Genomic DNA, 144,179 nt, shown 5'->3' with positions numbered 1-144,179 from the left:
TTGTGTACTGAATATTGGCATGTGAATGCTGTTACTGTTCCTGATTCATATCCCTTGCCCAGGATGGAAGACTGCATAGACCATGTTGTCCCAGCTCAATTTGTCTCAAAATTAGACTTGCTTAAAGGATACCGGCAAGCGCTTTTAACCCCTTGTGCAGCATAAATATTAGTTTTTTATGCCAGAACATTTTTTACAATATTCGGTTATGGCCCTGTAACTTTCCAGAGACTAGTAAATATCCATCCATCCATCCATTATCTGTAACCGCTTATCCAATTCAGGGTCACGGTGGGTCCAGAGCCTACCTGGAATCATTGGGTGCAAGGTGGGAACACACCCTGGAGGGGGCGCCAGTTCTTCACAGGGCAACACACACACTCACACATTCACTCACACCTACAGTCACTTTTGAGTCACCAATCAACCTACCAACGTGTGTTTTTTGGACTGTGGGAGGAAACTGGAGCACCCGGAAGAAACCCACCCATGCGGACACGGGGAGAACACACCAACTCCTCACAGACAGTCACCCGGAGCGGGAATCGGACCCACAACCTCCAGGTCCCTGGAGCTGTGTGACTGCGACACTACCTGCTGCACCACCAAGCCGCACTTAGTAAATATTGTACTTTCAAATATTCTGAATAGTTCAGCGTATTTAGACTTGTCCTTTATCATGTCATTTATAACATGGATTGGCACACTCATTTAGAGGTGTTAAGAACTGTTTTAATAGGTAACAACAGGCTTCTTTAACACTTAATTTAGCAAAATATGTGTTTGCCCAGGCAACATATCTTGGCAAACAAGTAAGACATGGACAAGTGCACCCAGCCCATCAAAATCTTTTATTTGGTTTTCTGGTTTCCAACATGCTTTTGAATGTGTGAAAGCTCTTCTTTGTGATGCTCTGGTGCTCGCTGTACCAGAGCATCTGTAGGGGCTGGTGCAGTCTTGCCGCAAGAAGATGAGTCTGGCCTTCATTGTCCTGTGTGCTATTTTTCATGAAAATTTGACAAAAATCAGATGAAATGCTCAGCAATGGATCAAGCTCTCGCTCTATTGTTAGCTCTACAGTTTTTTGTGTATGTTGGGTCTTGTTTTCTGCTTGTGGTTGTGTTAACTGACCATAATACCTTGGTGTTTGCTCGGGTTTGCTCTTTGGGTGGGTGTTACATGCACCAGTTGCACATGTTTTTTCCCCATCTCACCTTTGGGTTTCCTTTTTTTCCTATTTATCTCTATAGGTAGAGGGAGCTGTCAATCATCAAGTATGCTGTCAACCAGCCAGTTGTGTGCCGCAAAGTGTAAAAGTGGGGGCAGAGCCTTCCATTTAAAAGGGGATGCAGAGCAGCAGCATGGCAGCCAGCGGCTCATTTGTTTGCTACATGTTAGCACCTTTGCTATATTTCTTACCCATGTTGAACATTTGTGGATTGTTGTGTGTTTTGTCTGATCTGTTCTGTAACAGATCTGTCTGTTACCAGACCTGTTGAGGTGTTAGCTAGTGATGGCAAAACGAGGCTTCATGAACCAATGGGGCTTTCCAGCCCAAAGGTTCACCAAAAGGTTCATTACCTGAAGCCTCATTGAATTGTTCTCACAAATGACACCTGCTGTGCAATTGACTCTGGGAATTGATTCACAGCTTTTCAGGCTCAGTTCACAGAGCTTCTGAACTTAAACAAAGTAGAGAGAACAGCGTTTCCCCACAATTGTAGACACCCCCTTTAATTGGCATATGGGAGGCTAAAGACATGGAAGTTGACCCTACAGACGATAAATCGTGGACTGACTTTATTACAGGACTGATGCTAAAATCGGCGGCACGGTGGCGCAGCAGGTGGTGTCGCATTCACACAGCTCCAGGGGCCTGGAGGTTGTGGGTTCGATTCCCGCTCCGGGTGACTGTCTGTGAGGAGTTGGTGTGTTCTCCCCGTGTCCGCTTGGGTTTCCTCCAGGTGCTCCGGTTTCCTCCCACAGTCCAAAAACACACGTTGCAGGTGGATTGGCGACTCGAAAGTGTCTGTGTGTGAGTGTCTGTGTTGCCCTGTGAAGGACTGGCGTCCCCTCCAGGGTGTATTCCCGCCTTGAGCCCAGTGATTCCAGGTAGGCTCTGGACCCTAAATTGGATAAGCGGTTACAGATAATGGATGGATATACTCAGATAACTCAGATAAAAATCTCCCGGAATCTAGAACGTGCGGCTAAAAGCGCACACTAACGGCACAGACATTTTTTCCCGATCGTGTGGGAGAGAGAGAGAGAGAGAGAGAGAGAGAGAAAGGCCGCATTTGCTGTGGTAGCTTACATTTGTGGTAACGCGCTCCCCTCGTGTGCATATTCATGAAGCGCATGCAAAACAGGGAAGGTTCTGGTTGGCCTGTTCTCTGCAAAGAGTCAGTCATCCAGCCAATCAGTTTTTAGTGTTGGCAGTTCAGCGAATGAGAGTAAAAGGTTATTATGCAGAGTCCTGTATCAAAAAGTGAACTTCTGTTATCACCCATATCCTTTGGTGTGTGCGAGAGTGTTTTTTTAATTGGGGGGCGGGGTCATGGTCCGTGTCCGCGGGTACCGGGGGGGGCTGGACGACTACTTACGTGCAGACTGGCCAATTAAATGTTTTAACGGTAGCTCTACAGTCAGACCGTCCAATCCGAAGATTTTAGGCTACTTCACCACTCCCCCTTCTCACTCAAGCGAACCAATCGGAGTAGGGGAGGGCGGGACTAGTTTGTGAACGAACGAACGAACTTCTCCAAATTATGTGTAAGCTCTAGAAAAACTAAATCCCGGACGTTTGTGAAATTCCGCCCGGACATTTTTTAAGTCTAAAAAAGAGGACATGTCCGGGTAAAAGACGACGTCTGGTCACCCTACTCAACTGGTCAGCTGATTCAAAAGCCTGATATTGCCCATCCTATAGAATTTAGCAATTCCATATAAAATGGCTCAGAAATTCAGCTGATTTAATTATATTTAAAGATCATTAATTGGAGGAAATATGAACGCACTGGAAATGCTGAGGCAGACGCTGTGTCGGAAATGGCTCGTTGTTCTCTGTATTCCTCACTGTAGAGTGCACTATAATAGGGAACTAAACTCATGAGGTTAATGAACGATTTCAGACATAAACTCATGGGGCTTTTAACCAAACAACACAGTGGATTATGGATATTTGCTGTCCACTGCTGTACATGGATTGTACATTACGTTTTGCAGTAGACTGTGGGATTGCTTGAGTGTACTGAAGATAAGCAGCCATGTGTGCAGACACTACTACAAAATGGCAGAACCCTAAATAAGTGCACCATACAGAAAATTAAACAATAACAAGAACTGATTTATTTTGACCAATCCATTTTTGATTTGTCAGGACCCGAGGAATCGGGAAAAAACTTTTCGTCTCTACGCCTCACGGTGTAGGAGATATGGACCTAAACGCGTTTTGCATCGCTATAGCGCCACCATTAGGCCAATCAGTGTAATCGAGATGGACACAAACTACATCTACCCTCCAAGCGGGGTATCTGTACGACCTACGGTCTCTTCTGCACAACGACCTTTACAGGAATAAAATAGAATAATAATAATAAGATGAAAAATCCTAACAAATACAATACGGCTCTGCGCAATGAGTGCTTGAACCTAAAAAATAAACAAAGCAGATTTATTTTTCGTTCCTCTTGTTTTTATATGGTTAGGCTACATATAGGTACTTCAGAAAATACCTTTATTACTGAATAGCGTGTAGAGACCATGTGGCACCATGAGTCCCAAGCACAGGAGGAAGGATGAGGGGAGATGTAAAGGCGCTACACCGTAATCATGGTGAAGCAGCGTTCTACCTCCCCCTGGTGGCCGGTGTTGGACCTGTATAGAAACGGCTCGGGAACAGCCTGCACTGTAAGGTGTCAACTACCTTAACTGACATTGTAATAAGACCATTTAAGAAGCACAAAAACTTGGGACAAGGAAAAACATTCAGTTAGCTTTCAGTTTTTTTCTAAATCTGGATTACATTGTGGGGAAAAATATACATAAAAAACCTTTTAAAAAGACACGGATTAGGACCTCTCATGGTACTCCTTTTCAGCTTGAAAACAACTCTCCAAACTAATAAAAATAATACACTTTATTTATAGGCACCTTTCTTGACACTCAAGATTACATTGCAAACATAGAAACAAAACAAAATAAATCATAATTATACAATAGAGTGAAATACAATAAAAATATAATTTAAGAATACTGTTTAAAATAGACAATGCAATTGTTGTGATCAGAGTGAGTAGGTTAATCTGAACAAATGAGTTTTAAGTTTGGATTTGAAATGTGGAAGTGAGTCAATGTAACGAAGATCAGGCAGGCTGAAATGCTCCCCATGGTAGACAGTAAAGTAGATGTGTGTGGGCGGGTGTAGAAAAATGAAGGAGGTCTGAGAGATATGGAGGAACAAGTTTGTGAAAAACTTTGAAAGTGAGAAGAAGTATTTTATAATTGATGCACTGTGTGATAGGAAGCCAGTGAAGCTGTTGTAGAATGGGTGTAAGGTGATGGATGGAAGGCATGCATGTAATGATATGGGCAGCTGAATTTTGGACCAGTTGAATTTTATAAGAGTTTTATGTGGAAGGCCAAACAACAACAAATTGCAGTAATCTAAACACAAGGTGACTAGGCTATGAGCAAGGATGCCAATGGGGCGTGGAGTAAGGTAAGAATGAAGACGCATTTTAATATTATTTATGTGGGAAGTGAAGGAGAGAGTGCTATTAAGGATGACACCCAGGCTCTTTACCTGAGAGGAAGGGGAGATGGAGGAGTTTTCATTAGAGATAGAGGAGTTATGGAGTTTTTTTTGATGTGGATTTTGTGCCAAATAAAACAAATTCGGTTTTATTACTGTTTAATTTTTGAATAAAGTTTGAAGTGAACCAAAATTTTACTTCAAGAAGGCAATTGGTAAGGGAGGAAAATGGGAGTGTGCAATTTGGTTTGTTTGAGAGGTATAGCTGGGTGTCATCCGTTTCTGGTAAAAAAAAAAACATTAATGACATTGTCCAAATGAATATTAAAATCTCCCAGAAGTATTATATTTGGTGAAAGTGTGGAGAGGTATGTCAGGAAGGCAGAAAAGTCAGTAATAAAATCCTTGTTAGCCTTTGTAAATGTGACCCTTCCTTGGCTTGGTAGTTGCAACAAGCAACTTTGAAAACTTACAATTTAGGTAATGTTTGTAAATATATGCAGTGTATTTGCACAAAGTAGTTGTCCAATACATAAAGTGGTCCAATACATCAAATAAAATCTAGATATTACTCATATAGCTATTTGGGTTGACTAGTGGAAACACGGACAAAAGCACACTTCATTGTTAAACTAGTTTTTTTTTTTTTCATCAGGATGTGGAAATTTATCAGTACTGGTAAATATTTTAGTAATTGTGTCTACCAAGCTTGTGGTTCATATCACAGGGTGTGTTAATTGCATCATAACCTGAATACTTAGTCTTTTATTCTTTGCTTCAGTTTGAGATAACTGAATATGTTGTATAATGTTAGAGGAAACAACACATTCAAATGTTTAAAATCCAAGACATGGATGAAACCTTGGCTGATATACATGAAAGAAAGGCAGTTCATTGGACAAAGTCAAATTTGATGCTCTCACTATGGACTATGGACACCCAGAGGAAACCCATGTGGACATGGGGAGAACACACTAAACTCCTCACAGACAGTCACCCAGAGCAGGACTTAAACCCACAACCTCCAGGTCCCTGGAGCTGTGTGTTAGAAATTCAGCATTGAAGAGTCAGGAGACTGGAGTTCAGCGTTGACTGGAGTTTATTTACACATACACAGGATCATGAGTACAACTGGGTGATCCCATTCTATCTCAGGATGATCTGAAGTTTGGAAACAGGAGGTTCAGAGGTTTCCTTCACGTGCATGCAGAAAAGCATGGCAACAGATTGGTCATCAGTTTGTCACAAGTTCAGTCTATACTCAGTTCATTCTGTACCCAATCCAGTCTGTTCTCAGTCCAGTCTGAACTGTTGCCAGTCCAGTCTGGTCCCAATCCAGTCTGACACCAAATATTTTAGAAGGGTCTTATATACATTGGAGAAATGGGGGAAGGGACTAGGAGGAAGAAGAGGAGTTTGAGGTGGGGTAAGAGCATTGATAATATGATCAAAGAAAGATAGAAGAAGGAAGGGGAGAAAGAGGTGTGAGAGGAGTGGTATCATGTAAGGGGGGATGATTGGTGGGAACAGGGGATGGGATTGAGGGGTATAACAAAAGGTCACACAAAGCTGCAAAAAGACCATATAGTTTCTTTCATGTGCGACTGCGGCATTACCTGCTGCACCAACATGCCGCCCAAATGTGGAACCAGTATTTTTTAATCCCTGTTTGCTTGTGGTTCTATGCAAGCTGAGTAGAGGGTGTGCTTCCTGCTTCCTGGCCATTCAGATGCTTTGTTGCTTAGCTCTGCTATCTTTTATTTCTTTCCTTTTTATTTTTCGAAACCTACTTGTTTTTCGGTGATAGAGTATCTGTTCAACACGTGCTGTCAGAATTGTTACGGACTTCTATAGAGAATGTCAGCTTTGGAAATGGATTTTCAGAACCTGCTATCAGAGTTTAAGGACTGGCATTTCTGGGCTGTGCAAGGAGTAACAGTGAGTGGGAGTACAGGCAGCAGCCAGCGGGCTGAGGACACACACAGATCCAGACCAGATGATCATATGGATGCAACACTGCTGTGAGTACAGCTAGAGATGGGCAATGTGTGCAGATTGAAGCTAGACCCAAACACCATGCTTTGTATAACGTTTTTTGAGACAAACCAACACTAATGAAAATGGAGGACTGTTTAAAATACATGAAGCACTGGATGTCGCACCACGTCCTTCTACTAAGCAGCAACAAAACAGAGGTTTTTGTTTTAGGTCCAAAGCCTGCTATAAATAAGGTATCAGACTTAAAATTACATTTTGCTGATCTTCCTATTCTATCCAATATTCATCAGCTAAAAATCTGGGTGTCGTAATTGACTCAGACAAAAGCAGCTTTCCTACATCTTCGTAATATCTCTAAATTAAGGAACGCCTTATGCCTGCCAGATGAGAAAAAATTAGTACATGCTTTTATTACATCATGATTAGATTATTGCAATGTACTACGGTCAGGATGCTCCAGCAGAAACTTAAGTAAACTCCAGCTAATTCAATATGCTGCAGCCAGGGTCCTCACTAAAACCAGAAAATATGATCATGTCACTTCACACTGGCTTCCAGTTAAATTCCGTATTGATTACAAAATTCTTATACTAATGTAGAAAGCCTTCCATGGTCTTGACCCTGAATACCTGAGAGATCTCATCACACACTATCAACCACCAAGATTACTCAGATCACAGGACACCAGCCTCTTACTAGTTCCCAGAATTCATAAGACTTCAGTGGGGGGAAAAGCTTTCTCCTACAAATCCCCTCAGCTCTGGAACGATCTTCCAGCTAGTGTTCGAGACACAGACACATGTTGTCACTATGTTTAAGTCTGGGCTCATAACTTTTGGTAACTAACTTCTTCCTCTAGATTAAAGTTGCTGTTTCAGGAACTCATGGACATGGGGAATCATGGTAAGCTCGGACGTTGTGGTCTAGGACGCTGTGCTCACAATCACTCAATCACTGGTTTGACGATGGTGAAGCGGATGCATGCTGACGTTTCAGGGTGATCTAACGTCTGTTGCCCTCCTTCCAGTCAGTCTGTTACAGTCAGATCAGCTGGAAATATTTACATTTGCTTTTCTATTGCACTCAACTAAACTAATTCCTTTTCTTTACTGTTTTCCAAGAAAATGATGACCCACTCATGGAGTATTGTCTGCTGGGTTCTCCTGCGGTCCACAACAGCTGTTCACCTCCATCTACTGCTGCCAGCCTCGGACCACTAACCATTACCCGCCATCATCAGTTACACTGAAGTAGAATTGGAATTGGATTAGCAACACTCAGACTGATGCTTCTAACTATTGTAACTCTAATAAGTATCAGAGGAGGATGGGTCCCCCTTGTGAGTCTTGGTTCCCCCCTGAGGTTTCTTCCTCCAGCCTCGAGGGAGTTTTTCCTTGCCACTGTCACCTTTGGCTTGCTCGCGTGGGGCTTTCTGATTTGCATTGCTACCTGTCCTGATACTAATTCTGTTTTGTGACAACGTCAGCTGTAAAACGCGCTATATAAATACATTTTGATTTGATTTGAGCAATAACAAAACTGATCATAATATCTGACATTTATCTACAGAAAACATACATAATGAGACAATTCAAATGTATATTTGCCATTTTTTTCCAGGGGAAGAGGTAAAAGGTTGCAATATATGTCAAATATTATAAACTTGTGTATCATATAAAATCCTGAGTTTACCAGCGGTAAAAGTGACTTTGTCCTCTGTGCGGATGCAATATGCAAGTGGGAATATTTATATTCCCCAGTTTCCAACATCACACAAATGCAGCATAAATGTGAGGTGTAAATTTTGCAGAGCACCGATTGGCCTGAGAGACTTGTCAATCACCACGAAGTGCAGACATCAACACAAACTGGCCCTATGTAAAATCTCCAAATGTAGAGCCCAAATTTGTTTTTTCTGAATCACAGCAGCAGCTCGTAAATTAACACCATGTTCTTTTAAAGAGTTATAAATGCTCTTTGGATTGGTGGCTGACGTAATACTACAGTGAGAGCCAGACGTGCAACAAGAAAAGAAAAATCTGTTGATCTGTCTGAATTGATGCACAGGGATGTGTTCAGGAACAACATGCAAATACACAAAGTAAACTGATCTAACAAAGCCTGCAGTTCCTGTCAAAGATGGTGCTTTGCAACGTCATTGGATACAATTCATGGGGAAGCTGTGCTGGTGGAAAAGCAATGAAGGACCAGGGACTGGAAAGCATATTCAACCGTGTTATAATTCAATAAAATGTTACCGGACAAGGTTTGTGCTATTTTATTAACCAAAGGAAGTTGTATAAATAAATGCAGGGCTGCCAATAATTGAGGCACATACGATTTTGTTAAAAAAATTTCTAGATGAGGGATTATACTCAGAATTAATTTACTTCATTGTTAGATTATTCTCCTTTGTTCAGTTTGAGATTGAAATTCACCCTAAATATGAATTTTTTATATCTTTACTTGTCTTTTCCAGCAATTTTATTAGCAACAGAAGTTTTTTAAACTTTTATCATTTTAAACTTTTATTTTAACTTTAATTATTCAGTGCCAGCGTACACATGAACGAGACTAATGACTCAATTTAACATAAATAATAATGTGCCTGAGTTTGTATGTGTGCACATGAATGAGCAAACTCAAAGCAATAAAAGTCTCCCATTCAAATTGCATGCAAATTCTTTTTATTTTTTAATGATGTAATATGTCCAGAAAAATATGTATAGATTATAAAACCTATAACGGTAAACAAATGACAGTAAATGAGAAGTTTGCTGGTTCGATCCACAGGACCAGAACATCCATGGCTGAGGTACCCTTGAGCAAGGCACTGAACCCCAAAAACACTCCTCGGGCGCCGGGGATGGCTGGCCGCCACTCTGCATGTGTGTTCACAGCCCCTAGTTCACTAGTGTGTGTGTGTGTGTTCACAGATAAGGTCTGTGATCATCACCTGCAGAACCACTCTTTTATAGCAGTTGTCTTGCTAAATGCCTCTCATTTCTACCTGTTCCATTTGCACAACAGCAGGTAAACTTGATTCACAATCAGTGTTCCTAACTGGACAGGTTGTTTTCACAGAGGTGTGATTGACTTGGAGTTACATTGTGTTGTTTAAGTGTTCCCTTTATTTTTTTGAGCAGTGTATGCACTTACTTAATGTTAACTAATTAGTTTTTGTTTTAAATTATTATTATTTTAACTGTTAAGTTTCTGTGACAGAATTATTGGACTCCATATACCATTATTTAAAAAATGAAATATATCCCAAGGGTTAAAAAAGGATTTTATTAATGTAACAAATGTAATGAAATAATAGGGGACAGTATTTTAAACACCAGCTTCCAAAAGAGGCAACAGTTTCCAAATATATTTTTCCTGAATCACACATTTAATAAAATGAATTTACACAATGAATACACACAGTGAATGACAGTACCATGGAAAAAGAATCTTGTAAATTGACAGTGGTATGGAGTTGTAAAACCGCAGGCTGGTCTAAAACTAGATCTGCCTACTCCATGATACCCCCCCCTTGTAATTAAACTTTGTTTGGCCCACTCCGACAGCTGTCCTGCAGTAATTAAAACTTGCTATACTCCACAGTATTAAGTATGGCAGCTGATTTTGATTTTGTTATGCCTCTGTTTTATTGTATATGCATTATTTATTACTAACTTTTTAATGAACAATAGCATAAATTATGTTCAAATCACATTAACATCAAAAAGTATGGAGGGAACATGGTCACAGTTTCCTTTATACACATTTTGCCTTCATTTAACCATAATATTTTAAGCTCAAACTGAGCAGCAGAAGGCAAAATGAGACTGAGGTTTAAGTCTTAAATCATTGGTTGTTCTCTACCAGCATCTAGGTGTCGCTTGAAGAATTGCATGACAAAGAAAGAGGGCTTTTAAGATTAACGCCCATTCATCATGAAATTTCAACACACTGTAGCTAATTTTGTGTACTCAAATTATTTAAAAAATTAATGTCAATTTACTGAAAGGTCAAAAAAGGGTTTGTTCCAACAGAGCAGCTTACAATCTTAATCATATGTTGTGCTCCTTTAGCACATGGCAGACAAGGAAACAAACAAACAAACAAACAAAAAAAAAACAGGAACACACAAAACAGGGCACAAAGCATGACAATTATAATATATCAGATTTTTAAAAAAGGCCTCATTATGTTTGATAGATCAGACCGCTAAAAATTCCCAAGCTTGAGCCAGTTGAGTATATATGACCTTTAGTCGCACCACCAGCACTTTCAGCAGAGCCCTGAAACACAAACATCAACTTTAAAAATAATGATCAAAAAATTGTTTATTTCCTGATGTCTTGAATTTTGTAAATATTAAAAAGTAAAACAAATTCAGTACTAAAAAAACTATTGCAGAATATTTGGAATATAAAGATATATTACAGATTTATATTGGGGGGTCTACATTAAATTAAATTACAGCTCAAACTGTTATATTCTCATTTAAAATAATAAAAAAATATATATATATATATATATATATATATATATATATATATATGACTTACTTAAATGTATCTTCAAATTTCTCATCATATTTGCCAAAAACTCCTAATATATCATCCACAAAGGTTCTGCTAAAAAAAAAAAAAAAGGTAAATACTTAGTTAGATAAAGGTCGTACAAGTTGTTACATTATATATATTTTTTTTGTTAGAAGAACTGTAGTTTCCCAAATATTGATTAAGATTCCTGTGAAGAAAATACATTATCTGAGCTCCATTATTCTGTCCTGAAAGAGGAGGGCATTAAGTGCTTGAGACAGCAGGAGGAGCGGTGGTGTTTTAAATGTCTCGTTTCGCCGTTAAAAAACATATGTGAAGATTGCTCATATGACACTAGTTTTGAAATTATTGTATGCCAAAGGTATGAGAAATTTTTGCTGCTGGGAAGGTTTTAGACTACATATTGGAACATAACTATATTTAGCTATAAGAATATAAGTGAAGTCAGGGCCTGACTGTTTTTATGCCTCTTGACCACAGTTGGTATTGTCCATGGTCAACAAAGGCTCCTCTGTGGCTTTTCCCAGTGTCCCAGTTTTTTTAAGATTCTAAAAGCTACCAGGGCGCCATTAAACACACAGCTATGTTCCCAATGGATACACCTTAAAGTAGTTGATTTCACTAAAGTGTGTCTATTTAAAAAAATAATAAATAGGGTATATAATTTGACAAACATTTTAAAAACACAGTAACATATATTTAATGTTTATAGCTCTTCATATTATCTACCTTTGAGCTTCGTCCAGTTGATCTTGAGTAACTGCTCCACTGGCCAGTAGTTTTTTTGTAAAAATGACTCTCAGATTTTCCAAGTTTCTTGTAGATACACATAATAGAGGCATGTTAACATAATGAATATTGTAATTACCCTCATATTTACCCAGTTTACACAATCTGGTATTGGGTTTTCTTCGTCAAAACTACAAACAATTTGGTCAGGTAAAACAAACTCAAAATATCAGGGCAAAAGTTTTGACACCTGCTTTTGGTGTCATTCATTAGCAATGCATTCTGTTTAAACAGATTTTATTTTTATTTTTTCAGAAAATTAGCAGATACTGAATAAATCACAACTGGACATACAAGGGATTATTCAACCTCTTACTTTTTCAGGCTTTTTATTGTGTCATCATCAATATCAGCATTGATTCTGTTAACAAATGCCTGAGATTTGTTCATTAAGAGTCGTGCAATAGCCCTATAAAAATACACAATGAGTGAATATTTATTTACTACAAAAAAAAAATAGAAATAGTTAGACATAGTTGTAACAACTGTGAACTTACCTCACATGTGAAATAGGAACATAATATCTGTGCCTATCTTTTGCTACCAGTTTGTTGATTTCTTCTATGAATGTCTTCCATTTCTCATATGTCTCACTATGACATGAAGCATACATAAAGGATATCAATGGTCGTGGTCTATACTAAAAAAACTGGAAAAAAGCATACACTTTTTAAGCCTTCTGTTAGAGCTTGTATGCTTTTAGTACTTACCTAAAATACTGAATACCTTCAGTGCCTGCCAGGGCCATTGCTACATTCACAGCTCTTAAATAAACCTTTTTCATATCGGAAAACACACCCATTTCAGACAGTCTTTCATAAATGGGGTTAGAATCAACAACAGCCCTCATTATCAAAGCCCTATATTCAGAGAGAATAAAAAAAATGCCATGAAAATATAATATAAATATTTAATATAAATAAGATTTTTTAAGATTTGAATAAATCCTTTTTATTTAAAAATTTAACTGGCCACCACTGGGTAAAATGTAAAATTTTTATTTTGGACATTTTGAAAATCAAGTATTTTGATAGATTGCACACTAGTTTCAAAGTACAAAACATCAGACTCTAGCATGAACAGAACAATGTTCCAAGTGGAATAAAGATGCTACAGTGACTGGTATATGAAAATGGAGTCATGAAAAGGGTAGAAAGCAGCAAACACAGCCTCAAAAGGCAACATTAAATGAGGCCTATGAATATTAACCCCTAGCTTAATATTTTGTCAGGAATCTGTTGTTTACCTTAATCAATTTGACATCTAACTATAGGACTGTTCATGAGACTATATTTTTTTTCTCATTTCCAAGCATAACAGCTTTTAAGTACAAAATATTCATTTTCACTGTTAAAAGTGTCATTGTAAAACATGTCATTTATATAATTTAAAAATTTCATGAAGATTAGACAAAGCATACAATAATAAAAATGTTTTCAAATTTATTGGTGTCTAAATTGTCCACCCTTTACTTGTGTGCCCCTACTGCCACTTCACATGTTCCACCTTTCCAATCTTAAAACCTTAAAAATGGAAACATGAATATTTAACTAAATTCATTACTGCTTTAAAGAAAAAACTCTGCTTTTACCTGATCGTTCTTGAGCACCTTTCTTCACCGACATAATAGAAGACAAGCTGGGTTGTTCCAATGACTTGTAAGTGGAAATCTAGAGAAAAATCAAGGTAAAGCCTACAAAAATAAAAATAAATAAACAACATTGAGTTTATATTTCACCTTGTTTTTAGGAGAAACTGACTGTGTTCTCTGACCAGACTGTTATCGACAGTAGATGAAAATCAGCATCTGTCATGGTATGGGTTACCAAGTTACCATTGATACACAGGCATATATTATGAATTAAGAGACATGTTTTTGTTGCCATTAAAACAACATCTTTTCCTAGGAATTTCCACACATTACTGAGCAGCTAAATCACAGATATTTGCTTTTAAATATTTTATGAAAATTTCCAGAAACTGATTTTGAAAAGTATTTACCAGGTATTGAGCAAAGTTAAGAGTAAACTGTGCTAAAATGTACAAGTTTTAACAAGATCCATGCAATGTACTAACTAGTTATTTGTATTGATAAGGAATTTACATGATACAAATTGTAATACTGAATATAATTAGAATTTTAATTTAGTAATTTATCAATTCTAACCTTTACTAATGAGATCTATAATTTAAAGTTCTTCTAAACACAGATCTGGATCATCAATATCTGGAGCACAGAAACTTTAATGCAATACTAAGTAAAACATGAAAGCTTGACCAAGGAGATGGAGATTAGTGAAAATGAAGCTTATAATTGCTATCATTGTATATGATAGAATAATCAAATAAACTGAACATTCAGGAATGACATGAAGGGCCTCTGGATTATATTTAGTGTTATATTATGTTATATTATATTATATATTATGACAGTTGTATAAATGTGCTGTGTCACTTATAATGCCTTCATTATGTGTCAAGGCAGCTGTTTGGATTTTAGGACAGTATAGATACAAGCTTATAAAAATAAATAAAAATATAACTCACCTCCAAATATCTTTTGCTGTTTCCCATTCCATTATTGGTGTTACCAATTCATATAATGTTAGCAGATAGTTTTGTTCAAATTGCCTTTTAAAATAAGATACAATTGTAGTTAGCATTTACAGCAAATGACAGGTGTCAAGTTCTTTACTTCTAATTACAACAAAATCAGTTACAGTCTTCTGCTTTATAAAGTCATAAGCAAAAAATGTGGCCACACCCCAAGTAAAATTGCATGTTTTAAGTGAAAATAAGTGAACTTCCTCTACAGAGAACAAATTTTAACATGATTTTAGTTTTACATATTAGGAGATGTAGATGTAGGAGAAGCATCAATTTTGTTGTATTTCAAGCACAGTTTTAGACACTAGTTTTGGAATATAAGGTAATTAATAACAGGTAGTTCTAGGATGTTCCTGAAGAAAAATAACAGATGTTTGGAACTCTGTGTACTGCATCTGCATCTTTGTTTATGGAACAGGGAATAGGGTTAACTTTGATTAGGTTTTATGATGAAACATGCTGTAGTGTCACATGTACATTATTGGCTTTCAAAATTGTATCTCTTAAAATGTTCAGAAATGTTTTATCTAATGCTAGCTAATGCAGCCATGTTAGATAACCCAACAGAACTGAGAAGTTAAGGCTAATTTATACTGTCTCTTTATACAGAAAAGAATGCATTAATTTCTAACATTTTAACTAAATACAGACAAAATGAATGCATAGTATGGACAGAAAGCTCCATGCATATCTGTATTTAACATTGAACATAAATGGGGGTTTAATGTTCTCCTCAAAGCATTTTGAGCTGTCCTATGATATTTTAGGGGCAGTTTGAAAAGAAGTGGTCACATGGTTAACATGGAAGTAAAGGCAAGGCACTTTAAAAATAAAAAAATAAAGCACCTTTTATACAACTGTTAGGGCAAATTGCTTTACAGAATCAAAGGAAACAGTCAAAATCAGTTAATTAAATACAAGAATTAAAACATAAAAGCCTTTTAAACAAAAGTGAAATAAAAAATTATATACATAATTAAAATGATTCCAACAGTTAAAATGATACAATAAAATAAAAGGGAATAAATTACAATAAATGAATATAGAAGCTGTGCAAGAACTAAAGTGCTGTTACAGAATAAAAACTGAGCTGCAAGCCTGCTCAAATAGAAATGCCGTTAGTCTTGATTTAATTGTGTCTAAATTTGGAAAGCAAGTGTTAGCCTTCAATCTCCCACTCTACTGGGAAAGCTAGTTTATGTGTAGAATCAGCAATTACTAAAATGTGGAGGAAAAATTGGGCTAAAGCATCAAATTTAACTTGCCAACCCAGTGCCACTGAATACTGTGCAAAATTGTGTTCACAGCTTCATCAATCCCAAACCAAAACATATATCAAAGGATAGATCTTGCACATTGATGTAGTATATTATACTGCATTTTAAACTCACTTTGTGATGTTTGCATATTTTTCCTCTAATCCAGGAATGTAGGTGTAGTTCAGAAATTTATCCCAGTAATAAACTATAACTCTGGAAGAAACACTGTGGATCAAACAAGAGGAGAGAGTTATGATAGCTTTGATTGTTAGATTTCTTCTTCAGTAACTTAGCTTAGTTTTAGCTAAACCCAAGGAGTTTAAACCTGGGGATAATGTGCAATATAACACATAAATTGGACTGTATACCAGTAGACTATAAAAAAATGTTTTTATGAAAATTTAGATAAAAATTGTTTCAAAATCATAGCAAGAAAAAACTGCCTTTGTAATGTATTATATTCCTCTTAGCAGTAACAACATGTGAAACATAAATAAATAACTAAATAAATACCTAATCAATATATATATATTGAATTATTCAAAACCTCCTCAAATTTTCAGCATACTAGACTGTATTTTGGGTTTCTACATTGCAACTTCCAAGTCCAACATCTTCCAAGTCAGGAATAAGACATTGGCATCAGTGAAAGTAATTTGCTGTGCTAAATTAACAACAAAAAAAAGTTCCACAAAAACACCCTGCATCCTTCTACAGTTTCAGTATTTTATTTTATTATTATTTTTTTAAATCTGATAAATGTGCTTACCTGGCTAGCACAAGAAATTCATCACTTTCTTTCTGTTTTTCAGCTCTCTCAATTTCATAATATTTGCGAATTACTTCAAGCCCAAAGCTATTTATACTTTAGTACAAAAAGAAAACATTGAGAAAAAAAATTAAAGGAAATAAGAAGCAAATAAACATAAACATAGGATGCTATTATTTAGCCTGTATTTGAAATGTTAGCTTTGATGTCCACTCCCGGTGACTGTCTGTGAGGAGTGTTGTGTGTTCTCCCTGTCTCTGCGTGGGTTTCCTCCGGGTGCTCCGGTTTCCTCCCACTGTCTAAAAACACATGCTGATAGGTGGATTGGTGTCTCAAAAAGTGTCCATAGGTGTGAGTGTGTGAGTGAATGTGTCAGTGCGTGCCGCCCTGTGAAGGACTGGCACCCCTGTAGGGTGTGTTTCTGCCTTGCGCCCAGTGATTCCGGGTAGACTCTGGATCCACTGCGACCCTGAACTAGACACGCGGTTACAGCAATGAATTAATAAATGAAATGTTAGCAGAAATGTTAAAACTACTGCTTTAATATGAACATGTAACAATGCAAAGTATTATTGTTATATTAATTCAATTAATTTCTTACCTTTCAGATATTTTATCAAAATCTATTTTCTTAATCTCTAAAATCACTTCCACACTGAGCTTTAAAACATTCACGATAACTGATTCCACAGCACTGTAAATATAAACACATGGAAAAGATAGCAGTGTTGTATCAATTACTATGTACATTTTTGACAGTTTATGATGCTTTGATTTATTGTTTTTTTATAAATATGAGCAAAGCCATGGATTATTCAAGATTTAAAATATTGATTTTTATGTGATCAGATGACCTACCCTGTTTTTGTCTGATTTCAGAAAATGAATATTGTACATTGTGCCTAATTTGGTAATTTATTTGAAATGATGTTAAAGATGTTAAATATGAGAGGATATATTCATTTGTACAAAGTACAAAGTTCAAGTTATATGGTAAATTAAGCTGATAAAATGAATAGTTGTTGAAACAAGGAAACAATTTTAATGACATAACATATCTCCACTATATATATATATATATATATATATATATATATATATATATATATATATATATGGACAAGTACACCCTAAGGCACAGCATGTTACACTGTAAGTACAGAGAAGTACACTCTAAAGCACGGGCTGCTGGGTCTGATACAGCACATGCAAACATTCAATCACCAAGTCACTGCATATGCTGACAATGGTCCACTATCCAAACAATAACTGCTCTGTAGTGGTCCTGGGGACCCTGAACAGGGGAACAAGGAGTGTGTGTGAGTGTGTGTGTGCGCGTGCATGTACATGTCTGCATATAAATGTCCTGTGTTATATTTTGTCTTCTATGGACACATGCTATATTTCTTCATCAATTCTTTAGTCTAATTCCTGGTGTCTTAGCTCTGTATTGTTATTTCCATATAGTTCAAAATTTTCCAGCAATAAGAAAATAAATATCTCTTGAATAAAAATATACATATAGCATAAAAAAAAGGTTTCATGTGTATTCTTACTTAGTGGAGAGGAGATAACAGAGAAACTCCATAGGATCCCTTTCAAATGGTGGAGCATCAGGAAAATAGTTTGAAACCAGATTGCTATAAGACAAAAAAATGAATTTGATCTTGATTAATTATATGTACAACCGATTATTTAAAAATAGTCCTACATTTTTAACTATAAACAGAAAATCATGCTTACCCCAATATCTCTTTAACTTTGGTTCTTTCAATTGTTCCTTTGAATGTGTTTACAAGCCTGTTAAAAGATCAATATAAGAATTGTTAATAAGTGCATCATATCAAAGCATGTTAGTCAAAACTCAGCATCTTCAGGTCTCTACACTCTCAGTCTATTTTCTCACCTCCACTGACGAGGCAGGAGCACTTTCTAGCTCTACAAATACAGATTGTAGTTCATCTCTTGCTCAGCATACGTTGTCTGCTCCCTTTGACCCTGTTCTTCAATGGTCAGGGCCCCCACAGAGCAGCTATGATTTGGGCGGTAGGTGATTCTCAGCAGTGACACTGACGTGGTGGTGATCGACTAGTGTGTGTTGCACTGGTATGAATGGATCAGACATAGCAGTGCTGCTCTAGTTTTTAAACACTTTGTCTACTCGCTGTCCACTTTGTTAGACACAGCTACTTTGTTGGTCCACATTGTAAATGTAAAGTCAGAGAAAGTAGCTCATCTGTTTGTTTTAGTCGTCCTCTAGTCCTTCGTCAGTGGACACAGGACACCACCCACAGGATGCTGTTGGCTGGATAGTTTTGGTTAGTGGACTATACTCAGTACAGCAGTGACACTGAGGGTTTTAAAAACTCAGTCACTGCAGGGCTGAGAATGATCCACCACCCAAATTATACCTATTCTGTTGGCAACCTGACCATTGAAGAACAGGGTGAAAGGAAGAAAACTTATTATGCAGAGCAGGAGATGGAACACAGTCTGTAATTGCAGAACAACAAAGTGCTCTTGTGTGGTCAGTAGAGTTGAGAGAATGGACAATGAGTGTAGGAACATTTGTCATTAATCATTTAACACAAACATGAATATTCATTCTTTAATCATCATCTTGGAATTGCCTTGCTTGCTTGTTTAATTCATACAATTATTTCTATGGGCAATCTTCTTCCATCATTTCCACTGAAGTGAAAGATTATAATAATAATAATAATAATAATAATAGGATGTTTATCCCACTTTCCTGCAGTTACAGCTTCTAAAATTGTATGGGGGCTTTGCATCTTATAATGGAACTATTTGTGTGGCACTGATGGCATTCAGTTATTGCATTAAATATATAGTGATGTCAGGTACTGATGTTGGATGAGTAGTTCTGGATTGCTAACACCGCTCTATCACATCTTAAATATATTAGATCACTTGACAGATCACTGCTCCACAGTACAATACTTAATGTCTATATAGCCCGCTTGTTGACACCTGGTATTGAGTATAGTGAGCCTTTGCTCATCTATGGCTTTTCCAGAGCATCTCATTCTGTTGACAATGGTTTGCCATGATCATACAAGCTTGTATTCACAACAGAATGTCAGGGTCTATGGTGGGTTCACTTTAAAGTAGCTGTTTATACATGTCAATAATTATAAAACTGTAAATAATGAGGACAATAAGAGCAGACAAATGAGAAATGAATTGAATTCTGAGCTTACGGTAAATACTGCTGAACATTTGGCTCTGTCACTATGGTGTTATAAACTTGATTGACATCATCCTTGTAGTACAGGACCAGTCTTTGAAAAGTTCTGTAACATAAGGAACAAAAATGAAAAAGAAAATGTTGAACATTTTATTCATATCTGTAACGGCTTATCCAGGTCAGGGTCGCAGTGGGTCCTGAGCCTACACGGAATCATTGGGCGCAAGGCAAGAACACACCCTGGAGGGGGCGCCAGTTCCTCACAGGGAGACACACACTCACACCTATGGACACTTTCGAGTCGCCAATCCACCTACCAACGTGTGTTCTTGGACTGTGGGAGGAAACCGGAGCACCCAGAGGAAACCCACGCGAACACAGGAAGAACACACCAAACTCCTTACAGACAGTCACCCAGAGCGGGACTTGAACTCACAACCTCCAGGTCCCGGGAGCTGAGTGACTATAACACTACCTGCCACCGTGCCACCCTTAAACATTTCATGAGATAAATATGTCACATTTTGTTACAGTGAATTACAGATCACATATTATTTTTTAAATTTACTGAGGTCTCACCTTAGACAATTTGCACAAGACCAGATATCACCTAGTAAAATTAGTTGGAATTTAAAATATATCTATATCCATATACACAGATCAACCATAACATTATTACCACCTCTTAATCTACATTCACTCTCCAGCCGCTGATGTCTACTGACCATACAGGATAACCTTGTTTTTTCTACACTATATGGACTATAGTCCATTTGTTGCCCTGTACACCTTACTTTCCCCCTTTCACCCTGTTCTTCAGTGACCAGGACCCCCACATCGAAATAAAAAGGCTTTCACTTTATGAAAAACGTCTCCAAACTCAGGCTGCAGTGTATTTTTAGCCATTTGAAATAGCCATAACTATGGTCTTAAGGTTAGAAAAGTGAGTTTAAGACCAGAAGGTTCAGTTCCCAGGTCAGGCAGGGAAAAAACTCAGTACTTTACAATAACTGTACATTAATTATTTAATGGTACTAAAGACGGTATTAAGTAATTAGACAGTAAGCATTACTAAATGATTAAGCAAAGCCACAATTAATCATTTAAAAAATGATAGAAACAAAAACTAGCAATATTTTAGGATATTATGAAGTACGTAATGAGTAATTTTGACATTACTTAAGCATTTAGTAAGGCTTATTACTGTCTTAAGTATCGTGAAATAATACCATTATTGTAACGTGTTTCCAAAAATTCATCCATGACTAAAGTGCTCTCAGGTCTGGCAACTGCTCCCTGATGGCTGAGGTGGTTAGCAGCCCACTGCTCCGGTTGTGTGTGTTCACTGCCCCTTGTGTGTGTGAAGAACTGCTCACTGGTGTGTGTTTGTGTGTTCACTACACCGGATGGGTTAAATGCAGAGAATCAATTTCCTTAAGATATTTTCCATAAAATATTCTTTTTTTTCCTTCATTACACCAACAAATGATGCTCACAGTCCTGTCTGATGTTTCCAGATGTGAATAGGCTTTGTACAACATGTAAATAAATTAATCATCAACTCAGGTGTCATTTTGATGGGCAAATTAAAAGGGGTCCAGGTCCAATCTGACCAGCATTAAGTGGTCCAGCATTGCCCTTTCAGTGTTTTTTCATTAGATGAGACAGGGCAACAGGCGGGTAGTCATTTAGTACAATTTGTTGCTTTTTCTTAGGGACAGGCTCCACACTAAGCCTGTGATTTTCCAAACCTCTCCACAATTTATGTGCATTTTTCTGCTTCTATTTTCTTTCCAGCTTAATCACATACATCTTAATCCTTGTTTTGAGCTTTTTATTTTACACATCAAATCAACTTCAGTAGAGAGTCAGGTAAAGCTTGTCATTTAGTTTTTGTGCTAATGATCTGAAGGTTTTTAAACTTTGTAAAACCATAAATTATAAAGGTATTTAGTTAAAATTTTTAAAAAGCTTCAAATATAAGGAGGTTGAACTTACCGTGCTGCTACAATTAAATCATCCTGCACCCCTTTCCCTCTCTCCTCAGTACTGATTTTATTGGCTGTCTCTTTGAAGGAATTCCAGTGACCTTGGATTGCAATTCTGAAGAAAAAATAAATGGAAGGTGCGATTACAAACATAGAAATAGCATAGGCTTCTTAAATGTTTTGGCCAAAATGACCAAATGGACTCTATAAAATGGGGCATATGAAATCAAAAGAATTCTAAAATCCACAATTATAATAGAATAAGGTACAAATACGTGCCATAATTTAAGGTACAGTATATGAATCCTTGAGTTTACCACCAGTGACCCTACTTGACTCAAATCGTCTAGTACCTGGTCCCTGGAACTGGGTAGGTTTTTTTAATCCTTGCTCATGCCTGGAAGAAGTGACCTGAGTAAGTACAAAATGTGATGTGTAAACCTTGCAGAGTGCTGATTGGCCCGAGAAACTTGTTTACACAGCGAAATCTCCAGCACAAACTAACCACTTGTAAAATCTCCAAGTTAGAGTAGTGATTGGATGTATTTTTATCCAACTCACAACAGCAGCTTTTAGCATTACCCCATGGAGTTTTGAAGAGGTTCAAATGTTCCTTGAATTTTAGCAACTAATATACGTGAGCAACTAAGCCTTGCTGTAGTTGTGGATGACATAACTCAGTCATGCACATTTCTCCTTTAAAAACATCCAGAGATTATGTCTTGTTCTTTTTAATGAGACCACCTAGGTGCTTGTCCAGTCTTGTTGTCATTTGAAGACTTCAGCCAATCCATTCTTGATGATCTTTCTATGCATCCTATTATCAGGCCCTTTCAACTGATCAAGGAAGTGGCGGCACAACTTGTTCTCAACGTTCCAGCCTTGTAACCTCTCTGTTGCAGATTCAAAAACCTGACACTGCCCTACAAAGCCAAAAAAGGATCTGGCCCTCTGTCCTTGATGAAAAAACCCAACCCAAGAGTCTGCAGAGCTTCAAGTATAGCTTGGCTTGACCTTCCATCCTTCAAGATGCTCAGAGGACAAGCATCCAGAATTGTTCTGTCATGTCACCTAAATGGTGAAATGAAATTCTCATGGGGGTCTGAAATACAGATTTGCTTGCTGTTTTCAAATGCTTACTAAAAACACATCCTTTTCAATAAATACTTAAATCAGGACTAAACTTATTAAATTCTTACAATTGTCCTCATGTTTCACTTAGTTTGAAATTCAGACAAAGTATTGTATGTTAGCATTGTGTATCTAAGTAAACTTATTAATTTGTATTTGGCAGCATCTAAGATTGAGGTATCTTTTAGATGCCTATAAAAAGTTGTTATTCACCTTTCTAAGTGTATATGTAACTGAACTAGTGTAATTACGTGTAGTAATATACCATTCTACCCCAAAATAGCATCTATAATTAATGCATAACTATGTAGTTATTAATTCAAAATATGAATGCAGTCTGATATTAGCTCAGCCTTGTTCTTTACCTGTTTGTTCTCAGCATGTCATCTCTCACAATTTTCTCAGCAGCCTCTCTGACTTTGTCCATACAGTTCAGAAACACCTGAACTCCAGATTCCACAATTTGCTCAATGTTCTCATATTCTTTTTGTGATAGCTTAAAACACTCTGCTCCTTTAGATAAAAAAAATCAAATATTAAAAAGATTTTCAGTTGCAAGCCAAGGTATTAAAAATAAGGCATACATGAATGTATGTGTAAATCTATCACAAATATTTACTGATACAATAATTACTCATATGTATGTTATAATAAATTCATCCTGCTACAGACTGCTGATATTTACCTACATCTGAAACATTGTTCAACTGTAAGTAGCTCAAGATACGAGGTTTTGCCAAATGCCATAAAAATAAATGTAATACCAGATACAATGAATTTAACTTACCTAAAGACAAGAGTCCTGTAAGTGCTATAAATACAAGAAGTCTCATATTGAAACACTTGGCTGGAGCACAGATTGAATATCAGACTATATGTAATATATGTAATTTTACAAACTGATTAAGCTTCTAGTTGGTGAAAAGAATGTAGATTTATACTCTGTCCAGATCTGTTCTTATAGTCAGGCCTGAACCTGTTGCCACACAAAAAGTAAACAAATCTCTGATAAGACTTTAAGAGTATCCATGAGATTTCCCTCAATTGATGTCAGCAAAGTTACAAACCAGAATATGAGTCAGGGGACAATAGTTAAAAATAACAAAGAAAATTAATAAATTAGAATACTAACAACTAGAGCAACTTGACAACTTCTTGTCATTTAAAGTAATTATGTCTAAAACTAAGGAATGTGCGATTTATTATAGATTTTGGCTAAATGTTTATGGACGTCTGCTCACCCAGCCTTTCTTCTGAAATTTAGGATATGATTAGAGTTTTTGCCTTTTTGATGTAGGACCAGTTCCTCTTCTGTGTAGGTTTCACTACATGTCGGAACATTTCAGTGAAGATTCGAGGTCAGCTACTGTTATTGATCAATAAGTGTAGAATAGGATTATAAACTGCACTCCAACTAATCTCCAAAGGAATTGTATAATCACCCCAGATCTGAATTATACAAACATATTAACTACTAGTTAATATGGCTAACTAATCAGTTATGTTTAAATGCCTTAACTCTACAGCATAAGGATTGATGCAGTCACTGGTGGAGTGGGGTAGATATATTAGTGGGGTAGACTCATATTGTATGAACTCATAATGAATAAAAATATGAGTATGCAGAAAAAGACATGAGATATGAATTTTAAGCAACAGGGTTGTTTCACCTCAAATTTACTCATTATACATCATTATATTCAAATATTTGGGCAACCCTGACTAAATAGCATGTCAAAAATGTGCAGAAAATGGCTGCAAAATGAATGCAAGTGTATCCAAAAATTGTGAAGCGATTTTTGCGAGCACAGAATAAATGGCTTACAATCAGTCTGAATTGTAGTAAATTCCCAAATTACATCATCTAACAAATACTGGGCAAATCCACTCTTGGCAAATTGTGTCACTTTGGTAAACATGCTCCTGTCCCATTTTTCTGGAACATGTTGCAGGCATAATGCAGATCAAAGTACCAGAATTTCCCCAGTGTTTGCCAACTAGCAGACACAATAGAGAATTTCTTGGTATTGCTCATAAAACATAAAAAGGAAACATATATATATATATATATACAGCGGTTGGACAATGAAACTGAAACACCTGGCATTTTAGTGTGGGAGGTTTCATGGCTAAACTGGACCAGGCTGGTGGCCAATCTTCATTAATTGCACATTGCACCAGTAAGAGCAGAGTGTGAAGGTTCAATTAGCAGAGGGTAAGAGCACAGTTTTGCTCAAAATATTGCAATGCACACAACATTATGGGTGACATACCAGAGTTCAAAAGAGGACAAATTGTTGGTGCACGTCTTGCTGGCGCATCTGTGACCAAGACAGCAAGTATTTGTGATGTATCAAGAGCCACGGTATCCAGGGTAATGTCAGCATACCACCAAGAAGGACGAAACACATCCAACAGGATTAACTGTGGACGCAAGAGGAAGCTGTCTGAAAGGGATGTTCTGGTGCTAACCCAGATTGTATCCAAAAAAACATAAAACCATGGCTACCCAAATCACGGCAGAATTAAATGTGCACCTCAACTCTTCTGTTTCCACCAGAACTGTCCGTCGGGAGCTCCACAGGGTCAATATACACGGCCGGGCAGCTATAGCCAAACCTTTGGTCACTCATGCCAATGCCAAACGTCGGTTTCAATGGTGCAAGGAGCACAAATCTTGGGATGTGGACAGTGTGAAACATGTATTGTTCTCTGATGAGCCCACCTTTACTGTTTTCCCCACATCCAGGATAGTTACGGTGTGGAGAAGCCCCAAAGAAGCATACCACCCAGACTGTTGCATGCCCAGAGTGAAGCATGGGGGTGGATCAGTGATGGTTTGGACATATCAATACTTGTGCTAGATGGGCGCGTCACTGCCAAGGACTACCGAACCATTCTGGAGGATCATGTGCATCCAATGGTTCAAACATTGTATCCTGAAGGTGGTGCTGTGTATTAGGATGACAATGTACCAATACACACAGCAAGACTGGTGAAAGATTGGTTTGATGAACATGAAAGTGAAGTTGAACATCTCCCATGGCTCCACAGTCACCAGATTTAAATATTATTGAGCCACTTTGGGGTGTTTTGGAGGAGCGAGCCAGGAAACGTTTTCCTCCACCAGCATCACGTAGTGACCTGGCCACTATCCTGCAAGAAGAATAGCTTAAAATCCCTCTGACCACTGTGCCGGACTTGTATATTTCATTCCCAAAACCAATTGACGCAGTATAGGCTGCAAAAGGAGGCCCTACACCATACTAATGAATTATTGTGGTCTAAAACCAGGTGTTTCACTTTTATTGTCCAACCCCTGTATATATATATATATATACAGACACTATGTCCATAAGGGGTCATTGATACTCAAGTGAAAATGAACAAGCAAACTGCTGTACTCCACCTAGATGTCCAGGGTTATCCAAGGTGAATATCCACCATTGTTTGGAAGAGAATGTTTGCAGCAAATACAACTGAACTGGTAAATATACTTTCAGCAAATTGGACCTGTCCAATGCCTATTTACAAATGCAAGTTGACAAGAAGTCACGAAAACTCCTCACAATCAACACACAGAAAGGTCTCTTCTGTTAGAATCGACTTCCTTTGGAAATTGCCTGAGATCCAGCCATTTTTCAAAGGGCCATGGACCAGATCTTACAAGGGCTACTAAATATCCACTGTTATCTGTACGATATTTTGGTGACTGGCCAGATTGACGTAGTACACCTACAGCATCTTGATGTTGTTCTTGGACAACTAGAGGAGTTTGGTTTGAAATTGGAGAAGGATAAATGTGAATGGGTCATATAATTGACGCTGCAGGGTTGCACAAATCTCCAAAGCGAGTACAGTTGTTGAAGCACCAGCTCCAACTGATCTCACACAGTTGAGATTGTTCCTGGGTTCAGTTAATTATTATGGTCACTTCATACTACATCTTGCAACCATTCTGAAGCCTGTAAATACCCTGTTGTGTACGGGAACATGTTGCCGTAGGTCAGGGAAATGTGAAACTGCTTTCTGGAGAGCAGAGGAACAACTTGTTTCACACAATGTATTGACTAATTACGACCCCCAAAATAGCATTTGACTTGCATGTGATGCGTCACCTTATGGGATTGGGGCAGTAATATCCCATGTGCTACCCTGTGGCGAAGAGAAGCCAATAGCATTTGCGTCACGAACACTTAGCAAGACCGAGCAGAATTACACACAAAGTGAGCTTGAGGCCTTGGCAATTATTTTTGGTGTGAGGAAATTCCACCAATATCTATATGGGCGGAAGATTACACTTCTCACCAATCATCAACCCCTGACCACCCTCTTTGGAGCACAGAAAGGAATGCCTTCCATGGCAGCAACACACATGCAAAGGTGGGCTTTACTTTTGTCTGCACACAACTACACAATTGAGTACAAGAAAGCAACTCACCATGCCAATGCTGATGCTGCTCAAGATGCAGGTGGAACACAGAGACAAGGAAGATACTGTTGATGTTTTCTATCTAAGCCCATTGGAACAACGAGTTGTCTGTGCAGCAAGGATGGCTAATGTGGGTCAAGAGAGTCATTTTTCCACCTACATTGTGGCAGAGGGTTCTGTAAGAACCCTCTGTTCTTACTAGGTGTGGTAAGAATGTAAGCTATAACTCGTAACTATGTATGGTGTCCTGGTCTTGACAGTGACATTGAGCAGCAAGCAAAGAGCTGTCCATCTTGTCAACAGATCTCGAAAATGCCATGCCAGGCCCCTCTCCATCCATGTTTTTGGTCAAGTGAACCTTGGCAACGGATACATTTTGATTTTGCAGGACCAACTGAGGGCCACATGTACATGGTTGTAGTTGATGCTCATTCGAAATGGCCAGTAGTGCAGATTATGGAGTCCACAACCACTGACAGGACTATTCGTGTTTACGGAACCTTTTAGCCATTATAGAATACCTGAATTCCTTGTAAGTGAGGTGGTGGAAAATTATGACAGAAAATAAGACAGCTCTTGAGTCTCTGAGTCGGCATCATATGAGATTAGCAATTTTTTATTAACGTGAGAGAGGGACGTACGCACAACGCTGTTTACACCTCTCTGCTGATCATTTCTCGATCAGCGTCTATTATACCTGGAAAACCCTTTGAAGTTCACCATCTGTTCGCTCTTTTACATTTCAGTCATCTTTCAATGTATCCTGTTCCCAAAACTCTGAGTTTCCCACCATTTGTTTTCCACTATCTCCTGTATTTCTAACACCTTTCCAGGCGTGCCCTGTGCCTCCCCCTCTACCTCTGTGGTCTGGAGACAAAGGGAGTTGATTGAAGGGAAGGTGTCAATATGTTATTTGAAACACACACACACAAGTCTGCTGTCTCACACAGAGAATTAGGAATAAAACAATTTCAGTTTAAACAAGCATGCGTGGCCTTTGCTGATTAAAAATATCTCTATTGATTATGAATCATTTCTATAAACAAATTTCTATCACAGTGATAATATACCTCAGTTCATTGCACAAGAATTTGCCACATTTCCAAAAGCTAACCATGTCAAGCACATTTGTTCAGCTCCATACCATCCAGCCACAAATGGGAAAGCTGAAAGGTTTGTACAAACTCTGAAACATGCCTTGAAGTCTTCAGAGTACTCCTCATTATCTCTCCAGCAAAGGTTGGATACTTTTCTACTGACCTACTGTAACACCCCACATGCAACAAAAAGCAGATTGTTCTGTATACAACACATAGTCTAACACACTAAAACAAAAGCAGCAAATGTGTATGAATATTGGTAATAATTTTAGTTTATTATTTTATGTTAAATGTCATGCAAAGAAGATAAAGATGCATGATATATGAAGACAATCGTAAGTAGAAAAATTTGGCAGTAGTTAAAAATGTTCCATTGGAAAAAGGAACCAAAAGTTGCTTCCTCATCATTTGAAAACTGAAAAGTGTGAATGCGCTGTATAGTTTGATTATATTTGGCTACCACAACCTAAAATTATTTGCACTGATAATCAGGAAATTGGTTTAGTCTACAATGAAACAACGTCACCTTTGTTCATTCACTTACCATTATATAAAGACATTTACAGAATCGTTTAGGCTGATAAGATACTTTAGTTATAGAGAAATTGCCTAATTAATAAACAACAAGTGTATTTATAGAACACCTATCATACACAAGGGCAATTCAAAGTGCTTTACAGAGAGAAAAGACACAGTTAATATGCAGGTAAATTAAGAACAAAATAAAAAAAATCATAAAAGGCATTTATTCATTTTCATTCATTCATTCATTATCTGTAACCACTCAGACAATTAGGATATTACTTAAGACCAACACAAAAAAGGATGTTTAGAAATGCTGGCCAACTGAAAAGTATGAACATGAAAAGTAAGATGTACAGCACTCATTACTTAGCTGGGGCTCCTTTTGCCTGAATTACTGCAGCAATGTGGCGTGGTATGGAGTCGATCAGTCTGTGGCACTGCTCAGATGTTATGAGAGCCCAGGTTGCTCTGATAGTGGCCTTCAGCTCTTCTGCATTGTTGGGTCTGGCGTATTGCATCTTCCTCTTCACAATACCCCACAGATTTTCTCTGGGGTTAAGGTCAGGCGAGTTTGCTGGACATTTAAGAACAGTGTAGTTGTCAGGAACGAGGGGGCGGACTGACGGAGCGAACACACTTGCTAAAACACAGATAGATTTTATTTACAAATGGAGAATAACGAAACAGAGACTGGGACTAGGGCAAAAACCAAAACGAGGGAAAATAGAAACAAACAGAAGTGAGACTAAATGACGACAGGAAATACACAAAACGACAAGACTAGAATACAAATAACGACCGGACTAGAAGCGGGAGATAAACAACACGACATGACTTGGGAAAAGACTAAGGTGAAAGGAGAAACAACACCACTGGGAACACGACAAAACAAAGGTGAAATGTTTGACAAACAGGACGTGAGACAAGGGGGCTTAAATACTAGACACAGACAAGATGCACCTGGACAGATAACGAGGGGGCAGGTTAACAAATGACACAGACGAGGAGGCAGAACAAAGGCGGGACAAGGGCGGAGACAAGGATAATAACAGACAAAGTCATGTGCAGATAAAGCACATGGCGGGGACAACAGAACTGACAGGACGAGGGCGTGACAGATGCACCCCCCTGAACGCGCAACTCCCGGGGCGCGTACACCTAAATCCCCCAGGAGCTGGCACAGGAGAGGGCACGAAAAACAAGACAAGACAACAAACCAACAGGTGACAGGACTCAGGACAATTCGGGAACAGACACTGGAGCTGGGGACATGACATGGGACTGAAAAAAGGGAAAAGGAGACAGGACTTGGGGTTGGAAAAGACTAGACTTGACAGGAGTGGACACATGAGACTGGACAGGAGACTGGACAGGGTTTTTGACATTGGACATGACACTGGATGGGAAAAGGGACTGGACAGAAGACGGGACAGGTGACAGGACTTGAGACAGGACAGAGGGTTGAAACGGGGACTGGACTGGAAATGGGACTTGAGACAAGACAGAGGGTTGAAAGGGAGACTGGACTGGAGACAAGACAGGTGACTGAACGCTGGATGGATACGGAGACTGGACATGTTTGGGGACAGAAGACTGGACACGGGCAGGTGACAGGACAGGGGACTGGAATGGAGACAAGACAGGTGACTGAACACTGGACGGATACGGAGACTGGACATGACTAACAGGGGACTGAACATGAGACAGGACAGAGGGTTGAAATGGGGCCTGGACAGGACTAACAGGGGACTGGACAGGACTTGGCAGGGAAACAGGGACCAGAACATTGACGGGAACAGACACAAACACAGTGACAGGGACTGGGACAGAGACAAAGGCAGACATAGGTACTGGGATGAGGACAGAGACAGGGACCAGGACAGGGACAGACAGGGGAACCAAAATAACTGGGGGGTGCCCAGGACTGGCAAATGTCTGTGGGGCGCCGCTTTCACGGAGACAGGAGCGGCGGGAGGCGCCGCATTCACGGAGACAGTAGCGGCGGGCGCTGCCTTTCCGGAGACTGGAGTGGCTGTGGAAGCCGCCTTCATGGGGACAGGAGCTGTGGAAGGGTTAGGAGGTCTGGTGGGCGCACACTTGTGGGGCTTTCTGAAGGCGCCCCTGTTAGCCTCATCTCCTTTGTTTTGAGGGTCGAGGCTAACAGTACCAGCCCTGGCGTGACAGTAGTGTAGCAGTAACAGTATTTGAATTATTCATGTTGTATGGTGTCTATGGTGATTATCACTTATAATTATTATTACTGAATTTAGATAACCATATTAATCATTTATCAGAAATTGGGATACTGTTCACACTAGGGAGTAAGTTTCAGGATTATCAGACTTTTATGAATAGACTCCACACACAGAATTATTTCAAATCAATGGAAGCTTTATTAAAAAGGAATAATAATTATTTGACACAGCATAATTATTAAATCTTAACCACGGGATCAACGGAGGTGAAACCCATATTCTGGCTTAATAATCAGCTAGGCTATGTGACTTATGACTAATATGCGTTGCTAATATGAAGTTAACTAATGTATAACTTTATCAAGAGGCTTGATAAGACATCAGCTTCTGAAAATTTTTATGAGCTTATGTGACGCAAGTCGATCACCGACGGGAACAGCAGTTCGCGAGGTTATGGTGGAGGGTCCGAGCTTGGCATTCTCGGGTTCCATGGGAGTTGTTGAGGCTGGGTATAAGTTCGGCGTCTTCCCTTTACGGAGCAGTTCTCTCCGAGGCCCCTCAAAGCACTGTGACGCCAGTTGGAGAGTTTCCTCTGACTCACTGTCCTGGTGAGTTACTTCCGGGAGGAAAATGCGTCAAAATAAAAGCCCTCTGTTTTTCTTAATTATCAGAAGCGACGTCTGGAAGTCAGTATCTAATGTTAATATTCAAATTTTCAACTAATCTCAGCGGCGGCCCTTATTCTGACCAAAAATAATTTTTCACCTGCTTTGATCAGCCTTATCAGCCTTAAAACAAGGCTTTGACTGGGTAATAGGAAAAAAAACAAATATAAAACAAGTTGAGACTTGCTGATGGAGCTAGTCGAAGTATATATCTGGCTCAATCACTGTTTTAAGCAATGCTAACTGACCCAAGGCGTCCCGTGTTCGTTCGCATAAAGATTGGTCTCGTTCTAAGTCTCCTTGAGAGTCGGCTCCGTCAGCTTCAGAGAGGAAAAATAGAGAGTCAAAGAAAAGCAAGCACGAAACAAGAAGGCAAAAAGCAAGAGTAAAAAGAGAATGATTCTCAGAGTGGGTTCCGTCTTTCTATGTGGCGCCGTTACACCCACTTGGGAGGTCGCCGTTCTCTGATTGGCTACTGGGTTTGGGAAGTACACGTGAGCGTCTCATGTTTTCCAGAGAAAGAACATATACTCGGGCAGATAACATTTATACAGTTATATACGAGGTATAACTTCTATTATCTTATTGGATGTTAATACATTGAGTGTTACACCAACTATTCTAGCTATTTGAAATGAATTACCATTCTCTTAAATTGAGAAAGTAATTGGTTTTTGTGATAGTACCCTGATTCACGTTATTCGATTCATGTTTAGTGTATATTCACCCGAGAATAGTGTATTGTCACAAGATTACAAAATAAAAATGATAATAATACATCTGACAATGCATAACTGGATTAAAGAAAAAAAACATACGTCCAAGGTTATTCTATTTTGGGGGAGAGAGAGAGGGGGGAAGAGAATGCTTCTGGTGGCATATGATTTCACAATGTCCACTTGGGGGCACTTTTGGTCCATGCTGTTCCAGCTGGGATGAACTCAGATGTTTTGGGAACAGCATTAGTGGGGGGGCTCCCCCTGGGTGAGTTTATGATCCGGTTCCCAAGCCCTGGTGAGTGATCTTTTGGGCTTAATGGTCATCTGATCATCATAAAGTTTGAAGAGGACCACTCAGTGTCATTCTGGGGGTCACTGAAAAGTGTTCTGCTTAGCCTTCTGGCTATCAGACATATGTGTGTACGTGAGTGTGTGTGTGTGTGTGGGGGGGGGGGTGGGGGGGTGGGGGGAGTGTTTCCGAAGTCTCCTGATGCACACTGCTGTGGAATGCGGGATTCCGTTTTCTCCTTTTATATAAAAAAATGGAGAGTCAGAGTCTTAAAATTTTTCATTCCTTGATTTAGATCCATCCTCTACTACAACAGGGACACCATATTCCTTAAACCAGGTACTGGTAGCTTTGGCACTGTGTGCAGGTGCCAAGTCCTGTTGGAAAATTAAATCTGAATCTCCATAAAGTTAGTCAGCAGCAGGAAGCATGAAGTGCTCTAAAACTTCCTGGTAGACAGCTGCGTTGATCTTGGAGCTCAGAAAACACAGTGGACCAACACCAGCAGATGACATGGCACCCCAAACCATCAGTGACTGTGGAAACTTTACACTGGACCTCAAGCAATGTGGATTCTGTGCCTCTCCTCTCTTCCTCCCGACTCTGGGACCTTGATTTCCAAAGGAAATGCAAAATTTATTTTCATCAGAGAACATAACTTTGGACCACTCAGCAGAGACTGAGAGTCCTTTTTGTCTTTAGCCCAGGCAAGACACTTCTGACGCTGTCTATTGTTCAAAAGTGGCTTGACACAAGGAATGCGTCGTCTGAAACCCATGTCTTACATACGTCTGTATGTGGTGGTTCTTGAAGCACTGACTCCAGCTGCAGTCCAGTCTTTGTGAATCTCCCCCACATTTTTAAATGGGTTTTGTTTCACAATCCTCTCCAGGGTGAGGTTATCCCTATTGCTTTTACACTTTGTTCTACCACATCTTTTCCTTCCCTATGCCACTTTATTAATGAGCTTGGACACAGAGCTTTGTGAACAGCCAGCTTCTTTAACAATGAACGTTTGTATCTTGCCCTGCTTGTGTAAGGTGTCAGTGGTCGTCTTTTGGACAACTGTCAAGTCAGCAGTCTTCCCCATGATTGTGTAGCCTACAGAACTAGATTGAGAGAGCATTTAAAGGCCTTTGCAGGTGTTTTGAGTTAATTAGCTGATTAGAGTGTGGAAACAGGTGTCTTCAATATTGAACCTTTTCACAGTATTCTAATATTCTGAGATACTAAATTTGGGGTTTTCATTGGTTGTCAGTTATAATAATTAAAATAAAAGAAATAAACACTTGAAATATATCAGTCTGTGCGTAATGAATGAGTATAATATACAATTTTCACTTTTTGAATTACTGAAATAAATCAACTTTTTCATGATATTCTAACTTTATGACCAGCACCTGTATATGGGGAATTTCGTACACATGAAGACAAAATAGAAGAAAACACTCGGCAGATGGAAAACATGGTCGTTTTTCGCATAATCACAGCCATAAAACAAGGTTTAACACCTACTTCACCTACTACAACAGCAACAAAAACATGCAAGCAAGATTTTGCCTTATGCCTCCAGAACAGAGGAAGAACCAGGGGCACACGTGTCTGTGGTAAAAGTCATAGGTGGTACTTGGTCTAAAAAGTTTGGGAACCACTGGTCTATTGAGTTGTACTTGTACAGCAAACTATTTCTTACCTAACTCTTCAGAAATTTCTTGTCCCCTGTTCCCCAGAAGCCTGGACAGGTAAAAAAAATCTGCTGCTCCATGCTGGTCAAAACTGGTCTAACATGCTAAGTGTTATTACTCTGGTTCATTTCACCAATAGAAAATGAGATGAATGAGAAACTGAGGAAGAAAAAATATTTTTATGGCTACAATTGTAAAGAATTATGCTACAGATATTTTGTGCAACTTTACAGGCAACAAAACATAAAACAAATATTTTCATGTGTGAATAAAGGATATTCCAAAATTTTCTGTTTTAAACAGCTATAAAACAAACAATTGTTTGGTTAATCTCTACCATTTTGCAATAAATAGATGCAAAATGTCATTAGTCAAACAGTTTGTTACATATTTTCTGAGTTTTGCGCCTTTGTGTGCAATGAGTCAGATTGCTTGGATCGCAGATTCCCTCACTACAATGTACAGAAATGAAAGAAAATCACACTTTTTAAATTATATTTTAAAATATTTTGTGTTTTTTGTGTATATTGCCTGTCTTATGTCACTGCCACTGTGTGCCTCTTTACAATTATTCTAGGCAAAAAGAAACCACTCATCATGGTTTTAAAGACAGATTTACCATAATAGATACATTAGAAACCATTTTGGTTACAGCATTTTCTACACTTACACTGTTAACGCTGGAAACATCAAACATTGCAGGATCGTAGATTCTATTTTAAGCAGTATGCTTCTGCTTTTGTAAGTCTGTTTCCTACACATGTATAAAAATTTTGTGGCCACCGCAACCCACTCAGTTTTGAAGGAATTGTAATCTAGTTTTCAAATTGTCTTTTATTCAGTAGAATGATAGAAAAATTGATGTGCAGATGGGTTGTATTATGTCAGATTATTGTTTAATGGCCCCTGTCTCATTGTGACTGACAGATCAGAAAAGTACAAAATCCCAAGCTTGAGCCAGTGGTTCATATATGAAGTTAAATCCCACCATCGTCACCTTGACTAGAGCCCTGGAAAAAAAATCATTGCATAATGATTATCTTGAAAACATTACATTTTATGTCTAACACTGATTATCAATTACAATTCAATTACTTGGAAAATATTTACATCAAAATTTATTAAAGTAAATTTTGGTAAAGGGTAAAGAATGTATTTTTGTTCCGTTAGCAGGTCCTGGACTGAGTATTAAACATTCATTCTGGCAAGTCATTGCTAAAGTCTAAGCAATTCATTATTTTAAAGAAAAATAAAATCATATAATTCAGCTCGAGAAAAATCTTACTTTTTTGGTATTTGTAATCGAATAGTGAGTTAGATGTCCAGTCATTTTACACCCAAAATAATTTTTTCTTTATTAAACTTTTTTTTTTTTTTAAGTTTTTCTTTCTTAAAAATCTATCCTAAATTCCTATGGACAAGTACATGACATATCTTTTTTTACCTAACTTGTAAGGCAGATCATTGTAATCAAAACCTATTATAACATTCATTCATTCATTATCTGTAACCGCTTATCCAATTCAGGGTCGCGGTGGGTCCAGAGCCTACATGGAATCATTGGGCGCAAGGCGGTAATACACCCTGGAGGGGGCGCCAGTCCTTCACAGGGCAACACGGACACACACATACACACACACACACACACACACATACCTATTATAACATTCTAAAGCTAATACATTAAAAATAAGTGTATCATACTTAAATGTGTCCTCCACTCTCTTTGGATCCATTCCTTTTGTGAACTCTTCATATTTTTCATATAGTCCTTGTAAATTATTAGTAAAAAAGCTGTGAAACAAGCAAAGAAGTACACCAAATTACATAGATATATATATAAAAAAATAAGAACATTCTTTAAAAAAACATTTAATATATATATTATATCGATATATTTCACTGTCATAGCTAGACTAAGAATAGCGACACCTGAGCTGCTAACAGCCTAGCAACGCTTAACAAATACTTGGGATACAATAGTAACTATATGAGATACTTTAGCACTGGCCTAACATTATGTGGCATTCCTTTCTCCCTGTCTCCACCATGATTATGCACTTCTTGTGCCACACTTATGCTGGAGGATAAGGTACACTTACAGTTTGCTCAATTCCATATTGGTTTCCTTGCCATAATTTACTCATTTTTTTCCTTTTATAGTGGAAATGTAACAAACAGTCCAACAAAGCCCCTTAATGCAATAACCCAGAGGTACGTTTATCTTAAGCTGGTGTGGAGTCACGTAAGATTTTTTAAAAGTAATAAAATATATTTTAAAATGACGCCGTTCATAAATATGATGTTTGTAGAACTAAATATCACATACCTTTTAGCTTCTTTAATGCTCTCCTCAGTAAGTGCTCCACTGGCCAGAAGTTTATCAATGCACTTTTGTCTTATAATTACCCAGTTCCTTGTAGGTAAACACATAAAACAAGTTTACTGGTTGAATCCTGCTTTCATTTTAAAAGACCTTGCTGAAATTTGTTTAAAAAAATGGTTTCTTTAACTTAGATGTATTTTTTATAATAACACAGACCGGAATTAATATTTCCATTGAAAAGTTTTGGAGCATTACATATCAGCTTTGTTTTGTGGGCCATTATGAGCTTTATCTATTTGCCAATCAATGTTTTAAAATATGTTAAGTTGTGTGGGCGGTCCTAACATCACTCTAAAGCAGGATTGGTCAGCTTGACAAACCACTACACAGCTCAGTAGCCCATGTCCAGACAGTACTTCGAAAAGAATGGGGACCTCACAACAGAGACTTGCAGAAACTGGGTAAAAATGTATAAATTAATGTGGAAATGCATAAATAAATATAGAAACACAGGAATAATACATGTAGAAATATAGAAATGGCCCAAATTAAATTTGACGTATGAAAATACAGAAATGGATTTGAGACGTGTTTAAGGATGTCCTATTTATTTACAAAAATGTATTTATTCATATATATTTATTTATTAAAGTTAGGGCTGTCAAAGTTAACGCGATAATTACTTATTAACGGGATCTCAATTTAACGTAAAAAAAAAATATATATATATATATATTGACGTTAATGGACCTTTCTCCCTCCCTCACTTACTCCTTTACTCTTAATGAGAGATACAGTGTGTGAATCAAAATTTGTATCAAAGAAAATCAAGATGTTTTGTCATCTACAAATGTGGCCTAAGCAGCTGGCTTGGGTCAGCAAAACAGAAGCTGTGCCTAACTACATTATTCAAATTTAAGGCCAACCTTTTCTTGCTGTTCAGATTAACTGGTCTAACTTAACCAGTTGCTTGATGTGAACTAGGCCTAGGCCTATGTTTTATTAAGAGTTATTTTTGTTTGCTCAGTACTGTGAAGTCCTATAGGCTGTGACTGAATACAGTTCCAGGACAATTTAAGTTGTATTTTGTTTTTATTTTGTTTTGTTACACATATCTGAAATGAGTCACAGCAGTATGTGACTACATGTGTTATATTGGAGACTACAACTTCCATATATTACAAATCCAATTTTGTGTTTTGTAGGTTCAATATTACTGCCTAGTGCATGAGTGAATAAAACTCCCTTTTTTACTTGTCCCAGCAGTTTTTAAAATAAGTACATTTAGCATAAATGCATTCACCATTTTATGTCATTAAAAATATTCATTTTCTATAAATTGTGAATGTATGTATGCATATATTTACCTTTACTTAAATTTTTGATTATGTGAATAGTGGATGACTGCCAGGATGGTGATAAAAATACCATCTGTCGTGCAATGACAAACGAAATGTATGAAAATGACAATGTATCTGCTGCACCTATCTCCAGTAGGGAAATATCCCAAAATGCAGTCCAAAATATCTCTACACTCTAGACATAGTTGGGCTGGCCCCATAAGCCCCCTGAATAACGTCCAAAGGCGATGAGACAGCTAATGCTTTAAGAGCAACAAACCCAACTTGGCAGCAGAAAAACAACCCTTGTACCTTGTCTTGAATTTATCTGGGTCCAGGTATGGAGAGAAGGAATCAAACAATATATTTCAAAATGATTTCACATTTAAATGCATCTACATAGCATGTTTTAAACCTAGCCATGCCACAGAAACATAATTTCAGATTTCACTGCTTTAGATTTTGCCACATTTTTATGTGTGCCACCCCTGCATAAGGGATTCTTTAAGCATTTCAACTCTCAGGGCTGACTCTTTGGGAATTTCCTCCTCATAACTAACAAAAGCAGAGGAAACCCTCACTATTTGTTATCAAACTATTTTCAAAAATATTCAGTCAGGTTGTTGTTCTAACCACAGCAATGAGATGGTGTAGGTCCTAGTGTTGTAAATTATTCCAGGCTCAGTGCTGATCAACAAAGTTTGTATTTTGTAGAAACCTCCAAAAAATGTTAAGTAAGATTTTAAACTGCTTTAAAATCCTAATAAAAAAATGCCAGTTCATATTTTCAGTGAGAATATCATCAATCAAATTTATTTTTATTTATAATTCAATATATTTTAATGCACATGTAATTAATATTTATATAAAGGGTTAATATAATTTGAATCAAAATATTGAACAAATTTATAAATTATTTTACAATACTAATTACATAATGCAATTATACAAAGCAAATCTAATTCCATAACAATATTAATATGTTGTTATTATTATTGTTGTTAATAAAAATACTAATTATTATTATTATTATATCTGCACTGGATGTAAGGTTATGGATTTTGTTGTAGGTTCATTCAGAAATGTTTTTGACAGATATTTTGAATTCACAAAATGGCTGAAGTGGAGTAATGTAGATTTTTGTTCTGTCTTGTCGGTGTGCCTATGTCAGAAGAATTTATTCTGTAAATCTGTAAAAGTCCCAGAATATATGTATAAAAATGGAGTGGTGTAAAGGTCTTACCATGCCAGGAATCCCACTCTTTCATCACTAATATCAGCATTGACTCTGTCAACAAATGCCTCAGATTTCTTTATAATCATTTGTGCTACACCCCTGAGGAAAAGAAAACTTGAAATCAGTAATCAATATTTATTTCACAGTCACTACATTTTTTTTTCTCTTTTTTTTTAAACATGTGATCTTACCTGATTTGTGGAAGTAGGACATGTTCCTTTCCTCTTTCTTTCTCTACAAATGCGTTGAGTTCTTTTCTGAATGATTTCCATTTCTCAAAATATGTCTCTCTGTGAAATTAAATATCAAAAATGTCATGGAAAGTATCACAAGTGATCATAATAAGTATGTAAATGTACTGCATATATGTAACAACTGCAATTTAGTAAAAGCACAAATTATTCATGTTTAAAAAAAAAAACACTATACAGCAGCCTGATTTTATATGTTTCTGTGTTAGTGTAGTTAGTGCTTACTTTAAATACTTAACCTCATCAGTACCAGCCAAGGCCAATGCTACATCCACAGCTCTGAAATACACTTTTTTCATCTCAGAAAATACACCCTTTTTAGACAACCATTCATAAATCGTGTAGGTGTCAACAACAGCCCTCATGCCCACAACCCTATGAAATGTACAGGGTGAGAAAAAAATTAAGGTATATACATCAGACATTTTATCATGTTCTGTCTTAATATAAATAAATATTAATATTTATAAATGTAATACATTTTTTCACAATCAGTCAATCACACTATTTTCCATTATCACCTGATAATGTTGTGCTTTAATTATCAATTATTGTGCTTTTTTTTTTTTTTTTTTTTTGCTTTTTCCAAATGCTGTAGGGCTTCAAACTTTGGACCAACACCCCCTGTGAAAAAAAATACTTAACTGAACTGAATACATACCTTTAGAAAAATAACAAATATTTACCTCCCAGTCCTTAGGAACCGCTCAAAATCACTGGACATCACCAAAATTGCTGGTTGAAGGCCAATAAAATAAAATTCTTTGGCAAAGTCAAAATGAAGGCTTTAAAAAAAAATAAAACATTCAATTTAAAGAATTCTTTGAGCAAGTGTTTAAAAAAAATTATGGATTAAAAATATATAGAATACATCTATATAGCTGTATATTAAACAAGCATAATAATATGAAACCAACAAAACTATCTAATATTTTTGATCAGAGATGTATAGGAATAGTGAAATATATTTGTCGCAAAAATTGTGTAGTTTTACAAAATAAAGGGAATAATTTTGTAATATATGGGAATAAACTGATCAATTGGTTAATTAATTTGTAGATTGAGATGGATTTTAAGAGAGAAGTTTGGAAATCCAGTAAAATACTGAAGCATTACATACCTTAAAAGTTCATCTAATGTTTCCTTATCCACTATTGCTTTTAGTTCTTCCTCAAAATTCTGATCTTTCAGTTTTCTGTCAAAATACACCTGTGGCTTAGATAGTGCAACAAACATGTTCTTTATTTTATGTTTTGTCTGATATTCAAAGATCCTCTACATCTGTTGTGATTATATTGAATGAGAGTGATGTAAAATCTTTTTACACAGTGCAGTCTAGGGCTGGGAAATTAATCGAAAAATAACCAAAACTGACTTTAAGACACATTTTGAGTTCGGTGTGTTCTCCCCGTGTCCGTGTGGGTTTCCTCCGGGTGCTCCGGTTTCCTCCCACGGTCCAAAAGCACACGTTAGTATGTGGATTGGCAACTCAAAAGTGTCCGTATGTGTGAGTGAGTGTGTGTCGCCCTGTGAAGGACTGGCACCCCTCCAGGTTGTGTTCCTTCCTTGCGCCCAGTGATTCTGGGTAGGCTCCGGACCCACCGCAACCTTGAACTGGATAAGTGCTTTCAGACAATGAATGAATTAATTTTATGTATGAATTTAAGAGTTTTATGAATGTATCCGTTTTATTTTATCAATGTTTCAGTGGGTCATTTAATTGTTTTTATTTATTTATTTATTGGGCCTTGGCTCTGCTTCATTTCATCTACTTCACAAAATGATGCTGTTCCCCATTTAGCCCAAATAAAAGCAGAGCATTGAAAGTGCGGGATGAAGTTTAGGAGCTAGGAAATTAAATTGGTTTTGTATTGTGCATGTTCACAGATTTCATATTCTTAAGAAGTTTATGGTTCAGCGATATTCCTATACCATTTTTAGTGCTAACCTGAGCATTACAAATATTTAACAACTTATTATTAAACATAGTTATTTGTAATGATTTTAATTGTGAACATTTTTAATGCATGACTTACCTCGCAACTTCTTCATACTCCTTCCCTAATTCAGGTGTATCTGAAGAGTTCAGATATCTTTCCCAGTAAAAAACAATCACCTTGGAAGTAACACTGGATTCCACAGGAAAGAGAACGTTATCATTAATGGCTAGTTTTGTTCCTGGTTCATCACTGTATCAATAAGATTAAACTGCTTAGTTTTTGTTTAATTTTAGAAAAAATAAAAGCAAATGTTTATGTTTTGTTTGAAAAATGAGATTGGATTCATTGGATTCTTTTGGGAAAACCTATGCCAAAAAACGATACCCAATAGATAGGCATTGAAATTAATTCTATTTCTGAGGTTATAAAGATGCTTTTATAGATGCTTTTTTATATATAATTATAAATGTATAATGGTTGGCTTTACAGGCATCCCATTGATAAGGTCTGCTAAGATTTGGGAAAAAAAAACAGCTGCCTGAAAAGAGTTTGCAATTTGACCTCAGGCACTGTGAGGATGATCCAGATCACGCAAGACTATGGTTCATACACCACAAATATAAGCTCTTCACATGCCTATTCCATTCCCCTGAAAAGACTTTAAATATAAGTGAATTGATGAATGAATTATTAGTCTAAACAAAAATACAGGACAGAGTCTGTATTGAACAATGAACATTTTGTTTGATAAATCAACCTTATTACCCAATGATTCAGATTATAGACTCATTTAAGGAAATGCTGTTGTCCAAATGCAACAGAAATGTCTCAAATTGATTCATTCTGAAGAGATCTTTGAATATGTATGAAATACAAACTTCAAATCCAAAATAATATATGAAATGGAATTAAAAATGTTGAAGCAGAACCTAAATAGCAGCTGGCCCCACTGAAAATATTTTGAATAGTTACACAGTAGACGTAGTGTACACTTTAAATTAATTGAGAGAATTTAAATCATAAGCACAGAATTATCCATTACAGTTTAACAAAAACTGCTTTTTTCATCATTAGCATCATTAGCTTAATTGTTTTAACAAACTTAACCCCATATCAAAAAAAAAAAAATGGGACATTTTGTAAAATGCAATAAAAGCAAGATGATTTGTTATTGCTGTTTAACTTTTATTTAACTGAAGCATAATGGAAATATTTGTAATGTCTCCATTGACCAACTTGATTAGATGTTGTATATTTTATAGATTTCCAAAATTTGTATTTTGAATCTGCTGCTTAAAACACCCTCCATAAAAGCTGGGACAGGGTTTAAATAATAGAGAAAAATATATAGAATATTCATGTTATTTTGAGCCTTCTAAAATTGATCTTAAATTCATTCATTTCAAAACAAATAAAATGATAAATGCACTTACGTTGCTAGCGTAACTAAACCATCCTCTTTTTTTTCTTTCTCAATAGCTTCAATTTCATTCATTTTACTTCTGAATTCTTCCAGTTTGTTCCACATACTTCAAGAGAAAGTGTTGAAAATTGATGGCATAAGATATAATTGTCAGATATTAAGATCAGGAGCTTGGCACTAGGTCAGACTAATAAACCTAATTATAATATTTATATTATTAAATGTAATTTTTAACTTTTAATCTGAACATATAAAAGAATGTAAAATATTTTTATAGTTGAAATTAATAACAATTTCTTACCTTTCATTTACTTGATCAAAATTTATTTTCTTCATTTCTGAAATCACTTCCATTCCAAGCTTAAAAATATACACAGTAACTGTTTCCACAGCACTGTTAAAGACGAGAAGAACTAGTCAGTTGTCAATTCATTTACTCAGTATATAATAAGCTAGGCAGTTAAACATATTTTCCTAATGTTTTCCACTAGATTATATTACAAATGCTAGTGATGTGCAATATCACACATTTCCCTTCTGATCGGATACCAAGTAAATCCTAGGCTGGTATGGCAGATGACAAAACAAGTGTTTTGAATAGTTTTTACATCTGATTCAGAAAGGGCAAATAACAAAAAAAGAGTATTTTTGTATAACTATGGTATTTACATAATTCATAATTATATGTATATAGTTAAAATAATATTTATTTCTAATTACTTGAAATAGTATGACATTCAGTTGTTTTACAGGAAATGTACACAAGGAAGGAAAAGTATTTCCTGTACTATTATTAATAGACAGCTAGGGTAGACCTCCATCCTACAAAATAAATAAAGAAATTCTATCGATATTTTGGAGCCAGAATTGATTCCTAAATGAAAACGCAAGGATCTGAGGAATCACTATTTAAGTATCAATACACCATTCCCTTACATAAACTATTCCTTTGACACCATATGAATAGTGTTGAGAAACAGAAAAAAGTATAAAAGACTGCTAAGAGAACAGTTATACTTACTTAGTGGACAACAGATAACAGAGAAAATCCAAGGGGTTACTGTCAACTGGTGGAGCATCAGGAAGACAGTTTGAAATCACATTGCTGTAATAAAAAATAAATAAATGTCATATTAATAAATATGCATCCACAGACTACTGTAAAAAGGTTTTAGACTAACAGTAGAACCAAAATCAGGCTTACCTCCAAACCTCATTTACTTTGGCTCTTTGAATGGTTCCTTTGACCGTTTCCACAAGTCTGTTAGAAGATTAGTAGCAGAACTGTTAGCATGAGGTGTGCAAAAGTTTTAGCCCTTATTTATCCCTCTTAATTTTATGCAAATATTAATCCCAAACCATGACTTACGTAAAAAAAAAACATTTTTAGTCTAAGACTTTAGTTTCTAAAATGGAACTATAATGTTGCACCTCAATATGTCATGTGATACCTAATATATTAATATTCCAGTTAATTGTAACTTTGGATTTAAACTGTGATTTCTGTATGGTCAATAACAACAGACTGAATGAGATTGGAACTGAATTCAGAGCTTACGGTAGATAATGCTGAACATTCTGCTCTGTCACTATTGTAGTGTACATTTGCGTTACATCATCCTTGTAGTACAGGACCAGTCTTCGGAGAGTTCTGTGATATAGGAAACAACTCACCAATATCATCATTTCATCAGGTACATATTTCAGATTTATTACTGATTACAGATTTTTGTATTGATTTACTTAAGTCTTGGTGAATTATGTTTCTGTACCAGCCTTGGCTTCCATTCCCCTCACAATGAAATGATTAATTAATCAGTTATTTAGAGAGAAAATTATCTTTAGCAGATTCCCAAGTAAATTCCCATTTTATCAAGGAACTCAATGTCCAGATAAACATTTAAAATGTGTTTTGGAGTTAAAATATTAAAAGGTGAGTTGAACTAACCGTGCTGCTACCACCAAATCATCCTGCACTCCTTTCCCTCTCTCCTCAGCACTGATTCTATTGGCTGTCTCTTTGAAGGAATTCCAGTGACCTTGGATTGCAATTCTGCAGATAAAATTAGTGGGAGTTATTTCATTGTTAATTTTACTCACAGTGCATTGAAAGGCATATCTTGATTCAGTTATTACCTGTTTGTTCTCAGCATGTCATCTTTCACCATTTTCTCAGTGGCCTCTTTTACTTTGTCCAAAAAACTCATAAAAACGTGAGCTCCAAATTCCAACATCTGATCAATGTTCTGGTAGTCATTCTCTGATAACTTTACACTCTCTGCGCCTTAAGAATGAACAAATCAAATGTCTCTAAGACAAGCTCCTTTTCAGACAGTAAAGTATTCCTTTGCACTAGAATAAATGGCAAATACCTGCTTAAACTTTTTTATGAAAACATTTCTACTTGAAGCTAATTATTTTTAATCTCAATAATTTACATTTAATTCCAGTTATTTTCACCTAAGTGCTGTCTTCCCACTGCAGATTTAGGTGAAATACAATTAAATTAACTTACCAGGACACAAGAGTCCCATCAAAGCTATGATGATCAAAAACTTCATACTAAATTTTCTGTCTGGAATCCTCAAGGCTGCAAGGATATCAAGAACTAACTGATTTAACGTACAGTTGATCAAGACACTTTAGGCTCTAATTATGCTTCAGTTTTGGGATTAAATAAGTTTCAGTTATCCTATCCTAATATTATGGGCAATACAAGGCAGTTGCTCTTATAGTCAGGTTTAGGCATTACACCACACAAAAGCAAACAAGATCCTGATAAGCAATTACAAATATAATTGATTTGCCCCAACTGATGTTTTGAATTGCAAAAAAAGAAAGCACAGCAGTACTACAGAAGAGCATAACAGTTCTTTCACAGACAGATTATGGGAAAAGTAAATTGTAAAAAAGAAATATAATGAGGGCGGCACGGTGGCGCAGCAGGTAGTGTCGCAGTCACACAGCTCCAGGGGCCTGGAGGTTGTGGGTTCGATTCCAGCTCCGGGTGACTGTCTGTGAGGAGTTGGTGTGTTCTCCCCGTGTCCGCGTGGGTTTCCTCCGGGTGCTCCGGTTTCCTTCCACAGTCCAAAAACACATGTTGCAGGTGGATTGGCGACTCGAAAATGTCCGTGTGTCTGTGTTGCCCTGTGAAGGACTGGCGTCCCCTCCAGGGTGTATTCCCGCCTTGCGCCCGATGATTCCAGGTAGGCTCTGGACCCCCTGCGACCCTAAAAAAAATTGGATAAGCGGTTACAGATAATGGATGGAAATATAATGAAACTGAATCTGTTTCAATAAACTAGGTTAGTAAGACCTAGTAAATAAAGTAGGTTAGTTACGTTGTCTTATTACCAGATACAACAACAATCTGTGACGCTGTTTGTCTATAAATGTTCTTTTCAACAGAATTTAAAGGATGCAAGAATTGGCTTTTTTTTTTTTTTTTGCTCTTGGGCTTCCCCTACCTGTTGCTTAGTGTAATTAACATTTACAGTACTGTTGTGGAATCTGGTTACACACACCCATCTCTCTCTCTCTCTCTTTCTTTCTCTCTCTCTCTCTCTCTCTCTCTCACACACACACACACACACACACACGCACACACACAGGGCAAAATCTCAAATCAACACCCCTTTTATCTTGAAACAGACCTCTTTCACACATGGTCCTCCTCACAGCTGAAGTTAATCGATTATCAACGAGAGTTGGAACAATCAGGACATCTTATTGGTGTAACCTCTGGGAGCAAACCAAGTCCTATAGTGTTTTAAACATTAGAAATCTCTTTTCCCATGTTTAATATGGACTGTATATTACAACCAAAGACTGAGACTTCACGCAACAGTTACATTTATACTAAGTATGATTACTAATGTCAAGAGGAATACGTTTCAGGAGCAACTGCGGCCTCACATGGAACAAGTATAACACCAGGCGACTGCAAGGAAATCTCCTGTTCTTGGGTGTTGTCTGAAAATGCCTTGTATATTTTTCTTTTGTGTACTGATTAATTATTTCTTAATCCAGGTTGTATCTTGCATCTTACCAACTTTCTTGTATTTATAAGTATGAATGTGTTGTTTTTCTTAATATGTTTACGAACTGCTAGCGTCCCCAAAGGCTTGGGTGACTCATCCTCCACCAGCAAGGAACTGCCGCTCTTCAGAACCCAGCCAACCAACCTGGAGAGACAGCCCTTCAGATTCCCTGACCTCGGAGCTGACAGACAGCCCAGGACCTTCACCTCAGACCTAGAGCTTCATCTGGAATTAACGGCTGTGAAAAAGGTCATTCTTCAGTGATCCAGTAGGCTCTCAAGCATGCTTTCCAGTGTTGAATGCCAAGTCCAATTCTCTTGATAAATACACACCTCTCTTAGTCAATAGTTATCATTTGCCTCCTAGTAGTCTTTAGTTAACACACTCAATATATATTAAAGCCCCTTTATCATACATTATTGAAGGTCATATGAGGGTTTTGGTTGGCCAATTAGCCAAGTCTATGAACATTTAATAGTTAATCCCATGTTATGAATGTTATTGTATATCCAAACAAATAACGTTTCTATATTATACGAGTGGGTGCTCCGGTTTCCCTGGGTGCTCCGGTTTCCCCCCACAGTCCAAAAACACACGTTGGTAGGTGGATTGGCGACTCAAAAGTGTCCGTAGATGTGAGTGAATGTTTGAGTGTGTCTGTGTTGCCCTGTGAAGGGCTGGCACCCCCTCCAGGGTGTATTCCTGCCTTGCGCCCAATGATTCCAGGTAGGCTCTGGACCCACCGTGACCCTGAACTGGATAAGTGGTTACAGATAATGGATGGATGGGTGGATATTATATGAGTGTGCTGTGTTTGTGTGTAATTTACTCATTAAAGTCGAGTGTAAATCTGAGGGAAAAAACGCTCTTAAATCAATTGCAAATGTATTCTTAAATAAAGATGTATTTGTTACCCACTCCATGGATCAATCATAATAAAATTAATCAAATAAATAATTATTAATTAATAAGTAATTAATGCATATGTATTGCTTTATTTGGCTTAATATATTCTGCTACATATTAAAAATATATATAATTAATATATAAAAATAAACCTAAGTAACTCTGCCAGAGTGTCTCTTTTTAGGTCACTTTGCCAGTGCCAATATTTATGGCAAACAAACTGAAATACTCATTTGCTATACCTAAATTGTGAAGCATAGTTAAATCAAATACACACTAATATATGCAGGTGTACGGTGTACAGAGTTATAGCCAACAGAATTCTGTATAGCTAACCACAAGCTAACTTTATTGCAGTACTAAGCTTCCTTTAGGAAGTTATTTAGATTTAAGAATTACACAATCAGCTAGCCCTGTATGTTGATAACTACCTATCTAGATAGCATTTACAGTACTTTCTGTTACTAATTAAGTAGTTTCTACAGTAGTTGCAGTACCATATACTGTCGTTGCTAGCACTAATTTACACTATGTACATTGTTTTTTGGCACATCAGCTATGTTGCTGACTCAGTTAATCAAGGTAAATACAAGGCCAAAAACAACAGATAAAAACTCTACAATGTTGCCAATTCAATGAATATAAAATAAAATGACTGGCTGTGGTGTACTGGTCTGTTGCCGTTCAGAGGGCATTGTCAGATTTCCGCCTAACCATAACCTCCCACTCGCCGGTATCTGCCTATTTACTGGTCTCCGGCCTGTATGTCCTTCCTACTTGGCGGTCAAGCCATCCAATCAGAAATGACCTTTGTCATTTGAAGTTTCTGATTGGCTGAATCTGAGGCACTTTGTAATGGCTGTAAGTGTGGAGCGAGCACGCAGGTCAGAGACATCGCGCGCGCAGAAACCTTCTTGCTCACTCAAAAATATCCGCGCGCACGCAGAAACCTTCTTGCTCGCGTGAAATATCCGCGCGCATGTGTGTAGAATTGTGGCACAAAAATAACACCATATAGGTGAGTCAGTGCAGAGCAGGCATGCACCCCCCCCCCAACCTCTTCACCAATGACCTCAAGGATTTCAACTGCAAAAAGTGTCTCTGTAATATGTTTCATGAGAATCACCTGCTTTTTAAAAAACACAACCTCACCATTTCTAAACTAATAAACTTTCCACCTATCTACTAGTCAACCCTAGTGTTTTATGCCATTCTTTAAAACATAAGTACCAAGCCATACTTCAATCTGGAGAGGGACTTTTATTGTATATGCCCAGAGCGCATATATATATATATATATATATATATATATATATATATATATATATATATATATATATATATATATATATATATTTTTTTTTTAATGGTTTACTTTGCTGAAATGAAATATTTTTATGATAGGTATTGGCCAATGCTAACAGTAAATCAGCATGCTGTATGCTATTTCCGGAAAGATCAAAGTCTCAGTTGGGGCAAACAGATCCACTATTTATTCTAAACTCTGTTCCAGATGAGATTTTATTTATGTAAAACTTCCCTTTTGAGTATTCCTGAGTTTATTTTGCAGATGAGGTGTGATTGCTTTAATATTTTTTTGTTGTGCTCTGTCAATTTTATAAATATCATTTGGTGGCATGTGTAATAAAAAGACCTTCATGTTTGTATTCACAGAAACTGAATACTTATAGATCAAAATCTTTTCTTTCACCTGATCCATAGTTCTTATAGGTTATATGCCTTCTGGTTATAACAATTGAACAACACATTTTTTTTATAAGAGCTGCAGAAGGTAGGAACAGGAGAGGCAGGTAGAATTAGGGCTCGAAAATGTGAGTGTGAGTTTGAATTTGAGAGGATGAGAGAAATAAAATCCAATTGGCAAATTGGCACAGGACAAAAGTTTAAAATTAATGGCTGGAGGTAGATTTTCATGCAGTAATATAGAATAGTAAACCATATAGGTATACTTATATTTCCTTTTCCCTGTTTGAAAGTGTAGGTGAAAATAGAGGTTGGGATTATTCAGAGTTACACTTACAGTATTCATTTGAGCAAAGCCTGGTGAGCATTTATCGCTTTTTCAGTACAGGGGCTTCTGTCCAAATTTCTGTCCAATTTTGTCTGGTGTACAAGCAGGTAAAAGAGGCTGTTTTAAAAGCATATGAGTTATTTCCTGAAGCATATAGACAGCACTTCAGGAATTGGGCTAAACAAGGTAGGCTGTTGTAGGTTGTAAGAAATAGGTTGTAAGAGGGTTAACTAACCATTTCAATCATTGTTGTATGTCAGCAGGGGTGAAGACTTTTGAGACTTTGTGACCAGATTGCATTGGAGCAGTTTAACATAGTTCCTGGTCAAATTTCTCTAGAGAGTAATCTAAAAGTACTTTAAAGGGTAAAGTTAAAACTGTATCTGAAGCTGCCATCTTGGCTGATGTGTTTGTGTTGTCTCATAAAGGAAATACTAGAGAACCTTACATGCAACATTAACAGTTTTAAATAACAATATTTTCATTTTAATTATAGTGGACGCAGGGTTGTTCCTCCTAGAGTAGATTAGAGTAAAGGTAATGCAAGGCAAGGCAAGTTTATTTATAGAGTACGTTTTGTATACAATAGCAACTCAAAGTGCTTTACAGAGCATTACAGAAAAATTATAGTAGAATTTAAATAGCAAAATAAAATAAAACAAAAAGTATTGAGAATAGCAATGCCAGCAGTAATGGCTGTTCTGCCAGGAACTAGCATGCTTGGGGTAAATGAACCACAGGTTATGTTTATTTTGGCCTTTGGTTAGTGACTTGCATTATGCTCCATTTATCACAGGTCATGTTTGTTTCAAAGCCTTTTTTTTTGCCTGATACTGGAAGTAGTGTTTTAATTTGTGTAACTAGGTTGCAAACATTTTGTGCTCCCTTACATAAAATTACAGTCAGTTCTTGTTCAGGGTAAGGTGAACATTGTTATTTGCCCTTCCTTGCCTATACATGTGTTAGCTGTGATTTTGGAGAATAATTTGGCAGGTGGGCATGTGTGACATGATGTGCCAACTCCTCCTACGTTTTAAGTAACACCTGCACGTTCAGACCCTGACATTAGTGCTCAGAATTTTAAAGAAGTATTCACCTCTTGTGCTGTAACCCAAGATATGAGTTCTGTGGCTGATGTAAATCTTTATAGTGGATCAGAAAAGCTGACTGGAATTCTTTATGTTTGTCTGATCTTAGTTTTTGTCTCATTGTGAGCCGATTTCAATACAACAGGAAGATGCCTATCTGGATTATTTGCAATGGTAGGGCCAGTGGAGAGGGATAGGTTTTGTGTGTGTTTGTCCTTGTTGTTATTGACATACTCCCTTTCCCTGAAGCAGCTACTTGCCAGGTTGTTATTTTAAATAGGAATATGTTCATAATAATTAGACTGGTTAAATAAAAAATACTGCTGCATGTGGGTATTTTATACAAAATGAGGTGTTGTTTCATATGTGGGTGCCGTAATGACTGTGCTGTGGGTGATTCTGTTTCAGATTTTGATATTTCATTCATTCATTATCTGTAACTGCTTATCCAGTCTGGGGTTGCGGTGGGTCCAGAGCCTACCTGGAATCATTGGGCGCAAGGCGGGAATACACCCTGGAGGGGGTGCCAGTCCTTCACAGGGAAACACACACACATTCACTCACACACTCACACCTACAGACACTTTTGAGTCGCCAATCCACCTACCAATGTGTATTTTTGGACTGTGGGAGGAAACCGGAGCACCCGGAGTAAACCCACATGGACATGGGGAGAACACACCAACTCCTCACAGGATTTTGATATTTGCCTAAGAAAAAGAGAAGTAGTAGTACAAGTAATATTAAGTAGTAGGTTTGCAGCCAGTATGTGAGGAGGTAGCTAGGATAGGATGACATATGATAGAGTTCTGAAGTACTCGCCTGAAGAAAGACATTACTTTATAAAGACTTGTCAAAAATGTCAGATGATAGGTAAACCAAATCAGACAATTAAACCTGCTGTTTTGTATACTATTTCTGCAGTACGTAACACATTCGAACATTTAATTATAGATTATATTGGCCCTTTGCCACCAAAGATGTCTGGCTATGTTTATTTGCCGACAGTAACATACCAGGTCACTCATTATCCAGCAGCTTAATTGTTGAAGTCGTTACAGTGTTTAAAGCCTTGTCCAAGTTTATTTTAATTTTTGGTATTCCTAAGATTATTAATAGTGATAAGGAATGGAATTTTAACTCATGTTTATTGAAGTGTTGCAACAATTACATGCGAAACATCAGCACAGTATGTCTTGTTGTGCAACGTTTCTACCAGACATTTAAGTCGTTGTTGCGTGATTATTGTACATAGTTGACTAAAGATTGGGAGAACGGCTGCCATGGCTAATATTGGTGGCAAAAATAGTGACTCAAAGTTTAGGTTTCAGTGTGAATAATATGGATTTTGGGCATAAAGTTTGTGGTCCTATAGTTGTGATGACTTTAAGGATCCTGAAACACCAATTAATGCTAGATTAGGTGATTGGCTTAAGACGCAAGTTACAATGTTGTGAAAAGGGTTTGCCCCTTTCATGATTTTTTTTTTTTGCATGTTTGTCACTCTGCCCTGTGAAGGACTGGCGCCCCCTCCAGGGTGTATTCCCGCCTTGTGCCCAATGATTCCAGGTAGGCCAAGAGCTGGACCCACCGCGACCCTGAATTGGATAAGCGGTTACAGATAATGAATGAATGAATGTTTGTCACTCTTAAATGTTTCAGATCAAACAAATTTAAATATTAGGCAAATACAACACAAGTAAACACAAAATTTAAAAGAAGGTCTTTATTATAAAGGGAGAAAATTCAAACCTACATGGCCCTGTGTGAAAAAGTGTTTGTGGTTTGTCACACCTGAGTTCAATTTCTCTAGCCACACCCAGGCCTGATTACTGCCACCCCTGATTTCAATCAAGAAATCACTTAAATAGGACTTGCCTGATAAAGCGAAGTAGACAAAAAGATCCTAAAAAGCTCTAGACATCATGCCAAGGTCCAAAGAAATTCAGGACACAGCAATCTCCTCACAACCTGGTCCCTGGAGCTGTGTGACTGCGACACTACCCTCATTAATTCATTCATTCATTCATTCATTCAATTATCAACTGATGAAGAACTGCTGCTGCCATCACCATGCCTTCCAGAGGATATTTCACCATTACATCTGGAAGGCAAAGTCAAACACCTGGAAGAAAGGCTTGCTAAACTAGAGGTAGATATACGCAGTGTTATAAAAGCCCATTGCATACCCATTGCAGAAGACATGGACAAATGGAGACGCCAGTTGCAAATACTTAGGGAGCAAAACATCAAAGCTTTTGAGTCAAAGATGAGATATAATATCACCCAGCAATTTGAGCGGCTGAAGAAAGAAATGGATTTGGATGTACAAGAGTTGGGAAAGTCTATGGTAAACTGTCTCATATGGAGTGACATCCAGTTAGAGGCACAGTTTAGAAACCAAAATAAACTTTTCCTAGCCTCTACCCTACTCCCCAGAAGAGACAGAAATATCTGTGAAAGGTAGGACACTTTCTGGCTCTACCTGTGAACCTACGACCAGATTACAGTTCAAGCCTCCCATAAAAGTGGACTTTCCAAAGTTTGGAGCCATGGGTGACAAAATGGACCCTGTCACATTTATTGAGAGGTGTGAAGTTTTTGGCATTGAATACTTTGAGTAATGCTGAAATTCTTACTACCCTTACATCAGTTCTAAACGGCACTGCAAAATATTGCTGGATGGCTGAACAAAAATTAGTAAAATCCTGGACTAGGTTCAAAGCAGCTTTTCTTAAAACCTTCTTACCTGCGGACTATGAAGCAGAGGCTGAAAGAATATTTTGAAAGATTTTGCAAAAAGGACATTACAGAGAAGGAACTGTTGCGTATTAAGTACTAAGTATTCAGAAACTGCTTGCAACAGAAACGGATGGGTCAGAACATGCCAACAAGTAGCAAGGACAAACCCTACAAGTGATCATTCCAACCTCCTATTGGCAAGCCATCTTACAGTATGCCCATGACAGTCCTTTAAGTAGTCAAAAAAGCAAAGCACTTTTTAAAATTATTTTGGAAAGTGCTTTTTAAGTTTATTATTATTATTATTATTATTATTATTATGGGCCCATAACACTATTATTATTGTTATGGGCTGGCAATAGTTGCAGGTAATTACAAGCCTATACAGCGGTAACTTGCACAGAATCACAGGTCTATGAATAGGCAAGAGGCTAATGCACTGTCTTTCATAATGGCTTATTGGCACTACTAAAACCTAGCTATAACTGACAAATAAGGCAACAACATGTTTTCAGAGATCATGAAGAATGTTTGCGAACTATGATGACTGTTTAACACTGTTTACTGCTGTAGCCACATGTTGTCACACAACTGTAGCATAGTACGATGAATGAGCATTAATTTCTAATAAAAAAAAAGACTTTTTGGGACTTAATCTGCCGAATAGCTATCAGTGACCTCCCTTCACTCTCAGTCACTCTTGTCAGCCCGAACCGATATGGGAATCTGAGATAACACCCAAAGAGGATTGTAAACCACACTCCAGGGACCTGGAGTCCCTTATAGCACACTTAAATGCTCAAGCTGGTCTCTTCAATGGAATGCGGAGATACACACACACACATGGTATTCAGGTTTGATTCGGTGTCCTCTCACACATCTTAAAGACTGTTATGGCTGGAAGAGTCATCCATCCATCCATCCATCCATCCATTATCCACCGCTTATCCGAGTCCAGGTCGCAGGGGAAGCAGTCGGAGCAAAGAAACCTAGACCTCCCTCTCCCCAGCCACCGCCTCCAGCTCCTCCGGGGGTATACTGAGGTGTTCCCAGGCCAGTCGAGACATGTAGTCTCTCCAGCGTGTTCTTGGTCTGCCCCGGGGCCTCCTCCCCGTTGGACATGCCCGGAACACCTCACCAGGAAGGCGTCCAGGAGGCATCCGAACCAGATGCCCGAACCACCTCAACTGGCTCCTCTCGACATGGAGGAGCAGCGGCTCCACTCCGAGTCTCTCCCGGATGTCTGAGCTCCTAACCCTGTCTCTAAGGGAGAGTCCAGACACCCTGCGGAGAAAACTAATTTCAGCCGCTTGTACCTGCAATCTCATTCTTTCGGTCACTACCCAAAGCTCGTGACCATAGGTGAGGGTTGAGACGTAGATTGAATGGTAAATTGAGAGCTTTGCTTTTCTGCTCAGCTCTCTCTTCACCACAACGGACCGGTACAGAGCCCGCATTACTGCTGATGCTGCACCGATCCACCTCGATCCGCGTCAATCTCACGCTCCATCTTAACCCTCACTCGTGAACAAGACCCCGAGGTGTTTAAACTCATCCACTTGAGGCAGGATCTCACTTCCAACCTGGAGAGAGCACTCCACCCTTTTCCAACTGAGTACCATGGACTCGATCCTGATCCCTACCGCTTCACACTCGGCTGCAAACTGGACCTGGAGGTCCCGGCTCGATGAAGCCAACAAGACCACATCATCTGCAAAAAGCAGACATGGAATCCTGAGACCACCAAACCGGACACCCTCCGCCACTTGGCTACGCCGAAAAATTCTGTCCATAAAAATTATGAACAGAACCGGTGACAACGGGCAGCCCTGACGGAGTCTTTTTCGACTGGAAACCAGTCGGACTTACTGCCAGCCATACGAACCAGACTCCTGCTCTGTTTGTACAGGGACTGGATAGCTCGTAGCAAAGAGCCCAGTACCCCATACTCCCTGAGCACCCCCCACAGAATACCCTGAGGGACACGGTCGAATGCCTTCTCCAGATCCACAAAACACATGTAGACTGGTTGAGCAAACTCCCATGCACCCTCCAGGATCCTAGCAAGGGTAAAGAGCTGGTCCTGTGTTCCACAACGGGGGCGGAATCCGCATTGTTCCTCCTGGATCCGAGGTTCAACTATCAGTCGGACTCTCTTCTCCAGTACCCCCGCATAGACCTTACCAGGGAGGCTGAGGAGTGTGATCCCCCTATAGTTGGAACACACCCTCCGATTCCCCTTTTTAAAAAGGGGAACCACCACCCCAGTCTGCCAGTCCAGATATGTCCACGTGATGTTGCAAAGACATGTCAGCCAGGACAGCCCCACAACATCCAGAGCCTTGAGGAACCTAGGTCGAACCTCATCCACACCCGGGGACCTACCGCCAAGGAGTTTCCCTACCACCTCGGCCACCTTAGCCCCAGTGATAGACGACCCCCCCCCCCCTCCCTGCTCCCCTGCTCTGCTTTCTCTGCGGAAGACGTGCTGGTGGGATTGAGAAGATCCTCGAAATATTCCTTCCACCGACTGATGACGTCCCCAGTCGAGGTCAACAGTTCCCCACCCCCACCATATACAGTGTTGGTGGAATACTTGTGCCCAGTGCCCAGAAGTCGATCATTAGGAGTGGTGCAATGAAATAGCCCAACAATATACACAGTAATTATTTATTGACTTAGGTATTGCATGGGGAGCCTTTGCGATGAGCGGATAACTCCTCCCACAGACTTAATCTGCCGAATAGCTATCAGTGACCTCCCTTCACTCTCAGTCACTCTTGTCAGCCCGAACCGATATGGGAATCTGAGATAACACCCAAAGAGGATTGTAAACCACACTCCAGGGACCTGGAGTCCCTTATAGCACACTTAAATGCTCAAGCTGGTCTCTTCAATGGAATGCGGAGATACACACACACACATGGTATTCAGGTTTGATTCGGTGTCCTCTCACACATCTTAAAGACTGTTATGGCTGGAAGAGTCATCCATCCATCCATCCATCCATCCATTATCCACCGCTTATCCGAGTCCAGGTCGCAGGGGAAGCAGTCGGAGCAAAGAAACCCAGACCTCCCTCTCCCCAGCCACCGCCTCCAGCTCCTCCGGGGGTATACTGAGGTGTTCCCAGGCCATTCGAGACATGTAGTCTCTCCAGCGTGTTCTTGGTCTGCCCCGGGGCCTCCTCCCCGTTGGACATGCCCGGAACACCTCACCAGGAAGGCGTCCAGGAGGCATCCGAACCAGATGCCCGAACCACCTCAACTGGCTCCTCTCGACATGGAGGAGCAGCGGCTCCACTCCGAGTCTCTCCCGGATGTCTGAGCTCCTAACCCTGTCTCTAAGGGAGAGTCCAGACACCCTGCGGAGAAAACTAATTTCAGCCGCTTGTACCTGCAATCTCATTCTTTCGGTCACTACCCAAAGCTCGTGACCATAGGTGAGGGTTGAGACGTAGATTGAATGGTAAATTGAGAGCTTTGCTTTTCTGCTCAGCTCTCTCTTCACCACAACGGACCGGTACAGAGCCCGCATTACTGCTGATGCTGCACCGATCCACCTCGATCCGCGTCAATCTCACGCTCCATCTTAACCCTCACTCGTGAACAAGACCCCGAGGTGTTTAAACTCATCCACTTGAGGCAGGATCTCACTTCCAACCTGGAGAGAGCACTCCACCCTTTTCCAACTGAGTACCATGGACTCGATCCTGATCCCTACCGCTTCACACTCGGCTGCAAACTGGACCTGGAGGTCCCGGCTCGATGAAGCCAACAAGACCACATCATCTGCAAAAAGCAGACATGGAATCCTGAGACCACCAAACCGGACACCCTCCGCCACTTGGCTACGCCGAAAAATTCTGTCCATAAAAATTATGAACAGAACCGGTGACAACGGGCAGCCCTGACGGAGTCTTTTTCGACTGGAAACCAGTCGGACTTACTGCCAGCCATACGAACCAGACTCCTGCTCTGTTTGTACAGGGACTGGATAGCTCGTAGCAAAGAGCCCAGTACCCCATACTCCCTGAGCACCCCCCACAGAATACCCTGAGGGACACGGTCGAATGCCTTCTCCAGATCCACAAAACACATGTAGACTGGTTGAGCAAACTCCCATGCACCCTCCAGGATCCTAGCAAGGGTAAAGAGCTGGTCCTGTGTTCCACAACGGGGGCGGAATCCGCATTGTTCCTCCTGGATCCGAGGTTCAACTATCAGTCGGACTCTCTTCTCCAGTACCCCCGCATAGACCTTACCAGGGAGGCTGAGGAGTGTGATCCCCCTATAGTTGGAACACACCCTCCGATTCCCCTTTTTAAAAAGGGGAACCACCACCCCAGTCTGCCAGTCCAGATATGTCCACGTGATGTTGCAAAGACATGTCAGCCAGGACAGCCCCACAACATCCAGAGCCTTGAGGAACCTAGGTCGAACCTCATCCACACCCGGGGACCTACCGCCAAGGAGTTTCCCTACCACCTCGGCCACCTTAGCCCCAGTGATAGACGACCCCCCCCCCCTCCCTGCTCCCCTGCTCTGCTTTCTCTGCGGAAGACGTGCTGGTGGGATTGAGAAGATCCTCGAAATATTCCTTCCACCGACTGATGACGTCCCCAGTCGAGGTCAACAGTTCCCCACCCCCACCATATACAGTGTTGGTGGAATACTTGTGCCCAGTGCCCAGAAGTCGATCATTAGGAGTGGTGCAATGAAATAGCCCAACAATATACACAGTAATTATTTATTGACTTAGGTATTGCATGGGGAGCCTTTGCGATGAGCGGATAACTCCTCCCACACCTGAGTTTTTGCCTCAGCCACAGCCGAAGCCGCGAGCCGCTTGGCTCCTCTGTACCTGTCGGCTGCCTCCGGAGTCCCCTGAGCCAACCAGGCTTGATAGGACTCTTTCTTCAGCTTGACAGCCCCCCTCACCCGGGGTGTCCACCACCGAGTGCGGGGATTGCCACCCCGGCAGGCACTGACAACCTTGCATCCACAGCTCCGTTAAGCCGCCTCAACAATGGAGGTCCAGAACATGGCCCACTCAGACTCAATGTCACCAGCCTTCCCCGGGATGCAGTCGAAGCTCTGCCGGATGTGGGAGTTGAAGATCTTTCTGACAGGTTCCTCTGCCAAACGTTCCCAGCAAACCCTCAGCACACGTTTGGGCCTGCCAGGTCTGTCCGGCATCCTCCCCCGCCATCTGATCCAACTTACCACAAGGTGGTGATCAGTTGACAGCTCAGCGCCTCTCTTCACCTGAGTGTCCAGAACATATGGCCGCAGGTCAGATGATACGACTATAAAGTCGATCATCAAAATGCGGCCTAGGGTATCCTGATGCCAGGTGTACTTGTGGACACCCTTATGCTTGAACATGGTGTTCGTAATGGACAAACTGTGACGGGCACAGAAATCCAATAACTGAACACCACTCGGGTTCAGATCAGCGGGGCCGTTCCTCCCAATCACGCCCCTCCAGGTCTCACTGTCATTACCCACGTGAGCGTTGACGTCCCCCAGCAGAACAGTGGAGTCCCCAGAATAAGTATTCTTCAGCACCCCCTCTAGGGTCCCCAAGAAGGCATGGTACTCTGAACTGCTGTTCGGTGCATAAGCACAAACAATAGTCAGAGCCCTTTCCCCAACACGAAGGTGCAGGGAAATTACCCTCTCGTCCACTGGGGTAAACCCCAATGTACAGGCGCTAAGCCGGGGGGGCTATGAGTAAGCCCACTCCTGCCTTACACCTCTCACCCTGGGCAACTCCAGAGTGAAAGAGCATGAGGTGAGCCCAACTATATCTAGCCGGTACCTCTCAAACTCGCGCACCAGCTCAGACTCTTTTCCCACCAGAGAGGTTACATTCCATGTTCCAAAAGCCAGTTTCAGTAACCAAGGATCAGAACGCCAGGGCCCCCAACCCCGACCGCCACCCGATCCACAATGCACCAGACTTGGCTCCAGGGTGAGGCCCCGGTAACCCTACTCCAGGCAAGGGAGGCTGTGTCCGTGTTCTTGTCTTATTCATCCTTGTCTTATGGATCACTCTTTGTCTGGCCCATCACCTAGGACCAATTTGCCTTGGGAGACCCTACCAGGGGCAATTGCCCCCGACAACATAGCTCCTAGGCTCACGCAGGCACGCAAACCCCTCCACCACGTTAAGGTGATGATCCAAGGAGGAGCTGGAAGAGTCAAACATTCCTTAATTCCTAAGTTCTTACATGGTTAACAAGTTGCATATGGGTACAACTGTGTGAAATTAATTCCATTTAGACAATCAAAATGGATGGAATTATTTCATGTGTTTAAAATCACCCCTTTATATGAACCTACGTAGGAACCAAAATTGTCACATACTCTGTGTGTTATTTGGTTAAGAATGATATAAAACATGGTTGTCTGAATGATATTACTTTGTGTTAACATATAATCTTTTATATTGCAAAAGCATGGTTCAGAATTCTTGGATATTCATTCAACAGGAATTTCCTTAAGTCTGTCATGAATTTCATGTAATGTCACTACCAAGGAAAATACAGAAAACAGCCAATCAGGAGCAAGAGATGCTCCAATCCTCAATCCCTGAGGAACAATCAGGCCTTCAAGGTGGGTTTTTTAAATTCTGGTTAAAACCAGTGGCACAAAATGCAAATTAAGGGAGTTTCAGCCTACTCTCAGCTGGTCAGTTAGATTTAAAGGAGAAGGCTCTTCTGGTCAATTAGAGATTCATCAAGTTTCAGCTCAGTTTTGAGTTTCAGTCCAGTTCTGAGAAAGAAAATGTAGAGAGAGCAGAAAATAAGATGGGTTGAATGAAGGAGACAATTCACCCAAGGGTGAATCTGTTTCCAGACTGGAAGCTCAGCTAGAGAGAGAGAGAGAGCGCCCAGAAATTCCAACCTGAAGATGGAAAAGATGAAAAGATGAAAATTTAGTAGATAAAACCTATAGTTTAAATCCAGCAAAGCTCAATGCCACACCCAGAGCATGAAAGAGACCTCATACCTCTGACCCTCAAAGTGATGACAAGAGCTTCAGGATCAGTGATAAAGAAGATCTTCTGAGCAAAGTCCCTTGAGAGACCTGCATGGACGTGGCTGACAGGAAACCTGAGTGTCATATGGTGGGAAGGAAAGCATTAGTTGAGTGTTATCAGCATAACAGTGGTAAAATAAACCATGAGAGGTAATTATATCACCAAGAGAACAGGTATATAGTGAAAAGGGAAGAAGACCCAGCACAGAACCTTGAGGGATACTAGTGGAGTGGCCTGGAGCCGAAGTAGATCAATTCTATGTTACCTGGTAGGAGCGATCCTCCAGATAAGACTCTAAGTATTTCTATGCCAAACCAAAGATTCTGAGGTCATTGAGGACTGACAGGAGGATCTTGTGGTTGACTGTGTCAAAGGTTGCAGAAGGGTCCAGAAGAATCAGAAACAATGACAATTTGGCTGACTTTGCTACCTGGAGCTCCTTAGTAACTGCTACAAAGGCAGTTTCAGTTGAGCGCACTGGTTTGAAGACAGACTGGTTGGGGTCCTGGAGCTGATTCTGGGTGAGAAAGAGGGAGAATCGATTGTAGAGTGCATGTTGAAGAATTTTCGAGAGGAAAGGAAGGAGTGATATTGGTCTGGGGTGGGTCTGCTGAGAATCAGATCCAGAGTGTTGCCAGCTCTATGGGTTTGATGAGATTGGTTGAGGATAGTTGGGGAAAGTGTCAAAGGATGATTACAGTTGTTCAAGTTAGGATGTCTGCAGCTTGTCTGTTGGAAGGTTGAAGTCACCAAGGAGAGAGAGTGGGGTTCCATCAATGGGGAAGAATAATCAACTTATCTATGAAGCTGCTTAGAGGAAAAGGGGGACAATAAATGACAATAATATACAGTTTAGTGGGTAAGGACACTGTAACAACATGATATTCAAAAGATAAACTAGAAATATGAGGGAAAGAGAGTGGAGTGAAGGTGAAGGCTGCTGGACTCACAGAGTTCTCAGCTGTGATCCAGGTGTCAATCGGTGCCAGGAAATGTAGAGAATGGTGTGATGCCAAGGCTGAGATGAAGTCTGCCTTTTGGACTGCTGATTAGCAATTACAGAGTCCACCTACCACCCTGGTCTGAGATAGAGAAGACCATGTTGGATAGATAAGATTACTGGTATTGCACCACCTGTGATGAAAATCAGGTCTTCTGATTCTGAAGGGTGAGAGAATAGGAATTGAGAAATTCATGTTGAAAGTGCAGGAGAGGGTAACTGAGTGGACAGAAGATGAAGTAAAGGTAAAGATACTTAGCCAAAGTAGAAGACAACAGACAGGAGACCAGAGACTGCAGACAGACCCACCTCAGTGTATCTGTCTTGTGGCTAGATAGGCCACACCTTGAGCTAACCCAAAATCAATCCTGAAACTAGTAATTTACAATTAACTCTTGGTGAAACAAGAGAGTACTACAGCCTATTAACTAGATAAATCATAGTCAGAACTCGCAAACATACCCACAGAAACCTTAAAAGGTCTACTTCTCAAATATATGAAGGTTGAATAGAAATTTATTTTTACCTGGATGTTATAGAAAGATAGGTAACAAGAGGCACATCTCTCTTTGAGACTCAGACCATGACCCTTGATGGCCCATCCATTCATATTCATATGATAATAGCATAATAATCTGGCAGCTCTTGGAGGATTACGATGTGTGAATTGTGAAAGTTTGAATGTGATTTTAGTCATATAAACACTGGGATCTTCAAGATGGCACAGTCACACTTTTTAGCTGCCTGAGGAGGAACGGCTTCACTTTGTGATGAGTAAGTGAAATATATTTGACTTGTTTTTTTGCAGCACGTGCTGGTTAGCTTTGAAACTACACTAGTTCAGTACTATATTCCAGTGACAGAATTTGTGAAGCTGACTGTAAATTTAAATGGAAATTTTTATATGTCTCTATTGAAAGACCGTCTGATTGTTTTGTCTGTATATTCATTTCTAATTATCAACAGAACCCACAAACTAAGTGTATGTCAGGTCATTTCAAGATCAGTGCTTTATCAGAAGAAACATTCTGTTCCTCATCTTGTATATCAAACTGGGATGTCTATATAAACCCTGTGAAAACATCTTTGTCCACATTCACATAGTACTCTGTGCTATGTAAACTACTAAATAAACTACTTTCTGATTACAAATGCTCTGTTATGTTTGAATTCTTAATATTTGTGCTTATTTTCTCCACCACAGGTAGTTGTAAAAGTCGCTAAACGACATCATCACTAATTTGCAAAACATTTGTAATTGGTCGTGTGAGAACAAAATACCCTAAATATGTCTATAACTAGTGAACGTTTTTCCGTTGATTCTTGGTTTGTTTTTTCATTTGACATTGAAATAGGTAATCACTTCTTAAAATAACTTGAAATTAAATCTAATAAAATTTATTTGTATAGTGCTTTTTACAACTTATGTTGTCACAAAGCAGCTTCACAGAATTCCAGTAAAGACGTTTTAACATGAAATTTAAAAACCCTCAGATGAGCAAGCCAGGGGTGACAATGGCAAGGAAAAGCTCAATGCTGAAGAAGAAACCTTGGGAGGAACCAAGGCTCACAAGGGGGGGAGGGGCTATCCTCCTCTGGTCAATCTACCTACAAATTATTGACAAAAATAAAACGACACTATACGTCACATAGGTCTGCTTTTATGCTCATGTGTAGTGATATAATCATAGTATAAATAATGTAAGCGATGATGATGATGATTATATCATTATTATTATTAATAATAATAGTATTAGTGGGGCGGCATGGTGGCGCAGCAGGTAGTGTCGCAGTCACACAGCTCCAGGGGCCTGGAGGTTGTGGGTTCGTTTCCCGCTCCGGGTGACTGTCTGTGAGGAGTTGGTGTGTTCTCCCCGTGTCCGCGTGGGTTTCCTCCGGGTCCTCCGGTTTCCTCCCACAGTCCAAAAACACACGTTGCAGGTGGATTGGCGACTCGAAAGTGTCCGTAGGTGTGAGTGTGTGAGTGAATGTGTGTGTGTCTGTGTTGCCCTGTGAAGGACTGGCGTCCCCTCCAGGGTGTATTCCCGCCTTGCGCCCGATGATTCCAGGTAGGCTCTGGACCCCCTGCGACCCTAAAAAAAATTGGATAAGCGGTTACAGATAATGGATGAATGAATGAATGAATAGTATTAGTAGTAATATTTAGGAGTCCATGAAAACATCACAGGGTGGGCAGCTAGTCCAAGGAAAGTGGTGGTAGCTAGAGCATGGCCAGCTGGTCTGAAGTGTGTAGCAGGAGCTCGACAGTGAGTCATCCATCAGTGTTCACCCAGACAGGTGGGCAGTACTTGGAGAGAGATGGAATTTGTTTTGCTCTGTTTGGGTTTATGTAAAACAGAGAATGTGAACATTTCCAGAGTGTGGCTAATAATTCCGGCAGATCTGACTATAACAGCTCAACTAAAAGTAGAGAACCAGAAGCACACACAGACATGGGAGCACCATGAAACATTGAAATCCCTCCTCTCCACTGTTGATAAACCTGAGTGATGCCGTACGACCGGCGGGGTGACAGCACCAGTGTCTCAGTTTACTATAATTCCCTGTGACCATGGACCCTTGCATCTGCTGCCTTTATCTAAACCTACATTTGAAGGCTGTGACTGTGTCTGAGTCCCAAATGTTTTCTGGAAGATCATTCCAGAGTTGTGGGGCTTTATAAGAAAAGGCTCTTACCCCAGCTGAAGCCTTCTGAATTTTGGGAGCTATTAAAAAAATAGCACTAATCGTCGTGAATCATAAAAGGAAATAAGATCTTGCAATTACTCAGCCCCCATTCATTCATTCATTATCTGTAACCACTTATCCAATTCAGGGTTGCGGTGGGTCCAGAGCCTACCTGGAAACCCACGCGGACACCAGGACACCAGCGGGAATCGAACCCACAACCTCCAGGTCCCTTGAGCTGTGTGACTGCGACACTACCTGCTGTGCCACCGTGCCGCCCTCCTCAGCCCCCATGTATGGCTTTATATGTCAATAACAGAATTTTGTAATCAAGACCGAATTTAACAGGCAGCCATTGAAGTGATGATACAACTGAACCGATATGATAAAATTTTCTAGTTTTAGTAAGGAACCCTGGCTGCAGCATATTTACCTCACTGACATTTACTTAAATTCCTGCTAGTGCATCCTGACAGTAGTGCATTACAATAGTCAAGCCTTGAAGTAATAAGGGTATGTAGTAATGTTTCTGCATCATTCAGGGATAAAGCAGTGTTGCAAAGACATAAAAAACTATCCTAGAGATAATGCCTATGTGTTGATTGAATGATAGATTTGAATCAGTTATGATGCCAATATTTTTTGCTGCAGAAACAGGTATAACTGGAAAGTCAGTGAGATATAAAATCAAATCTGATGAGGCACTGATTTAAGTCACGCTTTTTTATCTTATTGTTCATTTTTCTAAAAAATCTCCATCACTGTTGGCACTGAAACTTCTGGAGTCCTCCCATTTTTCCATAAGCAATCACTCTCTTTTTCACAGAGCCTTATCTTACCCGGTGACACTGTATCTCCTTTATGGATGGTCTGTGAAACATTGTTAAAATCAGAACATTTGTTTATTGCCACTTTTGGACCCAGAAGCAAAACCTGATTTATTACTGTTTATGAGGAGGAAGTCACGCAACATCCAGCCTTTCACATCCTTTACATAGTCCTCTAATTTCTTCAATCTGTGTTTGTCATCCAGCTTGGCTGATACATACAATTGTGTAACGTCTGAATTACAGTGAAAGTTAATGTCATCGTTTCTTATAACTGTGCCTAACGGTAACAAGTATAATGTAAATAATAGTCCTAAAAGAGAGCCTTGTGGAATTCCAAATCTTACTTTAGAATAATTGAAAGATAAATAATTTACAAACTGATAACAATCCATTAGGATTGATTTGAACCACGATAGGGCTATCGATTTGATTCCAACCATGTTTTCTAACCTTTCTAGGAGAATATTGTGGTCTATTGTATTGAAAGCTGTGCTGAGATAAAGCAGCATCAATATAGATACGTAGCCTTGATCAGAGGAAAGAAGATAATTTGTTATTTTGACTCGAGTTGTCTCAGTGCTATGGTGTGGCCTGAATCCAGATTGGAATTTTTCATATGCGTTTCTTATGTAGATATAAACTTTCTTTTGAAGTTGTTGGGCCACAGATTTTTCTAAGATCTTAGATATAAATGGTAGGTTAGAAACAGGCAATACACTAGTATCAAGACATGGTTTCTTGATCAGAGGTTCAATAACTGCTGATTTAACCCCCTGGAATCTGACGCCTTTCAGCCACGTCTGAGGTGATCTGACATACCTTGATATTTTAACAAATTTCACCTACCTAAAGAGTTTGTTCCCAAAAAGCTTCACATGCTAATATTCAGCACAAACCCAGCAACAATAATGCCTTTGTAGATGGCTTATGGTAGAGAAATTAACCTTCAATACAAAGGCAACAGCTCTGGCAGACATTACTGCAGTCAGCATGCCAATTGCACACTCCCTAAATACTTGCAACATCTGTGGCATTGTGCTGTATAATAAAACTGCACATTTTAGAGTGTCCTTTTAATGTGGCCATCCTGAAGAACACCTGTGCAATGCTGTCTAATCAGCACCTTGATAGGCCACACTTGTGAGGTGGATTGATTACTTCAGCCAAGGAGATGTGCTCACTAAAACAGATTTAGACAAATTTGTGAACACTATTTGAGAGAAAAGGGCCTTTTGTGTATGTAGAAAAAGGCCTAGATCTTTGAGGACATCTAATAAAAAATGAGAGCCAAAACAAATGTGTGTATATTTTTGATTAGTAAATATTTTGTTAGCATTATTTGAAATGTTATGATTGGTTATAGGTATGCACCTCAGATTATAATTTTTGTTATTATGAACAATATGTGATTATTTCAGAAAACATACAGCATGGAGGTTAAGATGAGCAATGTAAAAGCTTCTCTTATCCTCTGTCCTTCTGGAATGCTAAGATTTGGCAGCTTGTTGACATGTCATATGAGGGTATTTTTAAAAAAAAAAAAAAAAATCAGTGGAATTTTACAATTAGACATCCCTGACATTCACTAAATGATCATGAAAAGACTCCACTTATATATGAATAATCTCTTTTATTTTAAGTATACAGGGATAAGCTAGATGTATTGGTGAAAAAGCAGTGTGACTGAAACGTGGTTTAAGTCGTAATAAGAATTTATGGCAGGTGTTTCACACTTGATTTGAGGAGACGTGAGTCTGATGTATATCTGGTCATGGCATCTGTGAGTAGTTTGAGGAGGCTGAGTGAAACATATCGCTCAAAGTGACCTGCACAATCTGACTGGTCCTAAAATGGTGCTAAAATGCAGTCAGTAATCCAATTAACATGCTTCAGTCTGATCACACTACAACCAACACTGACATCTAGCTCACAATCAAATGCATGTTACTGGAGCCATTTGCAACATAAACATAAGACGGTACAAACAAAATTCAACACTATGAGATAAGCAAGCCCACCATATCTGTCTTCGTTAGGTTGAGTAATGGTTTAACATTAAAAAAAAAGTTTGGACTGCCAAGAGCACTCAAGTCATCCATGAGTTGGCTATTAGGTTCCTTGAAACATGCAGCCATTTCTCCAAGAACATATAGTGCTATATAACTATAGTGCTGAAGTACAGCCTTTTGCGTTCTTGCTCATTGTCTTGTTCATGCTGGCCAAGTGTGCCCTCAACCATGTATTGGTGCAGTGATGTGCACACCACCAATCGTTTGGGAGCTGAACATCTGTTCATTCAGCCTGCCAGCAACAAAAGAGACTGAACAGCCAATAGATCGATAGATCGATAGATAGATAGATAGATAGATCGATAGATAAATAGATCGATAGATAGATAGCCTTTATTGTCATTGCACATGTACAACAAAATTGAGCAGCAATCCTTAAGGTGCTTAAACAAACAAAACATTAGAAACATGCAGTTTTTTTACAATATAAATATATATATATATAAATAATATATTATTTTTATAATATAAATAAGCCCTGAGTAGTTGAAGAGATTAATGTGTGTGTGTGTTTGCTGTGTATTACACAGGCCCTGAGTGGCTTAAGAGATTTGTGTGTTCAGTTCCCGTACAGCACTGGGGTAAAAGCTGTTTTTCAGTCTGTTTGTCCTGGATGTGATGGACCTGAAGCGTTTTCCAGAGGGCAACTGTTGAAAAAAAGTTGGTGTCCAGGGTGGGAGGAGTCTTTCAGTATATTGGCTGCCCTGCTGAGGCAGCGGGTGCTGAACAGATCCTCCAGCCTGGGCAGTGGACAGCCGATGATCTTCAGGGCCATGTTGATCACTCTCTGTAGTGCTCTCCTTTCTGCCACTGAGCAGCTGCTGTACCATGTAGAGATGCAGTAGGTCGGCACACTCTCAATGGCACAGCAGTAGTAGGACACCAGCAGCTTCTCCTGAAGGTTGTTTTTTCTGAGAATTCTCAGGAAATAGAGTCTCTGCTCTGCCTTCCTAACCACAGCTGTAGTGTTGGTGGTCCAGGAGAGACCTTTAGAGATGTGCATACCCAGAAATCTGAAGGAAGGGACTCTTTCCACACAGTCCCCATTTATGATAAGTGGTGTGGGGTCTATGTGTTTCCTCCAGAAGTCTATGACCAGTTCTTTTGTTTTGGAGGAGTTCAGGGAGAGATTGTTCTCTGCACACCATTCCGCCAATCCCAGGACTTCATCCCTGTAGGCAGTCTCATCTCCACCAGATATGAGTCCCATCACGGTTGTGTCATCCGCAAACTTGATGATTGTGTTGCTGAAGTGGGTGGGGGTGCAGTCGTGGGTGTAGAGTGCGTAAAGGAGAGCACTCAGCACGCAGCACTGTGGAGCTCCAGTGCTGAGTTTTACCCTGGAGGGCTGGTGGCAGCCTAATCTAACAGACTGGGTGCTGTTTGTTAAAAAGTCCTTAATTCAGATGCATGTGGGTTGAGAAAGTCCAAGGTCTATGAGATTGGTCACCAGTCTGCTGGGGATGACCGTATTAAAGGAGGAGCTAAAGTCTATAAATAGCATCCTTACATAGTTCCCCTGATGTTCCAGGTGTGTGAGTGCTGTGTGAAGGGTAGTATTGATGGCAACCTCGGTGGACCTGTTTGCTTTGTAGGCAAACTGATGTGGATCGAAGCTGGGAGGGAGAGTGGCTCTGATGTGCTGTAGAACCAGTCTCTCAAAGCACTTCATTTTAACCGGTGTGAGTGCGACTGGACGGTAGTCATTGAGGTCGCTGATGGTGTTCTTTATGGGCAGCGGGATGATGATGGCAGACTTCAGACATGATGGTATGATGGATTTTGATAGGGATAGGTTGAAGATTTTTGTGAAAATGCCACAGAGCTGGTCTGCGCATATTTTCAGCACCTTTCCTGTCACACCATCCGGACCAGCAGCAGAATTAAATGTCTATAATTGATGAAACAAGCTTATTTTGCACAAACTGATTGGCATTTACAAAAGTTTAAATTTTCTTGTCTGTTGAACATCGCAGTTGTTGTTCTGTCCAAATAGCAACACATGTTTGATGCTTCTTGGTATTGGCATGCCTACTAAAACATTTTGCCTTATCAGTAACATGCCTGGTTATTAAACCCAATCCTAGTGAAAACAGAATCAGTCTCTCTCAATTTCTTACACTTATACCACCCGAATTAAAATGAACGATAACAGACGTTTTTTAACTGCTGTTTGAGAAACTGTTTAAGACACACTTGGAGTGGCTCTTCATTGCCAAGGTCATCAGGCAGAGTAGAGGGAATTTTAACATCTTGCTGTCGCTCGAACCTGGGGTCAACTGTTTGCTACTCTGCATCAGTTGTGGACAGGGTCACACTCAAAGTAACATGAGAAGGGGAATCTGATGTTGCTTCGTTCTGTGTATTGTTGTCCAGACTTTTGTCTTTAAACAGCCATTTTTTAATGTCCATGGTTTAAACATTTATGCAGCAATGCCATTATCTAACTTTTCACTCTGGTCCTGAGGTCTAATCAATAGGGAGCCTCTGTCAGCTTTTATTTGCTAAGTGTGACCAATAACTGACAACTTCAGTGCTAATCAGTTTGACTGACATGGAAAATTACTTTGTTGGTATGGTCAATCAAAGCTGCACTAAACAAAACTATCTGCTTCATACATATAAACAAATAAATGAATAATAATAATAATAATCACACTATATCATTATATTAAGGGAGTAGGACATCGTTATTGAGGGGGGCAATTCCCCTTTTACACCCTGCACTGGGTCTGGTTAAAGTGACCAACTTTGCCTTCAAGTTGGAGCTGTTCTCCAATTGGAACTCTCCTTGCCTCAGTCTCCTCCGTTTTGTTTTTCATCTCATTCCCTCTATCTGGATTTTGTGTACTGTAGAAATCATGTGACTGAAAACAACATAATATGAATCTGCAAGAAGTCACTCATTTGTACATGGAATTTTCTTAATAAAAACTACAGTGGATAAACTTGTTCATTTATACAAGCTGCACTACTTAATCCAACTGTAATATGTTGTACATGGTAAATCTAAATAGTCACTGGAGAATCTAGTGAAATTGTGACCATTTTATAAATAATGAATAACATCTGAAACCATACATGTGCTTCAACTTTTATTCAATCAAATTTAAAAATGAAAATTAATTCACTACAAACTGCTGTCCAAAAGAAGACTTGTCTTTTTCAGTGCATCATGCAGATATGAAGTTCCATATCTCAGTCAAAGGAGAATACATTGAATTAAGGAATGCCAGACTAACATTATACTGTGTCCTGAAAAAGTACACACATCATAAACAGCGAGACAGAGACACACATCATAAACAGATTTTTTTATATAATTGTATATTAAACTGTAAAAATATTGTATTTTAATTTAATACAATATTTTTATTAGTGTTCTATTCAAAAATGAGTTATGATTTCTCAAAGTATGTAGATGCCTACAAATTTATATGTTTTATTCATTATAAAATAAATTACAAATTTTTATAATATGCTCGTACAGGATATACCTACTCCACAACACCTAGCCATTGTTTTTACAATACAGGCCAAACTGATTTATATGTGTAATAAATGTTTTTACTTGCCCTGTGATACAGATATGAAACAGGATTGGATGTATACATTTATTTTTAAGTACAAACCGGATTCCAAAAAAGTTGGGACACTAAACAAATTGTGAAAAAAACTGAATGCAATGATGTGGAGATGGCAAATGTCAATATTTTATTCGTAATAGAACATAGATGACAGATCAAAAGTTTAATCTGAGTAAATGTAACATTTTAAAGGAAAAATATGTCGATTCAAAATTTCACAGTGTCAACAAATCCCAAACAAGTTGGGACAAGTAGCAATAAATGGCTGGAAGAAGGAAATTGAGCATATAACGAAAAGCTGGAAGACCAATTAACACTAATTAGGTCAATTGACAACATGATTTGGTATAAAAGAGCTTCTCAGAGTTTCAGTGTCTCTCTGAAGTCAAGATGGTAAGTGGATCAACAATTCCACCATTTTTGCGCAGAAAGATAGTGCCGGCACCAGAATGGTGTTACCCGGCGTAAAATAGCAAAGACGTTTAAGTTATCACCATCAACTGTGCATAACATCATCAAAAGATTCAGAGAATCTGGAACAATTGCTGTGCGTAAGGGTCAAGGCCGTAAAACTCTACTGGATGCTCGTGATCTCCGGGCCCTTAAACATCACTGCACCTCAAACAGGAATGCCACTGTCAAGGAAATAACAGAATGGGCTCAGGAATACTTCCAGAAAGCATTGTCAGTGAACACAATACACTGTGCCATCCGCCTTTGCCAGCTGAAACTCTACAGTGCAAAGAGGAAGCCATTTCTAAGCAAGCTCCATAAGCTCAGATGTTTGCACTGGGCCAGGGGTCTATTAAAATGGAGTGTGGCAAAATGGAAGACTGTTCTGTGGTCAGATGAGTCACGATTTGAAGTTCTTTATGGAACACTGGGACGCCATGTCATCCGGACCAGAGAGCACAAGGATAACCCAAGTTGTTATCAACGCTCCGTTCAGAAGCCTGCATCACTGATGGTATGGGGTTGCATGAGTGCTTGTGGCTTGGGCAGCTTGCATGTCTGGAAAAGCACCATTAATGCAGAGAACTCAGATAATTCAGGTTCTAGAACAACATATGCTCCCATCTAGACGTCATCTCTTTCAGGGAAGACCCTGCATTTTTCAACAAGATAATGCCAGATCACATTCTGCAGAAATCACAACATCATGGCTACATAGGAGAAGGATCCGGGTACTGAAATGGCCAGACTGCAGTCCAGATCTTTCACCTATAGAGAACATTTGGTGCATCATAAAGAGGAAGGTGTGACAAAGAAGGCCCAAGACAAATGAACAGTTAGAGGCCTGTATTAAACATGAATGGGAGAGCATTCCTATTTCTAAACTTAAGAAACCTGTCTCCTCTGTCCCCAGACATCTGTTGATTGTTGTAAGAAGAAGGGGGGATGCCACACAGTGGTAAAAAATGGCCTTGTCCCAACTTTTTGGGGATTTGTTGATGCCATGAAATTTTGAAACAACATTATTTTTCCCTTAAAATGATACATTCTCTCAGTTTAAACTTTTGATCTGTGATTTATGTTCTATTCTGAATATAATATTAGATGTTGGCACCTCCACATCATTGCATTCAGTTTTTATTCACAATTTGTTTAGTGACTTTTTTGGAATCTGGTTTGTATTATATATGATGTATAGTTGCCTTATTTTAAATCAACTCAATTTATTTGCTGCAACTATATTTTTGTTTGTTTTATTTTTTTTTCAAGGTGGTAGATTTGTAAATGTTCACATATTTTTACTGAATAATTTTTGAGATTTTGTTGAAGTTATTAGTTGTTTGTAGTCAAGTGTTTGGTCAATGTTTAAGTGTTTGGTTAATTTTTTAAGCATGTAGATGGGCTTGTAACTTCTCTAACAGTTAAAAACCAAATCTTAAAAAAAAAAAAACGTTTTATAAATAAATAAATAAAACATGCCTTACCATAATAAGTCATGCATCACATGCTTATGTGCCTCATTTAAAAATCTGGAAAATCCTTCTCCAAAAACACTATAGGTCAGGAAGATAGAAAAACATAAGTTAAATTGTTTGTCTCAGAAATTCATGTTTGTCAGAATATTTTAAATAATCAATAATTTATTTTCACCATAAAAGTTGCATACAACATTTATGAAAGTTTTTTCTATAAAATTCATCTCACATGGAACTTAATTCTTTGTAGTCCCTGAATGAACCAATTTAAGCTCTTGATCCATGTTGTCTGCATTGCTTGCTCCAGATTCAAAATGGTACCTTTTATTATCTGTTTTTATCCTTACATTTTATACATTTACACATATGAAATATATACATGCGAGTTGTTTCATATAGCATTTCATTTGCTAATGCAGATCGCACCCTTAAAGGCTGAAACGGGGAGGAGTTCAGGGTGGCTTATGAATGCGTATGAAGCTGGACACCAAAAATTACAGGAATGGTGGTCATTAAGTGCTACAGAAGAGACAGGTTCAGGGTTTGAGGTTTGAGGGTTTGGTTTGTGTCCTGGATTGTGGGAAAGTGAATAAAAGGGTTTAGTGCGTCCATGAATTAACTACATTTAATAAACTTGTGCATGACTGAGCGCCATGTGAGATGGTAGAGGAACAACATTAGGTTGAGTAAATTGAATGTCTTTTATTGATTATGATAATGACAGAAATTCTAGTGTGATTGGTAATTTGAGTATTTAAAATGCTGCAGCAATAAATGGGTTAGGATTGCACAATGCAAAAGAGTCAGAATTGGTCTTAAGATGGCCAAGATCATCACACTAGCGGAAATCAAATTGATAAAACTAGTGATATAATTTTAAAGTATCACCAGCTAAATGTCATTAAGCTAAAATGTAACAATACTGACATTAATCTGGGGCCACCATAACAGTGTATCAGACTGTATCCTTTGGACAGAGTGTTGCTAATCTTCAGTGTAATTGATGGTGGTTGGGTAATGGTGAGGGGTCTGAGGGGTGGATTAGCACTAGAACTGCCAAACCGCTGCCGTTTGGTAGTTATACCTTTAAATCCCAAAGAACTGCCATTTGGCAGGTGTGAATAGCCCTCCTTCCCCCAGTGTTATGTAAATGAGGCCATGAGTCAACCCATGAGTCACAGGGGTTGACATGGTTGAGGATCATGTCCAAAGCCTGCTGTGTACTGTAAATCTTTGCCCTCTTTGCTTCTCAGTCAACAGAGTAGGTGAAATGTGTGGTGACGTGGCTTTTTATCCACATGGATGTGGATACACACACAATCGTTATCATCATCATACACGCTATCACCCATCACACCCATCCCTGTTCAATGTTACCTGGTACTGGCATATTTCGATCTAATGGCTGCAACAACAACATTTTTAAAATAAATATAGAACCCATCTCATTTACCTCCATCGTGTATATTTGTAATATTGTACTATAGTGGGAAATGTTTATTCTATTTTATTTCACTCAGCATGTAGCCAGATAGGCTATTTGTTTTGATGTGGTTTATTATATAAAGTTTATGCACTTTATTAACAAGTTTTCCTATGTCTGCAGTCATCTTTCTCTTTATTCTAAAACTGACACAAAGACATTATTTGAACTATAATTCCAAAACATCTCAAGTCTGCCTCCTTTGTACTAATTTTGGATTGTTTTCTCACTGATGATTGGTCAAAATAGCTAAAGTTCAGATTTTTTAACCATTATTTTAAGTAATTTTGTCTTTTGAAAAACTGCCAATAGGTAAAGATATTTTTACATAAATTTATACAGAATAAACAACCATCAGCTATGTGTAAATAAGACATTTTTACTTAAACTTTTTTAAAACCCAAAGTAAAATAATCTTATCAGGATATTTTGTCTTGTTTTAAGTCAAAATATCTCACCCCATTGGCAAACATTTTTTTCTTGACAAGTAAATATGACTCAAGTTAAGATAAAATACTTTTTTTGTGCATTTTATACTTATTAGCCGATTTTTTAAATATATATATTTTTCAAGGTTTCACATCAAATATTGCAATATATCAACAAATATAAACTAAAAACTTTAATTAATCTTTATTGTGTGTATTCTAAATAAACAAGTATTATTTCATTATATTTTTAAAAGATTATAATAATAATAATAATTGTATTTATTATCTGCAGCTGATAAAACTGCCAAAGTACCAAAATATTTTTTTTTGTTGAGATATTGTCCATTTTTGCCCTGAACTAAATTCTTGAAAGCCTGCTGTGACTGTCAGAGCTTTATCAGTCAAACATCCCAGACCTTAGAATATCAAGACAAATATGATTGTTTGATGCTACAAATTTATTTTTGTCACAGTAATATGATATGTAATAAATTAGCATCAAAAATGCTTATGTTTTCAACTAACAGACACCTCACACTAACAATCTGTGTCAAGATATCTGATGTGGGAGTATGATTTCAAGGCTGTACATTGAGAAATATGAAGAAAAAAAAAAAGCAGGCGCTAGGTAAAATTTTTGTCAAAACATGACCAATTTATAGAAAAATTATCGGTCAGCATGAAAACCTCAAGTGATTACATATTTAAATAGCAAAGGGTCTTTAGAAAATAAAACAACATATTGAATATAGCTATGTCACATAATTACTGTTTAAATGCAACTGAAAGAGGCACTGAAAAAAAACGGATATATAGATAGGGTTCTTAGTGTTAAGAAGGGTTAAAATCAAGGATTTTTTTCTCCATCTGAGTCAATGGATCAACATAGTTCACACTATCACCCACACCCCCTGTTTAGCACCTAGTAGTGGCTTAATGTACATAACAAAAGATGGCCTAATGGGATGCAAATTACCCCCAGCACTGCCATTTGACAGTCTCTGGTAGAAGAAGGGGTCATATGAAAATCCTGGTAATTCTAGTGTTAGTAGCAGTCGAGTACTACAGAGGGGCAAAATTAATAAAGCGAGATGTCCTTGGTTGGCAGGTATGCCATGATGGTGCCTTTCCAAAGGCATAGAGGGAATTGAGAATGGAAGGGTGTTCTAGGGGGATGACAGATAAGGCAAAATAAGAAGGGTCAGCACCGCAGGAACAGTGAGACAGAGAGAAGGCATTTTGTCACACAGGAGCAAACTCTGAACAAGACAAAATCCAAAAGGTGCTGAGGAGCTCAAGCATGGTGGCAAGGCAGAGATTTGACCTAAGGATAGCAGAGATGCCTAGATGGTGAAAAGCAGGTGCCAGAGAAGAGGCAGCATATGAGAGGGTGAATTGAATTTGAGGTGGCGACAAGTGCCTGAGTGCTGGGCAGGGGGGCTGGTCCAAGGCAATACCTGACAGGAGAGCATAAACTGGAACGTAGGGGCTAGGAGCAGTGTGGATTTGACAAGGAGAGGTCAGGTTGAAGGCCTACAGCAGCTGGAGGAATCCGTGTGAACAGTACCTTAAGAGGCAGGGTGAGGTGCAGTCACTAGGAGAGAGATGAAGGATGAAGGTCCTCGTCACTAGAATCAGAGAGCAACGTGGCTGCCAAGAGTAGAGAAAGGTCCATGGCAGAACTTGATACAGAGTGAGGGCTGAAAATTATAAGATAGGAGCAGCGTTACTGGAAAGGAGAGAGGCTGGACCAAAGGTCTGTGGTAGGAGGAAGCATGAGCTGCAAAGCTAGGGCTGGGAGCAGCTTAGCTGCAAGCAGAGAGGCAGAAAGTAAGATCCAGCTGGAGAGAGTGCAAGCGGTATGGTGGACGCAGGGCGCTGTTTGTTTGTGAGTGCGTGGGCATAGGTATGAGGGCCCACAGCAGCTTCTGAGGAGACAGCACGAGCTGCGAAGTTGGAGGTAGGCATTGTGGTCGCAAAGCTAGGGGTTGGGACAAAGGTCCGTAGCATGGGAAAGGAGGGCTGTAAAGGAAGAGGCATGATGCAGCAAAACCGCAAGGGGAAGGGGATTAGGATGAAGGTCTACATCAGGAGAGAGGGTGTGCTGTAAAGGAAGAGGTGGGGTGTGGGATAGCCGCAAAGGGGAGGTGATTAGGACAAGGTCCGTGGCAGCAACTTAGGAGAGGATGAGCTGGAAAGGCAAAGACTGGGAGTAGTGCAGCAGCAAAAAATGTGGGGGAAGAAGGTCCACCAAAACACCTGAAAACTGAGCAGGAGTTAGAAAGCTGTGGAGTGTGAGCAGCATGACAGCACAGGGGAGGGTCTGGTACGATAGTCCACAGCAACATCTAAAAAGAGAGAGCATAAGCTGGAAATTGGTGGGTGGGAGAACTACAGCAGCAGAGGAGTCGGGATGAGGGTCCGCAGCAGTGCCTGAATAGAATAGTGAGAATTGTAAAATTAGAGGCAGGGTTTGGCATGGCTGCAAAGTGAAGAGGATCAACCTGTAGAGGGGGTGCGAGCTGGAATGTTAGATGCATGGAGTGGCAGCTGCTGTGGGGTAGAGGGTGGGGAGTAAGATGAAAGTGAATAAGCAACAAGGAAGCCATGCAGTGAGGAGACCGCGTTGAGTCCCCATAGTGCTGGGCAGGGGTAGGCACGCGGCAGCACCTATGGAGGGGTGCAGACTAGAAGGTGTGAGGAATGTAGCTGCAGCTGCCACAGGGGTACACATGGGATGATAAGGGAGGGGTTAAGATAATGAAGGGAGGGTTGGGATGATGCATAGAGACAGATGTATAGAGGAAGGAAAAGGGAGGGGTGGGATGATAAAGGGAGAGGGATGATAAAGAGAGGGGTTAGGATGATGAAGTGAGGGGTTGGGATGATGACACAGAGAGAAGGAAGGTGGGATAGAAGAGGTGAGAACGAAAGGAGCAGGGAGGGCTGCGTCTAAATGGGTGCAATGCTGTCAATCAAGGAAGTGTTCAGAGAGAAGGAGGAGCCGATTCAGAATGAAGGCTTAAACGTGCTGCCTGCTTTCTTTTCCAAAATTTTTTATTTTTTTATTTTTTAATTTTTTTTTAAATGGGACCATCTTAGCGAGCCCTTAGTGCCCTGGTGACATGCATAAATATTGCAGATTCCAAGCCATTATCTAATGCAGCTCAGGTAAATATACTATATTTAAAACAGCCCTCCAAGGTACAGTCTTGCAAGACAACAAAGACTACAAGACATCATCGCATTGCTGCACAGGGGCTCTGTACACTGGAAGAGGGGTTCCTCTCATTACATGAGTGAGCGAAGGGGACGCTATTGTTTCAGAGCACGTTACCGGAACACTGAGGCTGTTCAGCCAGAGAGGAGGAAATGGGAGGCTCAAAGCACTGCAGAGCTCGTAGCAGTGGAGTAGCAGCCATGATGACGGTAGATTCGCATTCCCTAAACACCAGGCAGTCCCGTAGTAATGTAGCCAGAGATGAATATAAGGGGAGGCTCAAAGCTGTGCGCCAGCATCGGAGCCAGATGTGGGGGGTCACTCAGGAGGCTGGTTGCAATGGGAGGAAGAGCAGGAAAGACCACAGAGTTTACAACAGACGAAGCGGTTTGCAGGCGTGACAAAGGCCAGACATAACCCCAAAAACAAGGCAGTCCCATAGCTGTTTAACTGGAGAAAGGGGAAAACAGGAGGTTTGGTGGCCTTTTGCGGCTTATATGTAGGGCTGAGAGTAGGAGTTCAGGCATGGCCCTACTCCCAAAAATGTGTTATTACATAACTTCAACTATGATCTGTAAAAAGTAGCTAAAGATTAGTTATTGCATTCAATGACATTGTTTTTGTTTATTTGTGATATTAAGTCCCTTTCTGGATTGGGACCTTGTCTTTGCGGAAGTGCTTTTGTGGTTTAACGACCTCCAGGGCTATGTTGTCAGGAGCTATGAGCTCAGAGTAGGGTCTCCCATGGCAAAAAGCTCTGGAGTGAATATCCAGACAAACAATTAAAGAAGCACTCTTAGAGTACCAAACGAACATTGTGTTCACAGCCTGGGAGAGGGTTACCAGGATATAAATCTGAAGCTAGCCAGGCCTTGGGGTAGTGTCGGTTTGTGAGAGTCTGGTGGTTAGGCAGACCATTTAACACAGCTATGCTCAGCCTGAAAAAGCAATGTGGGAGGATCATGTGGACATGCCACCCACAAGATCCAGATTTAGGATGAGGTGCAATGCCCATCGTTTATCTCAGATTAAAATCACTGCACATTCACACTGAGAGGAGCCAGCTAAGGTATACCAGCCATGGCCAACTGGAAGGGCTCCAAATTAGACCCTGGACCACTGCAGGAATTATATCTCCAAGCTGGCCTGGGAAAACTTGGGGATCCCCCAGAAGAAGCTGGTGGAAGCTGCATGGAATAGATACACCTGGGCTATTGCTTGCCCTCTTGTGACCCTGAAATGTATCAAACAGAGACAATGATGGTGATAGTCTTTAAGTGGTTTAAATTACAACGGTCAATGTTTTTGTTGTTGGTTATTCCATAGCATGTTCGTGTTCATTGTATGTTCTTTCACTGTGTTCATATGCATTCTGTCCAGCTGTCTGGATGGTTAAATGGTATGAGCATGACACAATACACTGACATCCTGAATGAGTTCTGCTGAATATTAGACCACATGCTAGGGCAAGGAAAGTGCCTTTTGCTGCACTCAGGTTGGACGTTTGGTGGCTTGAGTGGACTGAAGTGATGCAGATGCCAACTGTCCTGCTGTTTGGGCAGCTGTACAGGGCTCTGGAGGACATACCCAGCACCACTGAGTATGTTCAGCACCTTCAAATGTGGCTTGAGGCGGTGATTGAGATTGTGAGGCAACACCAGGGGGATGCAAACGGACATAAGAAATGCACATTTGCAATATGAGCTGACAGGGAGTGCCACTTGTGTTGGGCACCCAGATCTGGCTGGTCAAATCTAGGTGGCACAAGAGGTGATATCTTGAGTGCCATTCCCCTTGGGAAAGATCCTACCCTGTTGAAGTGAGATGGTCTACCAAGATTGGCTCGCCTTGTACAGGCTCCAGGAGCACAAGGCAACAGCAACAGGTGTGGCCAGCAACATCAGCCACCACTGTCCACCGGGTTTGTTTGTATTAGCTTAGGTTTGTGTTGAGTGGAACACAAGGCCTGTGTGTCCTGAGGTAGTTTTGGGGAGAGGAGTTGTCCACTTTTCTGAACACATACATGAGGACTATTTTCCTTTTTAAAGTGAGCAAATACAGGGTAACGTTAGGAGACTATAGCACCCAACTCACATTTTACACTGAATTGCACAACACAAATTGTAGATTAACCACATAGGGGAGTGTACTTCATAGTATTTTTAAAAGCAATGAGATTGAGCCCATTCTTATGTAGTTGATTGCTAGTTGCTAATTTTTTTAATTAATATTAATTAATTAATTAATTAAAACATTAAATTCCATACCTTTGAACCTCTTCCAGCGCCTTCTGTGTAGTTATGGTGAGACATTTTTCAGCATAGGTCTTCCGTATTTTATCTGAATTTCTGGGACATACAGTAATAAAGAACGTTTTTTTTTTTTGTGAATTGACATTAATGCAAGCCGGCATTATTTAAATATTATGAAAAGTAAACATAAGCATTATGTAAATTAGAATACACAACATATCAAAGACGGTAGAGCCCATTTTTGTGATAAAATAGCAAGCGCAAAAAGTTTATATCAGGATGTTTGTGGCTACAGAGCCAACAGAGCTGTTTACCATGTGACAAGTAAATGTTAAATGAAAAAAGTAATAATAACAATACATAAATGAATAATACATAGCTTTGTGTAGGCTGCAGTATTCCTCTTCTAAAGCTTGATTTCAAATTGACTTAAAAATGAAGGCCATGCTCCTCAGCTTGTGAAGTTGAATATATATATATATATATATATATATATATATATATATATATATATATAAAATTCTATAATTAGTAAACACTAACTTTTGAGTCACCAATCCACCTACCAACATATGTTTTAGAACCATGGGAGGAAACTGGAGCACCCGGAGGAAACCCACGTGGACACGGGGAGAACACAAACTCTTCACAGACAGTCACCCGGAGTGGGACTTGAATCCACAAGCTCCAGTTCCCTGGAGCTGTGAGGCTGCAACACTACCGTGCCACCCAAAACCGGTTATATTTTTCTTTAATTAAAGTTAGTACAGTACAATGCTGCAAAGTAACAAAAAAAACTGTTAAATGACACTTAAAATTTTTAATATGTAATGTCCCCTTCTTTTAGAAGCTGAAGGATATGCATCATGTAAGTATTAGACCTGATTACACTGAATTATTGTGGCCTTTAATGAAATAAACTGGTAAAATCACCTAAGACAAAGCACAGCACTTTAATTTATATAAATATTATATAAATATATTCTGTCCACTTAAGTACTTACTTGCCTAGATGTTCAGCACCAATGTCATCAAAATTTTTACTGCTCAGCTTTTTTGTATAGACTGACAACAGTCGTATACCAGCCCTTATATGACAAAAGCATAGTTTAGTCAGCTTGAAACTTGGTTTAATCCCAGCTATAAAAACTTTTATGCATTTTCTTTTTAATGACATCTTTTGTTTTACCACAGTTGTGGAGACAAGAATGTTGTTGTGTTCCTTCTCTCCACTTTTAAGACCTGATGTGCCTCTTCCTTGAAAGATCTCCAATGTTTATAGAAGAAACTTCTGAAATATAAATTTGCTTAATTTTTAATGAGATTATGTATTGTGTTAGCAAATTCTTGACTGTCTATATGAAATGACTAATCTCAGTGCTACAGCCAGAGTCACCTATCCACTGCTTAGAGATATCCATCTATGGCTGCCTGTCCAAGGTGTACTGAGATATAAATTTAAATGTGATATTCAAGATAATAATCAAATAACATTTTTATTCCTCACCATTTGTTAGCTCTCCAGTCTGCATGCTTGAAACCAGTCTAATGTGTTTACGAAGTCTGTAAATAAACAATCTTGGTCAGGTATGCAAGGCTTTCTTTCTTTCCCTATCTCTGTTCATGGCAGAGGCATCTGGAGTTTGAAGAGAAATCCAAGCATTAAAAAGCACAAACCAAGATGAGAATTGCACTATTTTTGCTCCACAAGTGGGTACTATTTACTTATTTTTTGCTGTTTCGTATAACTTAAGATGGAAATATCTCCAAACTTGAGAGACGGCAAATTGCATTACAAAAAGTGCTACTAAACTAAACAACTTGAGTTACAAATGGATTTCTGTGGTAATTCAAACAGTGAATGAAAACTAACAGACAAGTCATTATTTTCCCTCAAACATACTGTCCATACATCCACCTTAAAAGACATAGAGCTTAGAACTGCATTTCCCCACAGTCATTGGCGTTCCCTTTAAAATAAAAAGTTGTGACTACACAACTTGTTTACTTAAAGGGAACATCTACAATTGTGGGGAACTGCAGTTTTCTCTGTTTTTTCTTTAAGGTGTTTTAGGGTGGAGTGGTGTGTTCAAGAAGAAAAATTCCCGTTTCTAAGTGGCTGAAGGCTGTAAGTTTTTAATCAGCTTGAATTGCAGAAATAAACTAAATGCACCTAAATAACCTGAAACAGCAAAACTAAGTCAATATTACCCACCTATGGAGCAGGAATAAAGAAATATCCTCAACCCTTTGCAAGATTTTCAATGTTTGAAGAGTTCTTTTTAATTTATCTGACATGAGTAGAGAGAGCGGAAGCCTAGCATGTTTGACTAAGTCGCTTTGCTTTTATAATGGTTGACTGACATTTGGGCTTCGTAAACACATTAAACTGGTTTCCAGTGCACAAACAGACTTGAGAGCTAGCAAATAGTGAAGAGAACTTCTTCTGAATTTTATAAAAAGTGTTTTTGATTACAATTGTGATAGCCACCTTTAAGGGAGAAGTGCTGATTTCCCCAACAGAAAATCATGTCTACAACAAGAATATTTTAACTTAGAATTATATGCATTCATTAACCAGCACAATATATATATATATATATATATATATATATATATATATATATATATATATATATATATATATTTTTTTTTTTTTTTACTAATAATATACAGGTGCTGGTCATAAAATTAGAATATCATGAAAAAGTTGATTTATTTCAGAAATTCCATTCAAAAAGTGAAACTTGTATATTATACTCATTTATTACACACAGAATGATATATTTCAAGTGTTTATTTATTTTAATTTAATGATTATAACTGACAACTAATGAAATCCCCAATATCTCAGAAAATTAGAATATTGTGAAATGGTTCAATATTAAAGACACCTGGTGCCACACTCTAATCTGCTAATTAACGCAAAACACCTGCAAAGGCCTTTAATGGTCTCTCAGTCTAGTTCTGTAGGCTCCACAATCATGGGGAAGACTGCTGACTTGACAGTTGTCCAAAAGACGACCATTGACACCTTACACAAGAATGGCAAGACACAAAAAGTCATTGCTGTGTCAGAGCTCTGTGTCCAAGCACATTAATAAAGAGGCAAAGGGAAAGAAAAGATGTGGTAGAAAGTGTAAAAGCAATAGGGATAACTGCACCCTGGAGAGGATTGTGAAACAAAACCCGTTCAAAAATGTGGGGGAGATTCACAAAGACTGGACTGCAGCTGGAGTCAGTGCTTCAAGAACCTCCAAGCACAAACGTATGCAAGAAATGGGTTTCAGACGTCGCATTCCTTGTGTCAAGCCACTTTTGAACAAGAGACAGTGTCAAAAGCGTATTGCTTCCAAAAAGGACTGGACTGCTGCTGAGTGGTCCAAAGTTATGTTCTCTGATGGAAGTAAATTTTGCATTTCCTTTGGAAATCAAGGTCCCAGAGTCAGGGGGAAGAGAGGAGAGGCACAGAATCCCCATTACTTGAGGTCCAGTTTAAAGTTTCCACAGTCAATGATGGTTTGGGGTGCCCGTCATCTGCTGGTGTTGGTCCACTGTGTTTTCTGAGGTCCAAGGTCAACGCAGCCATCTACCAGGAAGTTTTAGAGCACTTCATGTTTCCTGCTGCTGACCAACTTTATGGAGATGCAGATTTCATTTTCCAACAGAACTTGGCACCTGCACACAATGCCAAAGCTACCTGTACCTGGTTTAAGGACCATGGTATCTCTGTTCTTAATATGCCAGCAAACTCGCCTGACTTTAACCCCATAGAAAATCTATGTGATGATTGTGAAGAGGAATACGCAGTATGCCAGACCCAACAATGCACAATAGCTGAAGGCCACTATCAGAGCAACCTGGGCTCTCGTAACACCTGAGCAGTGCCACAGACTGATCGAATCCATGCCACGCCACATTGCTGCAGTAATTTAGGCAAAAGGAGCCCTAACTAAGTATATACTATATATATCAGAGGCGATTGCTCTAAGACTGCAAGGGAAGCTGAACTTCCCCTAAAATGTCAAAAAATAAGTAATCAAATATATACTGTTGTTTGTACATGTCATTGAATAAATATGCACTACAACACGCTCAACTTTTGTTCAGAATCAGCTTCTTATCACTGGTAAAGACGTGGCTTTCCTCTCAATCATTCTCACAGTGCTTTAAACAGTGTGGACGCTCAGAGTTCAATAGTGAAGCAGCGAAACAAGACGAGTCATTGGATAAATGCTGGGCTTTGTCCCGCCCATCGGACGCTCAGCGTCTCTGGGGGTCTATGGGGCAGTGGGCTGGCCTCTGCTGGTCCGGACGCTCAGCTTCTGCATGATGATTGGATGATCTGTCTGAGGCTGAATCCCTTTTTGTTTGACAGCGAAATGAGCGAATCAGCGATCCTTTGGTGTAAAGATCCGTGGGAGCATTCAATTTTCATTCTATATATGTGTTTAAATATATACAACTAAAATACTTTTCAGTTGGCCAGCATTTCTAAAAATACTCTTTTTTTTATTGGTCTTAATTAATATTCAAATTTTCTGAGATACTGAATTTGGGGTTTTCATTAGATGTCAGTTATAATCATTAAATTAAAATAAATAAACACTTGACATATCAGTCTGTGTGTAATGAATGAGAATAATATACAAGTTTCACTTTTTGAATGGAATTACTGAAATAAATAAACTTTTTCATGATATTCTAATTTTATGACCAGCAGCTGGACAGTCATGTGAAAGAGTTAGGACACCCCATGAAAGCCTTCCTCACAAGAAATGTACATTTTTGTTCATTACATTTTACAACTTATGTTTAAGTAATTCTTCAGTTTTATTTGTTTAGTTACATAATCTCCATTTCTAAGCGCTGTTCAAATGAAGCTCATATATGCATATGTTTTACATTTAGTAAATCACAAGTTGCTTATCACTATGACTTAACTCAATATATTTTAATGACTTATCTCTCATAATGATGTCATAAATATGATGTATAAAATTGTGAACAATCAGAGCTAAATCCTGTAGCACTGAATAGCCTCCTTTTGGCCAGAAACCTAACTTAAAAATGAAATTGTTTGTTTATAAAAAACTAAAATGAGTGTTTCCCTGAAGATTAACCTTGGGATGTGCATCCACCCCTTCATCCCTCAACAACCCACCTTTACACATGTTCTGTTGCTTGATACATGCTATATGAAAATCCATTTTACTAGACAAATCCCAAATCTCATTGACATTGCAATAATTTCTTATTGCTCTTACCTTAAACTCTCAAACTCTTCTTCTCCTATAAGGGAATATACTGTGTCCAAAGATCTTAAAAACAGTCTTTTCAACATAAGAGCCATGTCCATTTCATATATCTTTTCCCTAATGGGTACAGAAACAGCAAGATATGCGTTTCCTAAAGCCCTAAAAAGGTTAGAATGGAATGGTTGGTTATTGCAAACTTGCAATACTTGTATTACCCCAAAATACAAGAGAAATTTAGATTAAAGAAATACAAATTACATGTAGAAATCATCCTAGGGCTTGATACAGTCTTTATGCTAATATCTTTATGCAAATGTAAAGCTTGACATGGGATAGGTAAATATGTTTCAGAGATAACAAATAACAGTAGACATAGGAAGTCATACTGTGCAAAAAAGAAGTGTATGAATCAAATCTACATAGCAGAATATGTACCCTGACAAATGCAACAATTTCAACAGATAATTTCTTAACATTTAAAGCATTAGTAGGTACTATACACTCTTAGAAAAAAATATGAGGTAGATATATAAGCTACATTGTCATTAAAAGGTACAAACTTTGAAAAATGTAACATTAAAAGTACAACAGTGTTTTTTTTTTAAGTTCAGTTGTGTTTATTACATTCTCTTCTTCAGAAGAATAAGTGAGTTTTTGTTATCTTTCATTATAAAATGGTGTAAAATAAAATAAAGGTGAAGATGAAATGAGGTTTATGAAATCAACACAACTAAAAATCTACAATTATAATAAAATAAGCAAAGTTATGTTCCCTAAATAAAGGTACAGAATATGTATCCTTGAGGGTACCACCACAGTGGCAGCAAAATGTACCACCATAGTGACAGCTTTTCATGACAGTGTATGGGACTATCAAAATAAAGTCCTTTACCTTATAGTTTTCATTCCCCTGTTAAGTTCAGGACTATTACTGAAGTCCATGTTAACAACTGTAGGAACCTCTGAAAAATAAGCCTCAAGTAACCTGAAAGGTAAACATCAAATTAAGAAATAAGGAATCTGAAGAGCCATGTTACATTTATTGGTCAGGACTTTATTTCATATACCAAGACATAAAGTGTCACCAAAGCACTTTAGCATCCACTTGTGGAGCAGAACCTGAACTTGAGAATTAAGGCAGAAATTGACCCCCTTGTGATTCAGTATGTAAGTAAGTGACTGAGTTCCATGAGGTGTTTTAACTTAAGGGATAATTAATTAATATTTAAATAATCAGAAATTGGTCATTTATATTAAAAACATGAATGTTTTATAATTTGAGAGAAACTTTACCAGATATCAAGTTTAGAATAAGTGTTTATTTGCAAAAGTTATACAATATGTTTACAAAAACATTACATTTTTGCACTGCTGCAAATTCAATACAAATCAAAATGTTTTGCAATCATTGCTTTTTATTTCTTATTTTAGATCATTTTTCAAAGTCTGGAGCCTACTCGGAATCACTGGGTGCAAGACAGTAACACACCCTGGAGGGGGTGCCAGTCCTTAACAGGACAACACACACATTCACACCAATGGACAATTTTGAGTAGGCCTGTCCCGAATACCATTTTTAGGGCTTCGGCCCTTGCTTTAATATCCCTCTCTCTAGGCTGCGCTATGGCTCACAGCGCGGCTTCACTTGCTAACCTGCTAATTAGCTCGCTATACACAATAAAGGGCACAGAGTATACACAATTTAACCAGTTTGAGGTGTTAAGTTTACTTTGTTGTAAGTGTGCTGTTTTAGCATGTTAGACTGTTTTATATTACTGAGCTTTAGGCTTCATTTGCACAAAGACTTCTATGTTGATGAGTCTGAATACGGGTGGAGTGGGGAGAGCACTGTTTTTACTGCTGGAGCCTGAAAATGGTGGAGTCTTGCCTTTATTGATAACCACATTTATCCAAAAATATTTGAATTTCAAAATTAGATATCAAATATATACCCAAGGAACCAATATCTGAATACCCGAATATTTGGGGCCAGCCCGATTGTTCAGAAAATCAGCGCTCATCACCCACTTTAAAATTGAGGCTGAATTGCGACTCCCAGCATTGCTCCACTTGTGCGCTACACGCTGCCACTAAGGGCACAGTGAATCTTCACAAAGATTTTGAAGCTGTAATTTTAAGGTAAAATGATTAAGCTTTGTGGAGGTGTTCCAGTATGATGTTTAAAGTTTTTATGTTGACAAAGCTGAATAAATGTGGAGTGAGGGGTTGCTTTTATTGCCACATTTATCCAAAAAACGAATATCTGACTCTCCAAATTATAAACCAACGAACGAATATTCGGGGCCAACCCTCATTTTGAGTCGCCAATCAACCCTATCAAAGTGTGTTTTTGAACCGTGGGATGAAACTGGAGCACCTGGAGGAAACCCATGCAGTCACAGGGAGAATACACTAAACTCCTCACAGACAGTGACCCTGAGCGAGATTTGAACTTTATTCGAGCTTTATTTATTTAACTTTTTGTACTGCTTTTGGTACCACTATGTTTGTTCAATGCTCTGTGTAATCTCACTTGCCACCATTTTAGAATCATTATTCTCTAGAACAGGGGTGGGCAATCTTATCTGCAATGGGCCAAATTCACAGAAAGTCACCTGGAGCGGGACTTGAACACACAACCCTGGAGCTGTGTGACAGCAACACTACCTGTTGCACCACCGTATCACCCTAAAGTATATCAATCTAGTGCAAAAGTGGATGCAGTTGTTTTCCCACATATACAGTCATCTTAATAAATGCAGCACCTACTCTAAGGGACATTCTCAAATGCTTAATTTGAAAAAAAGCTTAACATTAGTCAAAACAACAAACAAATTCCCCAATATCTTGTTAGAGCATTCACTTATATAAGCATTTTGAAAGAAATATAAAAGAATAATAGTGGTAATTGGTGTATATGGCAATTGTTTTAAGGAATACAAAAACAAAACCAGACTTAAATGTGTTGTTGATGAAATGACTTTGAATGATCAAGTTGTTTTCAGTAGGAAACTGAAAATGGAAAATGGAGTGAAAATCATTTGTTGAAATATTTACCTTAAAATGTCAATGAATAAATATGTTTGCCATACTGCCTGCAAGATTCCTTTTAATTCTTCATTTTTTTCTCTAAAACTTTTTTCAAACGTTCTGTAAAAATAAGACATTTATTGTTAAAATATTTATGACACAAATAACACTGTTTTTAGTAATGCTGTCCCATGTTTGTGGAATGCCATTCAACACAGTATTCTGAGTGTTAAAGCTTTAAATTTATATTTTATAATTTACTTTTATAGTATTGATATCCTTACCTCTGTAATTTTTTTTTTAAATCTTGCATATTGATACTGAGTGCTCTAAATGTGTTTAAAAACACATGCATACATTGATTAATTGGTTGCAATGGTAGTGAATTACAGTAAAATTAAACACACCTCACAAATTCAGGAGATTCTGTGTGTTCCAGAAATTTATCCCAGTAAAAACGAAACACTCTAGCAGCAACTCTATGAAATAAGACAAAGAAATGTTAGGACTACTGCTCTGTGTATGATTCATTTGTGTACCATTTCAAGTACTATTTCTTAACATATACAAGTGCATCTCAGTAAATTTAGAATATCATCAAAAAGTTTATTTATTTCAGTAATTCAATTCAAAAAGAGAAACTCATAGATTCATTACAAACAGAGTGATCAATTTCAAGCGTTTATTTCTTTTAATGTTGATCATTATGGCTTACAGACAGTGAAAACTCAAACATCATTATTTCAGAAAATTAGAATATTATATAAGAGCCATTAAAATATATTTAAACACAGCTATGTTGGCCTACTGAAAAGTATGTACAGTATATGCACGCAATACTTGGTCGGGGCTCTTTTGATTGAATTACCGCACCAATGCGGTGTCGCGATCAGCCTGTGGCACTGCTGAGGTGTTATGGAAGCCCAGGTTGCTTTGATAGCAGCCTTTAGCTGATATGCATTGTTGGGTCTGGTGCCTCTTTTCTTCCTCTTAATAATACCCTATAGATTTTCTATGGGGTTTAGGTCAGTGAGTTTGCTGGCCAATCATGTACAGTGATACTGTAGCTATTAAACCAGGTATTGGTACTTTTGGCAGTGTCGACAGGTGCCAAGTCCTGCTGGAAAATGATATCTGCTTCTCCATAAAGCTTGTCAGCAGAAGAAAGCATAGAGTGCTCTAAAATTTCCTGGTAGATAACTGCGCTGACTGTGGATTTGATATAACACAGTGCTGTGGTTATCCTTGTTGCGTTTGTACTTTTTTCTACCACACTTGTTCTTCCACTCAACTTTCCATTAATAAGCTTGGATACAGCACTCTGGGAACAGCCAGCTTCCTTAGCAGTGACCTTTTGTGGCTTACCCTCCTTATGGAGGGTGCCAATGACTGCCTTCTGGACATCTGTCAAGTCAGCAGTCTTCCTCATCATTGTGTAGCCTATTGAACAAGACTAAGGGACCATTTTAAAGGCTTAGGAAAACTTTGCAGGTGTTTTGCATTGCTTATTCTAATTTTATGAGATAATGACTTTTGTGTTTTCATTGTCTGTAATCCATAATCAATATTAAAAATATAAACACTTGATATAGATCACTGTGTTTGTAATGTATCTGAGCTTCCCTTTTTGAATTTAATTACTTAAATTAATACACTTTGTAATATTCTAATTTACTAGGATGCACTTGTATATGAGATGTCTTTTAGCAATATAGTTTAGCAAGACAGTTATCTTGATTCATGTTACGTATTTCAAATATTTAAAGAGTACTAAGAATGACTTAGTATTATGTCCTAACAGTAAACAGCATATATGAAGTATATTATAAAGCAAACATACAGCTACAATATTTAATATAGAAAAGTGTATCTTCTTAATGGTTCTTTGCAGAAGCTAACACCACAACTGAGTTTCATGTACACTATACTGTCTCACTCGCTCACATACACACAAAGAAAAATATGATAATAAATGGGGGACATAATTTATGTTAATGTCCCCCATCGTTTAGTTCAATGCTAGATATCCCAAGCATCTCAAGCATCTGTTACCTGCCAATAAAGGAAAAGCTAAGTAACCATTTGTGGTTTCTATAATATACATTGTGGAAATGTGCTACTCATAATCTTTCTCTCTACCACGTCCTGCACAGTATAAAAGAGCATTCACACTCATTCTAAAATTTCAATTATTCTGTCTCTTACCAGATCACCCTATTCAATACTTAATGACTACAAGACTGTAAATACGATATTTGCTCTCCTTTAATCTTCAGTTATATGTTGCTGATACATTAACAAATTTCAAATATATAACTTTACAATTCAATTGTTTATTACTGTTCAGGAACTGAAAATTATCTTTACAAACAGTCCTTACCGTACAGATACAAGTAACTCTTCTTTTTCTGTCTTACTCTCCAAAGTTGCAAACTCATTGGCCTTCCCTCTGATCTCATCCACAGTGGACTGTAGTCTTGACAGAGAAATGTATTAAATATTAAACTCTGTCCCTAATCAATATGGTATATTGCCCTTCTAGTCAAGCTGGACTGGAATTTCTTTTGAACTAATGCAACCATATTAATTTATCTTAACTATTTCAGCCTTATACATTTGCAATATATTAACTTTGCCCAAACAAATCTTCCTATGACACACTGTGCATTAAAATATAATAAATGTAAAGAAAAATTCATTCAACCTATTTACTTATTTTTTTGTTCCTCAATCCTCCTCACAACGGCCTCTCTAACCATAGAAGATACTGTTCCTTTATTTCAGAAGCATGACCTGCCATACATGTCATTGAAGATGTTTATGAGACTTCACAAACATTTCACTTGTGTTCAAAAACGATTCAGTGATTGACCCTCATCTCCATTTGCATCTATCTACTCTTCTTGTGATGTAATATATTCTCTTGGTGTTTGACTTCCATGGCTCATTCTGTTCTTTCAGACCCTGAATATGTATTCTTATACAACTCAAAGACACTAAACTTTACTAACTGCGTTAAATAATTCTAAAATATATATCTGTGTATTACTGAGATTAAGTTGAAAATAGTCTCAGCCACAGACGCTCTGCCCAAAAGTTGATGAACAGTCTGATACTTTCAGTGCACTAATCTGGCCTTGCTGTCAGGATTCTGCCAGTTGCATTGTGATTGGCTCTCTGTTCATCTGCTTATATGCACTTACATGTATCGTTTTGTACTGGCTTTTACTGGTCCAATCTGAATCTCAAAGACTGCCTCCTTCTACATGTCATGCAAAAATATGACTTGTGATTGGTTCTTTTGCGTGTCAGTCAAATTTCTTTCCCTGCAGTAGCAGGCAGTTCTTGGCCACATTAATTGGCAAAGGACACTAGACCCTCACTAGAGTATGGCAATGGAAGACTAAGTAGAACATGGTGCTTATTCTGGCAGGGTTTTAAGGGTACAACTGGACTCTAACCTAATAGGATTCTAAGTAGGAAGCAAAAATGTGTTCTACGTAGAAAGTAGATTTATAAAAGGTTAATGCCTATTGACTATGAATAAAATGTTTAAGTCATAATGTCATAATAACATTAAATATATACCCATTTTATTTATTTGTTTATTTTTTTAAATAATAATAATTAGCATCATTCAGTATATAATTACCTTTCCTGAAGTGTATTAATATATGCTCCAATTTTAAGAATGTTCACATTTTCCACAATGCTGTGGGATATAAAGAACATGTTAATGCACCATATGTTTTGAAACAAATTTTTCTTTTCCATTTCTTTCTAAGCTGCAGCCACTTTAACATTTAATGTTAAATGTAAATCATTTTGGTGTTACATTTGGCATTTATTCATTTTTCTTTTAACCCTGGGACAAGAGCCAAGTGCATTTACATGCATTTAATAATCCAATCATAATCAGATTTCTGACTGTAATTTATAATGTAAACAGCACACTCAGATTTCTTTAGATTAAATCCTAGAACTCTTAATGAAGGCATTTTTTTATTTATTGAATACACTGTTAAATTTCTTCAAATATTCTCTATATCTCTATTGCAACCAATAAAATAAATGCTCTGACAAATTTAAATATTTCTTTGCTATATAAGAAAAAAAGATTGTAAAAACTCTTGTCCAGTCATTTCCACCAGACTGAACAAAATTTTGGGTGTTTTTGTGAATGGGATTTGAGGTAATGAGTTTTTTATTTGATGTGCCCATCCTTGTATGGTGGCAATTTGGTGGAAGTTTGGATAAAATATATCAATATTTTGTATACAATGTCAGAATCTTGATGAGTTATGGTTGTTTACAAAATACGCATATATTTACATATTTATTTGTTGTTTCTTCTGAATGTTTGAAATTGTTAGATTTGTACTAAAATAAAATGTATATATTATCAAAGTAATATAATTAATATTCATATAAAATACATTTTGTTGCAATGAGACTGTTGAATGAATAAAAAAAATTAAATTAGTGTCTTTTCATATTGCCAAAAATATAATTATCAGCAAAATACCTGAAAGAATGTGATATGATTGCTTAATAATTAACTTTGACTCGGCATGTTTGCAAAGCAATGTACCCTTACTCAGTGGAAAGAAGGTAACAGAGGAATTCCAAGGTTTCATTTCTGACTGATGGAGCTCCAGGAAAGTAATACGACTCCACAACCCTGTGACAAAGTGGTTTAAAGGTGATATTTATGACATTTTAAACAGCAATACAGCAGCAGATTAATTTCTATGTAAAGATACTGTGGAGGAAAGATGTCCTCAGCAGAGAATAAAATCACACTGTGCGTCTTCTCTGCTCTGTGTTCAAATCCAGGCTTTGTGCAGGATAGTCCTCCCCCATGGAAACATTGGTCCCACACATTGTTTTGCCCTGCCCAAGTTACAAGACTGTGACTACCCACACCTTACATAAAAGAATCAGCATTGTGCTGGCTTTTCCTAAAACTGAAAATACTAAGACAATATTTTTAACTAGGCTTTAATACAAAGTAAGTTTTTTGTTCCATTTAACACATTTGATGCATTAAATATTGGTTTAACACTGCAATTCAGAAAATGGTTTAAATATCTTTGTTGGTCCAATGTACCTTCCACACTTGCTATTCTGGTTTAGACAAAACTGAAAAGTCTGAAGGTCCTGACCAAATGAAGGTGGTGTGAAAACACCCCAGGCTGTGAAAGGCTTTCCAGATGACCATTCACCTTAATATGCTAGTAACTAGAGGGCTAAACAATGTTTTACATGTTTGTTTTCATGAGTGATTGGCTGGTGAAGGCATGATTTGCTATGAATGCTATGAGGGGGAGGCATGACTGAAGGGAACGTTGTGGCTGAATACAAAGCATGTATATTGTTCTGAGGTGCTGGTGCTCCAGTGTTACCTACTGGTAGAATTTCATATATAGTGCCTTTAAATACATTATATCACCAAAAAAATATATTTTTATCATCTGCTTAGAAATTGACTACATGTTCTTGGATTATTACCGTTTACTATTACAGAATAAAGGTATAAACTGCATGAGTACATGCTGAGATAATGTCAGTGCAACTCTGCATAAAGTCTTAGCTTTCAAAACAGCATCAGGCTTCCAATTTCCAAAAAATATATATATATACACACACACATACATACACACACACATCTCTACTTACCCCCAAACCTCATTTAATTTCTCTCTTTGAATGACCCCCTCTAACATTTTCACAGCACTGTTGAGGACAAGCAAAAAAAGTTATCATTAAGTCAGCATTAAAAACTAATTCCTCACTGTAATGTTTTAGAACAAGCAATCTATTAAAAATATCAGTAAAGATGAGGCATTCAGTCAAGCTTATAATATCGCAGTGTTACCATTATCCACAATTTTAAAGCAGCCTTATTTTTCATGTTGTTAATAATATGTGGAAAAATAAGTGATTTCAGAGAAAGGAAAGATTGAGGAAGACAGCTTACGGGAAATACTGTTGAACACTCTTCTTCCCTGTCGTTACAGAATGAAACTCTCCCTGTATGTTGCCCTGGTATAAAATAAATAATCTTCGTACAGTGCTGTAGATTATATATGAATAGTAAGTTGTTACCAATAATATTCACTTTACATACACTGTATATTTACACTGAAAACAGCACAAAAAGCAATACCCTACTGTACACTAAGGGTGAATCCTATTTCAACCCTTAGCTACGACTCATCACTTGGTTGTGCCTAGGGGTAGTGAGTCGCTTTACTTTATGATATGCATTAAACAAAAATATGCAGAATAAGCAGCTGAATTCCACTTCATATATCAGAAAGTTAGGAGTGGGTGATAATATATGGTTGATGAATGCTTATGAAAGAATGATGCCCTAAATTTAACTATGTTAAAAATCCAGCAACACCCTTCTGGTATCGCGGCAGGCGGGCAGCTAAAGCGCTGCTCTTTTTTTTTTGTTCTCATGACATATCCAGCTCTTTAAAGGTTCCAATTCATAAGGGAAGGTTTTAACCCCTACAACTAGTTACATTAATGGATACCTTATGAACATACATGTTAAACTGAGTGCACACAGCACACACGAGCTAGAAGTCACCATGCTCAATACTAAATGTTGTCCAGTAAAAGTTATGTTGGATTCTGGACAGTGAAAATTCAGGATTGGTTTTCACTTACACTGTCTCATCCAATTTTACATTTGAATCCACTAGGTTGAACTTACCGTGCTGCCAGAACTAAATCATCCTGCTCTCCTTTACCTCTCTCCTCAACACTGATTCTATTAACTGTCTCTTTGAATGAATTCCAGATACCTTGAACTGCAATCCTGTAAGACAAAGTCAATAAAAATTAATCATCCGAATGCAAAAATTAATGCACTCAGAGTTGTTACATGATATTTTTTTAATCATTTACCTGTTTGATCTGAGCTGTTTTTCTTTCACCATTCTCTCTGTTGCATCTATAATCTTGTCCAAACAATTCAGAAATACTTGAACCCCAAACTCTGCCATTTTTTCAATGTTTTCATAATCTTCATCTGATATATTTAAACTCTCTGCTCCTGCACAAGGACATGAAATGTATTATATTTGTATTTTTCTATGTAATCACCCTTAACCACTGTACATTTGTTAGATCTAGCAATTATCTTTAAAATTCCCTGAAAATAAGATAATTCATTCATTCATTCATTATCTGTAACCGCTTATCCAGTTCAGGGTCGCGGTGGGTCCAGAGCCTACCTGGAATCATTGGGCGCAAGGCAGGAATACACCCTGGAGGGGGCAAAATAAGATCATCTTTACTCAAAATATAACCATTTATCACTACCATCAGAAAATCACTTTCCTTCTTCAATTTTGGGAACATGTAAAAATCAAGTCCAGGCTATGGTGGCTGACTAATATCTTGGAATCCAGAGTCCAAAGTTAAATACAATGCTAAATTTTCATCCACATACATACATACATCACTCATAATGCTTTAGCTTTTGTTGTGACTGTAACCATACTAATGATCAAAAAAAATTAATCTAATAAAATCATTTGACGTTGCAGTTCGCTTACTGACTACTGCAGAACTTTGCCCTCATCATGTGTTTTCAGTAAGGAGCAATGCGTGCAGAAAAGAAAGAAACTGTCTTGAGAAAGTGATGTGGTGTGCTGGTATGAGTGGATCAGACACAGCAGAGCTCATAGAGCCCTCTGTGCTACTGCTGGACTGAGAATTGTCTACCAACCAAAAATATCAAGCCAACAGGGATCTGTGTCCACTGATGAAGGACTAGAGGAGGACCAACACAAACTGTGCAGCAGCAGATGAGCTACTGTTTCTGACTTTACTTTACTGTAATTGTAGAACTACAAAGTGGTCCTGTATGGTGAGCAGTGCTGATAAATATAAATTATGTTATACATTAGTTTGAATTATTTTACTTAAAATAGAAGGTTAGCAATTGGTCTATAATTAATTTAAAATAAGAAATCAAGATTATGTTACTCTTACAACTGCTGTGTTAAGTGCATCCAAAGAACAATTTACACTGTACAAAGCAGAGAAAAAAAAAAGGTCAAATACTATAAAATGCTGTTGGTATAGGATCTAAAACAGGTGGAAGAGTTTAGTTGCATGACAACTTTTCAAAGCTTTGACTAAATCTTTTTACAGTGTAAACAATACTTTTGCACAGTGTTATGTGGCTGAATTGCAATAGAGTATATAGTGATGGTATACATGTTTTGGCTATAATGATTGAAAAATGAATTATCTGATTATTTTAGCGATTATGTAGTTTCATTATTAAAGGTGAGGGGTGTAATAAACTGTGGTTGTTTATTTTTGTTTGATTGGTTTCTGGTTATCCCAATACTGATGTAGTACTGTGTAGAACCACAGAAAGAGAAGCCCTGTAGTTCTGTGTGTTCAGTCCACACTTTCATAAAATGTTTCCAGATACAGATATTCCTGTTCATTTTTTCCAACTAATGTACTATATTAATCATTGAGAGAGGCTTTACAATTTGTATAAATCTTTTTTCCAGGAATATCTTGAGGTTTTTTTTGGTAAATTGAATTACCAAAAAAATATATATATATACTTATTTGATAAACCTGACAAATGTGCAAAGAAATGGCTTTCAAATTTTCACTGTAATTTGTATATATAAATGTACAATTCCAGATGAACTTTAAGCTGTAAAGTAGATAACAGAAATACAGTCCCACAGGACAAGTTATGTACCTTTCATTATTTTCCTGCTCGACAAGAATAATTCTCAAGCAACACATGCAGGTTTTAGTGTCATTTAGCAGTGTCTTTTAGCATAGTCCTTATTCAGTAACAAAACAAAACAGCAACTCACCGTAACAGAGAAGTAGAATAAGACTCATACCAGTCACAAGTTTTCCCATCCTGAAATAACTACCCTCGAAACAATGTACATAAAAACAAATAATTTATGAACAACCTGAAAGATACTATATGCTATGCAAAATAATTCCACAGCTTATAAACAAGCTATTGCTTACCTACATGTATGCAATTCCTGTGGACACTACTGATAGTCAACCTGCATTTTAAAAAAAATGTTTGTTTTTGTGATAAGATTTAGGCAAAGTCTGATGAACAGCTTTCAAAGAACAACCATGAACAGAAAATGAAAACTAGCATACATTGACTCTTACAGTCATTTAAAATAATTGTGACTAATTGTGTGCAAAATTATTTGTTTGATTTTACTAAGTGGATTATTTCGTGTATAGGTGAGGAGCAAACATACACAAAAAGACAATTTAATTGGACTGTACTTGATCTTCCAGATGACTTACACTAACTATATGACCAAATGTTTCTTCTGGAAAAAAAAGACAATTGAATGAGAAAGCAGTGAAGAATGCAGAGAAAATATTTGCAAGAAATAATAATAATAATAATAAAAAAAATAAATATATATATATATATTGGTGGGGGACAACACATTGTATTAAATTTAAATTCAATTTCACAGCTTCAAGTTAAATCAAATAAAAACTTAGCTATGAAATCTTTCATCACTGTCCTTCTGTTGTGATTGTATCTCATTCTATCTACCATACTAAATGCACAACTATAAGTTGTATTTCGTAAGTGAAACAGCATGGAGTGAAAGCTGTTGGTGCTTTTAGTGCAATTGTAATGTTAAAAATGATTTCAGTTCATGTTAAAATATTCTGAGTTTGTTTCACAGTGTTTTTTATAAGTGGGCTTAATCTTGTTTATCCAAACATTTTTTGAGAGAGCTTAGGGCCCGCGATATTTTTTTTTTTTTTTATTCTTAGTTATTTTAGAATGTAAATATTAAATATGATAGTATATACATATATATACATATATATATATATATATATATATATGATATCATATTTATTATATGATAACCATATTAGAAACAGCACGGTGGCGCAACAAGTCGTGTCATTGTCACACAGCTCCAGGGTCCTGGGATTGTTCCACATGCTCCAGTTTCCTCCTACAGTCCAAAAAACACATGTTGGTAGGTGTACTGGCTACTCAAAAGTGTCCAGAGGTGTGAGTGTGTGATGCCCCCTCCAGGGTGTGTTCTCACCTTACGCCCAGTGATTCTGGACCCACCACGACCCTGAACTGGAAAAGCAGTTACAGATAATGAATGAGTGAATGATTAATTATATTAGATATTATATATATTATTGTACAATATCTTATTAGCATATCTCTTATAAATTCAAATGATACATAATATCTCTTAAAATAATCATAGATTAATTTCTGTGAGAGTATTCCATTTTATATGTTTTCAGAAAAAATAATTTGCATGCTGTTCAGCATTTCTCAGGAAAGGATATTTTTTTTAATTATTGTATCTGTGCCCAAACCTGCAAAATGCAGCTTCGAATAGCATTTGAATATGACGGTCTTTTGGTTTTGGTTTAAGATTTGATGCTGAAGTCCATTGTATGCACATCTAAGGTGTACATGTTTAATGCACTTTTTTCAAGAAAATGACAGCTTTTATGATCCAGGCCAACAATCACCTACCCTGTTCTAATACCCCCATGTTTTGGCAGTAAGAATTGTATTTATTGTATAATTCGCTAGTCTCCTTCACTGCCAATCAGTGAGGCTTGATGGTAACAGACCATTTCACCCAGCAGGGGATTTAACCCAGACCAGCTGGTTTGTGGTTTAGATATTTACTGGGTGAGCTACCACAGTTCAATAGAATCTAATAGGAAAAAAAATACAGTGGGACATGAATTCAAATCCTAGCCGTTGAGATGGTCAGCAAATAATCTGCTCAACCACAGCAGCAGATATAGAGAAAGCCTATATGCACTGACCAAAGAGGGCCATTAAATGATGAGACGGAAAACAAAATCAGGCCCCTTATTAGAGAGAGGGAGGGCTGCAACAAAATGGTTGTCACAACCATTTTTCCAAACTGAAAACATTGAGGACAAAAAATGAAATGCAAAGCACAGCTGAGCCTCTCCTCTCCCTCACATTAGAGAGAGGTTTCTTTATTTTTAATGTTTCAAATATAAAAAATAAACACACAAGAGCTCTAGCTGAGAAAACATGAGAGGGAGTGTGAGAACTAAATTACTAAAACGATCGGCTGTCTCTTAGTGCTTAGGTTGAAAGGATTGCACAGCGTCATCTCTCTGCTCAGGTGTGGTCCGTTGAGACTGAGATTAGCTCTGGGTTGGGGCAGTGCCACCCTGTAGTGGCCAAAGAAGGCCTAGCGACAGAGCCAAATATTACACTTATTGTTCTCTCTTCCCCTCACTCCGGTTTTCAAACACCCCTTCCACACTAAAAAGAGGCACAAGCAAGCCTCGTCTTTCACTTAAAGTTGTGGAGACACGAAGAGTAGACAAAGTGACGAGGTGGTTTTTTCCACTCACTACTCTTCACAGAGAGGAACCGTGACCAAGAACCACTAGGAACTTACGCCCTCCAGTGTCCATTTAGGCGAATTACTATTCATTTATTCATTGTCTGTAACTGCTTATCCAGTTCAGGGCTGTGTTGTGTAAGGTTCCTACCTAGAATCATTGGGTGCAAAGCCTCAGTTCTTCGCAGGGCGACATGCACTCACATTTACTCACGCGCTCACACCTGTGGACACTTTAGTGGCCAATTCATCTACCATCATGTGTTTCTGGACCATGGGAGGAAAGTGCCCAGAGGATACCCACATGGACACAGGGAGAACACAGTAAAATCCTCAGACAGTCACCTGGAGCAGGGCTCAAACCCAAAACTCCAGAACCCTGGCAAGTTGTGACAATGAATATTATTATTATAATATTACTTAACACCAGTACAAAAAAGGATTTTTAGAAATGCTGGCCAATTAAGAACAGGGATACCATGGTCCTTAAACCAGGTACCAGTAGATTTGGCACTGTGTGCAGATGCCAGGTCCTGTTGGAAAATTAAATCTGCATCTCCATAAAGTTGGTCAGCAGCAGGAAGTGCTCTAAATCCTGGTAGATGGCTGCTTTGAACTTGAACCTCAGAAAACACAGCGGACCAACACCAGCAGATGACATGGCACCCCAAACCATCACTGACTGGAAACTTTACTTTCATACGTCTGTGCATGGTGGTTCTTGAAGCACTGACTCCAGCTGCAGTCCAGTCTTTGTGAATCTCCCCCACATTTTTGAATGGGTTTTGTTTGAAATTCCTCTCCAGGGTGTGGTTATCCCTATTGCTTGTACACTTTTTTCTACCACATATTTTCTTTATCTTTGCCTCTCTATTAATGAACTTGGACTCAGAGCTCTGTGAACAGCCAGCCTCTTTACAATGTTCTTATGTGTCTTGCCCTGCTTGCGTAAGGTGTCAGTGGTCGTCTTTTGGACAACTGTCAAGTCAGCAGTCTTCCCCATGATTGTGTAGCCTACAGAACTAGACTGAGAAACAATTTAAAGGCCTTTGCAGGTGTTTTGAGTTAATTAGCTGATTAGATTGTGGCACCAGGTGTTTTTAATATTGAACCATTTCACAATATTCTAATTTTCTGAGAATTTACTGAATTTGGGGTTTTCATTAGTTGTCAGTTATAATCATCAAAATAAAATAAATTATCAGTCTGTGTGTAATATATGAGTATGAAATACAAATTTCACTATTTGAATGGAATTACTGAAATAAATCAACTTTTTCATGATATTCTAATTCTATGACCAGCACCTGTACATACTCACAGACATCTTGTCTCTGTACAATAAACAATGTCTTAATTCTTACAGGAAGAGGCCAGGTGGAGCCAGGATTTAAAAAAAAAGGCTTTGGAAGGTTCTGCCAAATGTGCAAAATTAACAGATCTGTTTTCCAGAAGACCGGTAAAGAGAGATATGGAAATAATTTAGTATTGTCAGTGTAAGGCTACTGCGCAATGTTTGCAATGTCAACTTACCATAGTTTATTATGTACACAACATTAGTCACAAATACTCATTTTCAAGTTGAAAATAATTTTTTTAAAGAATTTTAATTTCAGGGTGGCACGGTGGCGCAGCAGGTAGTGTCGCAGTCACAAAGCTCCAGGGGCCTGGAGGTTGTGGGTTCGATTCCCGCTCCAGGTGACCCTCTCTGAGGAGTTGGTGTGTTCTCCCTGTGTTCGCGTGGGTTTCCTCCGGGTGCTCCAGTTTCCTCCCACAGTCCAAAAACACATTGGTAGGGGAATTGGCAACTCAAAAGTGTCCGTAGGTGTGAGTGTGTGAGTGAATGTGTGTGTGTTGCTCTGTGAAGGACTGGCGCCTGTATTCCTGCCTTGCGCCCAACTATTCCAGGTAGGCTCTGGACCCACCGCGACCCTGAATTGGAAAAGTGGTTACAGATAATGAATTTTAATTTCACATTTTTTTTATTTCAACTTATTGCTCCTGTACAAAATAAATACGTTTTCATCTTTATATTTTTTAACTTTTAAATTTGAATGAATCATTTTGTTTAAGTGAACTGATTTATATTATGTTACCTTAACTTAACATATACCTAAACTTATACCCAATAAAAACTCATTGTAAGAGCTAGCTGCTGTTTCATTTACTCAAAATCCTCTTTCATGGAAAAAGCGGGCCGGGTTTGGGCATGAAATGCCCGGGCTGAAAAGAGGGCCCACGTCTGGGCTGAAAAAAGGGCCCTGGTCCAGACTTTCAGACCTCAAAGTGGTTCTGACAATACTTGTTGCCATTTTATCTTACATCTAGCAATGAGCAAGTACCCGTTCAAAGTTAAGAACACTACTTTCACTAAAACTCACTACAACCAGGAACTACAAAGAACAATCTCTCTCCGGTGTCCATATATGCAAACTACCAGAAATGTGAAAATAAATCATACTCTGACAATTTCTCTAACACCAATGTGCCAATGTTCTCTAACACCAATTTAAAAAAAATTGAATTAATTTCTAAACAATGTATTATATACACATGACAGAATTGTTGGTACCCCTCGGTTAATGAAAGAAAAACCCACAATGATCACAGAAATAACTTGAATCTGACAAAATTAATAAATAAAAATTCTATGAAAATGAACAAATGCAAATCCAACATAGAATTTGAACAATGGTTCAACAGAATTAGTTTGAAAAAGTAAACTCATTAAACAGGCCTGGACAAAAATGATGGTACACCTGAAAATAATGTGACCAAAGGCACATGTTAAATCAAGGTGTGTAATTAGCATCAAAGGCGTCTACAAACATGTAATCAGTCAGTGGTCATTATATATATATATATATACTGGCTACAGGTAGTCAGTGTGCTGTTTGGTGACATGGTGTGTACCACACTCAACATGGACCAGAGGAGGTGAAGGAAAGGGTTGTCTCAGGAGATTAGAAAGAAAATTATAGACAAGCATGTTAAAGGTAAAGGTTATAAGACCATCCAACATTGTTTGAGCCAAAGTGGACTTCATGGGAGACGACCAAGAAGGACACCACTGTTGAAAACAAATCATAAAAAAGCCAGACTGGAATTTGCTAAACTGCATGTTGACAAGCCCTAAAGCTTCTGGGAGAATGTCCTATAGACAGATGAGACAAAAACTGAACTTTTTGCCAAGGCACATCAACTCTGGAACTCTGTTCACAGACGGAAAAATGAAGCATATCAAGGAAATAACACTGTCCCTACTGTGAAACATAGAGGAGGGTCTGTTATGTTCTGGGGCTGCTTTGCTGCATCTGGCACAGGGTGTCTTGAATCTGTGCTGGTACAATGAAATCTCAATCTCTATCAAGGGATTCTAGAGAGAAATGTGATGCCCAGTGTCAGAAAGCTTGGTCTCTGTCGCAGGTCATGGGTCTTGCAACAGGATAATGACCCAAAACACACAGCTAAAAACACCCAAGAATGGCTAAGAGGAAAACACCGGACTATTCTGAAGTGGCCTTCTATGAGCCCTGACCTAAATCCTATTGAGCATCTTTGGAAGGAGCTGAAACATGCCGTCTGGAAAAGGCACCCTTCAAACCTGAGACAACTGGAGCAGTTTGCACATGAGGAGTGGGGCCAAAATACCTGCTGAGAGGTGCAGAAATCTCATTGACAGTTACAGAATTCGTTTGATTGCAGTGATTGTCTAAATGTTAGTGCAACAAAATATTAAGGTAAAGGTGCCATCATTTCTGTCCAGGCCTGTTTCATGATTTTTTTAAAATAATTCTGTTGAAGCATGATTGAAAAGCAATGTCTGACTTTCATTGGTTAATTTTCATAGCATTTGTATTTATCAATTTATCAGATTCAAGTTATTTCTGTGAGCATTGTGGGTTTTTCTTTCATTAACTGAGGGGGACCGACAATTGTGTGTGTGTGTGTATATGTATATTATTGAATAATATTTTATATAGTATAGTATTTTGTCTAAAATATGCATTTTTACATCAAAATTATGTCAGACTTATTTTTAATATTTATTATATGTAATGCAGTTTAAAATATATACAAGTTAAAATATATTTTAAATTAATACGGTGTTATAAAATAAAGAAATATAAATAAATGTAATATATGCTTAAGAAATTACTTTTAGATTTAAGTTGACTTATATAAAATTATGCATAGCCATCACCGGACTGCCTGGAAAAAGGCCAGCTCCTCAGGTTTACTGCAAGTAGACCAACAATGACCAATACATGCTGACAATTCAAGACAATTAAATATTATTGTGGGCGGCTGCACATAGATATAAATACAGCATTTGAAGGGAATTACATTTATTTGTATAAAGCTCACTCCTCAGGGTAAGCTCTCTGAGTAAGTATAGGATGACCAGACGTCCTCTTTTACCCAGACATGTCCTCTTTTTTAGACTTAAAAAAAAATGTTTCTAGAGCTTACATAGAATTTCGAGAAGCGTTTTGTTCACAAACTGGTATCGCCCTCCCCTACTCCGTTTGGTTCGCTTGAGTGAGAAGGGGGAGTGGTGAAGTAGCCTAAAATCTTTGGATTGCACGGTCTGACTGTAGAGCTACCGTTATTGGTGGATAACCTTCTCTGTAAACATTTAATTGGTCAGTCTGCACATCAGTAGTCCTTGTTTATGTCAGGCAAATCTCATGTACCCACCCTCATCTCGAACAGCTATGCTGAAACGTAAATATAAGTTCTTGGATGAATTAAAAAAGAAATTCCCATGTTTTCCCATGTGTAGCAAATAAAAGTGTAAAAGCACACAAAGGTTCAGCTAAGCATACAACGGTGTGACCTCTTTTTCACAATCTCAGATCTGGTCACGCTAAGTAAGTACCTCTTGTCCCAGAAGCTTCACCAAGATAAACAGACATGCTGCAACAAGGCTAAAAACAAGTTCTGTTGAAAATCAAACATTAACTGCTCAAGGCTACACCGTTGCCCTATAATAAATACACAAGTCCACCTTACTAATGCTTTGAACTGTAGACTTCAGGAAAGAGATCCAGATCCATGTAGCCTTTGACTAGTAGTGTAATGAAGCTAAGGCAAACAAGTTTGTAGGATCCATATGCAGGCTTTAATAACACAAAATCCAAAAAGCAGAGTCAAGGGCAGAGCAAACAGTTAGATCAGGAATCACAGAAAACAGGCAAACAGTTCCAAGGCAAAGCCCAAAATCTAGAGTCAAAAAGGCAGGCATAGATCAAAAAACAAGAGGGCAAATAACTAAGTATGCTTGGCTTGCAGAATATACTTGCAATGCTTTGCCATAAATGTCTGTGTGAGGGAAGTATAAGTAGAGGAGTTAATGAGGTATTGGAAACACATGAGTATACTGAATCCGTTGCTTAGGGGAACAGCTAATATTCTGGTGATGAGAACCTCTGGTGACCCAGTTGGTCATTACACATGACAAACAGCTGCACATGAAAATGCTGTTATTCTTTCAGCAAATAAAACAGACTACCCAGAAAGCAGGCACATTTGGGCAAAATCGAACTGGGACTACGGCTCAGTTATGGTACTGGCATATTCTGTATAGGCTGCATGTGGGCCAAATGTAGATAGATAGATAGATAGATAGCAGTGATATATATTTATCTATATTCAACTGAATACACTACAAACACAAGATATTTAATGTTCAAATGGATATTGTTTTTTTGGGTTTTTTTTTTTTTTTGCAAATATTCACTCATTTTGAATTTTAGGCCTACAACACTTTCCAAAAGAGTTGGGACAGGGGCAACAAAAGACTGGGGAGGTTGAGGAATGCTCAAAAAACACCTGTTTGGAACATTCCACAGTTGAACAGGTTAATTGTAAACAGTTGAGTGTCATGATTGGGTATAAAGGGAGCATCCCCAAAGGGCTCAGTCATTCACAAGCAAAGATGTCCACAACTTTGTGAACAACTTCGTGAGCAAATTGTCCATCAGTTGAAGAGTAATTTTTCTCAACGTACAATTGCAAGGAATTTAGAGATTTCATCATCTACAGTCCATAATATGATCAAAAGAATCAGAGAATCTAGAGAAATCTCTGCAAGTAAAACCAACATTGAATGCCCGTGACCTTTGATCCCTCGGGCGGCACAGCATTAAAAACTGACATCATTCTGTAACAGATATTACCACATAGGCTCAGGAACACTTCAGAAAACATTGTCAGTGAACATATTAACACCATCCAGAAACACCGCTGGCTTCTCTAGGCCTGAGCTCATCTGAAATGGACTGACACAAAGTGGAAAAGTGTCATGTGGTCTGACAAGTCCACATTTCAGGTTTTTGGAGATCATGGACAACGTGCTTTCCAGGCCAAAGAGGAAAAGGACTGTCCGAATTGTTAGTGCCCATATGGCATGGGTAACTTGCACATCTGTGAAGACACCATTTATGCTGAAAGGTACATATAGGTTTTGGAGCAACATATGCTGCCATCGAAGCAACGTCTTTTTCAGGGACGTCCCTACTTATTTCAGCAAGACAATGCTAAGCCACATTCTGTACGTGTTACAACAGCGTGGCTTCGTAGTAAAAGAGTGCGGGTACTTGACTCCTGCCTCAGTCCTGACCTGTCTCCCATTGAAAATTTGTGGCGCATTATGCAGCGCAAAATATGACAATGGAAACCCCAGACTGTTGAGCAGCTGAAGTTGTACATCAAGCAAGAATGGGAAAGAATTCCACCTACAAACCTTCAACAATTATTGTCCTCAGTTGCCAAATGCTTATTGAGTGTTGTTAAAAGGATGTAACAGAGTGGTAAACATGCCCCTGTTCCAACTCTTTGGGAACGTGTTGCAGGCCTCAAATTTAAAATGAGTGAATATTTGCGCAAAAAAAAAAAAAGTTTATTCTTTTGTACATTAAATATCTTGACTTTGTGGTGTATTCAATTGAATATAGGTTGAAAAGGATTTGCTAATCATCGTATACTGTGTTTATTTATGTTTTACACAATTTCCCAACTTCACTGGAATTAGGGATTGTAAAAAACATGATACAAAACAATATCTAAAACATTTGATTCTGTACCTATATATATATATATATATATATATATATATATATATATATAGAGAGAGAGAGAGAGAGAGAGAGAGAGAGAGAGAGAGAGACTTTGTAGGAAGATGATTTATTATATCCTTGTTCGAGATGGTCACAGCAGAGGGAACAAATTATACAATGCTAGTGGAACTTTAAGTTTCTTGCCCGATGGCAGAATCTGAAATGTCTCGCCTTTTTGTAGAGATAATCCTCATTTATCTGAAAACTAAGTCTATTGTCAATAAGTGTTCCCAAGTTTCTAAAATGGTTAACTTGTTCCACTTCCTGCCCATTCATGAAAATTAGTTTGAAGTTGGGCACTGCACTTCTTGTTAACATCCTCCCATTGGTCTTACTAACATTAAGATCAAGGAAGCTGTCCTCAAGCTGGTTACATTCTTCAAGCAAGCTGTCATTGGTGTTATATTGTATGTCATTTGTATATTTGGAAAATAAAAGGGGAGATAACACCAGTGTTCAGAACAAGCCAGCTCTCTCTCAAGAATTGTCTAATCCATAAAACAAGGCTATCACTGACATTCAGGTCACACAAGCGTTGCAAAAGAAGATGAGGCTGCAAGATACATCCATAAAAAGTCCCTGGACTTGTTAATTGGCCTGCACAAACAGAATCAAATTTATTACGAAAATCATGTTTAAGAAATCTTGAGTAAAACATATTCAGGTCATTTGAAAACTTAAATGGGTTCCTCACACAGAGGTTGTATTTAAATCTTTCACATTACCATTCCTCAGTTTCTCCTCTATCTTTATAAACAGTTTTTGCTTTTTTTTAACCATGTTTATTTCTTTTTCCAAATGTCTCACATTTTGTTTGTCTCCTTTCAGGAAAGCAATTCCCTTCTGGTTTAGATGCTATTTTAGTCCTTTGTTAATCCATGGATTGGATGCATTTTTTAATTTTGAAGATTGAGTCAACACAAAAGTTTACATGACTGGTAACAGTACAATTCATCAGCTCTGGATTATTATCCAGCCCTGAATATTTTTTGAAAATAGGTTTCTCCCTTTTTAACCTCTGCTGATAGCTTGGCAGAATATGAATAACATTGTGATCAGATAACTCCAAGATGGGTGGCACCTAGACACATAGACACCCCTCACATTTCCAAAGCACTGATCTTGAGCCTTTTTAAGTCTGGTTGGACAGTATACATATTGCTCTAGGTCTGGCAGGTGAGTAGAGATAATACATCTATTAAAATCACCCAGTACAAAACTGGATCATCTGCAGAATAATGTTGAGCTAATGTAGAGCTGTGAGCTATGCACTTACCTGCTAGTGCATGATGTGGGCCAGGTATGTATACCAGAATAATTATAAAGTCACGAGGGAGATAATGTCTAAGGAGACTGTCAGGATGTCATAATTAGTAGAGCAGTCAGTTTTGTGTACCATGAAATTAGTTGCCCAGCTGGTATTAACAAATATACACAGTCCATCTCCAATAGATTTTGCAGTTTGTCTGGCATCTCTATCATATCGGACAAGTGAGTATCCCGCCAGATCAGTGTTAATCACATCTTCTAAAAGCCAGGTTTCTGTAAAATATATAAAATTGACTTGACTAAATTCTCTGTCATATTTTACAAGTGTGGCGTGTTCAGTCATTTTGTTTTGTATTGAGCGCACGTTAGACATTACTGGGAGGGGGAAGCAGCTACCTCTTCTTTTAGAACAAGTTTGTATCTGGATTCTCATTTTTAACTCTTTCTTCTGGGACCATCTGGTCGACAACCGAACCGCTTGAATTCGGGACATCTGAAAGATAATCCCCTATATAATCTTCAGATTAAAAAAACGTATTTAAATGACATTGTATTGTAAAACAAGCAAACACACCAAAAAATAAGCCAGACGTCTAGGGACAGCACACGCATGCGCCCGTTTATCTCTAGATATGGGACACATTTGGGCCAAACATTCATTGCTATCTGGATACAAAAAATAATAATAATAAAACGCAATATTGTGCAGCTTTATGGAGTTTTATAAACATACTACCGCCACAAAATGGCTCCCCACCATAAAGTTACACTTTCACATGAAATAAGACAAATTCAGCAGTCGTCCTCTCTCTGTGAGATAGAGCACGTAGGTTTATGTTAACAGAGTTCCGAACCGTCCTGCTGAGCTTGTGAACGAAATCAACACGAACCGATGCTCGTACCAGCGTCACGCCGAACTCACAAACCTGGCGTGTTTCTGTCTTATTTCCTATTATTCAGCCACGGTTCGCACTGAAGAACCTATTGTTCCAGCTGGGAAATCATTTTTCTGGTTCGCAAACAAGTTTATCTCAGTGGAAACGCAGTCCAAATTTAGTTTACAAACTGGAATGTGAAATATATCTGAACTAACCACAGACGGTGCAGTAGCGCCACCTTATGTTCTCTCTGTAAAATACGGCTGAAGTAATAGTTCCTACTCGCGCATGCGCGTTTTAATATTAGGTGTCTACGCGAAAATGCCTTTTCTAAGCTGGCCCAGTAGCCTGCTTATACTTTTTAAGTCTTATTGTGAAATTCTTGCTTGTTCATCAAATGACCAAAGACTGATCTATAAGAAGTGAGATTCAAATTAAAACAAAAACACTCTTCAGTATGTTTGCTTAATTCTTTATTCAGTTAATGTCAAAGGAAATGTGAGGATTCACCCAAATATTCAACTGCTGTCCAGAAGACCACTGTTCTCTTTCAGCATATCACACAGATATGAAGTTCCATGCCTCAGCCAGAGGAGAATAAATGAAATTAAGAAACACCAGAGAAGCTTTATACAGTGTCCTGAAAGAAACACACACATTATTAACAACACTTTCTTACAGCATTATCTTCCTACTCCAGAACTCATGGTCATTGTTCTTTGTTTTTTGTTTTTTTTCTTTTTTGTATTTTTTAAACATTGAATGATAGATAGATAGATAGATAGATAGATAGATAGATAGATAGATAGATAGATAGGAGCAAGCATGTCCTACCATAATGAGTCATGCATTCTTTGTTCACCAGCCATATTTAAAAACTTGAAAAATCCTTCTACAAATTCACTAAGGGTAGGGAATACAGAAAAAAAGTTAAAATGTTTAAAAGTCTAACATTGCATTTCAGGGGCTATGCCATGTCATTTCATCAGAAATTAACAATGTTTTAATTTTCATGTTTGTATATATCTGCAAGTGTAACATATATATTTCCAAATCCAACTATAGCAATGAAAGTAGACATTTAGTTTTTTAGTGACTTACAGAAAAAGCAAGCGTGAAATCAACATAACAATGTATAATATTTCTTATTCCATACCTTTGGGCCTCTTCCAGCTGCTTCTGAGTTATTATTCCTTTGGCCAGTAGTGTTTCAGTGCAGATCTTTCTCATTTCTTCCAATTTCCTTTTATGTGTATAAAGAAAAGAAATAATGTACATAAGTTATTTCTTCTTTTTTGTCGTGGAATTTATAAAGTTTATGCACAACATTAATCATTTAGATAATAAACAATAATAATTCATTCATTCATTATCTGTAACCGCTTATCCAATTCAGGGTCGCGGTGGGTCCATAGCCCACCTGGAATCACTGGGCGCAATGCGGGGGGGCCCAGTCCCTCACAGGGCAACACAGACACACATTCACACCTATGGACACTTTTGAGTCGCCAATCCACCTGCAATGTGTGTTTTTGGACTGTGGGAGGAAACCGGAGCACCCGGAGGAAACCAATGCGGACACTGGGAGAACACACCAACTCCTCACAGACAGTCACCCGGAGCGGGAATCGAACCCACAACGTCCAGGCCCCTGGAGCTGTGTGACTGCGACACTACCTGCTGTGCCACCATGCCACCCTCCTAACATTAATCAGCAAGATAATAAAAATCTTTAATATAATTTAGCATAGTAATAACAAATATTTAATTCAGTGGCAACTTCAAACTAACACTGACACTGACATCATGCTACATCAACACAGCAGCTGTCCTACACACTGTGTGAAAATTTCATGATGAATGGATCAACAGAAATGCTCAAGAATCTTTTTTACATTAACTTCCCTTGAAAGTTAAGATGCTTTATGAAAGTTACGTTTTTTCTTCTCCTGTAAAGTTGCTGTTTTTTTGTCACACACAAGTGACAAGTTATGCTGCTCTGTGCTAGTTTTTCCTGGTAGACAGTACTTACTTTGCAAGCTGTTCTGCTTCAGCGTCATCAACATATTCATTGATCAGTTGACTTGAGTAGTTTGAAAACAATCTCAGGCTTGCCCTTGTAAAAAAAAAAAAAAAAAAAGGAGTGAGAATATGAAAAGCTGTTCTTAAGTTCAAAGCTGTGAATAATATTTCCAGCAAATTCTACAAAATTACATATTACAATGATGTTTTACCTTAATGTTGGAATAATTATTACTTTTGCATTCACTCTCTCTTCTCTCAACACTCGAAATGCCTCTTCCTTAAAAGGTCTCCATTTTTCCATGATGATGCCTCTGTGAGACAAACATGTGACACCATGCATGTGCACATCTCAGGCAAATGTTGATTAAATGCATTAATCCTTTATATTCTGTTAAACATTTGCTTTGGTCTGAGCTAGAATATGTTGATACATTACAACCCTTTTAGATCACTTTGATCAGCTGAGAATACCTTAATGCCAGCTCGTACACCCACAGAATAAAACGTTCACTGAACAGAACATCAGGATCGCCACTGTAGTGATAGATCACTTACAATTAAGTTTATGGGATCCCACAGCAGGTAAAATTGGCCCAAATCTGATTTTTTGTTCTGTTGTTCACACTGCCGATATAATGTAATCTAGGCTATATCTGACATTAGCCTGAAAATATCTCACTCCTAAACTGACCCACATGTGCAAAAGAACGACGCTTCAGACGCTGACCGGAAGGAAATGTCTGTCTTTTTCACACAAAGCACTTTTGTTTTTGAAATGAAGGAATGAGACCGGTCTGGTATGTTAATGTGCAGCACTAATCACAAAATGAACCTTTTATTTATTCCAAATGAGCTCTATGTTAAAAACAGAGTATTAATTAAAGACTGTAAAGAATATTAAAATGTGAGCAAATATTTATTTCATTCTAAGCGCAAATTTCCTGGATATCCAAAGAGAAAGAGAAGAACACAGGTAAAATGAGTTTAATATTTCTATGATCCACATTTATACAGCTTCATACAGCCATGAACAACATAAAATTGTTTTTTTTTAAAAGTTCTTCTTGTGTTTTATGAAAAAATTCAATACAAATTTCCACAAGTTTACTTTCTCATAAAAGAGAGACAGAAACCTGTATTAAGAAATTTCTCAAGTTTTTAATTCCCGAATATTTTTTACAAAACAAAAATGCTTTGACCAGTCAAAATATGACAGAGTCTCCATGTCCTAAACACCTCAAAGTCACATAAAATTTGATCTGACCGTTCAGACAGAGTGGCATTGCTACAGATCAGATATGGATGTAATTTCAATATTCCATATATAAGCAGCCAAAATCTGATTTTAAAAAGTCAGATTCAATGTGATTTGTGCTGTTCACAAAGCCACACAAATGACAAAAAACAGATCAGATTGGGGCCACTTTTACATGCTGTATTAACAGCCTTAGTTCCAAAAGTCTAGCATTCCAAAGGATTCCACCCAGAAACAAATATCTTTGTTTACGTATGCTGAGCTGAACAACTGCCCATCAAATCTGACCTGATGCTGGAGAAAGATTTTCTGGAGTGTTCTTTCCCTGCCTGCCTGATATCTGATCCACTTTGACCATGAGACTGCAGCTACACCCTGCACAAATCCTCCAGAACAAACTCATCTCCCATAGAGCCATTTAAAAAAGCTATTTACGCATTCATAATATGATACTATCAACTACAGCACACTCATTTTAACACCACAATTCTTCATTCATACAGCCATTTATTTATATACTGTTTTTGTTTGTTGTTTTGCTCATGTTGACCAAGGTGAGTTCCACGTGTGAATCGTTTCTCTCAAGGAAAAATTTTACAAAATACATAATAGAATTAACCAAAATTGAACATAAGACTAAAATTAAATGTTGTACAAAAACATTTTTTATAGTTTTTATTCAACATTAAATTTTAGTCTTATGTTTAGTTTTAATTAAATCTATTTTGAGTATTGTTGTCTTTTTAAATACAAAAAAAAAACAATACAGGAGACAAATATTTTTTGGTTTTTCTATGTCTTCTGAAGTAAAACAAAACAAAAACAGCTGGTTTTCTCATTCAGAATGTTCTGAAAATATTGAATGTTAAGTATGTGAATTTTTTTTATCTTCGCTGTCCCATTTACACAATATAATAAACACACTTGAATAATGACGTTTCTATTCTTATTCGCAACACTTTAGTGAATCTAAGCCTATGTGCCCGGATGACACCCTGTACGTTGGCAAACGTAATCAGTGCCTGCAGCAAGCCTATGGACTCTGCGGTTAAGCCAGCCACCTTTTGAGAAACACCTTTTTTAGTTCACCAATAGTACTAACTGAGCAGTAATACATGTGAAAACCTGAAAGAATGCCTTTCATTTCAAAGGAAAAGTAACCACATTTAAGCAGTTTATAAAAATAGTAATATATAATGCTAAGTTGTCCATATAACCAACAGATATCAGTCCAGTGATTTTAGTGATATTAGTATAGTATAGTTTTGGAGTTAATGGCATCCAAATCCCCCAAAATTGTCCATTGTTTCTAACAATGACTCTGGTTTACTGCTTTATAAAGCAGTTAACTTGAGTTATCATTAAAAACAATGCACAATTATGGGGATTTTGGATGCTGTAATACAGCAATATCACTTCATATTTCATAGGTACATAGTATGGAAAACACTGAAATGATATCTGTTGGTTGTATGAAGTACTTATTAGAAATGACTTTATAAAATGCTTAAATGTGGTTACTTTTCATTTAAAATGAAGGGCTTTCTTTCAGGTTTTCACACACATTGAGTTAGCTGACCAGTTATGCTTCTAAACAGTGTAGAGTAGTGATTCCCCTTCTCTCAAATCTTTGAACACGAGGCTCAATTCAGCCTGACAGTGCCCCCCACCCATAGTAACACCATACCATACCATGTTAATATTTTCAGATGGTATGACGGTATTAAAAATGAGGATACCGCAATATCTATATATATACACACACATACATACATACACACGGTAGGCAGTAATCTAGTGATCGTTCAGTGTTTACAACTATTTTATTTCTAACATTGTATTCTAACATTGTGCACACTAAGATTATAAACTACAAGAAAACTAGGCTTTTGTGTTCTAAAATATACCAAACCTGAGATGAACTAAAAAAAAAAGATGATGCTTATGAATATATGATGTAATCTATTTTACATGTGAAATCTCATCAATTATAATTTATGAGAATTAGTTATCATCATTTTCATTAGTCAATGTTTAAGACATTAGTTTATCTGTTACCTGAAAGTCTGAAAATCTTCCTCTTCTACAAGGGCAGAGGATATATTCACAGCTCGATAGTACAGTCTTTTGGTTGCAGGAAATACCTCCATTTCCCACAGCTTTTCCCAGATAGGTGCAAAAGCAATAACAGCTACTTTTTCTAAAGCCCTTCAAAATATCAAAGATGTTTTTTCAAAGAAAAAAAGTTATTGCATGCAGTGCCCCAACTCACAAAATAACAGGAAAATTGTATGCTACAACTTGGAATAGTAATGTAAAGATTAAATTTGAACATCATATGCATCTCATGCTTGCAGAAAGAAGGAAAAAAAGGAGAGAGAGAGAGAGAGAGAGAGAGAGAGAGAGAGAGAGAGAGAGAAATAGAGAGAGATTCCTCTGTAGTTCATCAAATAATGTATAAGTAATAATATTTTACAGTTTACATTTTTCTTATAAAGAGCTATGGCCCCAGACCCCCTGCAAAAATCTATACGTTTACTAATATTTCCTATTTAGGAAAAGAAACATTTTGTTGGATTACTATGTAATCCAAGGGAGCTCAGTGTTGACACTCAAAGAATTAAAAACATGTCTAATGTCAGCCTAACTATTCTCTGTATGTTGTAAATCTGGACTCTGACCTGATCAATACATGAAGCTGGTGGACTTGCTTTCAAGTTACTTCTTGCTGGATGTTTGCAAAGCATTGTGTTGTTGAAAAATAATACTTGGTCTGTCTTTAGAAAACTTCTCAATAATAGGAAGAATTATACAAATTTTACATTTGAAAACTTTGTTTGTTGTTGAAAACTTTTTTTGTATGTGTGTGCTCATTGTATCTGTATTTGTTTTCTACACTATATCCTGTGACAAAAAAATATAATTAGTCCCAAAACCGGTGCCATGTATAAATGTGAGACTGGGTTAATGTGAGGTTCTCTGATGGACCAGTGCCCTGTCCAGGGTGTGTTCTAGGATGACCCTTAAGAAGAGTAAACAGTCACAGAAAATAAATTAATAAAAACATTTTTTGTTTCATGATGAGATACATGTGGAAAGAAATGACTTACTTATTAGTTTTGTATCTCCTCTCACGACCAATTAAACGCAGGGGTGTTTCAATTATGCCATAGGCAACAATATAGAAGTCAAAAAAATACTCAAAATGTAACCTGAAAAAAAATCACATTAAGGAAATGATCAGTGTCACAGAATAAAATGAAATATAAGTGAACAATGTGACTAAAAAAAATGACTAAAAATAAGAAAGAAAAAATTTGACCCATTGTGCCTATAAGTACACCCATAAAAGACACTATCAAGGAAGGCAAATATTATTTCACAGACAAACACAATTATAAAATTAAGCTCAGCTACATCCATATCCAATGGTAAATTGTTACACACTTTTGGGGCCACTGTCTCCTTTCTAAATAATTTTGGAACATAGAACAATAAGGAAAGGTCTAAAGAAGATCTTAGGGCTCTGAAAACCTCAGCGGCAAAGCATACGCTCATTACAGGAGGGAGTCAAACCATTTAAATCCATAAATAACATTGTGTTGTATCTTGAAATGGAGAAGAAGCCAAAGAAAATATGGTAAAATTCAGGAGACAGTCTGCTGCATTTGAACCAGCTATAGAAGTCAAATGGATGCCTGTATCTAACTATTTTATTGATAAAGTTTTTGAAATAAATAGGTTAAATAAAAAAATATAGTTGAATAAATAATTACTGAATTACAAATGGCTTATATTTTTTGTGTGCAATTTAACCACTGTACTTTAAAAGAGAGTTCATTTGAACTCTCTGCACACAGAATTTCACTGTAGAAAAATGTAATGAAATAACCCAATAAAGCAAATTCAATCACAAAATCTCCACTTAAAAAAAAATTTATTCAGTGGGTTCATTCATTCATTCACTGTCTGTAACCACTTTTCCAATTCAGGGTTGCGGTGGGTCTGGATCCTACCCGGAATCACTGGGCACAAGGCGGGAACACACCCTGAAGGCGGTGCCAGTCCTTCACAGGGTGACAAACACATTCACACATTCACTCACACTCACACCTATGGACATTTTTGAGTCTCTGTGTGTTCACTTTAGTCTTAAAAATCTGAAATTCACTCTATTAAATTCTTATACAACCCTATACACTGGGGAACCAAAGGAGTAGCAGCACAGCACTGAGCACCCAGAAGAGTGGAGGTCATCACAGATTGGAATTTTCCATGTGGCACCACAGTGTTAACATGAGCATCTGTACTGACTTGGGTGAGCCAAACAATCTCCATCTTATTGTCAGTTGTTTGTAAGAAACTGTTTACCATCCACCTATTGATGTCCGAGACTCACTTTCTGATCTCAACATAAAGCACCAATTTATAAATTCCAGAGGAATTTACAACTGAAAACCATTTGCATGACAGTGAACAACTCATACCTGTGAATAATCTGCCCCAGTGGCAACAGGTAACAGTAAAATAAAAACAAACCTAGAATTGACCCCTGGCATATGGAGGAGAACTGGTTGTCGCTATTAACAGAAGAAAATCCATTACTGCAGTAAAAAACAAACCAGTTTTTTTGCAACCCCCATTATATCTTCAGAGTATTCCACGTTTTTTTCCCTAAGCATTAAGCTGATTGTAGACCACGATTTATGGCATTTTAAGGCAACAATGACACAGGCTTTTAGAAATTATGATTATTTGGACTAGTATATATGCTTAAAAAATATAGGGACTGTAGAGTAGTGAGAAATGTTAATTCTCACTAGATCACAGGTAAGCACATCAAAAGGTTAATTTAAAATGCAGGTAGGAATAACTTAATAACTTTTAAGGTGTTTTATTCAATGCATTCTTTAAGCAATTGACAAGGTAGATCACCAGGTGCTGTCAAAAAAAATCCCTTTCAACATGACACTGTAGTCTAGTTTCCAAGAAATTTTGGACCATACCTTTTGGCCGTGTTGTCATGTAACTTTTTAACATAATGCAAAGTGACACTGGAGTTTTTATATTATGCTAATATTTAAATTTACATTTACTAGTGAGGAGAGGTGGTGGTCTCCATGTGAGAGACAATTTCCTTTAACTGAACATGATACATGTTAAAACATTTCAAACCTTAAATAGCATATTTCATGAACAAATATTTATTTTCAATGTGTGAATTGTGACACCAAATCTGGTCAATTTTGTTTCTAAAACATTAAAAAAATCCTCAACTATTTCTATAAATGTTTCTAGTTTATCTGAGGTAATCAGACAAATCAATGGCATTCACACCGCATAAAGCTACGTAGGAGAAACACTTGTGAGATTTCTACCCCTTTACAGGCATACTACATTTAGATATTGCAATATTATGTGAATATTAATAGGAAAATATAGGAAAGAATAACTACTTACGTTAAAGCATCAGTGAGCAATTCGCACCTATATGCTTTCGAAATGATTTCAGATATTTCCTGCTTTTCTCCATAGTTTTTCTCTGCTAATACACTGTGAAAAGAACACATCCATATTTCTCAGTCTTGCAGTTTTTGTATTTATCATTTATTATTGGTGCATTCAGACAAATTAACCTGGTGTAGAAGGCATGCAGTAGTGCAATATCTGTTTTAACAACTGTGCATTATTTTATATGGGTAGTAGACAATTCTTCTACAAATTAAATTCAGTTGCTATCACCATTCTGATGTTCAATTGCACATAAACACACACGCAGCTTGTATAATCTGAATAGAAGAGCATTGTCAGAAGAATGTGAAACCTGGAGCAGTTGCACGTAATTCTTAGGTCATCAAACCCCACAGCATTTGGAACTTTGTTTTCTGTGTCCCTCTTTGAACATGAGTTGTAGCTTTTCGTCACTGTGCCCCTTGGTTTACCCCAGAGTTCATTTTAATTAAACGAAGGGGCCATCATTTGGAGCACCTTAGTAAGAAAACTAAACTGACATTTCAGAGTTGCTTATAAAGACCATATTCTTAATTACACAACTGCTCTAAAAAAATAAACTTTAGTTACTCCTTGACATTTTTTAATGAGAATCTTAGTAGAATTTAAAATCTTAGCCTACAACCTGCCACTTGGATCTCACTGAGCCCTGCTTTCCAGTTACTAATCCACTTTTCACCTTATCAACGAAAGCTTTGTAATCAGGCTTATTACAGGTTGCAGATTGACTACCTGCATTCTAGACTCTTTGTCTGTCCCTTTGGTCATCACTTTGCCTGCTTATTACTAAGATTATCAATGCTTCTCTTAGTTCAGGGCCTTATTTATAAAAGGGTGCGTATGCAAAAAAACAGATCTGAAATGTCACACAGAAACTGTGATTCATAAAGGAATACTAGGTGTAAAAACGAGCTTACATTTAAGCAAGGTTTGTCTCATGCTTACACGTAAAAACATTGCTGAGAGAGCGGGAATTGGTGGCATCATGTGGCAAAATAGGGAATAGGGAAACCTTCCTCTCACATCAATTTATTACGAATAGATTAAGAAGAGTAACACAGATTTGTTTAAATGATTTTTCACATGATTTCATAATATTTTATGTGTTAAAAGATTAATTGCTTGCTTTTCCTCATTCTACTTTGTTTTACTTAATCATGCATTTATTCAAATTTAATTTAATTGTAATTATTATACTCTATTTGATCTCGCTGTAATATTTGTATTGCAAAGTGCTTTTTATAGCGCTGCCAGAGTTCTCACTCGGAGCAAAAGAAGAGATCACATCACCCACATCCTCAAATCCTTACACTGGATACCAGTCTGTTACAGAATAGACTTTAAGGTGTTATTACAGGTCTATAAGTGTCTAAATGAGGTAGGACCAGTGTATTTATCAGATCTACAGAGATATGAGCTGAGCAGAGCGCTCAGATCTTTAGGAACTAGTCCGTTAGTCCTACCTCAGGGGAGGATTAAACATGGGGTAGCAGCGTTTAGCTCCTATGCTGCTCATAAATGGAACCAGCCGACTGAGAATATTAGAAGAGCCCCGACTTTAGACGCTTTTAAATCAAGACCTAAAACATTCCTGTTTAAGCAGCTACAGCTCCATTTAAAATACTCAGCACTTTTATTCTGTAACGGCACTTTAGTTCTTTTCTTTTATTGTATTATTTTCAATTGTTTTACTCTTTTTATGTTTTTTAAATGTTTTATTGGACGTTTATGATTTTTATTCTTGCTTTTTATGATTTTAATTTTCTTATTCTTGATTTTTATTATTTTAACTGTTTCTTCTGTAAAGCACTTTGAATTGTGTTTGTATGAAAGGTGCTCTATAAATAAACTTGCCTTGCCTTATAATAATAATAATAATAATTTATATATACATATATGGTACTTTTCAAAACAATTAAACGCCCTAATAGATAGTAAATGAACAGTAAAGCCTAAACAGATGTAACTACATACATAAAAATACAGGTCTCTTGGGAAAAATGAAAGCTGACATCCACATTTACATATTCATGAGGTTATTTGCATTGATCGTTTATAGAAATATGTGGGCGTTACGGAGGAGGAACATAAGGCTGGTTTACATGCGCACGAAGAAAACTGAAAAGAAAAAAAAAACAGCGTGCAGTAGGGGTGTGCGATATGATCGTGAACGATAAGAATTTGTCCATGATACAACATCACAGGGAAATCGTTGACTCGTGCTAATGCACATACAGTCCACTGCAGTTCTTATAGGTTGTTTACATACTATGTACATATTACACATCAGTCGAATGGGCAGACTCTCTTGACACTGAAAATGTAAGTCACTACTAAAATGTACAACTACTAATTTAAAACCAAAATAATTCGTTATTCTATGCATGAGATCTTTTCCTCACAAAAATATAAAAAGCTGGTGCCACGAAGCCTGAAGAGCCCACAAACACACACAAAGGATACCAGGGTTTATGTAGGTTGTCCCCCTTCAAAACAAGACCAAATTTGAGTCAATCCACTCGTCAGTAATCCTCATGTTTGCGTAAAGATGACTTGCAAAAAGAAAGAAAAACAGTTCAAAATAAAGTACAACAAATAAAAAAATAGTTTACATATGTTCTCCATGGATCTGCACTATGGCCATGTAGCTTGGATACGTCCATAAAGTCTGTAGACCAATCAGGGGCGATGCTCTACCAAGGAGTCGGGAACGCAACCAAGCTTCGGTGCCTAACAGACGTGCACCACGAGAGACGACGCAGACTGTTTTATATGGCAACAACAATCAAAATAAACAACAATCAATACAATAAATATGTTTTCAAAGCTTAGATCCCTTTCACTGTCTACCCTTTCCCTACTAAGACCAATTAAACATAGGAGGGGCGTGAGGGAGGCGGCCTCACTCTACAGCCAATGGGGGAAAGCTCCCTCCTCCCAACACATATGGGCTTAAAGAGGAAAAGACTAAATATCAGAATAAATCTAGGTGAGTCAGAACCTTTTTCTTGTTTGATGAGGGTAAAAAGCCATTTGGAGAGATGCATGATATTAATTTGTCAAAGGAAGGTAAAATGTAAAATTTTGCCATTAAGCCATTATTTTTTCTGTAGTAAAATGAATAATTTTGGGGTCTTTGAAGATTCCAAATTAAATTTAGAAAAGTGCCTAAAATATTTTGTTGTTTTGATCATATTTTGACCACTAAAGATTAATTTCAATATCTTTAAAAATTCTGAAGGCTTTTCAGTAGCATTACTTTATAAAATCACATGTAGTTTATTTACTGCCTCAAGATTTCAGTATGTAATTTCAGGCGAAAAATGGAAAAATACCTGGAGTGTTAAAAGATTAAAAAACAGCATGAAAAAGAATTGTGATAAAATCGAGATTGTGATCCTGCCAAAAATAAAAATTGTGATCATGTATTTTTGCCATATCGCCCATCCCTAGGGTTCAGGTGTGCATACGCACGGTTTTGTAAATCTGACATTTTTTGGGGCACACGCTATTTTCTGGTTTTTGTGTACACTTTCACTTTCCACAGACATGGTCCCTCTGTGTTTGACTCTGCAGTTGAAACTTTTATTCATGACTTTATTACATCCAGACTGGATTACTGTAACTCTGTACTTGTTCGGCTCACTTTAAATTGTCTGAAGAATCTCCATTACATACAGAATTTGGCAGTTCTTAGGCACATCAGATCATGGAAACACATCTCTGAAATTAAATGACTTTCACTAGCTTCTGGTCCAATACCATACACAATACAAAATACTAATTTTGGTTTCTTTACACAGTTTTGCTAATTATTAACTTTCTGCTTTGTTGTCCAGATACCACACTACATTGCCAAAAGTTTGAGTTCAGCTGCCTCTGCAAACATTTAAATATTTAATCAATAGAGTTTAATATGATGTTGGTGCATCCTTTGCAACTCTTCTGGGAAGGCTTTCCACAAGGTTTAGTATTATTTATGGGAATTTTTGGCCATTCTTCAAGAACTGCCTTTGTGAGGTCAGACACTCATGTTGAACGAGAAAGTCTGGCTTGCAGTCTCCATCGTAATTCATCCCAAAAGTGTTCTATCGGGTTGAGGTCAGGACTCATCCATGTCTTCATGGACCTTGCTTTGGGCACTGCACATTTATGTGCAGTTATGTTGAAACTGTTCCCACAATGTTGGAAGTATGAAATTGTCCAAAATCAATTGGTATGCCCAAGAATTAAGAGTTCCTTTGACTGGAACTAATAATCCCACCGTAATCCCCCTCCACTAAACTTTACACTTGGCACAATACAACATTTCTCCACTGCTTCCTACTTCTGCATCCAACGCATTGCAATGCACTTTGTGATGTAAGGCTTGGATGCAAGTGCATGGCCATGAAGCCCTTTACGCACTGTTCTTGAGCTAATCTGAAGTTTAGAGGTCTGTAGTAATTGACTGCAAACTATGTGCCTCAGCATCTGCTGACCCCACTCTGTCATTTTACGTGGCCTACCACTTTGTGGCTGAGTTGCTGTGGTTCCCAGTTGCTACCAGTTTGTTATAATACCATATAATATGATGGTATTATAACAAACATACAGATTTGTTGCACAGGTGGCATCCTATCTCTGTACCACACTGGAATTCACTGAGCTCCTGAGATTGACCCATTCTTTCACAAATGTTTGTAGAATAAGTTTGCATGCCTAGGTGCTTGGTTTTAAAGACCTGTGGCAAGGGAAGTGACTGAACGTCCTGGTTATGTGACTGACCAATATAGTGTATCTTTTGTGCTTGCTACTGTCTGCTGATGTTTATTTGCTCTCTGTCTTTCAGTCATAATGCACAAAGGCTTTTTTTTTGTAAGCTGGCAGCCACAGAACCAGGAGACATTCACAGAACCAGGACACATTTACATTCGCAGGCAGTCACAGAACCAGGAGACATCAGCCAATAGCATTCACTGAGATAAACAGCCCTGACCCCGCCCCCAAACTCAAATCCCCTCCCAGAAAATCCTCTCAAGTACAGGAGGAGCCTGAGGGAAAAGAGTTTGGCGAGAGAGGAACATTTTTAAATTGAGTGGGTACAAACAACTCGAGAATTAAATTATGACTGTTTGAGAGCGAGATTATAATCAGTGTGCACACAATTACTCTCTCTGTGCTCCTGAGTTTCACATTTGCTCTCACAAGAGAGCTATATTCACGTGCGAAATGTTACAGCTTGCAGGTTTATATATTTTTTTCCTGGTGTTTTGCACCATCTGCTTTGGACATTGATGTGACATCCTACAACTGTGTTTATCTTCTTAAGTAAATGTAAATTACAGCAGGGCTGTTCAAAATGTGACTTCTCGGCCAAATACTCACCAGGTATTTCAAATTACTAGTGGTCTTATTTAAGAGAGCAAAAAAATGTTAATCTCTTTTTTAAGTATATATACTTATGATATAATTTAAGAACACCATCATTATTATTGCAAATATTTGAAGATATAATTAAATCAAGTAAATTTATAATTAACTATTTTGACTTTAATTTTGACGTTTACTTAGTTTTTTTGTTTGTTTGTTTGTTTGTTTCATTAGGATGTGTCATTAGGATTAGAATTAGTTGTTTTTATGGCATGAAGCCCCACATGGCAGTTGGCTGGATTCTCAGCTTGGGCAGGAACACCAGGCTATGGTAGTTTAATACGAGGAATGTGGTTTAATTTTTCTTAAAAAAGATTTTAATTTTAGGACTTTAATCTTCAGGAATTCTGCCTGGTAACTATCAGTTATCTCTCTGATCACACCTTTCTCCCCCAAAGCCCAGATCGGTATTTCAGATAGTTTTAAATAATTTCAGATTTCAGTGGAGAAATTAATCAGAAAAAGGACTCTTCATGCTTATTTACGACAAGGCCTACTATTTCAATGGAGGGACTATTTCAACCCAGGGAGGGATTCTCCAGTCCACAGTCCCTCAGGACCAATCAGGCCTCCAAGGCATTGGCTATCACGCTCGGTTTAAATTGCTGGCCCTCAAGAATTTTTAAGCAGTGCAGTGCAGAGAGAGAAGAGAAAAATGATGGGAGTATAGTTTTTCAGCAAGAGACACACGCAGTTACACAGAGAACCCAGAATTGAGAAGAAAATGTGGTTCTGTAGAGAGTGCAGTGCAGATTTCTTGACTACTGTTCTTGATTACTGTGCAGTTTTATCTTGTCTTGTGTGTGTCTTTTTAAGCCTATTCACTGTTCTCTTGACTGTTGTTTTATTTTTATTTTTTGTCATTGTGCTCTTCAATAGATGTTTTCCTTTAGCCTTTCCTTAGTTCCTCTCGTAGTGTTTTGTTTTTGTTCTCACATCAATTTTCATTTTGTAAAGACATCTCAGTGCATGTATCCAACCATTTACAGGCGCTGGTCATAAAACTGGAATGTCATGAAAAAGTTAATTTATTTCAGTAATTCCATTCAAAAAGTGAAACTTGTATATTATACTCATTCATTCATTACACACAGACTGATATATTTCAAGTGTTTATTACTTTTAATTTGATGATTATAACTGACAACTAATAAAAAACCCAAATTCAGTATCTCAGAAAATTTGAATATTGTGAAAAGGTTCAATATTAAAAACACCTAATGCCAATCATGGCAAAGACTGCTGACTTGACAGTTGTCCAAAAGATGACAATTGACACCTTACACAAGCAGGGCAAGACACAAAAGGTCATTGCTAAAGAGGCTGGCTGTTCACAGAGCTCTGTGTCCAAGCACATTAGTAGAGAGGTGAAGGGAAGGAAAAGATGTGGTAGAAAAAAGTGTACAAGCAATAGGGATAACCGCACCCTGGAGAGGATTGTCAAACAAAACCCATTCAAAAATGTGGGGGAGATTCACAAAGACTGGACTGCAGCTGGAGTCAGTTCTTCAAGAACCACCACGCTCAGACGTATGCAAGACATGGGTTTCAGCTGTTGCATTCTTTGTGTCAAGCCACACTTGAACAAGAGACAGTGTCAGAAACGTCTCACATCAAAAAAGAACTGTACTGCTGCAGAGTGATCCAAAGTTATGTTCTCTGATGGAAGTAAATTTTGCATTTCCTTGGAAATCAAGGTCCCAGGGTTGGGAGGAAGAGATGAGAGGCACAGAATCCACATTGCTTGAGGTCCAGTGTAAAGTTTCCACAGTCAGTGATGGTTTGGGGTGCCACATCATCTGCTGGTGTTGGTCTACTGTGTTTTCTGAGCTCCAAGGTCAAAGCAGCCATCTACCAGTAAGTTTTAGAGCACTTCAAAAGGAGTCCCAACTAAGTATTGAGTGCTGTACATGCTCATACTTTTTATGTTCATACTTTTCAGTAATATTCTAATTTTCTGAGATACTGAATTTGGGGTTTTCATTAGCTGTCAGTTATAATCATCAAATAAAAAAAAATAAACACTTGAAATATATGTGTCTGTGTGTAATGAATGAGTATAATATGCAAGTTTTACTTTTTGAATGAAATTACTGTAATAAATCAGCTTTTTCATGATATTCTAATTTTATGACCAGCATCTGTTCGTTTCCAAAGCTACCATGACAAGGTTTTTTCACAGAACCGCCTTTCATAATTACCTGGTACATTTAGGCTGATTTGGGCATGTATTATTTCAAATGCAGGGTAATAATGAAAGTTAGTAATAGTAATTTATTCAAACAAAAATGTTAAACAAATTCTTTCTGACATTAACAGTCTTGATAGATTTAAGAATGTTACATCGTTGGCTTGTGTCAGTGTAAGTAAATAATAATAATACAATTAGACTTACGCCTCTGAGTGATTAAATTTCTGCTGGAAATCAGGAGATTCTGTGTATTCCAGAAATTGGTCCCAGTAAAAAATAAACACTCTAGTTGCAGCACTGTGGAGAAAAAAAAAAAGCATTAGCTCAATTTGGGCATTTTTTTTCACTGCAGAAATATTGTTACTTCAGTTACTAGAAAACTGGAACAGTAAATGGGTGTTCTGCTCCTTGGTAAAACTAGCAGCTAAAACTACCATTAATTTAGAAATTTTTACTTTACCTTTATCTTTACTCATCTGGTACCTAAGCACTAATACATGACTAAATGTAAACAGCAGAGATGCAGTATGGTGTTTGCTTCATTAACAATTTTTTGTGACATACACAAAAATAAAAAAATAAACCTCCACAGAATGACTGTTATTTCACACTCTCTGGGAAAACAATCGGAGTTTCTACACAAATTTTGGTTTTATTCTACAAATTTATGTCAGTGTAGAAAACCTACATTAAGCTAAGATAACTAAGCATGTTAGATACTCAGTTTCCAGTTTAAGCTTTGCTGTGCAATAACAAAAAAACAAAAAAAGGAAGATGCCTAACTCCTGATTCAGAGAACCAGAATTATGCAACTAATCTTACATTTTTGAATTCATGCAGGCATGCAGATTTTATTTCAATTAGGCATTGCCAGAAAATAAATAAACTGGCAAAGTATATATAAGTGGATTTTATGATAGAAGACTGAGGATGTGAACTGAATAATAAGCTAACGTTACATCTTAAGAAGAATTTGATGGACTCACCACATTACGACCACAGAGTTTGATCACTCTGGCAGCAAATTAAACTTTTCTGCCATAAAATTTTATATATTTACATTTTAACTGTGTTATTTGGATCTTTGAATTTGACATCAAACCCCACCCCCAAAAATGATTGTGAAAATGCAAATTTACAAAATTCACAATGAAAAAATAAAGTTTATTAACATGACATTCATTCATAGTATTCATTTATTCATTGTCTGTAACCGCTTATCCAATCCAGGGTCATGGCGGGCTGGACCCGGAATCACTGGGCACCAGTCCTTCGCAGGGCGACACACACACACACACACACACACACACACACACACACACGGATGCTTTTGATTTACCAATTCACCTACCAGCATGTGATTTTGGACCGTGTGAGGAAGCCGGAGCACCAGAAGGAAATCCAGGCCCACACCAAACTCCTCACAGACACCTGGAGCGGAACTTGAACCCACAACCTCCAGGTCCCTGTGTGACTGCTTTAATGTCCATTTTAAAATTCCATTAATATTCAAATATATGTAATTCGGAATTGTGTGTTTGTTTGTTGTTTTTTTTTGTTTGTTTGTTTTTTTGTGTTTTTTTTGGGTAGTAGTAGTACAGGCTCTTCCTGATGGAATGGTTGACAGTAGTTAGATACAATGGATTTCCTATTTTAAAGAAGCATGAGTTTCCACATTTCCCCCAGGACCATGGTTCAACACAGAAAAAAACTCCAGAGAATACATAAAAAATTATGAGGGTCTTACTATATAAAAACTGAACAGGACCAGTAGCCAGCACAATGTAGTTCTCCTTCCTCGACCTTCCCCTCAGCCTGTGTCTCATGTTCTCATTGCTTGTACCATGTATTTGCACTTACTACCAGTCACAAAACTGTTCACATAACCAGTTATATGGAGAGAGATTCGTCTGAAAATACTTTACAAATGCGTAAATGTTAATCCACACCATAAGTACAATGTTTCACAATTTTCAAATGAATAAATCCCAATCTGTTTCTCGCTGTCTGCAATTTGTACAAATATAGTTAAATTCATAAATACATGTTTTTAGTTTTCATAGATATATCATCATTTTATGCAGAAATAAAAAAAACTGTTTAAATTTACATTGCATATATTTGTAAAGTTTTAAGTCTCGAATTTAAAATGTATTTGTAAAGTGTTGAATCTGCGTTTGTGGATCAAGTCACTTGTGTTTTCCGTGACGTGCATTTGTTCATTTCCTCTCGCGGGTTTTTGGATTTTGAGACTTTCCTTTCGCATTTCACCGGGTCCAAATAAAAATGACTGATCCGCAAATGTGGCCAGCAGGCGAACAACCTACCGCTGGGTGGCACTGTTGTTTTAGGACGTGTGGAGCCAACTTAAACGGAGACGCATTTGCGCATCATTTAATGTATAATTTCGAACAAAAAAAGCCGCTGAATTCAGCTTCATATCACGGACAGTTGGGAGCGGGGGATCACTGTGGAACACTTTGGAAGGTGCCCTAGATTTAACTACGTTAAAGTCCAGCTGAGCTTCCCTGAGTTCGCTGCAGACTAGGGTTGTCACTTAGAAATCATCCCGTATTTCGACACTAAACGCCGTGTTGCATATTGGACTGATACGGAAGGCGTTGTGTTCCGTAGTTTTGAGATTGAATTGTTAAAACGGGTAATTTGTTTCAGGCAGATACCTCACGGCTCCTATACAGAAAATTCTCATTGGCTCACACTTTAATGTAGCCAATCAGCAACCAGAGTTAGCTCTCTATCATTTACTGCGGCAGCCAATGGAGTCACATTCCCGTCTACGGGGTGGGGTGGGGTGGGGGAGTTTTGCTGCTGCCCTGAGAGCAACAGGTCAGTCCTGAAACATTGGGAAAAACAAGTGCTACCTAGCGGTGGCTTAATTGAATAATCTATACATTCATTTTGCCCCTCCCAATTTATTTAGAGTTCTGCAGGCACTAAATCTGAGATTGTCTTCTTTTCTTTCCAGAATATAATTAAGTTTCAAAACTAATACTTTGACAGCTCAGAGGGGGAAGGAGGGACATTCTCCAAGCTGGGCAGAGTTCACTGAGATGGTTGGAACAACATACAAGATGTGAAATGAGTTTTCTCCAGTCTGATCCTGGGCAAACTCTTCATGATCAAGTGAGGAGCTATGCAATTTGGGAAGAACTCACAATATAACTGCTCCTTCACATTGAGAGGTTTGGGCATCTTTACTTTACTTTACTTACTTTATTTCATTTAGCAGACACTTTTATCCAAAGTGACTTACAATGATAGTACAAGAATATAAAAATTAAAACATTAAAACAATGCAACCTTAAAAAGAGTATGTCTATACGCATCAGATAGTTATACTGGCGAATGTAGGTGTTCTTTAAAGAGCTCAGTTTTCAGGAGTTTCTTAAAAATGGCGAGGGACTCTGCTGCTCTGGTGGATGTAGGCAGCTTGTTCCACCATCTGGGAACTATGGAAGAGAACAGTCTGGATTGCTTAGTGTGCATGTTGGGTGAAGCAAGGCAACATTCAGTGGAAGAGCGCAGTGGCAGAGGCGGGACATAGGTCTTTAGGAGCAAGAGCAGGTAGTAGGGCGCCTGCTCTGTCATCACGCTGTAAGCGATTGTGCAGGCATTATATTTGATGCAAGCAGCAACCGGAAGCCAATGGAGCTCAATGAGCAGTGGGGTGACATGTGCCCTTTTTGGATTGTTGAAGAACAGACGTGCTGCTGCATTCTGGATCATCTGCAATGGTTTTATAGCACAGGCTGGAAGGCCCGTTAGCACTGCATTGCAGTAGCCAAGACGCGAGATAGGGAAGTATTAATCATATGCGTGATGACTGGGATAATTGTGGGTGCAATGGTTTGTAAAATGTCTGTAGGAATCGGATCTAAAGGGCATGTAGTAGAATGACTACGTGTTAGGAGGACCAGTGCTTCCTTCTCAGAGAGAGGAGTGAATAAAGTAAATGTACTTTCCTTGATTGATAAAAACAGTGGAGCAGAGACTATAGGTGGATCTGTGAACTGACCGCTGATGGCTGCCACTTTCCCAGAAAAAAGAGGTAAAAGTTTCAGTTGTGACACAAGTAGGCAGAGGAGGAGGTGGAAGATTCAGCAGTGATCTGAATGCTATGAATAATCTTCGGGAATCTGTCAGCGAACTGAGTTTCTCATTGTAAAGTTCAGTTTTGGCAGATGTAAGACATTCTGAGAAGGAAGTCAAAAGTAACTGATAGTAAGATAGGTCGGACAGAATACCCTTTTTATGTCATTTCCTTTCAACAGCCCGGAGTTTGGAACGTATCTTCCGGAGGGACTCATTTTTTAGCCAAGGCTATGGCTTGTTAGTATGAAATGTCGAAGGACAGAAACTGTCCAAACAAGAGCTCAGCGTGGAGCAGAGTATATCTGTGGCAGTGTCCAGGCTGAGAGAGGAGAATGAACCTAATAAAGGCATAGTATTGGTAACCTCTGATGAGTACTGATCTATAGAAAGGTCTTTGAGATTGTGACGGAAAATGACCATGGCTGGTACAGCAGTAGGTTTCCTATAAATCTGCACAGGTAACGGACTAGTCCATCTCCATATTTCTTGTGATTTTAGCCCATCATTCACTCCGGTAGCTTCCAGTGCACAATTTTACTTACATTTTTACTTAGTAATAGATGTGATTTAAAATGTAGTGAAGTAGAATACTTCAAGAAATATGCATATCCTTCTTACCTATAATGTTAAATAGTACAGTAAATGTACAATAGCCATGCCTGGAAGAATCTCGAAAAATGATTTCAAACACCCCTACACTGGACTATACCATTCCAAGTTTTACTTTGGTTTTAACTCTCCTCAGCGTGCCTCATGCATATTGGTCTCATGGATTGCGTCCTCATTAAGGCACAAGCAAGAGAAGGCATTATGTGTAACTAACTAGCTTTTTAAAAACACATTATTGCCTTTAGTAAACCTCACATGAAGATGTTAGATTGTTCAGGTGTACCGTTCCACCTTAAATGCTGCAGTGACAACAAAGGGTTCAGGCTGAAGATGTTTTTAGGCGCCATTTGAACATAACTTAGTCTGCATAACTTAGGTGGAACAGAGCTATCAAATAAGAAGCTGGTGTACTGGATTTATTATTAATGTACTGCAAACATTACATTAAACAAGCAAGACACTGTAAGGACTGTAAGACTGCACTGTACTGGTTCTCCATTATGACCTGAAAAAAAATTGACACCGCAGTCCCCCAAAATTGGCATTGTATAATTGGCACCTTGTCTACCAACGTGTGTTTTGGACTGTTGAAGGAAACCTTAGTACCTGAAGGGAAACCACACAGACATAGGTATAACACACCAAACTCCTGACAGGACTCTGGAGCTGTGCAACAGCAAAACTACCTATGACACCACCACACTGCTGTGAAAAGAATCACTGGAAAAATTACTGATGGCTCATATTAAATTGTTTAAATGTCCAGGGTGTGGTCCCACCTTGCGTGCCTTCGGGTAGGCACCGGACCCACTGCGACAGTGAACTGCATAAGCAGTTAAAGGCAATGAATGAGTGGATGAATAAATTTTCAAATGAACATGATCAGAACAAAAACATCTTACCTTACAGAAACAATTATCTCATCTTTCTCTTGCCCCTTTTCCAAATCCTCAAATTCTTCAAACTTCTTTAAGATTGCATTTGCAACAGACTCTAGGCTTGAAAACAAAAATATTTGATGTGATATACTTAGCTTATGATTCACTGACCTCCTGATACTTTATTACCATTTATAGAGCATTTACTCGATAAGTTTGACATAACATGAGGGATTACCCAGCAGATAAGCTTGAACCTATTGGTAATATTCTTAATGCCAGGCATGGGCTAGAGGGGTATAAAGCCACCTAGCTTTGAGGTGTGAAGAAGTGGAACTGAGTTTTCTCAAATGATAGTACTCCATCCAATATTTCTGGGATGAGTTGAGGAGTTGAGAATGAGGTGGGGTGAACATCATCCAACATCATATCCTAACTAATGCTCTTGTCCCAGAATACAAAAAATCATTACAGCATTGCTCCAAAATCTACAAGAAAGTCTTCACTGGAGAGTAAGTTGGCCAAGAAGGCTCTCCAACGGCTCTACTTTCTCCGCAAGCTAAGAAGAGCAAGAGCTCCCACCCCAACATGATCACCTTCTACAAGTGGGCCATTGAAATATCCTGAATAGCTGTTACATTGCGTGGTACGGGGCTTGCACAGCATCCTGCCACAGAACCCTCCAGCGTATTGTGAGAACAGCTGAGAAGATCATTGGTACCTCTCTCCCCTGCCTTCAGGATGGAGACTGCGTAGTCTCAGGGCTAGGACCAGCAGACTGAGGGACAGCTCCATCCATCAGGCTGTGAGAATGCTGAACTCTCTCCCTGCTCTGCCCCCCTCCCACTTCTGCCCCCCGCACACATTACTTAGCAAACTCATCAATTACCATCAATACACAACTGTGACTTTGAAATCATTTTAACCAGCCTCCAGGCTTCATATCCCTATATTAGCACTACTGTTTACACCAGTCCTGTTTATATTGGTTCTGTCACTTAAGCTCCTCAACAGAACCTAACTGTGACTCTTCAATAGAACCGCTATGCACTTGCTCACTTTATTTAATTGTTATACTATTATCTTGCACTATTGTTTACACTGCCTCATACATCCATTATCCTACCTCCTTCTATTATGATTATCTTACACTATCATTTACACTTGTACATCCATTATCCTACCTCCAAATCAGGTTATTGTCTTCAGTCAGTGTCCCATTGTCTCATGTGAGCTGCTTGTATTGTATGTCCTGCACTTGTCTTCTGTTTGTTCACTTTCATATATTTACATACTTAGTTTAGTTGAATTTAGTCTATTTTTGTTAAATGTTACTGCAGTTTGGAGAGCAGAGTAACGTAATTTCAATCCTTTGTATGTCCTGTACATGTGCCATTGTCATGTACAATTGACAATAAAACTTGACTTGACTTGACTAATATAATCTTATCCTTTATTAGTTCCACAGTGGGGAAATTCAAAGTGTTTACAGCAGCAAAGGGAGACAGCTACTACCTAGGCTAAACATGTTTATTATGCTAATGGTATGTAATTCTTCATTACCAAACAAAGTGGACACCGTGCTAGGTTTTCAAGTTATAAAATGAATGACCCTTGACATTAGACTGCTTATTTTTATCGATCTGTCCAATGCACACATTTCTTTGTTTTCTCGAGCTTTCTAACAGAGGCTCTGTCACATGACTGCTTTTCACTAATCAAATGTAGCTAATAGCAAGGTTTGACCAGTTCACCAATTAAACAGAGCAAAGCCATCACATGACCACACACTAAATCCCCGGCAAACACAGGCAGAAAAGAGCACAGAAGCACAACACAATGGCAGAGACAATTATTTGACATCCTGATTATTAAACAAAGAGGTTACTCAGCAGTTACTCTGTACTTGAGTACTCAAGTAATTAATTGGGTGATTACTTTTTACTTTTATTTGAGTCATATTATTCCAAAGTAACAATACTCTTTAAAATAGCATAAATATAAATGTAAATGTATAATGAATATGTAGTAAAATGTCACTAATACAGACATCATCAAATGTCTGGTCTTTTTTGAAACATTGCTTAAAATTATAATTTGTATACTTCAGTATCAATAATTTAATGACTTTCATGAAATTCACAAGTAGTAGTCTTACCTTTTTTTAAATTGTTGAAAATCGATGTTTCTAATAAATGAAGTCACATCCATTACAGTTTTAAAAATGTTCACCATGATTGTTTCCATAGTGCTGTTAGGTGAAAAGAAAAATTATTGTATTTTTGCCAGTTTGCACTTTTATGTTATATTATTGCTATTCATGTATCTAAAGGAATAAATCTAGCTATTCCAATAAATTGGAATTGATCAATAATACTGCATCAAAATAGTATCAATTACAAGTCTTAAACATTTCATAAGAAAGTCTAGAAATGGTACAAAGCCAATTTCCAAAAACCTGGGATGCTAAATTTGATTTAATAAAAGATGCAATAATGTGCAAACTATATAAAGCCAATAGTCAATTGAAAATTGTACAAATACAACATTTCAAAGGTTGAAACTGAGAAAAATTACTTTTGGACAAATAATTGCTTATTTTGATGACAGCAACATTTTACAAAAATCATTTGACCTAAAAACATTTGCTGTATTTCTGGAAGTGAAATGCCTCCCCATTCTTGTTTGATATAGGATATTTCTCGTTTCATAATGCAACAGTTTTTTTCAATGGGTGGCATGTCTGAATTTGTTTAGCACCTTGACTCTTACTAAGGAGCCATGCTGTTGTAATCCATGCAGAATGTGGATTCACCATGTCTTACTAAAATAAGCAAGATATGCATGTCACCCATGCCATACCATTACAGATGCAGGTTTTTGAACCGTGTACTGAACGATCCCTGTCCTCTTTACCCCAGTGGACATGGCATCCATGATTTCAAAAAAAATTTGTATTGTCAGGTCACAGGACAATTTTCCACTTTACTTGAGTCCATCTTTAATGAGTTTATGCAATTTTCAGAAGATTTTTTAAAACCCATGCAGTGATTTCCACTATAGAGTCATTCCTGTTTTATTTTCTGTTTTACCTGCATTTATAACTGTTCAGTCATAATATTATGCCCATTTTTTCTACACTCACTATCCATTCTATCCATCCACTGAACATACAGGTCACTCTCTAATTCTGCAATTACAGACTATAGTCCATCTGTTGTTATCTCCCTTTTACCCTACTTTTCAATGGTCAGGACCAGCATACATACATATACACATATATACTGAAGTTCACACAGATTACTGGTGTAATCTGTAATGTGACATTACTGGTAATCATCTTGATCCTTAACCCAAATGAAAATGTAATATATGGCTTATTGAAAATTTTGTAAAAATCCTGGTTTGGATGGTTCTGCTCACAAATTCCATACGCTTATGTATTTACAATGACATCAGATTAATTTTTTTTTCATTATATGTTTTTTTTTCTATTAAATATGGTATCACATCCTAAAATAATTCTGTGAGAAGTTCTCATAATACAGACAAGGGTTTTATTAGAAAATACAACCATGTATCAATGAAATCTTTTTTTTTTCTGGGGATATTAATTCAGACAAAATAAGACCACTTAAATATTTAGTAAAAGTTATTCTGTTATACCTTGTATAGGAAATAGAGATTTTAAAGGTTGAAAACCAAGTAGGAATTGCTTTCTTGCCTAGTGGAGAGAAGGTAACAGAGGAACTCCAGGGGCTCAGTTTTGATTGATGGCGCACCAGGAAAGTAGTTGGACTCCACAGACCTTTAAATATCAAAGCAGAAATGTTCAAAACCAAAAGTTAGAACTATCTATATGTTTGTAGGTTACAATTCAGATTTTCATTGCATCTTGTAGCAGATCATCCTGTAGTGCAAGAAAACTACAGAAAAAAGTATGTTTGAATTTTACTAAAAAATATTTTTGACTTTCACAAAATACAGTTGGCCAGCAGAAGGGTTAACTATAGAAGCTCTGAAAGTAAGTGGGGAAATTTTGTGAAAGTGTGTTCATGAGACCCAATTCCAATTTTCTCCAACAGCACTTCTCCATCAGAAGTCTGGATGCCCAGAATACTAGGTATGCTTTTCTAACCTATTCCTAATTCCTGAGCTTATTATTCATTCATTCATTATCTGTAACCACTTATCCAATTCAGGGTCACAGTGGGTCCAGAGCCTACCTGGAATCATTGGGCACAATTGGGCGCATTGTTTTGCTTGTTTGTCTTTTGGTCCAGACATTTTTTATTCTATTTATTTATTTATTTATTTTGCCCTGGTATATTTTTTCATGCTTTTCTTCATTTTGTAAATGATATTGGAAAGTATAATTTACTCAGAAATTTTCTGTCTGTCAAGTTTAATCACCCTTTAAAATGTGTTAATCTTATACTCCAATAAACCTGCCCTTAACATTTGACCCCAAGCCTACTTTCCTGTAAAACATCATACAGCAAACCTAAAATAATCCCTGTGACATTTTTTTTCCTGATGTTAACTCAGAGTGATATAAGGCTTACCAGTTTCAAGCAGAAGAATTTTTTCCTTTTTTGGCCATGTAAAAAGAAAATTTTACTGAGGAGCTTAAACATTAGCAATAAGCATGTTTTACTAGTTTCAGCCAGCAGACAATGGAAAACTACATGGCTAATAACAACAATAGATTTGACCACGAGGAGCAATACAATGGACTGTTCAGAACATTCATTCAATTACTGGTTGAGGCTGGGAGTTAATATATATATATTAACCTTCAAGGCCTCTGCAGACAGTAATGTTGCTCTTGGTAAAAGAAATCAGCAGTGACACTAACTAATGAGAATGTAAGGTTAGGAGTAAAATGCAACTGTTCTTACGGAATGAAGTTAAATATGTGAGCCTCTTGGACCGGGTGAGATGACTAAACCAAGAACAGATATAAAAGAAACACTTACCCCCAGACATCATTCAGTTTTTCTCTTTGAATGACCCCCTCTAACATGTTCATAACTCTGAAGAAGATATGAGAACTGTAGTTAAATATCAATTTTGATGTGAGCATTTACGTTCAACATTAAGTTTTTCTTTTGCAGATAGAATAATTAAACATTCTGTAGCTAGTATCTAGCTAAAAATGAATAAAAATAATGAAAGTTTTCTATAGTAATAAAATAATACACTAATTTAACTTGGCATATGTAAAGTAAATAGCTTATATTAATCTAGGAACATTAGTGATAATTTGCAAACACTACATTGATTTATAGTCTTATTTTTTTATTTACAAAGGCAACTACATTCATCCAACTTAAATAAAAACTGAAATACTGGAGATCCTTTGATGAGGTATTATTATAAAGGATAACTTTATTTTAATAATCACATTAATTTAATTAGATTTACCTATATAATTTACCTTGTAATATAGGCTAATATAAAAACTGTTGATTTGAAATATATAGCCAATATTTGTACTAGAATATTATTATTATTATTATTATTATTAATAGAATGATATTTGTTAATTAATAGGGACAGGCACATCATGTATTGATGCAAAAGAAATGGAGCAAGAAATGTGCACCTGCTTGCATAAAAGAAAGTTCCATGAAATAAGAAAAAATAAATAAATAAACTGGAAAAAGTGCAACATAGAAAAACACGTGATACAGATGCTGGAAAAATGAAACAAAATCTACAAACCCCATTTCCATTTCCAGAAGATTTTGGAAATACTTTTTAAAAATTTAATAGAAACTTAAATCTGTAATGAGTTAATTCACCTGAATTTTTTTAGAGACACAATGACAATAAAAAGATTTCCAGTGTTTTTGAATGATGACTTTAATTGTACTTGGTTGCTGCCTAAAGAAAAACACTCATCTCCATTTTTGTCATTTTTTAGTTTACACCATCATTTGAACATCTCAGCTGTCCTTCACATTGTGTGAAAATTCATAATGAATGAATTTATATAAATGCTCCAAAATGACTTGAAATAAAATCTTTTTGCATTGACTTCCATTATAAGATTCTATTTTGGAGATAACATGCTTTTCTTTGAATAACAACGTGTTAAATGTAAACACATAAAACATGGATTCCTGCAAAACACTCAAAAACGCTGGGGCAGGGGCATATTAACCACTTGGTCATATCACTCTTTATTATTGCAGTTTTGCAAGTGTTATATTTTGTAAGCCATTGTTGATGTATACAACACTTGAGCTGCTCAACATTCTGTGGTTGCTGTTGTCTGATTCTGTTTTCATGATACGCCATGCGTTTTGAAGAGGAGAGACATCTGGACTGAAGGCACATCAAGTACATGCACTATGTGTCTACTAAGATACACTGTTCTAACATGTGCAGAGTGAGGCCTGGAATTGGCCCACTGAAAGAGTTCCTGAGAAAAGAATTCTTGACGGCAGTATAGGCAGTATTTCCCAGTATATCATTATAAGCCTCCACATTAATAGTGCCATCACATATATGCACCTTCATGCTCTCACAGATGGTTTCTTGTACTTTTTTTGGTTACACTGTTGATGATCATTTTCATGTAGAATCCAATATATATTTCTCCCAATAACAAGCTAATACCTGGACTCATCGGACCACAGAACAAGTTTCCATTGTCTTCCTGTCCATCTCATATTATTTATATTCACGCATATTATAGCGAAAGGCTTGAGAACAGGGTGACATGCTATTATGACATTTTTTGGCGTGTGTTACAGATATCAGATTCAAAATTTTTTCATGTGTACAAAACTGGAAATCTTTTCTTTGTACAATGATCTGTTAAATAAATGTTCAAGAGAATTAATAAATGAGATTAATGTATTTCTCACATTTTACAAAATATCTCAACTTTTCTCAAAAAGGGGTTTGTACGCAAAGGTTCTCCATCACTCAAGCGAAAGCATCTCTTGCCCCACAGCCAGATTCTGAGAAATGTATGCTCCTCTAGTTGTCATTGAGCCAGCTGACCTTAAGCCCATGCTCAGCTGCTCCTATTTAAATTCCAGTAGGTAAACCTTAACATAGCTACATATGTTTGGTCATATAGTATTTCATCATTGTCCAATAAAAATAGTTTTTAGTCCATTATTTATAGCTTATTTCATCATATGCTTTCAACAGAGCAAATGTCCTTCACACAGTGTGAAACGTTCATGATGAATGAACAAATAGAAATGCTCCATCATTACTTGGAAAAAATCTTTTTATATTGACTTCCATTGAAAATTAAGCTTTTTCCTTCTCTTGTAAAGTTACTATTTGGGAGATATATTTTTTTTATTGGACAGCGAAGATATATTGGCTAATGTAATCTGCACACTCTGCAGAATCTTATGCAAGGCTCATCCTTTACTCTTTACTGTTTTCTTTTCTGCACCATGAGACACAGGAGTGCAGTCTTATAAATACACTTATCAGCCATATAAAAAATCTAAATATTTGCATAATATAAAAACTCCAGTGTCACTTTGCATTATGTTAAAAACTTTCATGACAACACGACCAATAAGTGTGGTCCAAAATTTCTTGGAAAATATCTATCAGTTGCCCATATGAGCATGTCTTTATTTATATAGAGGAACATACTTTCAGTACAGCTACAAGAGGCAAACTGGGAAAAAAAATGGTGGTTTAGTATTCTAGTCAAAATTAATTGCTGCTCTGTGTGAAAACGTCCATTACCTTTATTGAAAAGTCCTCAAGCTGGCTCTAGAGTTATTATTCCTAATGTGTACTCACAGATTACAAAATCATTCCTATAATTCACATATTTTTCTGAATGAATGAGATAATACCTTCAATAATTTATTTTATGCACCCTTTTTTCTTGTATAAATGGACATGTAAATGAAGTAAAAGTAAGATGGTGTAGAGATCTTACGGCAGATACTGTTGAAGATCCTTCTCTGTTGCTAGTGAATGAATCATCCATTGTATGCTGTCTTTATAGGAAAGGATCAGTCTACGAATAGTGCTGTGAAATATATAGGAAGAAAAAATCCTTCATATATAAAGTTCATATTTTAACATTACAGTTATGATTGCACAAGCATATACACCAAGCTACTACTTATTGTACTAAGTGCAATATTAAGAGTAATTTATCAGTATGAATCATATAAATGAAAGTAAAAATTGCATGAACGGTTACATGAAAAATTAGGGTACTCCTAGTCAAAATATAATGTATTCTTAAATTGAAAGTGCAAGGCACTGGCTCTGACACAGGTCTACTGCATGCAGGCTTCTCAAATGCTCTAATACTGATACATGCTGGTGCCTCTGACTAAGCAAATCATTTCTGGCATTTGAGACTGGACTTTTTCATTTCGTTTGCTCTTCATTTTATAAATGACAATGAATTTATATAACTGCAAATTTTAATTTCCCTTCCCAAGCCTTGCACTTGCCCCCTCACCCCTTAAAATTCCATGAGCTCTTGTCTTCTCAAATCAGTCACCTGGATTCATGCCCAAATTTGCTTTTCTGTATTTTTATGTTTTATTTTATATTTTCTGTATTTTTTTGAGTGTCATTGTTTTTTTGAGTTATCTCTGAGTTTCGGACAGACTTGGGATGGGTTTTCCTTTGGGTTTTCCTTCAATACCTAGATTTACTCAAGACTTTAGTTAGCTCTGTACTTGAGACCTACTCTTAAACATATCCTATGTGATGATGTGGGTATTGCGGCAGATTTTGATACATTAAAATTCAAATCTGCCTCTGGGCCATTTGCTCACTGAGGCATGGCTGAGCCAATAACAGGCAAAATAACTCTGCAAAGATAGAAAAACTTAAAAACGATCAATGGCAACAGGAGTGCCACCGCATTTAACAAAATCAAAGTTAAGAACTTTCAGTCCCTTCACTCAGAGTGAAGAATCTAGTTAGCTATGGACCAGTAAATAATGCACCTCTCCCTGTCCTTCCCAGCATAACTCACCATGCTGGTTAATCCCTGCCTGCCCTCACATAGTAGCCAACTAGACTACAGTGTCACTCCTGCAGCATGTGCTGCAGATTCACAGGATTTTCCAGGAATTAGTGTCTGACTGTGGCCCCTAATTCACTAGCTGCTTCTGAGCTGCTTCAGCTCTTGGGTGCCACTAGTAGCCTGTCCTTTAATTTCACCCACAGTCCAATGGTCAGGAAAAGAGAGTGGGTCTGGTAGTCAGCCAAAGGCTTTCACTTGCCTGGTGAATTTTTTACATATAGAAGGCATCAACAAATTAATCCATATCAGAATAATCATAAATTAAATCAGAAAAATAAAAGGTATACATGGAAAGAGTAAGCCTGATAAATTGTGCAGTCACATATGGAGTGCAGTTAGTAAATATAAAATGACATTTACATTTAATCTATATTGTAATTGTGCAGGATAAACTGACAACATTGGAGTGATTCAAACAAAGTGGCAGCTCATTGTAACTATGGCTACTTTGTTTTAATGTTTGTTTTAATTATTTCAAACATTTTTGCAACATGTAGTAATGTTCCTATTATACAGGGATATAATATTATTAGTTACAATAAAAATCGCACATTCAATATCAGCTTATTTATTTTGCAATAACCACATCTGAAATTAAAATATTTTATTTTTCATAAAGCATTGCAAAATGTATTTGTTTTATTTTATTTTATTTTTGTTTTTATCTGAACCCACCAGTTTGGACTTACCGTGCTACCACAACTACATCATCTTGCTCTCCTTTATTTCTTTCTTCAGTACTGATTCTGTTCGCTGTCTCTTTAAAAGAATTCCAGTGACCTTGTATTGCAATTCTGCAGAAGAAATCAATGTCTGTTGTAACAACTGCTATGTTAATTCTATACAGTGATATTCAAAAAGAAACAGAAAGAAATTACATTTTCTTGTTCTTACCTGTTTGTTCTGAGCTGGTTCTCTTTCACTATTTTCTCTGTTACATCTCTGACTTTGTCCAAACAGTTCAGAAACACCTGAGCCCCAAGTTCCACCATTTTTTCAAAGTTTTCATAATCTTTGACTGATAATTTGAAATTGTCCACTCCTTCATATCAAATATAAAAGTAATTAATAACATTATGGTCAGAAAAAAGATATTTAAATAATGTAAAAAAAAACCTCACATATATCTTAACAGCAGTAGAACAGATTTGGATTGGCAGATTTGTATAGGCTCATTTGTAATGAAATTTTTCAGGTTAATAGTTGATAATATGTCAATGTTAATATAGCAAATATATAAGAACAAGGTTTTTGCAACAGAGGCATACTCCACAACATCCAAAATATATTATTATATTACCAGCTTAATCCAGTCTGTATTATTAAATATATTACCACTTTGTTACAAAAACTTTGGAGTGTCAAATTATGCAAAATACAATTTCTGAATGACTGCGGCAATAAGTATATTAAGAATTAAGACTATATAAATTTGTACAGAAGTTAGTACAGTTTAGTTAACAAAAGATGGGAGCTTTATATAGTTCACTATAATATAATGTGACTTTAAATACAGAAATCAGTATTAATTATTCTTTTGACAATCACCAAAATCACTGAATGTTTATACACTCTAGAGATATGAATAAAAATCATCTGAAAATGCTCCTTACAAATTTAACATTGCAACATGTTACACACCATGACACAGAAGGAGAAGATTCACAACAGCCACAAGTTTCCTCATCCTGATGTAACTGCTAAGATATTAATTTAAAAAATGTAAAAATATTATTAATTACATATAATTAAAAGAAGTTACATGTGTTATATATGCTAGTTATCTAAAAGGTACCCGTTAGAAAAGAGCTTCAGCTACTTACAACGTAGACGTGTTCAGTGGATAGTGTTGGCAGCGTGTTCTTATACACTGACCACACAAAGTAAATAAATATATGACTGTGTGATAGGGCAGTACTTGTATGTCTTGCAAAAGCAATGGAACTGAAACAAACATGTATTACAATAAAAAATTATATAATATATCTAGGTGCCCTTGGTCTAATAACAGACATTTCAAAGATTTTCTAAGAGACAATTAACATTCTCTAAAAAGGACACTCTTCATCACTTCATTTTTATTGCAGCTCTCATAAAATAATATAGCATTTTTGATCAGTGCAGTTTGGCGTTAAAATAGCACACACAGAGTGTGAGCCAGCTTTCAGTCACTATGCTGTCTCTCCTTGGAGGATCGGCCTCAAAGGTTGTAATTTTCAAATCCAGACTAAACAAATTCCTATCCTCCTGTGCCTTTGCTTATCACTGCATACAGCATAGCACTGCAGTCTACAATTATTTAAAAAATATTCTCTAAACTTTCACTTTTCTAATTTAGTGCCTTTTTATTCTATTTTTACCATAGGATTTTTCATTTTACTCTGTATTTCTGTATTGTATCTACTTATTCTTTGCTGTCTAACTTCTATGTTTCCTAAAACATTAGGATTTGTCTGTCTTTTTCTGTGCCTGTGTTTTTCTTTTTAACACAGTGAAAGGCAATTTTTTGTACTTTATAGTTTATGTAAACCATTTGCATTAGTGTTGTGAATGTTCCATAATTAAACTTGACTTGTTTTTTTTCCACAATCTGGCAACACTTGCACAAAGAAAACATTGTGAGAAATAAGAACTTATATAATGTGCATGTAACTATATGTAACTATGCTTGTAAAGGCCAGTGTTACATATTCTTGCTTAGGCACAAAACACTACCCCAGTAACAATCAATTGGTAAGCCTTTTAGTAAAACAATATTTGCCAACATCTCATACTAAAATTACCTTAGGATACGAGTGCCAAACAACATTTATGTCAATCATTTCTGAGACATACCAGGCTCCCAGTAAACTGGACACTGTCGATTTCACAATAATAAATCATTACTGCATTACCATGTATACTTGTTATAAACTGCAGCAAGATAAGCAGACATGTTGCATCAGTGCCAGAATCAAATCTATCTAGTTAAACATTAACTATTCAAGGCCTAATAACAAACCATGTGGTGGAATTCTGGACTGTAAACAGTAAGAGCTTGTTTAGGCTTTTACTGGAACATCCTGGCAGCAGGGCATAGCATCCTACTTAGAAGTAATTAAGGCATGAATTCATTTTTTATTCTTTAGCATTTTGTATTACTAATGCATTTCTAGATTAAGCAAAATTTTGAGGATTAAGGAAGGTGTGGGTGTTCTGCTACTACTTGTATTTTCATCAGGCAAAATTGGCACCAAGATTTTTTATGACATTTTTATTTTTGTAAATATGTTAAATAGCCAAAGGATACCCGTTACAAGCTTCAGCTGTTTAGATATGATCACAGTGGACACTGTTGGAAGATAGCATAATCTTATACACTTGAAAGACCATATGAGTATTCCCTAGTGCAGTGGTCGACAACCCGCGGCTCAGTTTTTGAAAATAATTAATGAGTATTTAATTAAAATGTATTTTATTTTGGTTCATTCATTTTCAAAATGTAATTCTATGAAGATTATGGCGATCTTGTAACATCTAAAATATTTTTCTTGAATTTCCCCTGGGGATCAATAAAGTAAGAAAGTAAGCAAGCAAGCAAGCAAGCATGCATGTATGTATCCATTTTAATATTTAATATTTATTTTCGACAGCTG

At 37.7% G+C, this 144,179-nt stretch overlaps 4 protein-coding genes across 7 annotated transcripts; all 4 read right to left on the bottom strand.

Moving 5' to 3' along the window:
• Window positions 1–10,028: 10,028 nt before the first annotated feature.
• On the bottom strand, window positions 10,029–23,974 carry LOC136699973 (uncharacterized). Of its 2 annotated transcripts, none has more exons than XM_066675062.1 (17): window positions 23,846–23,974; window positions 23,424–23,571; window positions 21,938–22,042; window positions 19,953–20,045; window positions 18,475–18,531; window positions 18,288–18,371; window positions 17,333–17,425; window positions 16,732–16,827; window positions 16,095–16,187; window positions 14,644–14,727; window positions 13,688–13,789; window positions 12,807–12,956; window positions 12,594–12,689; window positions 12,413–12,505; window positions 12,037–12,123; window positions 11,311–11,379; window positions 10,029–11,040 (listed from the first exon to the last, which is right to left on the bottom strand). In XM_066675062.1, the coding sequence occupies exons 1-17, from the start codon at window positions 23,889–23,891 to the stop codon at window positions 10,959–10,961; spliced, it is 1,578 nt and encodes a 525-aa protein (XP_066531159.1). In that variant the 5' UTR covers window positions 23,892–23,974; the 3' UTR covers window positions 10,029–10,958. The 2 variants fall into 2 exon arrangements, with proteins under 2 accessions (XP_066531159.1, XP_066531160.1); XM_066675063.1 differs by having other exon boundaries at window positions 11,311–11,376.
• A 10,854-nt stretch (window positions 23,975–34,828) lies between these two features.
• Window positions 34,829–45,874, bottom strand: LOC136700498 (uncharacterized). Its single transcript, XM_066675880.1, has 17 exons — window positions 45,701–45,874; window positions 45,322–45,469; window positions 45,134–45,238; window positions 44,744–44,836; window positions 44,390–44,446; window positions 44,207–44,290; window positions 43,487–43,579; window positions 43,196–43,291; window positions 41,859–41,951; window positions 40,943–41,017; window positions 40,509–40,607; window positions 40,048–40,197; window positions 39,763–39,861; window positions 39,578–39,670; window positions 36,998–37,084; window positions 36,373–36,462; window positions 34,829–35,678 (listed from the first exon to the last, which is right to left on the bottom strand). The coding sequence occupies exons 1-17, from the start codon at window positions 45,744–45,746 to the stop codon at window positions 35,597–35,599; spliced, it is 1,590 nt and encodes a 529-aa protein (XP_066531977.1). The 5' UTR covers window positions 45,747–45,874; the 3' UTR covers window positions 34,829–35,596.
• A 24,846-nt stretch (window positions 45,875–70,720) lies between these two features.
• Window positions 70,721–96,093, bottom strand: LOC136700061 (uncharacterized). 3 transcript variants are annotated; one of them, XM_066675205.1, is made up of 17 exons: window positions 96,067–96,093; window positions 95,738–95,885; window positions 95,544–95,648; window positions 94,797–94,892; window positions 94,496–94,552; window positions 93,414–93,497; window positions 92,469–92,528; window positions 91,197–91,292; window positions 89,224–89,295; window positions 88,844–88,936; window positions 86,679–86,771; window positions 85,796–85,945; window positions 81,718–81,819; window positions 81,533–81,616; window positions 80,544–80,624; window positions 73,152–73,220; window positions 70,721–70,882 (listed from the first exon to the last, which is right to left on the bottom strand). In XM_066675205.1, exons 1-17 carry the CDS (start codon window positions 96,074–96,076, stop codon window positions 70,801–70,803), a joined length of 1,482 nt encoding a protein of 493 aa, XP_066531302.1. In that variant the 5' UTR covers window positions 96,077–96,093; the 3' UTR covers window positions 70,721–70,800. The 3 variants fall into 3 exon arrangements, with proteins under 3 accessions (XP_066531302.1, XP_066531303.1, XP_066531304.1); XM_066675206.1 differs by lacking the exons at window positions 70,721–70,882; window positions 73,152–73,220 and adding an exon at window positions 75,473–76,756; XM_066675207.1 differs by lacking the exons at window positions 70,721–70,882; window positions 73,152–73,220 and adding an exon at window positions 78,391–79,510.
• Window positions 96,094–109,948: 13,855 nt separating this feature from the next.
• Window positions 109,949–142,412, bottom strand: LOC136699386 (uncharacterized). Its single transcript, XM_066674083.1, has 18 exons — window positions 142,368–142,412; window positions 142,186–142,244; window positions 141,439–141,586; window positions 141,234–141,338; window positions 139,432–139,524; window positions 136,481–136,537; window positions 135,226–135,309; window positions 133,660–133,752; window positions 131,526–131,621; window positions 126,106–126,198; window positions 118,248–118,340; window positions 115,898–115,999; window positions 114,846–114,995; window positions 111,742–111,843; window positions 111,540–111,623; window positions 110,664–110,750; window positions 110,342–110,410; window positions 109,949–110,147 (listed from the first exon to the last, which is right to left on the bottom strand). Exons 2-18 carry the CDS (start codon window positions 142,229–142,231, stop codon window positions 110,066–110,068), a joined length of 1,584 nt encoding a protein of 527 aa, XP_066530180.1. The 5' UTR covers window positions 142,232–142,244; window positions 142,368–142,412; the 3' UTR covers window positions 109,949–110,065.
• Between the last annotated feature and the right edge of the window lie 1,767 nt (window positions 142,413–144,179).

Source organism: Hoplias malabaricus, chromosome 6, assembly GCF_029633855.1.
Source record: "Hoplias malabaricus isolate fHopMal1 chromosome 6, fHopMal1.hap1, whole genome shotgun sequence".
Taxonomy (NCBI): domain Eukaryota; kingdom Metazoa; phylum Chordata; class Actinopteri; order Characiformes; family Erythrinidae; genus Hoplias; species Hoplias malabaricus.
Note: the sequence above shows the minus strand (reverse complement) of the source record. Positions and strands in the feature narration are given on the sequence as shown.

Coding starts and splice junctions, on each gene's coding strand:
- LOC136699973 (XM_066675062.1), bottom strand. CDS start 23,891: ATGAGACTTCTTGTATTTATAGCACTTACAGGACTCTTGTCTTTAG. Junction 23,572..23,845: donor TACAGGACTCTTGTCTTTAG/GTAAGTTAAATT, acceptor TTTTATCTAAAG/GAGCAGAGTGTTTTAAGCTA. Junction 14,728..16,094: donor AAATATGCAAACATCACAAA/GTGAGTTTAAAA, acceptor TTATTTTAAAAG/GCAATTTGAACAAAACTATC.
- LOC136700498 (XM_066675880.1), bottom strand. CDS start 45,746: ATGAAGTTTTTGATCATCATAGCTTTGATGGGACTCTTGTGTCCTG. Junction 45,239..45,321: donor GACATGCTGAGAACAAACAG/GTAATAACTGAA, acceptor TTTTATCTGCAG/AATTGCAATCCAAGGTCACT. Junction 36,463..36,997: donor AGCATTAAAGAAGCTAAAAG/GTATGTGATATT, acceptor CTTGTTTCACAG/CTTTTTTACTAATAATTTAC.
- LOC136700061 (XM_066675205.1), bottom strand. Junction 80,625..81,532: donor GGTGCTGAACATCTAGGCAA/GTAAGTACTTAA, acceptor TGTATGTCCCAG/AAATTCAGATAAAATACGGA. Junction 70,883..73,151: donor GTGATGCATGACTTATTATG/GTAAGGCATGTT, acceptor GTACTTTTTCAG/GACACAGTATAATGTTAGTC.
- LOC136699386 (XM_066674083.1), bottom strand. CDS start 142,231: ATGAGGAAACTTGTGGCTGTTGTGAATCTTCTCCTTCTGTGTCATG. Junction 131,622..133,659: donor TTTCAACAATTTAAAAAAAG/GTAAGACTACTA, acceptor TTTGTTTTCAAG/CCTAGAGTCTGTTGCAAATG. Junction 116,000..118,247: donor TTGCTCACTGATGCTTTAAC/GTAAGTAGTTAT, acceptor ATTTTTTTTCAG/GTTACATTTTGAGTATTTTT.